The sequence below is a fragment of the Dermacentor albipictus genome, chromosome 8, assembly GCF_038994185.2.
Source record: "Dermacentor albipictus isolate Rhodes 1998 colony chromosome 8, USDA_Dalb.pri_finalv2, whole genome shotgun sequence".
NCBI lineage: Eukaryota > Metazoa > Arthropoda > Arachnida > Ixodida > Ixodidae > Dermacentor > Dermacentor albipictus.
In genome coordinates, this window is record NC_091828.1 from 79,014,378 (window position 1) to 79,132,436 (window position 118,059).

Sequence of the window (118,059 nt, forward strand, 5' to 3'; positions counted from 1 at the left end):
GCCTTAAAGGGTGCCTCACCAGGCCCCATTAGAAATTTTGGTTATACACTACAAGTTGCAGGGTGCCATTTAGGAAGCATCCTATTAAAATAATTTTTAAATGGGTTCATTATTCGGGAAGGTAGGAGGAATTAAGATTACTTGTAGCCAGGAGGTAAGCTTCAATACCAACACAGACACTCTCTCCGTTTGCACATTTCCATAAAAAAAATACTTCTGTTCAAGATTCCGGTGAAGCGTCGGAGGAATCATCATTGAACATTTACAACCCGTGTAACATTCATTTTATATAAATTACTTCATTTAATTACAAGTAATGTAGTTGCCAATGTAGTGCCCAGAACTCACTTGTCACCACTCCGGGCCATGCTCTTCTATGCATGGTAACACATCTCTGAAAACTCCATGCAACAGTGCATGCAACAATCAATAACTTCTTTGTATAAGCATACTAAAGGCACATTTAATCAAATCCTTTTGACAAATGCCCTGCCATGAATTGTCAACGTAAATTCCCAGTCCAATGCCAAAAAAATTGGCATATAGCAACTACATGGCTTGTGTGTTCCAAAGGACATGTGCACCAAGTTCGCCAATCTAGACGAGCATGCAGTGATTATGTGATCGCTGTCAAAAGTTTGTGGACAATCAGAGAGATGGTGCCACAGTAGGCGTCAGTTCCACAAAGCCAAGGAGCACACACACCTTATTGTGTGTGCATCGTTACAAGGTTCATCAGAATGCTAAGTGAACACGAGAAACAGCAGGTCGGTACAAAACAAATATGTATATCAAAAACAGGACTGTACAAACGAGAGGCCCACCACGAAGGTTACTCCTGTGTAGACATGACGGCAGTGACTAGACGAACCAGGGCAGGCAGCTGTGCCAAGTCCTCATGTCGCCTGCGGAACAAAGTTTTCTTTGTGAACTGATGACTTTCATGAAAGTGCAATTTCCCAATCACACGAGCGCACTGCTAAAAAGACCAGCCCCATTAGATAAAAATCGAACATGTAGTTCATTCAATTTGGTTTGCAGAACAAATCTGGGGCTGCCACCAGAGTGCCGCTATCACTGCAGAGAGCTATAAAAGGAGGCTGGCAGGCAATAGTTCAAGTCCAGACTGTACTTAAGGCATTTTAACATTCATTGGCAGAGGACGATTTGTTAATGAAATATTTGTCACCCCACCTGGAAATTAGGTGTCTTCCTGTACCGAGCAAACGTCACTGAAATTCTTTGGTTAAAAAGGTGTTTAGAAGCAAGGTCATTTAGAAGATCCAAAGCTAGTGTTCACAGAAAAAATAGCCCCATGCAGCGCTGTGGTACTGCAATATGCGGTGGAATGTCAAAAACGTTGGGGCAACTGTTATGTGCATGGACCTTGCCATTTGCAGTCTAAATGCCCAGTGCAAATTCACAACCACACACTGCACATAACTAGGCCAACTGCATCTAGACCAACAAGCCAGCTTAAGTATTGAATGTTCCTTCAGTAACTGTCGTATGCACTGGAACCACATTGATACATTCCTCACTGTTGCGTTTTCCAGGCTGCTAGGCCACTTTTTTGCAGTCCCAACCCGAATCACATTGACTCCCATGTATTATGTCTCCATCTGATACGTCGCCATTCTGCACTGTTCCGACACCTTGCATTACGCTTGAACGCAGCGGCCGTGTAAACTTAACTGTGCAGACACGCTCATCGCAATAGGGTTGGCAGCGATAGCTCTGAATATGGGACGTGCGACGACCCGTATGGAGAATGGCTGGTACCGGAAGAGGAAACTTGGTGTGTGCAGCCACTTTCACGAGACATAGGTGGGTGAGTACTGCGGAGAAGCTGCCGTGGCAGGTGCCTACTGCTGCCCCAGATCGCGAGTGCCTCGGACCTTTTCAGGTTCACGTGGGAACTAGCAGCCAGAAAATGTACCATTACAATCGCTGTTTGTTGATTTACTGAATGTTGGCACCAAAAGATGGTGTTTTCTGGGAACATTTGAAATGATAAAAAAGAAACTTAACTGTATTGGCTCACTTTTTGTGTTCTCAATCGCGAACGCTGGCACTGGAAAATCATATGAAATGGGATCATATCAATGAGGTTCTAGTGTATACCAACTCACCAAGCTCTTGATTCTTCTACACTTTAACCAAGCTTGTTGTCTTCAAAGTAGTTCCCTTTGTTAGCAACATCCACTCTAAATATTTATTACAAATTTACAATACCTTCTGGAACACTTCTTTAAGAAAAGCGAATTAATCCTGCAAATTTGTCTTATAATAGCCTCCTTTCAAAGCAGACTTCAACTTGGGAAACCTTAAGAAGTCCACTGGAGCCATATCTGGAGACCAGGCTGGCTGGAGTAAAATCGTTTTCATCTTGTTGCCGTGGTGCAACACACAACTGGTTTGCCAGCAGCTGAGGTCTCTTCCAGCACATGGCTTCGCTAAAACACTTCGGGAATACTACATAAAACTCCTTGTTTGCTGCCTGTCCACATGAAAAATACACATAGTCAAAAAAAGAAACTGTCATACCTGCCTGCCAAAAAAAAGCACAAGCATCACCTTCATGCAAGATAAACTAATCGAAGCTTTCTTTGGTTTGGGGCGATTCTTGCTCCTACCACTATGAAACAGAACCTTGGCTTTGACGTTTATATTGAACACCTAGGTCTCATCTCCTGATAAGATGGTCTTCAAATAGTGTTCACCACTGCTGGCACAATCAAGCTGTTCTTGACTGATGTTAACGTGGTTGACTTTCTGGTTTTCTGTGTGTGCATCCATGCATGTGTGCATGGTATGAAAGTTCAACAGTACCGAGCATCATGCTCAATCCTTTTAAATCCCAAGTATGCACATGGATCAATGAATGTGCACTTGCTCATTAAGTAACAATGCTCTCTTTTTCCACAAAATTCTTACAGTGAAGAAATAAAAAGCTATCATATTTTAGGAAATAAGCTCACTGCCTGTCTATAAAATTCAAGGGGCGCACCATCCTGTTCTGTGTAGCAAAGAATCCAAGTTTGTGCATAGAAAGCAATGACAAATTGAAGAACCTAGTGCAACAAAGCCTACCTTTTGAGCTCCTCTTCCTTTGGAGGTGTCAATATGTCTGAGGCAGCACTAAGCAAAGGAAGGAGGAAGAAAATGTCTCAAACACTTTTAAATTCATTTGCAGGAAGCTCACTGCATTAATTGGCTCAAGAGCATAACAAAAAAAAAATGGAGCCGAGAACTACACAACAAAAAAGGTATAACATATAATGCAGTTTAAATAGTGAATCCTATTACTCATTCTGAAAGAGCTACCCAATGCCTGAGTTTTTCGATATGAGACCTACCTGTTGAAAAATGGAATGCTCTGTGACAAAACACTGCAGAAGTGAAGTGTGGCCATTTGAAGGAACGGCATCTAATTTAACCATATATTTTTGATGATTTACACTTCTTTAACTGCCCGAGGGCACCACTGTCCAAAAAGCACTGACTATGCTTATGATCTGCATGGTTTTTCAAAGGCATGTCATTGAAAGTATCAAAATAGTAATGCTAAAAAGAAATTGTGCTGCGAAAGGCACCAAAAAATTTAAAAACAGGTGTGTGATGGCACATGTAAAATAACGTCATAGCATAAATGTGCATAGGCATACCTGCCAACACATGAACATTAAGATATACATAAAAGCCTCATGGACACAATATTAGAGGGGGGGGAACACATATTTGGTTTTTAAGTTTGTCTTGAGCACATATCTTTTTTGGAATACCTAGACAAGTCATTAACAATGCTTCACCTTTCAACAAATCACACAAGCAACAGCAAACAGACACTGAAAAGCAACCCCACTGTTTTTTAGACCACAGTGAAAAAGTCAGCTATCTTGCTGTCACCGATTTTGCTTGTTGTAGGCAAAATGTTGTCTAATTATTTTGCTTGAAGCACTTATCCCCCTACTATAGTGTCCTTTCACCATATTGACACATGTACTTATCTTTATCGGGCAACCAGGTTTCGCCGCTTAACAACTGTAATCGCAGAGCGAGGGACGCGCCTGCATGTATCCGACGTTTCTGGAAAGTTATCGACGCTTCTATCCGCGTGTCTGTTGTCGCCGAACCTTGTGTTATCAGATTTCATCGCGTGACACGAATGGTGTAGAACTTTGTGGAAGACACGCGGGTCCCATCAGTTAATCTGGAACATTCGACGACTGATCTATAAAAGCCGACGCGCTTGACCCGCTGATCAGTTTTTCCGACGATCGCCGACCGTGTTCGCCGCTATCGTTGTGCTTTAAGTGTAGCCTGTTTTGTGGGCACAGGTTCACCCAATAAAAGCTAGTTTTGTCTTTCACAGTACTGCTACTGCGTTCTTTCTTCACCGTCACTACCACGTGACATCTGGTGGAGGTGCTAGTGCGTTCATGTACCGAACGCCCCCGCAAAGCCGCGATCCAAGCCCGAAGCCCGAGGACAAAACCGACACCGCCCAAGACCAGCGTGCTAGCCGCAGACTGCAAGGACTGCCCCCAGAGCACGGACTTCTACCTGAGGCGACAAAGAAGATCGTGGTCAAGACAACCTCAATGGCTGCCGCAGCGTCCCCCGTTATCTTACAACAACCCCGGGACCCACCGACCTTCCATGGAGCAGCGACTGAAGACCCGGAATCCTGGCTAGAGACCTACGAGCGAATCGCGACATTCAACAACTGGGACTCCGACGACAAGCTGCGGCATGTCTACTTCGCCTTAGAAGACGCCGCCAGAACGTGGTTTGAGAACCGGGAGTCGACCTTAACGACATGGGACCTCTTCCGTAGCGGCTTCCTGCGCACCTTTACGAGCGTCGTGCGCAAGGAAAGGGCCGAAGCCATGCTGGACGCCCGAGTGCAGCTACCGAACGAGAACGTCGCTATCTTCATGGAAGAAATGAAACGTCTCTTCCGCCACGCCGACCCGGATATGCCCGAAGAGAAGAAAGTCCGCCTTCTCATGCGTGGTGTGAAGGAAGAACTTTTCGGCGCAATGGTACGAAGCCCACCGAAGACCGTAGAAGAGTTCCTTCGCGATGCAACCAGCATTGAGAAGACACTCGAAATGCGGAACCGGCAATTCAACCGCCGTACGAGCTCTACCCACTACGCAGGAATTCAATCACTGGCCACAGACGATCTGCGCGAGACCATCAGGGCCATTGTGCGCGAAGAACTGCGCAAGGTCTTGCCTTCGTCGCAGCCTCAAGTGGCCTCGATCGCCGACATCGTAAAAGAAGAGGTGCACCGATCCCTTGGAGTTCCTGAGGTGGAACCAGAATCACCGCAGCCGGAGGCAATGACCTACGCCGCCGCCGTCGCCCGCCGTCAAGGCCCCCCTGCGCGACCGCGCCAGGATCCTGCAACGCCGCAATTCCGTCGTCCGCCGCCGCCGCCGCCGCCGCAGCCAGCACGCCAATACGTCGCCCAGCGCACCTACGCGAGGAAGACGGACATTTGGCGAGCCCCCGACCACCGCCCGCTCTGCTATCACTGCGGAGAAGCCGGCCATGTGTACCGCCGATGCCCATACCGCGACCTGGGACTGAGAGGGTTCGCCGTCGACGCGCCGCGTCCACAGCTTGGCGAGCGCCCACGTGAAATCGCCGATTACCTAGCCGCCACTCAGCGGAACTCTCGACGACCATCCCGTTCACCGTCACCAGGCCGCTACCTGTCACCGCAGCGCCGACCGTACACTGGCCCAGCCCGGGGCCGGTCAGCGAGCACATATCCGGAAAACTAAAAGCAGCAACCGATGGAGGTGCGGTTGCTGTTCGTCGAACTGACGAAGATCCTCCGCCGCCGACGAAGACGACGAAGAAACGATCTCGACGACATAACAACGACACGCCGCCGTCCCGACGAAGTCAGGAAGGCGAGACTACACCGACGAACGACGACTTGACGACGCGACGTTTCAACTTCAGTTCAACACGACGCAGCCATGATCCGACGCCATGACCTAACTGCAACGCCAGACAAAGAACCACCGACCTCGACGTGCTTCTCGACGGCCACGCAGTCACTGCCTTAGTGGACACAGGGGCCGATTACTCTGTAATGAGTGGACACATCGCCGCCCAGCTGAAGAAAGTTAAGACTACGTGGGAAGGCCCTCAAATTCGCACCGCTGGAGGACACCTGATTACGCCGACTGGAATCTGCACGGCAAGGATAACCATTCATGACCGGACTTACCCTGCCACCTTCGTTATCCTCCAACAGTGTTCTCGAGACGTCATTCTCGGTATGGACTTCCTGAACCAACACGGCGCAGTCATCGACCTGAAGTCGAAGTCAATAACGCTGTCGGAAGATAAAGCGATACCGCCGGAGAGCCCTCGTAGTCACCACGCCTTGAGTGTGCTCGAAGACCAAGTGAGCATCCCGCCCCGCTCCAGCATTGTTATTTCGGTCGGCACCGAAATACCCGCTGACATAGAAGGTGTCATCGAAGGCGACCAACGCCTCCTGCTAGACCGTGAAATTTGCGTCGCAAGAGGGATCGCTCGACTGCATGGAGGGAAAACTGAAGTGTTCCTGACAAACTTCAGCCCGGAGTTCAAGCACATCAACACGGGCACGACGATCGCGTACATCGAGGAAATTGTGGAAACCAGTAATGCGTTTGTCCTCTCGGATTCCGCCGCATCTACCCCAACGACCATGGTTCCCGAACCAGACTACGACATTAATCCAAGTCTCGCAGTGATTAAGCAACAGCAGCTCAGAAGTCTGCTCCGACGATACAAAGGCTGCTTTTCGACGACATCGAGGATTCGACAAACACCAGTCGCCAAGCATCGCATAATCACCGAGGAGTACGCTCGACCACTCCGCCAAAGCCCTTACCGAGTTTCGCTGCGAGAACGCGAAGCTATAAGAGAACAAGTCGACGAAATGCTGCGCGACGACATCATCCAACCGTCGAAAAGCCCGTGGGCATCCCCTGTTGTCCTGGTGAAGAAAAAGGACGGAACCCTACGTTTCTGCGTCGATTATCGTCGTCTGAACAAGATCACGAAGAAGGACGTATACCCTCTTCCACGGATAGACGACGCATTGGATCGGCTCTGCAACGCTAAGTACTTCTCGTCGATGGATCTCAAGTCTGGCTACTGGCAAATAGAAGTCGACGAGAGAGATCGCGAAAAGACCGCCTTCATCACGCCAGACGGCCTCTACGAGTTCAAGGTCATGCCATTCGGACTCTGCTCAGCGCCTGCAACTTTCCAGCGCGTCATGGACACGGTGTTAGCAGGATTGAAGTGGCAGACCTGCCTTGTTTACTTGGATGACGTCGTCGTCTTCGCCGAAAATTTCGACGATCACCTTAGGCGGCTTACGACAGTACTAGAGGCCATCAAGTCATCAGGGCTCACTCTGAAGCCAGAAAAATGCCGCTTCGCTTACGACGAGCTTCTGTTCCTAGGCCACGTCATCAGTAAATCCGGAGTACGCCCCGACCCGCAGAAAACAGCTGCCATCGCAAAGTTCCCGCAGCCCACCGACAAGAAGGCAGTGCGTAGATTCCTTGGCATGTGTGCCTACTACAGGCGCTTTGTCAAGGACTTTTCACGCATCGCCGAGCCGTTGACACGTCCAACTAAATGTGATGTTGAGTTCAAGTGGGAAACGCCGCAGGCCGACGCATTTGAAGAACTCAAACGACGCATGCAGTCGCCGCCGGTACTTGCGCACTTCGACGAGTACGCCGATACAGAAATCCATACTGACGCCAGTAGCCTAGGCCTCGGTGCCGTTCTAGTCCAGAGGAAAAACGGAGTCGAACAGGTTATATCTTACGCTAGCCGGTCGCTGTCAAAAGCGGAAGGCAACTATTCTACGACCGAAAAGGAATGCCTCGCCATCGTTTGGGCTACAGCTAAATTTCGCCCTTATCTTTATGGCAGACCATTCAAAGTCGTCAGTGACCATCACGCTTTGTGTTGGCTAGCGAGTATAAAAGATCCTTCAGGACGACTGGCGCGGTGGAGCCTCAGACTACAAGAATACGACATCACTGTAACCTACAAGTCCGGAAGAAAACACTCCGATGCCGATTGCCTATCACATGCCCCCATTGACCCGCCGCCGCAAGATGACGAAGATGACGACGCCTTTCTTGGCATGATAAGCGCAGAAGACTTCGCTGAGCAGCAACGGGCAGACCCGGAGCTAAAAGGCCTGGTGAAATATTTGGAAGGGCACACCGACATTGTCCCCAGGGCATTTAAGCGCGGACTATCTTCCTTCACGCTTCAAAACAATCTCCTCGTGAAGAAGAACTTTTCACCAGTCCGCGCCAACTACCTTCTTGTTGTCCCGACAGGACTTCGTCCAGAAGTATTGCACGCCCTTCATGACGATCCGACCGCTGGACACCTCGGTTTTTCCCGGACACTCTCGAGGATACAACAAAAGTATTATTGGCCGCGCCTGACCGCCGACGTCGCCCATTATGTCAGAACATGCCGAGACTGTCAGCGACGTAAGACACCGCCGACAAGGCCAGCCGGATTACTACAGCCAATCGAGCCTCCTTGCCGACCATTCCAGCAGATCGGGATGGACTTGCTGGGACCCTTTCCGACGTCAACAACCGGAAATAAGTGGATCGTCGTGGCGACAGACTACCTCACTCGCTTCGCTGAAACTAAAGCACTGCCGAAAGGTAGCGCAGCTGAAGTGGCGAAATTTTTTGTCGAAAACATCCTGCTTCGACATGGCGCCCCAGAAGTCCTCATCACCGACAGAGGAACGGCCTTTACAGCGGAGCTCACCCAAGCCATTCTGAAATACAGTCAGACAAGGCACAGGAGGACCACGGCCTACCACCCGCAGACTAATGGCCTTACGGAGCGGCTGAATAAGACCCTCGCCGACATGCTAGCGATGTACGTCGACGTCGAACACAAGACCTGGGATGCCGTCCTGCCATACGTAACATTTGCTTACAACACGGCGGTGCAAGAAACAACACAGATCACGCCGTTTAAGCTGGTTTACGGCAGGAATCCGACGACGACGCTCGACGCCATGCTGCCCCACGTCACTGACGAGGAAAATCTCGACGTCGCTAGCTATCTCCAGCGCGCCGAAGAAGCCCGACAGCTCGCCCGCCTGCGGATCAAGAACCAGCAGAGGACCGACAGCCGACACTACAACCTCCGACGACGCTTTGTCGAGTACCAGCCCGGTGACCGTGTTTGGGTTTGGACCCCTATACGCCGACGAGGACTGAGCGAGAAGCTTTTGCGTCGCTATTTTGGACCGTACAAGATCATCCGACGTATTGGTGCACTGGACTACGAGGTCGTGCCAGACGGCATTTCGCTGTCACAGCGGCGCCGCTCACGACCTGAAATTGTCCACGTTGTGCGGCTCAAGCCGTACCACCAGCGTTGACGAACTTTGGGACTTCGCGTAACTGACCTTTGGACTTTATTTCTTTTCGTTGTTTTGTTACTTATGTTTAATAAGTGGCCCTTTGTGTTTCGCTCTCTTTGTAGCATCGGGTCGATGCTTTTTAAGAGGGGGGTAATGACACGTGTACTTATCTTTATCGGGCAATCACGTTTCGCCGCTTAACAACTGTAATCGCAGAGCGAGGGACGCGCCTGCATGTATCCGACGTTTCTGGAAAGTTATCGACGCTTCTATCCGCGTGTCTGTTGTCGCCGAACCTTGTGTTATCAGATTTCATCGCGTGACACAAATGGTGTAGAACTTTGTGGAAGACACGCGGGTCCCATCAGTTAATCTGGAACATTCGACGACTGATCTATAAAAGCCGACGCGCTTGACCCGCTGATCAGTTTTTCCGACGATCGCCGACCGTGTTCGCCGCTATCGTTGTGCTTTAAGTGTAGCCTGTTTTGTGGGCACAGGTTCGCCCAATAAAAGCTAGTTTTGTCTTTCACAGTACTGCTACTGCGTTCTTTCTTCACCGTCACTACCACGTGACAATATGGTCTCCCATATGGTCAGAAACTGACGAAAAGAACTTCTTTCACAAACAGAATTTTTCCTAGAAATTGATGCAACATTAAACTCATTAAAACCATTAAACATTAAATTAAACACCATAACATTAAACATTAAAATGATTAAACAAGCACTAATATTAGTACAGTTCATGGAAAACTTGGGAGAGTTCGGAGGTATGCATAGGATGTGAAAGATTGTATTATAATGTGTGACAGCTCATGATGCAGCTTATCCACCAAAAAGTGCTTGTACGAGGTCGTAGCCGCTTCAACATGCAGTTCTTGCTGGAGCCACAAAGAGTGAGGGCTCCGACAGCAGGACATAGGCTCAGACTCATGTTTACCTGTGAAGATGATCCTGCTGTTTTGCAGATTATTATAGCTGTCGATGTGTCAGAGCTGTTTCAACATTGCCGCTGCTCCAATCATCTGCTGCGTAGCATTGCCTGATAGCAGCGGAAAATGCAACTTTCATACAAGAAGCAGAGCTACATTTTGTGCCAATTTTTACTGTTAAAACTAGGGGTGCCTGAATACTCAAAGATCACCAAATTGAATCGAATATTCTATGTTCGAATAATTAGTTTCGCAAACCGAATATCTACTATTAGACTTTTCAAATATTCAATGCATTCGGTGTAGAGACCCATGCAGCGTCAAGTGTAGCGTGAGCCATGGAGCCCCTCATGAACGATGACGCCCAAGCGAGCGTTTCACTTCGTTTTCAGCGCAAAAGGAGGTCCGAGCGAGCGTGCCGCAGATGAGCTACCCCGGCTGACACAGTATCGGACTCGGTGAATGCAAGCACTCCCCAACGTCGGCCGAATGCGAAGATGGAGCACACAGTGCCTGAATGCCGCAATTCGCAGAACGGTGCCGCGTTGACCGGGGTCACCTCTCTGTTGGTACGAGGTTCATCCGGGTTGACAGGACCAATGGAAATGGTCACGCAACGCAAACAAAGAGAACTGCAACAAATCTGGAGGATGCTTAAGCTTCGCCTTTAAGAGTGGAACACAATATCATTCAAAGGTCCCCGACTGCTCCTCACGCTTCCCGGCAACTGCAGTTTATGTAACCGTAATGCTTACTGGGGAAATGGCAGGGAACGCTATGCATGAAGGCGAAGTTTCTGGTAGAAATGTAGGCTCTTGCCTGGGCCTGTCCCAGAGGTAGTGCACAGCCATGTCAAAAAATTACATAACTTTCTGTACTCTGCTATTGTGTTACACATTTAATATTTAAGTCTGAAAAGGCTTAACATAAAAGGCATGCACTGGCAGTGTTTTGTTTCTGGACATTTGTTTGTGGGCTGTCATTCCCAAATTCCGAGGAATAACTTCGTCAGGAATGTAAGACAAGGTATGAGCCACTTTAGCAAACAAATGGTGTGGGAATATAACCTGCATATACCACATGTCATATCGGAAGGTGCAGCATATACACGTCCCTGAATGTATACAGGAATTTTCGTTCACGAGGACACCGATGTCAGATGCCGATACTAGATTTTCTGTGACACGGGGCCCTTAACATACATTATCGCTTTAAAAAGCAGCGCAAATATAATAGCCCCCGATAAGCATGCAGATCGTGTTGAATACAAGGCGACGAACTTCAGGCCACTTCAACAACCGTCAGTCTAACCCGCATGCCTGATCTCAGGACCGATCATTGATACGAACATTCCACAATGGCTTGCGGCTCATTACGATATCATCCAGCAGCAAAGCTTTGTCACTGCTGCACTGTCTAAGCCATTAGGCTTAATCGGCGTTGCTTCATCGGGCGTTGGCAAATAAAGTTGCGGTTTGGTGCCAAATAGACGTGGATCTATAGCAGCTGCGTGACACTCGAAAAGCCAACAAACCACCTCGCAAACGAAAGCGAGTGCACGAGATGCCAACAACAAAGTTGTTCATGGCCGCCATCTTTGCGACAGTGACGTGCCATACTTCCTGATGCATTTCATGGACGTACATCAGTCTCTTTCTGTAAATTCTAGCAACCCGTCACAAGACTAGCTTTGAATTTACGCCGGGCGTGAAAGTGCCATACGAGCCAGTTGTATGCATCTGCGCAGACAGCAGCTGTACAGTGCTCAGCGATTGAAACACGATACTCAGACAGCATGGTGGCCAGCACTTTTTGTGCCACAGGTGATGGCTAGGTGATCGCTGAGGAGGCTGAATGCAGTTACGATGCATCAAAGAAGATTCTCGCGTTCATGTGACACAAAAAATGCATCATCTCAGTCTCACCATCGCCCACCGGTGGCACAAGTACTGGACGCCATGTTGTCCGAGTATCGCGTTTCAATCACTTTGAACTGTGCAAGGGCAGAAGGGGGGGGGGGGGGGGGAGGAGGTGCAAGCATCACGCAAACCTGCTGCGACCCTCCAGATTTCAGAATATTTGACGAGTGCCAAATCAAGCCAAACCCGACAATGACGCTGCACAGATGGCGCCTGCTCTTTACGGTCGGCGCCGGCTGCGCGAGGAGCATTGATCCTTACGATAACTCACCGGCCGTGAAGTTGGGATAGCCCTTCTGTATTTGGGAGGAAGGCTAGAAAGCAAACCTTATTGGAAATAAAAGTTCCAGTACTACTACAGTACAGTTCCACTACTAAAATGAGAACCTCATCGGTATTCAGTACAACAGAATGTTGCTAATTCATTAATTTCAGAGTAAAAGAATCACTTCATTCTATTCAACAGAAATTCTATTGATAAAGCCTTTTCCAGACCTTTGTATATAAGAACCGAGCTATAACCAGTGCCGGCATACTAATTTGGTGTTCCCTTCAAGAAGAGTAGACTTCACTGTATATGTTGATTTCTTTGTACTGAAGTTACTGACAGCTTGCTACAGTCTTGTTTTGCAATACTAAGAGACTCTTGAGCCTGTGCAGCACCATATTTTCTTGTCCAAAATGTTAAGCCTTCATTTATTTGAAAAACTTTCTGACGTTCGATTCAATATTCAGCTTTTCTTTAAATTCAATTTGATATTCGATTAAAAATACTACCCGGGATACACACACCCCTAGTTAAAACCAGAAGGATGTGTACTCAGTATTTTTAGGTGACACGGTCAAGTCTGCACTCTGGCAGTGAAACAGGAAAGAGAAACATAATTGTGCAGAGCCAACTGATCTAATACCAGTATGACCAGTGGCTGGAAAAAGAGGTATTATCCGAAAAACCCATTAAGCAGAATCGTATCAATGAGATTCCATACCTGTACTCCTAGAAAGCAGTACACTGGTCAGTCTAAAAGCAGCATTAAATTAAACTGCTTATAACAGCTAGATTTTTATGCTTAATGAAAGCAGTTATAAGTTGACCACACTGTATTGAAGAGCTTTATTGCCAGAAGGTATGAACATGGAAGATCTTCAGCTACCGTCAGACTTAGCTGAAACAAGCCCTGAAACCCTTTAATTTGTTTTGTACACACAGGTAGATATTACTGGTCACATCACCTCACAGCCTGTGTACATTCTGTGAGGCTGTGCAAGATCATGGTGTCTACCAAGCTGACATTTCCAAATTCCCTGAGTTTTCCAGCTTTTCCCTGAGTGCCTTTGCCAAATTCCCTGAACGACACAGAAATTTGTTTTATGTCAACAGACGGACTGACACCATGTCGCCCGAAGGTGTCACTCTCTAGTAAGCATGCTAAAAAAAAAAACTACTTAATCCAGCTTGAATAGTAAGGGGTAGTGTTTATTTTATTCAAAAAGAAAACAGAAGGGAGGAGTTAGTAAAATGCACACCAAAAAAAAGATATATTGGGAAAAATGCGTAAAACTCATAGTGAGACATTCTCAAATACAAATAAAAACGAGATGCATACAGAAGCAAATATTTTCGAAGATTATCTATTTGCTGGAGACTCCATATAGAAGGCAAGCCAAGGTGGGAGAATTCCTCTGAATTTTATAGTGACCCATCGTAAATATATAGTAACTAATATTCATTAATTGTAAAGTGAGTCGTGCTACGTTTCTTCAATAAATATATTGAATCATCCGCTCAAATTACTTGCAAAGGTTAATTATTGAGCCCAAGCATTACAACAAGGGAAGAAATAATCTTTTGCGATTACTACCAAAAACCCCCCCTTAGCTTTATGAATGTGTTTTGCGAACAAAGAATTTATCCCATTGCCCTGGAATAACTATGAACTCAACAGATATCAAATCAAGTGGAAATTGAGTGTGTGGGAAGGGTAGGGAGGGGGGCATTATAAAGCACTAAAGCATTGCATACCCCCTTCAGCAGTTTTAGTGGTGGTTTTTAACAGGTTCACTGGATGTCCACTGTCGCAAGGCCGAGATGGCGAGTACACTTTTTTTTAATGTTTGAATATTGCAAGTAATTTATGTTAATTGTATGTCATCGCCTATAACCTCGACAGTACTATTACCTAAACTAGTGATACATTTATCTTGTAGACTTAAACAGCAAGTACATTATTTGTTCAATTATTTAAATTCTCTGTAGCAAATGTGCCTTTTTATGTATGCTGTACTGCTACTACTGGGTGCGATCTGAGACCACTGTGGGTGCACTCATTGCCTTTTGCCCGTGTCATCTTGAGATTTTATATAGCTGTAAGAGATAAATGCAAATTCAGCTCATTTTTCGGGCCCCCATGGTTCACCATGTGTGATTGATAAATAGGTCCCTGTCGGTTAAATATACATATAACAGCAGCATTTCCGGGCTATTTCACTTATTGTAATAGTAATGGGCAATATATATATATATATATATATATATATATATATATATATACACACACATACATACACGCACACACACACACACACACAGAGAGAGAGAAAGAACGAAAGGTGAGACCGTCTGCGGTTTGCCCCCCCCCCCCCCCCCCTCACACACACACTCTAGAAATAGTCGGTACGCCACTGCATGTATTTTATGCCGCAGAACATCAGAAAAAGCTCTGAGAGCCTGCCAATATACTTATTAGGCACATCGGTGCTCATCTTATGACAAAAGGCAGCCGGTGTACGCGTGTACCGTGAGAATTGCCCCTTCCCACGCTTGTTGAGCTTCACCGCAATAATTTGCGCACGCTTCACTGCGTAATATTGCTGTAGTGAGGCGAAGCTCACTTTCGGCAACCGGCATTATGCAACGCGTCGTGCTTTCCGAGCTTGGAAGCCAATCGCGAGGGCCACAAAGGCGGAGTCGATGCCATTGCTGATAGCGGCGAATTCTTTCAATGAAAAACACGGCACAGAACGGCAAGAAGCTTAATAGCGAACGCAGAAACAGCTAGGCCTAGCGTTGCTGCGGTGGTGGCTACGGCTGCCTGCGGATCTGCGTGCGAGAGCGTTCGAGGAGCGACGAGGTAATCAAAACGGTGGCGGTGGTGGTGGTTTTATTAATGCCGTTTCGGACCTGCCATGACGGCAAAAAGTCCCGAAAATCGTATGGTGAAGGGTTCTTGCATCCGAAATTTCAGACGTTATTATACATAGGCTCTATGGGGTGCGGGGTGCCGCGAAGCCGTCCGAATTATCGGGAGTCCGAAAAGTCGGTCATTGACTAAGCACTGGCAACTCCTCCTAATCGAGCCAGCTTTACCGCGACTTTCTTTCCCTTTCAATAAAATTACAGCTAATTTTCCCTGATAGAAGCACAAATCCCTGAGTTTTCCCTGAGTTTTTCCAGGCTATTGAAAATCCCTGAGAATTCCCGGTTATCCCGGTTTTCCCGGTTGGTAGACACCCTGAAGATGTAACTGTTGAGAAAAGGTTTATTGGCGGCTCCTAATGTAACGGCACAGCAACCGGGAACGGCGAAGCAGCCCGAAGCACTGTCCAAACGGACGCCAGCAATCAACAGCGCGAGCCGAGACGAGCCGCGCGTTGGCAATGCGGCTGTGCCGCGAGGCGCGTCTTCTTCTTCACAATCTCCCCCCGGACAAAAAGAGCCATCCTGGCGCCTTAAGAATCGGGAGGCAGAGGGTCGTGGTAGGGCTTGAGACGCGAGACGTGGACAATGTCACGTCCACGCCGGCGCAAGTCTTCAGGTGGTGACAGGGGCTCAATGAGAAAATTCACCGGGGATGTTTGCTCCAAGACTCGGTAAGGCCCGTCGAATTTTGGGACGAGTTTCGAGGAAAGCCCCGGCGTTTGGAAAGGGACCGACAACCACACAAGAACGCCTGGAGCGTAGGTCGTGCTTGGATGCGTGTCGAGGCGGTTTTCTTTCTGGCGCTGCTGTTGCTCTGCCGTAAAGGAGCGCGCTAGCTGGCGGCATTCTTCGGCTTGTCGGGCGACGTCGGAAACAGGTAGACACTCGGAGGCGTCAGGACGGTATGGAAGGAGCGTGTCGATGGTATGCGTAGGCTCGCGGCCATACAGGAGGAAGAAAGGTGAAAATCCCGTAGTGGCCTGGATCGCAGTGTTGTACGCGAACGTGATGAATGGAAGGATGCGGTCCCAGTTACCATGATCAGACGCCACGTACATAGAGAGCATATCACCAAGTGTGCGGTTAAATCGCTCTGTGAGCCCGTTAGTCTGTGGATGGTATGCCGTGCTTGTCCGATGAATAATATGGCATTCCGAAAGCAAACTTTCGACGACTTCGGAGAGGAAGGCGCGACCGCGATCGCTGAGGAGTTCCCGAGGTGCGCCGTGTCGAAGCACGAAGCGATGTAGGATGAAAGAGGCTACATCCCGCGCTGTAGCACTTGGTAAAGCAGCAGTTTCGGCGTAGCGTGTCAAATGATCAATAGCAACGACGATCCACCGATTGCCGTCTGGTGTCATAGGAAGTGGGCCGTATAGGTCGATGCCGACGCGATCGAAGGGTGTGGCAGGGCACGGGAGCGGCTGCAAGGCACCAGATGGGCGTAAAGGCGGCGATTTGCGGCGTTGACAGTCAAGACAGCACCGAACAAACTTGTGTACAAAATTGTACATGCCGCGCCAGTAGTAGCGGTGGCGAATGCGTTCGTACGTCTTGAAGACTCCGGCATGGCCACACTGCGGATCGTTGTGGAAAGCGGCACATATTTGAGACCTTAAGCTGCGGGGAACCACCAGAAGCCACCGACGACCATCAGGAGTGTAATTGCGACGGTGCAGCAGCTGGTCACGAATGGCAAAATGAACTGCTTGGCGTCGGAGGGTTCGGGATACAGGGATGGTCGACGATCCAGAAAGATAGTCGAAAAGAGAAGCGACCCACGGGTCACGACGTTGTGCGGTTGCAAAGGAGTCCATGTCGAGAGATGACACGGAATGTGCGGAAGTTGTTGCGCAGGCCGAGTCTGGAGGTAAAGGTGAACGAGACAAGGCATCTGCGTCGGAGTGTGTGCGTCCACTGCGGTAGACGACGCGAATATCGTACTCCTGGATGCGTAGTGCCCAACGGGCTAGGCGGCCAGTGGGATCTTTCAAGTTGGCGAGCCAACAAAGCGCATGGTGATCTGTGACTAAGTCGAATGGGCGCCCGTACAGATATGGTCGGAACTTGCCAAGTGCCCATACTAAAGCCAAGCACTCTTTTTCGGTCACGCTGTAATTGGCCTCAGGCTTCGTCAGTGTGCGACTCGCATAGGCGACTACATATTCGGGGTAGCCCTCCTTTCGTTGGGCGAGTACGGCGCCGAGACCGACCCCGCTGGCATCTGTATGTACTTCAGTTGCAGCTGACGGGTCGAAATGGCGAAGAATAGGTGGGGAGATGAGAAGACGACGCAGCGTAGCAAAGGCGGAGTCACATGCAGGGGACCAGCAGGAGAGGGCGGCGTCACCGCGTAGAAGCTGAGTCAATGGCGCCATGATCGATGCGAAATTTCGAACAAAGCGCCGGAAATATGAGCATAGGCCCACGAAGCTTCGAAGTTCTTTGATGGTCTGAGGCTTCGGAAACTCAGCGACTGCTCGAAGTTTTGCAGGATCGGGTAGAACGCCATGCTTGGACACAACGTGGCCTAAAATGGTGAGCTCTCGCGCGGCGAAGCGGCACTTCTTGAGGTTGAGTTGAAGGCCAGCGTTCGTTAGACAGGTGAAAACTTGTCTAAGGCGGAGCAGGTGAGTAGGAAAATCAGGCGAGAAAACCACGACATCGTCGAGGTAACACAGACATATAGACCACTTGAGGCCACGCAGAGTGTTGTCCATGAGTCGTTCAAAGGTGGCAGGGGCGTTACAAAGCCCGAAAGGCATCACCTTAAATTCATATAAACCGTCAGGTGTAATGAACGCGGTTTTCTGGCGATCGGCCGCAGCCATGGGGACCTGCCAGTACCCTGAACGCAAGTCAAGGGACGAGAAAAATTCTGCGCCCTGAAGACTGTCGAGGGCGTCATCGATGCGCGGCAAAGGATAGACGTCTTTGCGCGTTACCTTATTTAACCGACGGTAGTCGACGCAAAAGCGAATAGACCCGTCCTTCTTGCGAACGAGAACGACAGGAGATGCCCAGGGACTGTGCGAAGGTTGAATAACATCACGGCGCAGCATATCTTCGACTTGGGTGGTAATGACACGACGCTCTTCGGCAGAGACGCGATATGGTCGTTGACGTAACGGCTGATGTGAACCGGTGTCAATGTAGTGTCGCACTTCCGACGTGCGGCCCAGGTGAGGTTGTGAAACGTCGAATGAACTTCTAAAGTTGTGCAGGAGATCAAGAAGGGCGGCGCGTTCGGCAGGTGTGAGGGTATCGGCGATGGCATGCGAGAACGCAACCCTGGACGTTTCTTCAAGCGCGGACATCGAAGATGCTTGGCCGGGGTCGACGTCAAAAGAGTCTCCAGGGACGTCAACCAAAGACGAAGAGTCGAGGAGTTCCACGAAGCCAAGGCATTCACCAACGAGCAACGTAAGAGGCGCACAGAGGGGATTGTAAAAGTAGAAATTGCTGCAGCCGCCAGCCATGTCAAGCGTCGCGAAGGGTAGTGGGAGAGATTTACGGCTCATGAAGACGTCGGACGGCGTGAAGAGGACCGTTGCATCAGCGATGGCATCGCAAAAGACGGGGACGAGGGCGAAGGAGCCAGGTGGAATATCTGTGTCCTCGCGCACGGTAAGTTTAGAAGGGCGGTCGCAATCTTCGTCCAAGGGTGCGTCACAAGGGGAAAATTCAACTTCGGCGCGTGCGCAGTCGATCACGGCTTTATGACTGGATAAGAAGTCCCATCCGAGGATGACGTCATGCGAGCAGGTGGGAAGAACCACGACCTACTGGAACTCCAGACCTGCACAGATATCCGGCTTCTATGGGAGCAGCTTGCGCCCACTTTCGTTCAACCGACTGCCGTAGGTGGCGCTTTTATAACCTGTTCGTCTGCTACGCGGTGGGCGGTTGTGCGGCGTTGTAAGTAGTACGGCAGCTGTTGTGTTGCGACGAACTGCTTCTCTAGTTGACGATTTTTGCTAACACAGTGACAGACATGTCACAAGGCTTTGATCGGTCACTTGGCTCCAAAAGTTGACTTCCCGAACCTAAAAAATGTCGGAGCGTGTAGTCCGCTGCTCTCTAAAATAGCGTCAAATAGCCGCTCCCACTGCCTTTTTCAAGGAGATTATTATAAATCGCATTGTAACGTACCCAACAGTTTCATTGTACACGTTGTAAAATTCGCTTCTGCGCTCTTTAGAAACTTGAAGCCACCGTAATGTTCGACGACAGAAAGTTGTCCGTGAATGCGTCACGAGTTCAAAAAGTGAATTACGCACACAGCTGCACTGCGTACGTATCTTCAGCACCACCGTTATGCTGCCGCGTACTACGCGGAAAAGCTAGCTTTACAGTTTGAAAAGAGTTCCGTGACACGATTTTTAAGGCCTGCACTGCAGCACGTTTTAAAGCACCGGGATCGCTTAATTTTTTGCAAGCTTTCTACTGAGCTAGACATCCAACGATATTAAAAACAAGATATGCTCACCTTCCCTTGAAACAGAATCGATCAGACTATTGCACATATCGGGTGGAGGACTTACTAGTGAATACTTTTACTATACTTTTACCAGATCATCTTCCTTTCACTACGGCACACAGTAGTAAATCCTAATGTCATCTACGACATTAGGCTGTCTGTAATCAACTAAAGAAAGCTAGATTATCTTATGAATCTTTTTAAACAATTTTTCCAGTTTCTTAAGGAGGCTAGGAAAGGGAAATTTATGCCGTTGATCTAGCATTGCAGCGGCCACCTATGCTCGTTGTTTACATTTCTTGCACCGCTCATCCTCTTCTAGTTTCACTATTCAAACGCAAAGCATTCGCAAATATGTCTTCTTTTGTATATTTGTGAATTTATTCATTTACCACCAAAACAAGCGCTTTGTGCCTGCCGAAATGGCAAGACAAGCGCTGAACAGATCGCAGAAGCAGACGACAGCGAACAGGTTATGACTAGCGCCACTCTGCTCGTACGTTATTTCCCTAGCGGCAAAAGGGGCGAACTAGACCAGGCGCGCTGGAGGAGGGAGATCTGTGCAGGTCTGTAGTTCAGTAGGTCGTGGGAAGAACAATACACTCGACGATGTAAACAATGCCGTGAATAAGCACACGTACAGTACAGGCTGCGTGCGGAGTGACGGGCTGCGCGCTTGCCGTACGAAGCGACAGTCCAGAAAGCGGCGTGGTCACCTTGCGCAGCGAACGGCACAGTTTGGCGGCTATCACAGAAACGGCTGCGCCCGTATCCACAAGAGCGAATGTAGGAACACCTTCTACACAAATTTCGACCACGTTAGCAGGAGAGGCGCGAGGACTTTGACAGTTCGAATGGGGCGCAGTTCTTGCCTCTTGAACTGCGACGTTCAGTTTTCCTGGTCAGGTGGTGCGGGTCGCCGACGCATTGGGGAGAGCGAGCGTCGGCGAGGGGATGGCGAGCGACGCGAAGGAAATTCTGGGATGTCAGCACGAGCATACGGTTGGGGGGAAGGAGCGGCGTATTGGCGAAATGGCTGGCTGCCGTACTGGAAGGGCCGCGAGGCGTCGCCGAACGCTTGAGGACGACGGCGGCAATATCGGGCGACGTGTCCGGGAGTGCAGCAAGAATAACAGATGGGTCGGTTGTCAGGTGTCCGCCAAGGATTAGCTCGCGGTGCGGTCCAAGATGTAGCATGGGCTTCCGGTGGCAGCGGTTGGGACTGGGTCGTGAAAGACGCCGGTGGAGGCCTGCGTACTGCCTGGGCGTACGTAAGAGGCGCGGCCACAGGCAGGACTGGCTGCGCATAGGTGAGAGGCGTGGCGACAGGCTGCACTGCCCGCGTAGAGTTGAGATTCACGGCTGCAGGCGGCTGATGTGGTGCGGAAGGGACAACGTGGGCGACCTCTTCGGAAATGAGGGTGCGGAGCGTGTTTGGAAGACGGGAGGTGGGCTCCTGAGTGAAGGGGACTAAAGAAAGTTGGCGAGCAACTTCCTCACGCACAAAGTCCTTGACCCGCTGAAAGAATGAGGATGGGTCGTACATGTTGTCAAGGCTCGCCAACAAGTCGTCGCTTCCCAAAGGACGCCGAGTCGAAGCGCGTTGCTTCCTCAACTCATCGTAACTTTGGCACAGGCTGACAACTGCAGACACAGTGCGCGGATTCCTGGCTAGGAGCATCTGGAATGCGCCGTCATCGATGCCTTTCAGTATATGGCGAATTCGCTCAGCTTCTGGCATTGCGGCGTTGACTCGTTTACAAAGGTCCACGACGTCTTCTATGTAGCTTGTGAACGTTTCCGCCGTCTGCTGTGCTCGGGCGCGCAAGCGCTGCTCGGCACGGAGCTTGCGAACAGCGGGTCGGCCGAACACTTCCGTAAAGGTTGTCTTGAAGACTGACCATGTGGGCACGTCACTTTCGTGGTTGTGAAACCACAGTTGGGCAACACCAGCCAGATAAAAGATGACGTGAGTTAACTTGGCGGGATCATCCCACTTGTTGTGTGCGCTCACCCGTTCATACGACGCAAACCAGTCTTCTACGTCTTCGTCGTCTGCACCGCTGAAGACCTTGGGGTCCCGTTGTCGTGGAACGCCGGTGCAGGTGACGGACTGTGGCGTCGGTGCCGTTTGGGAGGAGCTGTCGGTCATGGCGGGTGGTAGCGTTCGTGATCTCAGCTCCAGGGTTTCAAGCGACGGGGTTTGAGTCCCAGCACCTCCACCAATTGAGAAAAGGTTTATTGGCGGCTCCTAATGTAACGGCACAGCAACCGGGAACGGCGAAGCAGCCCGAAGCACTGTCCAAACGGACGCCAGCAATCAACAGCGCGAGCCGAGACGAGCCGCGCGTTGGCAATGCGGCTGTGCCGCGAGGCGTGTCTTCTTCTTCACACTGTTATATGTTTGGGTTAGTAAGTCTAACAGCAGATGTACTTCAATGTGACAGCAAATCATACATAATTTTCATTAAAAAATGTGTTGTTAAAAAATTGTGGCGCCATATATGTCACATCAGTTACGATGTGTCAAATGACTCACCGCACTACATCGACAGCATTACACGCTCGATCAAACTTGCATCATGGCAATGCTGGATGTGGCAATCTATCTAGTCACGACCATGCATACTTGACTAACTGCGGAATATACAGGGGCATTTACCATATTTCTCAGAAGGCAAGGTTTTTTTTCCAAAATCTTTAGCCTCAAGGTCTACCCCTGCCTTAAACGTGAGACTTGTAGATTCAGTTACCGTTTCAATGTGGCAGCCACAGCACCACAATTCTGGTGATCCAGATTTTAGACGGCATTGCAAATTCTAGTAATGCATAAACCTTGAAAGGTGGAGCAGTCCCGTATTTTTGTGCATATAACCCGCGCAGAGAATTCGAAAAATTGAACAATAAATGCAGTGTACAAATTATACGCAAATTTTGCTTTGAGGTGTATTTTCACTGCAGCATGAATTTTGCCTTATAGTGTGGCTTTATGGCAGTGCATGCTACGCTGCCGTGAAGCCACACCATAAGACAAAAGTCTGCTTGCCGTGACGTCGCACCTCAATGCAAAATATGTGCCCCCCCCCTTCCAACTGCACCCTCGTCTTACAATCGTGACTGCCTTAAATCGAAAAAATACGGTATTATGTGGCACACCACAGCAAACAAATGGCCTGAACAGCCTCTAAATTTCAATACTCCCAGCACCCGTGGCTCCATACACAGCCACACAAATTGCAACACCAGTTCGCAGCCCGGGCAAACAAAATCGCAGCTCACTCACCCGGAACGCTTGATGATGGCGGTGAGCTCGAGCACCCGCCGTTCCAGGATTGCCCAGGGTGGTCCCTGTCCTTGGCAGGTGCTGCAGAGCTGGCCCGTCTTGGACAGGCACAGCAGGGCCCGAGCCACCAGGTCCTGGGACCGCACTGCAAGCTGCAGCCACACCCAAAGTTCGAAATCAATCAAAATCAAGTTAACATCCCAAAGAAACACATTGGCTATGAGAGGCGCCACAATCGGAGGCTCCATATTGATTTCAACCACCTGGGGCTAGAGTAATGAGTTGGGTTGGCTTGGCTTTTTTATATATATATATTTTTTTTCGTTCCTTGAAATGCATGTTTCCTAGAATAACAAACTTGGACATAAGTTCAAAGTCGACAGAAATAGATGCAACTATGCATGGGCATCAGGCATGGCTTGATGAAAAATTAAGCTACCAAGCACCGAGTATGATAAGTGTCCCAAGCACAGTCAAGTCATACAGCTTAAGAATGCAATTCCACAGTGCAGTGCACACAAGTCAACATAATGTCTATCAAAAGCCTATCATTTTCACCAATGTCCAGAGTTGTATGATTACAGAGCCAGATTTTATATTACAAATGAAATTCATTCCAGCAACATTGCAGCCGACATGAAGGTACCTTTATTATATCTTACATTCATTATAAGCTCACACCACAAGCATGGTGCCTCCAGCTGGTCAGTGAAGTGTCTCCTGTAGAATTTGATAGCCCGTTAGTGGCTCGGTGTGCTTATATATGGCACAACATGATATGTGGCATAAATGCGTAACACTAAATTAGAAACACACTTTGAACAATTTGTAATCTGCAACCATGCGATCAGTGTGATCATGCAGCATTGCCACATTGTCTCACCGACTATGGACCAGCCAAGCCAAGCCAATGGTCAAATTGCGCAGGTGCATCCAGAATGCATTGCTTCATGTTGGTCTTGATGAGTATTTGAAATTTTTTATACGAATAAACAAATTTTGAGCTGTGAGCAAAGAACTACTTGCTTCACTGTAACCACTACTGTTCTGAATCATACATTTTAGGTTTTGTTATACGTATATCAACAAAATGCTCAAAGCATGGCCCACCAAATTTTAGATTTACTTAGTCACATTTTATAGTTCCCTAGTCTAACCCACTTATAGCAATATTCAAGTGCCAAGAAAATCCAATTTTTATTGTTATAACCAGGTCGCGGAAAAAAAATCACAGACACACATTCAAACATTTTAATTAGACAGGAAGAATATGGCAGCTTCCCATTCAATAGTTTCAAGAATCATTACAAATCCCAATTTCACTATACTGTTCCAACCAAATAGCCGGAAGAAGTTCTACTGTCGTTTGATGCCTGCCGCCGCCACCACTACTACCCTGGAGAGGGGCAGCAGTGAGCGTTACCTTAGAGAGGCTGGTGATTACGATGCACAGGAGCCTGGTGCGACGCTCGCTCAACAAGCCTTGGGTACTGAGAAGCTCAAAGGCCAACAACTCGAGCACCTCGAAGAAGTCGCACACCGCCTTGGGGGAGCAGAGAGAGCTCTCGTTGGGCGAGGCAAACTCCCCAATGGCCCACACCTGCGTCAGAGGGGACGCAAGGAAAACGCTTGCCTTTCTTTTCATCAGTTTTGCTGTTGCAATGAGCGAGAAAAATGCAACGAGTGAGACACATGCCCAATGTGCCAACCTCTGGCTATGCCACTGGTGCAGGCAATGCAACAAGGTACATGACCCACCTTTCATCCATCCTGGAGAATAGTACCGCAGCTACACTAGCACAGCTTTCGCTATAATGTACTCTATGTAGCTCAATAAAACATGGTAAAGGCTAGGCATTATTGTTGAAACAAGCCCCTTAGGTGATAAGCCTCAAACTGGCATATGTTTAGGACCTTAAAGGTCTATTAAAGGGAAGCTGAAAGCTTTTCCAGAAAAAATGAGTGAAAAGCAGTACGCCGTGGTTTTCACCCCTCTGAATTCGAATATCGCATCGAAATTGAGCGAAAGAAAGCACAAAACTATTTTATTTCGATGCAAAGTGCAGCAGCAGACACGCCCAGCTTGCACGCCTCGTTTACGCCTGTGATTGGTCGGGCGCCTCGTGACGTCAACATTGGTGTTCGTCCAAACCGACTGCTGCCGCTACACACGAAGCATGGTGCAAAGTAGTTTGGTGGTGTTTTGCTGAGACGGTCATGGAAATTTTCGAGAGCTTGCGTTTCTCTGAGGAGTTCGGCGTTAAGTCCAAACTCCACGAGAGCGATATTGCGCGCGACGGTGACGGGCGATGGTTTCGAGCGACAAAACGGGCCGTCACTTGAACAAATCACTCGGTGTTGTCGCTCGATCGCTTGTTTCGAGAAATCTAGAACTCGTCGCTCGTCGCCCGGAAATGCTATGAGCGACTAGCCAATTGTGCGAAGCCGAAACTGGATGTACATAACTCAAATACTACTGTTTGTCGCACGCAACGAGCAAACTACTGAATTTTACACGTGCAAGAATAAGAACCTAGTGCAAGACCTTCAGGAATATTTTGTGCTCCTTCTTCAGTAAAATACATCAACTGAAATTGATAAAGCATGCGTCACGCTAGTTTCGGCACGTATATTGCTGCCCTCATACCAGGAAGTCGTCGCTCAAAGTCGTCACTCAAAGCCGTCGCTCGTGTGGCGTTTGGCTTGCAGACGACGAGTGAACGCGACAGCCATTGCCTCGCTTGTAGCGCTGTCACTGTCGCGTGCAAGATCACTTGTAAGGGGTTTATACTTGTACATACTACACCTACGTACATACTTGTACATACTACATGTACGAGCCGATTGCGAAGAGCCGGCCTCTCCAAGAAGCAAAAAATGCTGGTGCAAGCACTGCTTTCCACGCGAACGAAGGCGAAGTGTTAGCATCTCCTTGTGTTGGAAATGTTCTTTTGCGAGTATGTTTTTTGCTAAGCTGCATTCAGCGTTCCAAGTGAGTACGTTTCCGGGCAAACAACTGTAGTGTTATGTTCCTGCATGCCTCCTGGTAGAACGTAAACGGTGATGCGGTCTTCAGCATTTGTGCGCTGCCCCAAAGCTGTCGGTAATCTACACAGACGGTTTAAACGTGGGAAAAGTTTACCGGCTGTTGTAGCACGTGTAGTATCGAACCTTCATCAGCGCGCCCTCCGCACGCTACTCATAACCGGCAAATTTCGTCGGCTACGTGAGATGGTCGGTTTCTTATGTGTGCAAGAGAAGGGGGAGCGCAGCGTCTTCGCGTGAGCAGGCTTTCCAACACATGCAAACTTTACGCTTGCACTGCGTTATGGTAGCTGCATGCAGGCTGTTTCACAACACACGTGCGAATAGAAAATTCGCGGCGCTTGGCGATGAAACCTGCGTCAAGGGTGGGCGATAAACATGCACCTACCGTTCAGCGTACTAACACGAAGGAGAAACCAAAGCATGCATTATTGATAAACTCCGGTAGTAATCGTCACAGAAGTGGTTAGAGCACAACACTGTTGTTCTTGAGCGCTTGAAGTTGTTTTGCTTGACAGCAGCCTCCCACTTAGCTGAAAGCTTCTTGTCTTGGAGGAACTAATGGAACATCAGAACCGTCGTGGCCGCTGGTGTTCGTACAAGCGTAGGCTGCACAGAACGCCAGCATGATCGGCCTACAAGTTCAATTGATGCTGCGCACGTCAACTAGCACTCCTGTATACACACAAATAAACGAATGTAGGGTCGAGCAAAGCAGATTAACACGGCACACATGCAGAAATAAGCCCGGTCAGGCACGGTCGCGGAGACTGCGAAGGAGCGGAACACCAGTGTTGACGTCACTAAGCCGCGGTTTCCGGTCTCCGCTCGCATCGTCAGCGTCAGCAGCAGCGCGCTGCGCTCGACGGGGGGCGGAGCTACAGCGCAATTTTAACCGACGATTGCGTCGCTCCTAAGTGAAAAATCCCCCCCAAAATTTTACCTTCATGGTTTATAAGGTTCCCGCATCCGTATATGAGCGTCTTATTGAATTCGACAGACTCTTCAGCTTCCCTTTAATCACAATGACCACTTTCAATGATACATTTATGAAAAAAATATCAGCTTTCTGGAAGATCTCAGAAGACCACGCAACTTTATTGTATTTCTTTCTAACAATGGTCAGCGACCCATTCTTAGTAAGATTTTGTGTTAATGAAAGAAAATTCAATCATGAGATCTTGTATGCCAAAGGCACAATCCGACAAGGAGGCACACTGTATGGGGGGGAGGGGGTACTCCCAATTATAATTTTAACCACCTATGTTTCTTTAATGTGCACTTAAATTTAAGTACATCTACATACATGAATGATTTTGCATTTCTTCTCCATCAAAACGCAGCTGCCGTCACCAGGATTGAACCCGCGACCTGAAGGCTTGGCAGCGCAACCTAATAGCCACTAAGTTACTGCGGTGAATACAGTTCAGTTTGCACACCCTGCAAAACCCTATTACTCAAAAGAATGGTCGAGATACCATAGGGCATGTTGTGACTTTCACTGACAAATGATTTTGGAGATTTTCAATGTTCAGCAATCCTCCTGACCACTGATTAAAGCAGTACAGTCTACTAAAATACAGCAGCAAGCTTCTGAAAATTCTGCTGGACAAGCCGGCCTACATCAGCATCTGTAAATAGAATCCTCTTACCAGGTTTGCAAAGAAGTCAGGTCCTGCATCATATGAGCTGGTGTGGCTGAGAAACTCCACAAACTCGGAAGTCAGCAGAAAGGTCACGTCAGGGAACTTGCGAAACAGCTGAGGAAGCACATCAGCCAGCAGCCTGGGCACGTTTTTATTCAATGCTATGGGCTGCTCTGAAATTTCACTAAGTGTTAGATGTGATAAAAAAAAAAGGACCGAACTGCTGCAATAATAACTTTATTGCAGCAGATACAACATAATACATAAATGTTTGTGTTTAGACAAGTTGGTTCTTGATCAAATATGTGAAGTTGCGCTGTGTAACTCTAAAAAGACACCCACGAAGAGAATACAGCCCTACACACAGGATCTTGAACAAAACAACAGTGGCACAAACCAACAGTGGCATAAGCCAACAACAGCACACACAACAACCACTGAGGCAACAGAAAAAGTTGTCGGCTTGAGCAATCATTTTGATGCGTATGCTCACGTTTTAGCTAGATGTTTTTGCATAGCTCTCACTGCATAGCTCTTAAGTTATGCAGCATAACTTTGCATTCACAATCAACTTACCCAAGTTACGAAATTTAGTAGCCGTGCACATACAATGTATCAAGAACTGTCAAAAATACAACATAGTGCTGACTAAAACAGAACTTTCTACTAAAATTTTAGAGCAGGCTACTGGAACGACCGTTAGAAATGCTGGCCCGTGCCAGGAAGGGTTCTTCCGCAAGAACCTCTTACCAGGTTCACAGAAATTGTCTTCCACCATCCTTAATTCTTGCTGCCACTGCATTCCCAAATACCAAATTGCTTAGCTCTCACCCAACTTCAGCAGCTCACTCAAAACTGTTGCCTTAAATGTAATTTCCTTTGCTAGCGACACACCGCTCCCAACATTTCTTCAACTTTGTAAAACCTTCTGGAACACTTCCCTTGTGATTTGAGACAAATTTGGATTGATTGATTGATTGATTGATTGATTGATTGATTGATTGATTGATTGATTGATTGATTGATTGATTGATTGATTTTGACCAACTGATTGGCTTTAATCAATCAATCAGTCAGTCAATCAACCAATCCACCGGAACAACATTATGGCAATGAGATACATTGTGATCAGGAATACTAAATAATTAATGGACTGATCGATCAACCTCGACCTACCAGAGCAAAACCGAGGCTATGAGAGACATTGTACTAATAGGAAATCTTGATTAACTTTGTTCCAGGACTCCTTTCTTTGCAGTCACAAGCGAGGCACATCATTAATGAGTGCTCTTCTCATCTGCAGTCCTGAAGTCACTGTGCTAAAATGACCTCAGGCTACTATACATCAGTGCGCACAGGAATGCTTACTTTCTTTGCAATGGCGTTTCTTTTTTTTTTTCAACGCCTACATCTCAGCAAGCAGAACAAAGCATCTGCAAAGAAACTGGACTCACTTTCGAAGCCGTTCACAATACCCTCGCGACCCAAAGCACACGGACAGTCGCTCCATGAAGGCTGGCAGCAGCCGTGAAGCCAGCTCTGAGTCACCAAACTGCACAAAGGTCTTCAGGTAGCACCTGCATGACAAAGGCAACAGTTTCGTACCCCCAGGTGACTCGCCCGACCACATAACAGACAGCCACTCCGGACTAATTCTTGGAGCTCCAGAACTCACTTCAATATGCAAGGAAGTGCAAGCAGCCATTTCAACATCGTCTCAAGACAGAAACGCAGCTTCCTAATGTGACTGGGAAATGAACCTACACTTCACACTGAAACATTCTGACTGCTGCAGCAATAACATACTTTTTCTTTTTACATTTCATACATAGTTTGATTGCACCGAGAGCCTGGTGGTTGGGGGAGGGGGGGAGTTCAAATACATAAACCATGTACAGATCACACAGCAGTAACTAACTGAAGAAAGAGCAACAAAAAATGACAAACCAATTGTGTACACTCAGCACCAAGTGTTCATCGAGAATTAAGGGTGTGCAAATACCGAACAGTAGATTTTAAATCAAATATTGCATCAAATCAAGAAAGCCAAATATCAAATAGAATACTGAATATAAAAAAATTTTCCACAAAATCTAATGTTTAAATATTTCAGGCAGAAAAACATGGTGCTGCACATGCCTGCAAGTCCCCTAACATTGCACAACAAGCATGCAGCAAGCTATCAGTAACATAAGTACATAGAAATCAAGATATGCGGTATGGTGTGTGGAGTCTTATTAAATGGAATGCTAAATGAGTATGCCAGAACTGATTACAGCTCAGATCTAGTATATGAAATTGCGTAAGATATCTTTCAGACAATCCGAAAAAAGAAACGTGACTGAGAAAAAAAAATTAATTTCCTTGAATTTGAGAGTCCGCGACCAAAGATACTTTTACATACCGTGTCGACGATAAATTTACATCGGAGGTACAAAGTGAAGCCTGTGAAGTTTTCGCGTCCACTCTGCCGCTGCGGCTGAACTTGGACAACTGAACTTGGACGCACATAAAAGCAAAAAGGCCTTGCTGCTACGCTGCTCTGCCTTGGCAGCCGCTCTCTACTGCGAGGCATACAATTTGAGAGGTGCGCTTGCAAGCAGCCACGTGAAATCCAACCATCTGACTATCTGTGCCTGCGGAAGTTTCCATCTATTGCCTAGGTATTCCTTCACGGTGGCAGAGAAATTTCGTTATATTGAAATTGTGGATAAACACACTTCGTTATATTGAAGTTCAAAATACATAGTGTTCTAAAGCAAGAAGTTATAAAAAAGGTAAGCACTTTGTTATATAGAGAATTTCGTTATATTGAAGTTGGTTATATCTAAGTTTAACTGTACAAAATAAAATGTGATCCACTATGCAGCACCTAATGTAGTGCGAAGACAGCACAGTGTACTTATTAATTGGAGATAAATTAGCTTATGGAGGCAGTCTTCCCGGATAATGCATTCTGCTGTTTAATAATGGTGGATGTGAATTCTGCCGAAGAAGGTCTGTAATAAGAGAGCAGCATTCAACGGCAGAAGTCTTCCCACCTGGTGGTGGGTCACCTACCCAAGAAGGTCTGGGGCATGCTCCGAGCAGCGGACCACCTTCGGGTGATTGACCTGGTCAGCGATCAGGGTGTGGAACTTGGCGACGCTGTAAGACAAGACAACACTAAGTGTACATGGTGACTCACCAACACAGCTGCGTGACGTGTTGCATACTGACAGCACGTGCATTTGTGGCAAGCAGCAGATCAGAATGGCCTTCATAAACAAGCAGCAAATAGCTGATCAAAAAAAAAATGGCTGTGGCTTAGCTAAGGTTAAGCCCAGGATGCGAAGCATACTAGCCTTTATTTTAGTTGTTGAACCACTGTTTAGCCTGGTGAACTGCTGTTGCTTGGCTATATTTGGTTCAGCTAGACGAAGAAACAACTCATGCGTTACTCTGCTTCGCCTTCAAGAGTGGAACGCGACAGCGTTCCCGTCGACCCGCCAAGGGGTGTAAGACAATGGGCTATGGCGCAGCGACTACGCGCCCCGCATTGGACGCGGTGAGCGTCGAGCAACGCAGCGTTCGGCGCGGCAACGAAATGTGCGCCTGAGCAAGAGACACACGCCTGAGAAACAGCTTGTTTCTAAGGCGACACCGCATTCACTAGAGGCGCTTTTGTACCGCTTTGAAGCATCGTACTCGTGGCTCAGTGGTAGCGTCTCCGTCTCACACTCCGGAGACCCTGGTTCGATTTCCACCCAGCTCATCTTGCAAGAGTTGAGCCAAAGCCACCTAGAAAATCCGTCCCTGTAGCACGCCGCAACCTTCGCTTCTCATTCCAACGAGCAGCTCTGTCTCCAGGAGGCATCTCACCTCGTGAGTGTCTAGCAGAGGCAAGCGGAGCTGCTTATATACCGCTGCGACGCCGCTCGCGACGGCGCGAGTTGGAGCCCCGTTTTTCCTCTGTCGTGACGTCACGGTGTCGCGTGGTATTGAAGGCGACACCGCCGCGCCTGGGGAGCTGGGTTGAGCTCTCGTAATATGCTTTGCATAAAAGTGCTAGGGCAGTTTGACAGAAGATCGACATACTTGAAGTGTTACTGAAGTACTAAAGCGCCAAGCAGACGACACAAGAAGAGACATGGACGAGCTCTTACTAACAACTGAGCATCAGTTGTTAGTAAGCGCCCGTCTGTGTTTCTTCTGTCGTCTGTTTCGCGCTTTAGTATTTCAGTAACATGCACCAACTAGCCCAACAAAAAGTTCTGTTTGAATACTTGAAATGTGTTTACCATTTTATAGAAGGCTTAATGTAGAAGCATTGCTTCATTATTTCACATGGGCAACACAGCACGAAAATGAAGGTATTCGTCAGGAAAATGAAGATGGTGATGTGCCTGCACAAGCTGTCCATCAGCGGTCTAGCCTAGTAGATATACTTACTTTATCTTTCATCTCCCTCACAATTTTGATTCCACCCTATGGGCACTGAAAACATTAGTGAGCTTAATGGTAAGAGCACCATCCTTGACCAAGTATCTGTTCCCTGTCTTTCAATTTAAACAGCTGCGTCTTACAGTGTGTACCTTAACAGATGCCATTCTTCGCGTTATTCACAGCAAGACTGTGTATAAGTATTTTCAATCTGCTGTGAAAGAAGATTTGTACAAGCCAACTTCCTTCATTTTCAGTGGATCTTGGCTTCCACCAGAAATCAATTCAGTCGAACCTTGTTACAATGAAGTCACATGTGCCGCGAAAATACCTTCATTATATTGGTCATAAGCATACATTCGTTACACACTAATATCGGCAAGAAACATTTTAGGTTCACTTTGTTTCGTCCGACAATTTGTTGCATCTATGTTCGTTTTGTTGAGGCTCGACTGTACTTCCTCCGATACAGTTCCTGAACAGCAGAAGTTATTTTGCAAGTAATCCTAAATTTAGCAAAGTAGTATTACACACATATGAAACAAATGTGTTACTCTAGAGCAACAACTTGCAAGAAAATTTATTACGCAGACTGAAAATATGTAATAAAGAAACAGAAACAGTGCAACAGAGAGCGGGCGAGTAAGGAGCACAGGACAGAGTGCTGTTTTTTTTTTATTATTATTATTCCAATGATGAACCAACCAGCCCCTTTGAACACACTGCCAATGAAAATATGTATCTGTGAACAAGCTACAAGCATTTTCATTTGTTTTTTTTCCTGCAATAACAAAGAAATCAATTACAAATTCTGCCCATGTTATGGCAGCGCATGGGTGGCACTACCACAGTGGGAGGCACACAATGTTATGGCACTGCGCGCTCCACAAATGTGGGACACGTAACACTTACGCAGCCAGCTCAGGACGCTGGTTCCAGTCGCTGTGTTTAAGAGGAACAAAGTAATGACAAGCGATTACAGAAAGGTCAGAGAGTGTGCCCTAAATATAGCATCAACATCAGCACTATAAGTAACATGACGAAAACAAAGGACAAAACAAATGTAGAGCTTAGCAAGAGAGCAAGCCCCCATCCACCATTCAATTAGCATGATCAGCCAAAAAAAAAGTAAGTGCAAATGGATTTATGGCAATTCATGCCAATGGCATTGCATGTGGTTGCTCTCTCGATCCACACGAGATAAAATAGTATGAGCCAGACAGTACACTGCACACATTCCCGATTCCTAATGCAAGACCTATCAGGCTTAAATGTTTAGAAAACTGTGGTAGTGTATTTACACACTGTGTGTTTACAGGCAGGCGAATGAAATAACATTTTCAGCTGACATTCAGGAGCCCTGCGATATCATCTCTGAAAAGCATCAGATCTTTCAGGTATCCCCATTCATCTGTAAAGAATAATTCCCGACCATTTTCGCACGCACTGCAGCAGCTCACCCGTCGAACGTGTCTCCGATGCCGCTGATGTCGCGGAGCACAAATTTGAGCATGGACTTGTGCACCTCCGTACCAAGCTGGAGCGAGGACTGGCGTTTAGTGCGAGCACCTTCCGACAAACCCATCATCTCCCTCTCGAGTACCAGGGCTGCCGTCAGTGCAGGCAGGTCCACCAGGCTGTGGAACACCTGCAGGCGTGAGAGCATGGACCAGGTGTACATTTGTACGCAAAGCATGCAGCTACTGCAATAGCAATGAGTACCCGCAATAAACTCGCAGTAGTAAATAACTGTAAATAACAGTACAAATAATTAAATAAGTAGTAATGTAATGCGCTCCAATAAATCGCCATTTACCACTGAAGTCTACCGCTGAATGTGGTTCCAGCCTTGTCAAGCTCTTGTATGCAGCGCATTACGGACAGGGAGAACAGAAAAAAAAGAATGACGTACACATGGTACTTTCTGTTGTTCCTGCCCGTAATATGTATTAATGGTACACCAACAGACCCAAACAGCAACGCTTCTATGCTTTTCTCTGCATCCTTGCATCACTTTAGTAAAGAAAAATCCAATTAGATTGCTGTGTTAAAGGAACATTTTTGATGTGATATAAACGAATGACTGGACTGGAAGACTTTATTATGGTTCATTGATTGACTGATTGATTTCTACTTAAGCAAAAGGGAAGCAAAATCGAAAGGCTGCAAGCATTGTAACTGTCCCACTTCTGAGTACAGATCTGAACTGGACCTAGAGCCATGGAAAAGACACAGGGTATATGAATAGAGAAAAGGCCAAGAAAGGTTAGAATAGCAGTTGTAAAGGAAAGAAAACAGTAGGACATGCATAAAGAACCAAGGGACATAGCTATATATAAGGAAAATGAAAAAGCACAACAAATAAACAGCATAAGTATATGAACAAATAAGTGCATAACCCTTCCCCACCATGAAGTACAGATGCATAAGAGAGAAAAAGAAGCCTGTTACTTAAAAGCAATGGTGATGGAAAGGGAATCAAAAGATTCTAGAAGGAGATGAAAAAAACAAGCTAAAAAGTATACACATAAAGGTGAAAATCATATTCAATGATAACGAAACAGTGAGAACTTCAGGCATTTACAGTGAAACCTCGTGAAACTGTAGTTGGCCGGAGCTCAGAAAATGTATGTAATAAACGGTAGTACTGCTTAACCGAAATAGCATGAGATCGCCCACTTACCTGGCGAAAATGGAACTCGGAGAGAGTGCAATGAAAGGGGAAAAAGCATACAGTATTTATTTACTCCGCGCGACAAACGTGTTGTTTTCGTTTGATGCCGCGACGGCCTAGCAACGACAACAGCGGCCTCAAACTTGCTGAAGCTGTGAGCCAGCTTTTCAGCCAGCCCCCTTTTTTCAGCAAACACTCGTAAGGCGGACTCCTCAATGGCGTTACATGTTCTTCGTGCACAGACGCAGTAGCGTTGCAGAAGTCGCTGGGCACCTTTTCATTGCGGGGCGCTGTTCTCATCGCAACGATTGCATTCATGAGGCTGACGTAACGCACAGCTTCTGCCACTGTCGGGCCTGAATCACCCGTGCTGTCGTTTTCCGTGTCGTCCTTACCACTGTCGGTAGGCGACACTTCGGCAACGACAGAGGCAATGATGGCAAAAAGTTTAACCTCGTAGCCGATATCTATTAGTGGTTGCAGCAGCGCTGCCGAGCAACTTCTTCGCATTCCAAATGCCACACACTGTAGTCGACAGTACACCCATGTCGCGTGCCAGCGGCGGCTTTTTATGTCACGTTCAACAGCATGAACAATGTCTAATTTTTCTTCTATGCTGAGCACCCGGCGTTTTTTTTCATCCGAGTTTCGGCATGACACGAGTTCTTGCCTGCACGACGCCACAACGCTCTCTGGCACGGAAATGATGTTGATGCGGTTTAACGAGGTTTTACTGTATATATTTGCTATAGGTTTTTGAGCAAGCACACTTCATAGAGGGAACAAGAAATCCAAGGTCTTCCGCAGTTTTGAAGGCAGGGTGTGGAATGCGAGAGGCTACACAGACTTAGCGGAATACGAGGAATCGCATCTATTTGCCTACACCTAACAAGGTGCAGCAGACTTCTATTAATATGATTTTTCAGTTAATTTGATCCTGACCGAAGGTCCCAGTCGACACTCATGCATTTCCACGGGCCCAATCTTTCATTATTTCAACCCTCAAATTGGCTTTCACTGGATCATTTGAACCTTACCAGTCAGCACGCACACACTTGACCCCTATAGCAACACCAATAGCGACCTCTTCAGTGGCAGCGTCTACCTCGGCAGAGCTTAGGGGACAGTGAATCTGTTGAAAACTTTGTTATCTCCTGATGAAAACGCCTACCATATTTTTGTGCCTATAACCCACACCAAGAATTTAAAAAATTTAACAGCAAAGTGAGGGTGCGGGTTATATGTGAATTTTGACTTGAAGTGGCGAACCCCAAGGCAAGGTTCTCTGCCGTTCAAAGTTTCGTTATCTCCCAGGGAGTCCCACCTCCTTCCCACCCCTGCATGTTGAAGCTCCCTTCTTGGGGAGACCGTGGGAGCTTAAAGCTCTCACGGTCGCCCATTCTCCTCCGCGTTACGGGTCACCATTTTGCATTTAGCAGTAAGCAAATAGTGCACGCAGTGTCGGCGAGCTCACACGTCAACCATTCCCACGGCTCTCCTGCAGTCTGCGTGATGCACTTCGTGATACGGCAGTAAGCCTTATGACCACTGTGATTTTCGGCTCGGTCACATTTGCTCCGTCGCCGTTGCCGACGCAAGGGCTTCTCCGTCCGCGCTGGATTTTGTGTGAGGGCTAGCTGCGAAGTTATCCCATTCACATCACATATCATGTTAATGGTTTGTCCGCAATAACAACCGGCGTGTGAATCCAGCTTTGTCAGCATCGCCGGAGAATGGGGGGCACGGAGCCGCTGGCTGAAGAAACGATGCAGAAAGTCGTGCATCCGTGAATGGAGACTTTTCACGAACATTTGAGCAGTGCTGTATACAGTTACTTCCACGAATTGTACGCGGGAATATTTTCTTTTTCTTTCTTTCCAGTCTGTTGTAATTGGGGGTGCAGATTATACACAGTGGCGGCTTATGCGCACAAGAATACAATATTTACGGTTCACTCTGGGAAGATTTTCCAGCAATAACTAGAGCTCACAATGTCTAATTATGGTATTTGCCCGATTTTGACACAGGCCTTTCTTTTCAGAACAAAACAAAAACCACCTTTGTAATGTTTGTATGCTTTTCTGCATAACATGTAAGTATTGTGGCAAAGCCAACTTCATAAATCTGGCCATTGTGCAACACGCATTTCTTGAAAAACTCATCCACATGAATGTAGCATGAAGCTACAAAGGAAGAAAGTGCAGTTGAGGAAAGCTTCGTGCTGGTCTGGACAATTTTCCCTTTCAAGTACCTTTCTCCATAATTACTTTGTTTAGCACAAAACAACGGACACAAGAAAGACGACAGGACTAGGCACTACCAGAACAGCAGGTTCAGGAGATGACGCAGACACACAAAAATCAAGGCCCACAGTTGAAGAAAGGTAGTTCAGCACAATGCATTGGCAGGCTAGTTGATGCGAATTCATACTTTGTTTATATAAATTTATACTTTGTTTAGGACCTTAAATGTTATTTCTACATTATTTTTTTGCTTTGGACACATACAAAGTGGCCGTGCGTTTTATTTAGGGGCCTGTCAGAATCGGGCAAATACTGCCAAAGGAATCGGCAGTGGGTTCTGGCATTTTTTACGCACCTTGTTCATTTCGCTCTGCCGGACGATACTATCTATTTCGTCGGTCCCGTGAAGGTCGAATTAACGGAAGTCGATTGCATGTCATCCTGACACCCAGGCAATTTAAGTAACATAACATAATTCCGAAGAGAGGTTGTCCCATTGGGGTTTTCCCAACGACCCAGCAAACAAGCATGTAATTTCATAAGCCAGCTCAGTAACACAATCATTCGCCCAATGCAAGGTCTGTTTCTTTCTTCAGTGCTTCACTGCACAAATGCAGGAAGCACTTGGGCGGTGCCAGTTCAGTGCATATGTTGCACCAGGTATAGCAGTGCAGCACATTGCTGTTGCACATTTAAGCCAAGCACCGTGATAGAGGCCATGTTGATTGCTTGGTCTAACTGCACAGGAACTAGGCACACATGACCAGATTTATTGCTTGTTTTTATCTTTGTGTGTTTTCTTTTATGCAGCACGAGCTTATAATGTGTTTTCTGTGCACTTGCTTTAATAATTCCCCACAGTGCTGCATCACAAATGGCATTTTCCTCAGGCTAAAAGTGCTGCTAACAAGAAAAGTACCCCTGAAACACATCAGTATGTAGCAGCTGTATGAAATTTCAAAGCGCTCAGAGCAATTCCAGTTGTGCAGAAATACAGTCGAGGACCTTAGAAACCTTTCGCACATGATCTGAAAAGACCCACTGTGTCGGGAAAAGGAACCTCAGCAACCGCCGTCTACAAAATGTTGTCACAACGTTGTTTGCAAACATGTTGTGCGCTGTGATCTATTTCATCCTGGCAAAGGTGGGAAGATGCCATATCACTCCTTTATGCAAAAGAGCGGCTGCCTCTACTTAGTGTCATGAGGAAAGAAAGACAGCGCAATCTTTTCTACTGAATAATTATTAAGCTAGTCCTACTCAGCAGGAATGGTAAAGCAGCGCAAAAGACATGGACAAAAGGAACTCTTTCCTGGTTGGCTCGATATTCCTAATCTCAAGCACACTAGCCTAATCTTCCATTCTAGTTCTAGTCAACAAGTGTATGTACATAGATGGGTCAAATACTCTTTTTCTCTTTCAACGGCACATGATTAAAGTTGTCTTCCTGCACATGCTGTAAATACAGGAATTGGCTAGCAGTTTTTCATCCTTGTTTTGCATATTTGCAACAGAAGGAAAATTGTGGCGCATTAGTTCTGCATAAATACGCAAGGTGGAGGAATGTTCATGAAATATAAAAATTGTCGTCCACCATATTGTAGCATGAACATAAAAAGGAAGCCCATACGAGTTTCCTGCTAGTATATTGCTTAGCGACTACCCCAGAAAGGTGTTGGTCCCTGTTTTGATTCCCAGATCAGAACAATAGGGTGGGTGACAATTCTTTTTCCCATTCCATAGAGAATTTGGTCGTATAGTTTTTTTTTTTTTCTGCTGGGATGTACTGTAGGAAAGCTCAATGTTTTCCTCCTCCTGTTTTAGTCCAGATTCAGACTGACAGTATCTGCAAATTAAAACAATAAATATAAAATGTCACATGCACAACCTCTCAGAAATGGTAAAAACTACAAAAGAATTATGTGAGGCAGTTACCTCAACTACACTCTTGGCTGACATAAATGCTGGAACAATGCTCAGGAACTGGCTTTTGAATTGCTGTGGATTCCAGGCAAAGATCTGAAAAAAGAAAGGGTGGTGGGGGGCTAATTGGTACTGACGATTTTGGTGAAGCAGTGCACTAGGAAGAAAGATGTTTACACTAACATGAACGATGAGGACATATGCAGGAGCTATGTGTGTCCCCATCCTTCATGCTTCTGTAATCATCTTTCTTCCTAGTGCACTGCTTCATCAAAATTAATTTTAGTATGACTTTTTATAGTATTCGTCATTACTGTCCCTTCAAATATAGCTATCTGCTACAATTGTGTCTCAAATCGAAAAGCCAAGAACCACACCCATCTTGGCATGATGAAATTGTTTCTCATTTTACCATAACTCCTGGACACTCACCAAAAGGCTTCAGAGTTACAAAGTAAGCAGCCAAGCCAACTGCCGAAATCCCACAAAACACTCTGCCGACATTCTCTCTTGTTCAGCGAGCTCAGCAAATGTCAGTAGCAGTACATAGTCGGCTTTAGACGCTTTAACAATGCAAGGCCTACAACGTAAATCTTTGACCATGAGTACAGCAGGAACAAACAGCAAACATGAACTTATTAACTGCGGAGCACAGCACAGTAGTATATTTTTTTTTTATCTTCCCTGTGAAGGCATGCCTTAGGGCATAGAGTACGCTGCTTACTGCATGTACGGTATAAAGAGACTTCAAATTCTACTTTCTGGCACGACAGCATCACATCACCAAAGCTCTATCTTTATCGATATGCTAACAGCCAATTTCCAAAACAACGACCTGATATACATAAGGCTTTGAACTGCAGTTCAAGGCTTGTTACTCGTATTTCAAGTAAGCTCAGGATCTCTGAATGCACACCAACCAAGAATATACACAGGCAGATATGAACAGCCCAAATTTGGCTTCCATTTTTTTCCTGTAATGCTCAATAATTTCCAGCAAAATGAATGATAATACAGCTTTGAACAAATATATTTGCTGTACTGGAGCTGTGTATTGTTCTCTTTAGTGTCCTTGTAACGCACAACAACAGGCTGACAAGTTCATCGCAAACATTCATTTTATTACCGCGCTCCGTAATGCTTTCCCCACGCTGTCCACCTGCAGTCCATCTCCGCGCGCGCGTGTACGTACGCACGCACGCACGCACGAACGAACGAATGAACGCACACACACACATACACAGTCAACGGTTACTGGGCCGCGCCTTGTCTCGCTTCATCTGGAGCTCTCGGTCTGCTTACGCCGCCACTCTTTCCTCACAGCACATTCATTTACTGCGTTTCCAAAAATTACATCCAGTGCTCTTCCCATCTGGCCCTGCCATGGCAGTCCATCCTGCCTTTGCCCTAAAGCGTTCTGCCCCACTTGTATTCATGTTTCTAAGCAATCAGTTTGGCTCCGCACCATGCGCACATTGAAGAGGTTCAGCACTGAATGCTAACTGATCCCTAGACTCGCAATCATTCTAGTGGGGACAAATTTCCAAATCCATCATGCCCGGTTACAAGTGCCCAATCGTGGTCTGCAGCCTTCCCTGACCTTGAGCAAGGCAGGGAAGTACTTCTCGGTGGCGCCCACGTCACAGAGTGCAGCCAGGTTGCGCAGGGTGAAGTGGACAACCTGCAGGGAGTTGGGCACACTCAGACAAACACGGGAACCGGGACCCAGGAAGAATTGACTCAAGGAGTCCTCCGTCTTGTGCAACACAGCTGCCCCTGTAAGCCATAAAACTGTGACTGTTTAACACTGTATAGCCTAATGTATCACACAAGCTATGTCAAATCCAGAACTTAATGCAAAGCACATAGTTGCATCTTTGATTTACTGGGGTGAGCTGCAGCTGTAGATAGTAAAAAAAAAGCAATTACCAAATAATTAATTAGTGTAGAGTGTGTTGGGAGGCTAGTTGGCAAGACATTTTTTTGTGAACCTAAACTGTGCTAGGGACAACACACCAAGGTAGATAAACACAGGACGAACACGAACTAACAACTGGTTTAGTGAAATCGCACAACACTGCCTCTTCGAACTATGCACATGCCCAAGCCAGATCATAATGACACTACCTTGGTGTCTCGCGTCTAGCACAGTTTAAGGTCACAATAATTAATCAGTGTACTAATTAAATTGTAATTAAGATAAAATTTCCTTTTCTTTGAATAAGTTAACTCTCTATGGCCAGAAATAATGGAGAACAATTAGTTCAAACTTTGGTCATTACAGAGTTAAATTAATTAATTGACTGACTAATTGATTGATTGATTGATTGATTGATTGATTGATTGATTGATTGATTGATTGATTGATTGATTGATTGATTTTTAGAATACAAAGCTACACCATGGGCCACTTCCATAAAACACTTTATTCTAGGATATTTTGCACAGAGTTAAAAACATTCACACAGATGCACGGCCACAGAACGGCCACCCAAGATGCACGGCCACACAGAACGGCCACCCAAAAAACTGCCTAATGGCAGAGGTAACAGCCACTCGAGAGCTTACGTCGGCGCAACTTAATGTCACTTGCATGGATCTTTTTACACATGGGTAAATTTAACCATGGGTAAATGCTGCATGCAACTGGTGCTTGGATTAGGGGACATGCCGTAGAGGGAATTTTGATATCAAAACACATAATATAATTAATATAATTAACAGCCCTTCTTCACCATAATTATAAGAGATTGATAGGTGTCACGAGCTGAAGTAGAAGAAGAAAAAGAAGAGAGAGAGAAGAAAGAAGAAGAAGAAGGCTGACGTGGCCTACAAAGAACGAGGTGGCAAATGGCAGAACACCGCTAGAGGAGAAGAAAGGAGAAGTCAGCTAAAGCACTCGGTGAAGAAGGCGCTGAACCAAGGACGTCGAGATCGAAGAGTTGAGCTGGAGGAGGACACCGGTGGCTCTGCACCAGCCGGGTTTGATCCTCCACGCCCGCGGCTGTGCACCATGCTCACCACCAAAGGCTTCATTCGAGGACAACGGCCCCTTCCTATGCTATGGGGACAACCTCGCCCTCACCGACGACAACGCTCGACAAGCCCGACCTGTTCTCAGCAGAGATGCCAATGGTGCACAGAGCAATGCAGAGGAGCTGCACCGACTCGGACATGTAAGCGCCACACCGCACGTGACTAAATTAGTACGTGAGAACCTGTGAGACGAAGAACTCTGGAAAGATATTAGTGTGAACGAGAGAGATCAGTCAGTGTAACTATTGTTGCGAATGTATGTAAATGTGACGAGGACTTATCGGTGAGATACATTATAAATGTGTTTGGTGTGTCGGTCCAGATTCATGTATCATGCGCCAGTTATCGTGACAATAGGGCAGGCGAGTTCACTGCCACATTAGGCCATGAAGCCCATATCTTCAAGCTATGCCAGACAATAAAATGGAACTCTTGCTTGCTAAAGCATTGAAATGAAAACAAAGATAGGTATTGCTGTAAGACAAGCTGACTGTCATTATGGTGCAAAAGACACGAAACAGCATGAAGAAATGACCGGGCTGCAAAGAGCATCCTTCCTGACCACTATATCCTGTTCAGCTGTTCCTCATGTTGTTTCGAGTCTTTTGCACAGGAACAACGGTGGTGGGGGTTAAAAAATTTTAGAAACAAAGAACACAGTACAGTGCAAACACAAGAAGACATTTACTGCACTTTTATACAAGAATGCCAACTAGCCGAACTACACGCAGGTTACGGAAAACACTCAAGAATCGAGGAGGTTGAACTCACAACGCAAGGGTGTAGTAACGTAATTATGTCGCACCAATGCCCAAGTCATTCGCAGGTGCTGTCTTGTGAATGGAGGCACATTCGAGCGATCAAAAAGACCATCACAAGTCGATCCCACCGAGTACGACGACGATCACGTGGAACACACCAACAAGCACACATCCCAAAGCGAAAGGGGACAAATCAAGTTTTTCTTGCACTAAAGTATCCACACCGTCAGCTGGCGCTCGTATGGGAACACTTGCGCCATCTCTCGTCGTACTGCGTAACTACAACACCGACTCCCTCTGCCGTGCCTGTGCTATGCAGGGAAGCAAGACGCCAGGAGATGCAAGCCATGCGGGGAAAGCAACAGGGAATGCAAGAGAGTCGAGCATTTCCATAGGGTGAACCTACTGGCCCAGCAACAAGCAGTGACAAACTCACCGTGGTGCAGGAAGAACTCGAGCAGGGCAGTTCCCAAAGCAACGCGGCTAAGCAGGTGACTGGTGGCCAGCCGCTGTATCACGATGATCACCTCAGGCACCTGGCTGCTGTCCAGCTGGCACACAAGGTCGAGGGTGCGCACCGCTTCCACCAGACACTGTCACAAAGCACAACAGCGCACGTCAGAAAAACTGTGTGCCACGGCGAAGTGAGGGATTAAGTTTATCAGAGGCTCAATCCCGGACAGACCACAGCATGGGAGCTTCAGCCAAACTATGTCAGTGTAGCATTTCTGTTGTATCTTTTCTTTCTGTCAGCTATATTACGCACTCCAACCGAATGGGAGGAAACAAGGCTACAAACAAGAAAAGGTGTAAGGAGGCAACAGAGACATCAAAAGAATTGGAAAGTCTCAAACCAACATGTTCCTAGCGCCATACAAAACTACTCAGTTACAAAAACGGAACGAGCATGCTTAAGTGAGCTGCCAGAGTATATATCTATCGTGCAACTCCAAGAAAAAGATACCAAGAATCATCTTTGGCCCACTAACTCTAGCTCATGCCATGCTCCAACTTAAGTAGCAACTCCTCCTCCTCTCCACCTGCCCTTTCTCACTCAGAGCTGTGTGTGCATGGAGGAAGGAAAGAATTTTCTTCGTGGTTGGCACCTCCCTTCCAAAGGGGGCATGCTTTTCAGTATATCCCGCCCCGTATCACATGGGTGGCATAGGCAACACGGCACTGTCGCTTCAACTCACTTCCTGCCCATCAGTGGCAAGCGACCACACTGCACCAAGCTCGCTAGCCGAGACAGATCCTGCATTCCCCGCACACTTTTTCCCCCTTCTTTCTGTCTGTTATCGCTCAGGCATGTTTGCTCGCCTGCTTGCTGCCACTTCATTGTGGCCTCACGCAAGAGCAGTGAACTGGAAGCCTAGCCTTTCTCTTTTGCCCTCTTATTTAGGATACACTATAATCGAAATGATTACAGTGTACTAATCACGACCTCGAGCGAGATGATCGGCACTTTTGAGCAGGTGCGATCCCAACACATGCTGCACCGAAATGAGATCGTGCAAGAGCTACAGTGCAGGGTCTTAACAAGATTGTGGCTTGACAATGACGTTTGCTTCCTTCTCGCACAACGATCAAGAGTAAACACTCACGCCACTCGTGGGTGTCTGCTAAAGGCATGGCTATAGCCCCGACCACGTGAATGTTCACATTTCACACCTTTTATGCGAAGCATACTAGCCGCACAACCACGCTCTTCCCTGTTGCACCGCGCACGGCCGCGTAGCTACCATTGAGGGTATGAGCCATTGTTCATTGCTGCGCGTCTCATATGTGGGTCTATTCTCTTTTAAGTTTGCTATGTTTGTTATTAGGTTGCTTCTATTATGCGAAGCATACTATCCGCACAACCACGCTCTTCCTTGCTGCGCCGTGCGCGGCCGCGTAGCTACCATACGACGTCATAACAGCTGCAAAAGCGGAGGCTCAACTCATGCGCTCGCTTGCGGCCGCGTAGCTACATAGCCGGGTCTCAGCTCGTGCGCTCGCCTGCATGAGTTGTTTCTCCGTCTAGCCGAACCAAATGTAGCCAAGCAACAGCAGTTCACCAGGCTAAACAGTGGTTCAACAACTAAAATAAAGGCTAGTATGCTTCGCATCCTGGGCTTAACCTTAGCTAAGCCACAGCCATTTTTTGCCGTTCATTGCATCAAAACTGATTTTGCTGCTTGCAGTTGTTCTGGAATGAGGCAGAGAGGAAGTCCAAGTTCTCTGCGACACCCAAAAACAAAAAAGAAACTATGTATCCACTTACAAGCTGCTGAAGCTCGAAGTCCTCGGGATGTATGGGCTCTGAAAGCGAGTAAGAAGAGTGCTGATTATTACAAAGACTATGTGACAACTCTTGCGAATAGCTCAATGAGGCAAGGTTAGTGAAGGGGTGAGTGAAGAGCTGGAGTGAGGCTGCAGTTCCTCATGTTCACAAGCATTATCAGGTGTTAGCAGTATGCCCGTCCTGCTAAGGCATTATGCTTGGTGAGTGCAAGTTTTCGCATGTTACCTCTATAACCAAACGTGTACCAATCTTAAATATGCTACTTAAAATAGTGCACTGTGTAGTTTAAATAATCTTACAAGTACACTGATACCCCAAAAATACCTTTGCAAAGTAGTATCTAGTACTGTAGCTTATCTTAAAGGGACCGACAACCAATTTTTAAGGACCTAGTTTTTTTATGGTGCAACAGAAAACTCACCCTCGGTAGTGTCTACATCTGCAGCATTTACTTCTAAAAAGGGCATGGATATTGAGTAAGCAGAATTTATCACTCTGAGCAGCCTCTAAAAAAGTGAGAGTGATCCTCCTCCAGCAACACTGAGAAGTGAGAGTGATGTCAATAGCCCACCTTGCAAGCTGTGAAAGCCGCCCATTGTTCTGCTCTCACAGGAGTGAATGTAACTGTGGTTAAACACGTCCATTTTGACCTTTTCAATCACTTTTGGAAATAAAAAGCTGGTGCAATAACTTTGCGTTGTTGTACAGACATTTCTTATATTTGTGCCATGTTTTTGCCTAAGTACACATCTATGTCATGGCTGGCTGGCCCCCGTCGACCTTGTTCTGTCGATAGACGAGCCAAGCTAACTCATCGAAAACGAAGGCGAAGGCAGCACCACTTTTCAGCGCACTACAAAGGAAGTCTTATATGCACACTGTAAATCAAGAAAAACTTATAATAATAAAAAGTACACTGCATTTCAATACTAATAGAAAGACCAGAAACTGCATACACTAGTAGAAGGTCACCTGGTGGACCTCTTATGCAGCTTCATGCTTTTGCCGCATGCGGCGCCAAAGGTCATTTTTCGTGACTTTCAGCGATGAATCAAAAACATAAATCCACGTTTAATGAGAAAAACATGGCTCGTTTTAGCCACTACGATATGGGAATCATTCCATCAGCAGAGTTATCTCAATTGATGTTCTGAGCGGTTGTCTGTCGGTTTAAAGACTCTTTGTTGGTATTCCGTACACTTTATTAAAGCTATTAAAGCTTTAAGATCTGAGATCGAGGTTGCAAGTTTGATCCCAGCCATGGCAGTTGCATTTCAACGGGGCTGAAAAGCAAAAATGCCTGCGTACTTATATTAGGGCAAATGTTAAAGAAGTCCAGATGGTCAAAATCAGCTCGGACTCTCCCACACAGGCATGCCTCACAATCGGGCTGATATTTCAGCACGCAAAACTCAAGAATTTCATTTAGTTTTAGTTCCATTTGCTTGTTCCCTTGACATCACAGGATAGGCAAAATTTATTTAATGTCACCATCCCATGAAAACTACCATACTTACTCAATTCTAATGTGCCAGTTATTTTTCGAGGCAAAAATTCACTGTAATATGACAAGCGCATTAGAATGAAGAGTAAAGTTAAAACTGCAAAGATGTTGTCCAAATCCCACCATCTTGTCTCTAATGCCACCTTCCAAGCTCGAAGGCCATGCTTTGCTGTATTGCAGTTGCCGATAACTACGGCTATTGCCAAAAGTTTGTCATCGTTAGACACCAACTAGACACCACCTATAGCTGTGTGTTCAAATCCCACCTCAGAGCGACCACTGCGACCACCTCAGCCTTGGACCCACCTCAGTGATCTCGAATATTTAATTGCCTTTTTCCAAGCAAGAATGAATCACTGTTTCTCTCTCTTACCAAAATCTGATGAGGAAACAATAGAGGGTATTGCATTTTGCATTTTCTTTAATTATGAAAATCAAGACATGCGTTACAATCAAGGACGTTCAATTTCCATTTCCCACTTGGAGAAATGGGTACACATTAAAACTGAGGGTGCATTAGAATCAAATGAATACGGTATGTTTTGGGGTGCCTCCGGAAGCACAGAGGGCAGGTGAAGAATGGAACTTGCCACCAAGCATAATTTAAAAATGTCAAGGCACTTTTCTGAAAATCCAACATTGTCGAGTTAATTGGAACCATCATTTGAGCGGAAAAAGAAATTAGGTTATTGCAAGCATACAAAGCTGAAAAAATATGGGGTTTTACATGCCAAAACCATGATTTAATCAAATCATGGTTTTGGCAGGTAAAACCGCAGTGGGGGGCTACGGAATAATTTGGACCACTTGAGGCACTTTAACTCTTTCCTTACCATGGGGAAAATAGGTTTTTTTGTAGGTTACACCAGACTTTTTTTTCTGATGAAACTACTGCACTCAATATTTTATGTATTACATAAACAAAAAGAAGAATGAATGCACTTTTCATGCATAAAAATTTTATTAACGAAACCTACGTCATAAAAAATATATAAATTGCTGGAATAAAGATTGTGGGATAACACTGAACAAAGTTTGTAAAGACACGCTTATACCTACTAAGAAAAATATGTAAAAAAACATGAGATATATAAAATTTATTGCAGTCCAATAGACACTATCTCTGACAAAAATAAAAATTTTTCATTGAACAGGTATTCCACTACAAAAATTTAACAGCACACACTACAGTTGGGCATGCCGGGCTGCAGCCTCCGATGTTCCAGGCCGGTTTGCATAGCCGTCGCTCTGAGAGTCGAAGTCCGAGGAAAAGGCAGCATCCTCGGACTCGCTGCTGCTTGATCCATCAATAAAATCAGCAGCAGACGCAGTGGAATCATGACATCTGTGAGCTTTTAAAACGCACAAACCGCTCCCGGAAGGGGCCACTTTTCCTTTCTACTTTGACGATTGCAAAAATTAAAAGCGCGTTCAACAATTACTGCCTTGCGGGAAGAAATCGAACTGCTTAGAAAACATATAGTTATTCTCCTTCACGTCCGATAGTGCAGTGTCCGTGAGCAGCACGGAAGGTCTCAAAAACAGTGTTTCAAACCATCAATAGCGGGTGGCCATTTTTGCTTTCTACTTTGACGATCGCGCAACTTCAAAGCGTGCTAAAAAATAACTGCCTGGTGGGAAAGAAGTGGACTGCTTAGAAAACATATAGTTATCCTCCTTCACGTCTGCTAGCGCAGTGTTCTCATGAGGGATGCGGGTCTTGAAAGGGACCTTTGAAACCATTGTTAGTGGGCCAGCGATGCCCAATACGAAAAGAGTTATTGTGCGCCTAAATCTAAGTACATGAGTGTTTTTGCATTTCGCTCCCATGCATACACAGCTGCACGCATTGGGATTTTCAAGCAGTACAGTTCTGGTAAGTGTGATTTCCATTGCGCTCCCATTTCAGGACACTGCCATGAGGAGACAAAAATATGGGGCTTCCTTTCAAGACGAAAACTACCCTCAAGTGCAGAAAAGCACCAGACAGGGGGACATCCCTACCCATAGAAAAACCTGGCGGGCTTCCAGTGGCACCAGAATTCGATCCTGGTACTCAAGCAAGTAAGATGGGCTAGTTTGTCACAAGTACTAAGGAACGTAATTTTATGGTGCAAATACAGACGGCACTGAGCGAAATACAAAGAACAACAAGTCCTGCGCAAGTGCCAAGGCATTAGTCCTGTGCATCTCGCTCTGTTCCGTCTAAATTCGCACCATGAAATCACGAGCCCAATACGTCTCACGTACAAGGCAGGTGCCCTATCACGAGGCCATCGTCAAAGGCAGCACGCCCAGTGCAGCTTGGTTGTTCAGTATACCTCCCAAATGGCAAGAACAGGCGAGGGTGCCTGGATACCAAACTCACTTCGGTGCGTCTGGTCAATCAGGTAGAGGCAGTACTTCCTGCTAGCCGAGACCAGGGTTTCGTCAGTGTAGCATAGAGACACAGCTCGCCGCAGCCACACCCCGAGAACCGAGAAGACCGCACCGTTCAGCCACTGGTCACCTGTGTAGAACTTGGCTGCAAGCATCAAAGAGAGGGCACACAACTCAGAAGAGTATGGCGCCCAATTAAAGCACAAAAGTTTCCTACGAAAATGTCTAAAGAGTACTGTGGTGCTGGTGTCTACGACAGCTGCAAGCATGGCAGTTCGGCCAGCACGGGAATGATGTTTAGTACATACATGCATTTGCTTAAGACTCGTCTGTCTGGCTTCAAATGGCTTTGTTACTTTGAAAATTGATCATTTTTAACAACATATTGCATTATAAATGCAAGATTTTCCAATGATTACGCTTGTATGGAGGGACTGATTGCCTTCATACATTCTGAAGAATACGACTGTTTGGAAATTAAGATAGATAAAGAGTGATATACAATGCTACAAGAATGTCTCCAGCTACAAGCATGAAGACAAGACAAATCAATGTACTAGTACCATCATTCCTAAGGTGACTGTTCGATTAAAGCACAAGTTATATAATTATTTTTGTAGAAAGCGCTGTGGATAAAAAAACCCTATTTCCTTCGCCAATGAGGTACTGTCGGCATCGAAGGTTTACGAGGCATCACCACTTTGGCAAAGAATCTCAAGTCTCCACACACTTTGGCCATGCAATCTGTTGAGGAGTTCACCAGCATGCCAACTGCACGTTACTACCTGTGGCTACAGACATTAATTCTAGGCTGCATCCTCAGGTTTTGTAAATGTTGCTACGGGAAGGCAGAAGGGTAGCTGTATTGACACAGGTCATTTTTATTGGCTGATTCAACACAGAGGAGACCATCTACACAATCTACTTTGTCTTCTTCTAAACCAGGTCAGATGTCCTTTTCTTCCATCCAAAGCCAACTTCATTGAGGGTTCTTTGTAGATGCCCTGCCTTGTAAACTTTTGAAGGGGAGAATAAATGCCAATGCACTACTACCAACCTAATCAGAGCAATGCCAAGGATATAAAACATATAGGACTGGAAACACAACATGATACAAGAAACCATACATGAGAAAAATTTTTGTTACATGGTTTATAAGAAGTGCTTTAAAAGAAGGAATAATAATATTCCACCCTAGATGGCTACACATCACTAAATTGTTACAGTGCATACAGCAAAATGGTGAAAAGATTTATAAATACTATAAAGGGTCCATTACTATTCATAATAATACAACACTATAGTAATAATAACAATAATACAACACTATAGTGTAGCATTCAAATGAATCTGCAATAGTACCACAGTGTATAGCAATCTCTGGCAATTTATTCTGTGGTGCAATCATAATAGGAAACTGAAACCAGTTGTGGCTGGTTTAGTTTTGTGTGTGTGTGCATGTGAGCTGACAGACTATTTTTCTACTAGTACAGCCTATGCACTATGAATCCCATAATAAGGTCTAAAAATCTTTTAGGACAATCCATAGACACTGACAAGTTACGCAGACTCCTCGCAAAAAAAGCGCGACGCAGCTGCCATTTAGTTCTCTGAGCTTCAAGAAATAGTACCTCCCTTACAAATTCCATCAGCACGAAGCATTCCGAATTCTCGCATTCCATTCTTTATCGAAATATGACTGCTACAGCTGGGAATGGCAGCTGGATGCCACAGTCACTGTGCCGTTGCAACAGATTTTGACAGGACAAAAAATTCTGGCAGAATCAATGTCATGATGACTGGTGAAGTTAGTGCAATGAGCATTCAAGCCATGTAGCGACACACCATATTGCTGAAGACACCGTGATTTACAATCTGTAGTGGTGTATGTAGACTGAGGACACTAACTGCGTTAATGTACCCACACGCCTCTGCACCACTACAACGTGTCTGCACCTTTGGACTCCACGAAGAAAGCTTCATTAAATGCAGCCTCCCAACCACAGCCAGTCTAGTGCTGCTGGTACTGCAGAATCAGGGTTCAGCATATCTGACTTCCAATGAACTATGGCCCAATCACATAAGCTTCTTTTTTAGGTGCAAAACATTATATTTATTGTCAGCTAGAAAAGTGCACATTCCCACTTTTATCACTCGGACAGGCTCCTGCGGAGTGCACGCACAGCAAGCCGACAGAGGTTAGAAATAAAGAAAGACATCGACAGCCAAATTGGAGGTAGTAGGCTAAGAATGCTATCGCATCAAAATGCAGACTCAAATGAAGTGGAAGCCGACCGGATGTGAGGACCGTGAAGGTCTCCTGCGAGACGACGCCGTCCAGCTCGGAAACAGACTGGGCGGACTCGGACCGGCGAAACCGGGAGGAGCCAGTGGCAGTCGAAGACGGGGACGGGCCAGTGACCGACGACACGCCGAGGAGGCGTGGAGATGAAAAGAGCGAGCAATCCATAAGCCAGCTGGGCAGCTGCTTGAAGACCCGTTCCGCATCCTCTGCATCCGTACCCAACACAGGATTGCTCGGATGAACATCACGGCTTCAATAAAACAAACAGTATATGTAACAGTATATGTATACAGTACAGTCAAACGTCATAAGGAAACCGCGTCCAACACAAGTATAACTTTGTTAAATCCGATATTCATTAAAAGCATATATTCGTTATGTGCTAATATTGATGAGGCACATTTTAGATTTATTTCATTATATCCAACAATTTCTTACATAGGTGTTTATTATATTGAGGTTTCACTATATATAACTACATTTCGTTCTAAAAAGAGGTCAGAAAGCAGTGCGCACTCAGTGTGGACCACTGCTAAAGGGATCACACGAGCATGCAACTGGCTCTGCAAACAGATTAAAATGCATGCAATGGAGAAAGCTGTAGCGAATCACTAGCGTTAACTTGGCCCCATTGTAAATGACAGCAGCACTCACAGGACTAAGGAGATCTGCGGGCTATTTGAAGGGCTGTAAAAGAAGCAGTTCTTTGCATGCTACCGTGGGGCTGTGCCTTCTTTCTGGCATCGCCTACCTGTAGTAGGTCAGTGTTCTTAGCCTCCTGGCTCCACCTCTGGGGCTACTATCTCTGTGCTACCACCACGCTGAATAACACAGGCTGCCACTTACTTGACACCCTTAACCTCTTAGCTAGTCAGAGAAACATTTATTTATTTATTTATTTATTTATTTATTTATTTATTTATTTATTTATTTATTTATTTATTTATTTATTTATTTATTGGTATTTATTGGACAAAGGTTAACATTCCAAAGCATTACAAGGACTAGGAAAGTGCTGTAGTAAAGATTCTTTTTTTACTGCCAGGGGTTTTTCAACAGGAACCCAAACCACCACACGCAAGTGTTTTTGCAGTCTGTCGTACACAAAAGCACTACTTTGTACACTCTTTCTTTCACTCCCCGATCCTCCTTACCCACATGTAGGGTAGCAAACTGGACACAGTCTGGTTAACCTCCTTGCCTTTGCTTCCTCCCTTCTCCCTCTCTCTCTCTCTCTGTACGCGAGAGCAGATGAGGACAAGGTTGACGCAGATCGAAAGCGGTCAGCCATGGTAGGTTTCCCACAAAGCCCAACAAAAGAAAGGTCTGAACACAAGTTGTAACTGCTTCTTCACTACCCTTCTTCCAGCTTCTAATTACCATCCACCACTACCACACATATTCCTTCCTATAATTGCACTGCAGTAGCCAATAGCAAAGAGGCACGCACCCCGAGACAGCAGGTCTGCCTGAGCCTCAGCCACACGTGTCACGTAAAGCAGGATCTCACGCTTGACTGGTGCACCCACGGCTGCATCCTCCAAAGCACTGCAGGAAAGCGTCCCCATTTCATTTATGAATTCAACAGAGAGAACAACAAAGACAAGGAGAAGTCAAATGAGACAAATGACTTGGAACTAGCACTGCAATTTAGAATAAAATCACGCTCATGTTTATGTAGGTTGATGCTTTTTCAGCGTGAGCTAATATCCACGGAAAACATCTTTTTTTCTTTTCTGACCCTCTGATATTTTAGGCATCGGCAATCTACTGAGGAAGGCCTAGACCAGAGTAGGTACAGTATCACTGCACTGACAACAATGTCACCTGTCAAAGCAGACTACGAAGTTCACAATTTACCCAAACATAACCCTTCAATGCAGTTGCATTTATGGAATTGAGTATTTACAGTGCAAATGCATACAGAGTACAACAATACAGAGCTTACCCCAAAAGCTTGTCAAGAAGGCTTCTGTAGTGTGGGCTGTCTGTACCCTGAAAGAGATGAGGATGCTTTAAAATTATGTTCTTTCATTTTACGTGCCAAAATAACAACCTGATTATGAGGCATGCCATAGTGGGAGGACTCCAGGGGCCGTATTCTGAAACGTTCGCCACCGCGAAAGTCACATTCAGTAAGCCAAGTGACTGCTTACCCGTGACGTCAGCGTGCACTACCAATGCGCACTCTCGAACACTTCACATCGCATGCGAGATCGCGCCCGGCAAGTGCAGAGCGGCTCGGGTGTGTTGCTTTCTTTCGAGTGTAGTGGACGCAGTACGGGTTCTGCACACTGACTATGTTTGCTTACGGCCTCTTTAGGTAAAATAAATTGAATAAGGAGGTGTGAAATGTTTTATTTTATATGAATCAACAAACATCGCTGCGAAACAACGCGTGTATAACACCACCAAAAAGGCTACTATAAACTACCACCTATCTTATCTCTACTACACTCTACCACCAACCGAACGCCAAAAGATGCCAAAAGACATGTTAATTTATTCAACACATGTCGAGAGCACCCATCGGCAACATGACGTTAAAATGACGTAGGCCGGAACTACTAGATGGCGCTGTTTAATTTCCGGTTTCGCTAAAATCTCCAATCAGCGTGCGCCGTTGGCGGAGGCGTGGCCAGGGCGAAACTTTTGCGGAGGCCAACGTTTTAGAACACGTCCCCAGATTAACTTTGACCACCTGGAATTCTTTAACGTGCACCTAAATCCAAGTATACAGGAATGTTTTTGCATTTCGTCTCCCTAAACATGCTGCTGCTGTGGCTAGAATCACGCTTGCAACCTTGAGCTCAGCAGCGAGACGTTATAGACACCGAGATGGTGGTGCCGAGAGTTTTAAAGCAGGACAACGAACACCTACATGAACGCACTTAAAGTTACTGCACATAGGCTATGATGTTTCTTTAACTTATGCAACATTGTTTCTGAGAGGCAATTACAATGTTGCTAATGTACTACAGATCGTGTCTACGGAATGCAATATCATTTTTGATATGTGGTGACATGCAGATACTCTACATGAATACAATCAGCTGGCACATGGCATCTGCATCATATACATACTCACTGCTTCACACTTTTTTAAACTGTAGTCGTCCGAAAAAATACCCTACTCAGAATATAATGTGTACATTGTATGACAACATTAGTTCCAGAGTGTTGGTGTTGTTGCGCACTGACTTGTTTGTATAATATGATTGTGCTCAGATTATTACCTTCAGATTATTACCCTCAGATTCACTAAAGTCTATTGAGTTTTTTCTGTAAAATGCATGCAGGGAAGTCGCCACCATCCTTGCATACGAATTTCTTAAAGCGTGTGCTAAGAATCTGCTGCCTTTATATATGTACAGGGTGCCCCAGCCAACTCTAGCCAGTGTTTAAAAATATGCAAACCTTAATGTAATTTTAGTAAAAAGGAGCAATGTACTATTCTGCCTCCAGAAAGCCATCAAATATCCTCAGATAAGAGCAGTGAAGATGAAAGCAGCAATGAGGACACTAAAGGAATGTTTTTTGCGATGATCACCCACATTGTGTTGCTGGTTGGGTGCTGTATGTACAAAATCCTTGTTAATCAAAAAAAAATTTTCTTAAATAAATCCCCTTGGTACGCTTTCCTTCATACGAGTGCTCTCGTCCAAAGTGCATGAAATAGTTCCTGGTTGGGACAAAGGTAAAGTGGCTAAATGCTCATGACTGCAACAGTTTAAAAGGTTACCTTCATTAGTGCTTGCAGTTCTAAGAAAGCTATCTTGGCACGCAAATTGCAGAAGCAGTGCTGCAGGGTCTTAAAATACTAATACTGACATTATGGGCTCGTCATTATCTTACATTAAATAAGGAGCCAAACCCTCTAAACCATAGGGAAATGTCAGAATGCCCTAAATAATTCACTGTAATACTTCTTCCTATGGCACAGTTTTGGTTCTTGTAGCCAGGTGGTGGGTGCGTTAATACATCATGACATACTGGAGTGCTACACTTCTGCAGTCACTGCAGCTGCCACAAGCAAGTGCTACAAGAATAAATACACACAGCATTCTTGTCCATTTCTTTATGAGCTATCGTCATCATACACAGACTTATTGAGGCACAACATCAGCAAATTCACTATGTGTCATAATATCACAATATTGACATGCATACATTGTGTATCTTTTTCCAGAAACCATTTTTCACTGGCTAACCACTGCGACAAGGTTATCGCACGAAGCGAGACACTCCTACATGTACGGAAACTTTTGCAAATGTTGTTGCCGATTCTATCACGAACGAATCTTTGTCTAATCTGACTCCATGCATGACACAAATAATGTTGTATATTTTAGAACACACACGAGGACCAGTGATTACACTGGAATGTACAATGAGTCATGTATAAAGAACCAATGGGCTTGACCTGCAAGTGACATTTCAACTACTAACAACTGCACTCACTGCAATCATTGTACTTTTGAGTGTCACTTGTTTATCTAGGTACAAGTTTGTCCAATAAAGCATTGAACTTGTGACACAGTTTTGCTACTGTCTGGTTGTTCACTACCACTACAACATGACAATATTGTTAATGATGCCAGGTACATCACATTACGATATATTGTATTTGCACAATTGTAATGCGCATGTTTGTTGAATAAAAGGTGCATTCAAATCCATGTGCATGTTACAATTGTAACTATTTCTACTCAAAATAAAAAATAATACCGATACTCACTAAAAAAATCTAACTGCAAGGTAGTTAGCTATACTGCCATTGAACAGATGTTATTGTTTTACACCATGGTTTGCAGTAGCTATTTTCCAGTTTGCCACATGCCTGTCATAGTGCTTCTGCTCAACCGCCTTTTGTGGAGGTAGTCCAGCAGCAGGATGGAAAAAATTGCTGGCTCTCCCGTAATCGAGAGTAGATGTAAGCATAAAATGGCAACCGGCAAAGCAGATTGGTTGGAAATTATACTAGCCACAATCTTAAAATGGGTGTAGTGCATGTTTGCAATGGCACACCACACCGCACCATACCATACTGTGCATTGGTCCATATGGACACTGCCCAGCTAAAAGAAGAAAACCGGAAGAAGGCAGCACGACAAAGTGCACTGCCGAGCTAAAGAATTATGGCCTGAAGGAGGCACCATGCAGCGTGGCGCCATCTGTCGTGGCGACACAAAACCCAGGCCACGGAACTCGCGGACCATTGGTGTTCAAAAGGCAACCCTGTCTCAGCGGCAAAAGATGACAATGAAGTGCATGGTGCCCTGCATATGAATTTTGAACATCACTATTGGTAATTACAAATAAAACTTCAGTATACTAGAAGTTACAGCTTGAGTGATATTGTGCACAAACATTAGGAAGAACTCGTAAGCAATATTTTTGTAACTTGTTTGGGCAGTGACTAGCGTATGTAATGCGGTCCTGTACAAAGGGTTGGGGCCAGAGGCCGAATTTTTAAAATTTTTGATTGGTTGCCCCATGTTCTCGTTTTGTTCTTGCAACTTGCACAGATGTTCTCATTCGAGTGCCCGGATAATGACTCTTGCTCAAGGTCACTTGAAGGTCCCCGACAATGGGAGCCAAAAGCGTTTCATGCTTAAAAAAGTCATTTTCATTACAAGGCATCCTTCAACTGTAAGGCAATCCTTCTGGCAGTAGAACAGGGTAACTGGGCAGGGTCGCATGTGTTCAGCATTCCCAAGACATGAGTCGGCAACTGGCAGTGACAAAGGAACTTGAAATGCATTATGTAGAACTGAAGATGATTTTCTGTGGCCCGCAGACAGAGAAAAGGAGGTGTCGTCGAACTTCGTCAGCGACTAGCCACTAAGGTTGAGCTGTGCGTGTGCCTGTGCTTTTGTATGTCCACAAGATCATTTCAACACGTTACACGTATACTCAGGTTTTATTACTTGATGTGTGCAATAGAATCAGCACCAAGTTATTTTTTTTATTTAGACGCTAAAATAGCTGTGCGTTACAATATGGGGCGCGGTAGAATCATGCAAATATGGTCCTTTGTACTATCAAATTAAAATAGCTTATAAATGTCCTCCAATCTTCATACTAGCTTAGGCGTCATCCTTTTACGTGTGAGGTATGAGGGTAATCTGCTGCAACTTGGAAAAGATGTGTCAGCACTTCATCGACAGACCTGTGCGAGCAATGCCTGGAGAAACAATGTGAGCTGATGCAGAGGCAAGGGAAGCAGCATTTCCTCAAGGCCATACTGGGGACACAGGGACTCCAGCACCGACAAGGCCAGGTGGCGGCGACCTGGTGGCAACTTCTCGTCCAGCACAGCCACCAGGAGGCTGCTGACAGCCGTCTCTTGCTGGGGGATCCTGTCACACCATAGGCACACTAAGTACAAGCTGATGGAAACAACACTGTCATGGCAGTCAGAGCAAATCGGTGACACTCACATAGCACACAAATGGATAACGAGTGCAACAGAATGACTTTGCAAGCAGGCATTGAGTTTCATGTTTCAATAATGCAAAAGCACCTTCTGAATTCTATCAAGGCAAGTAGGCAAAACACATTTTTCATATCCACCGCCATCTTGTGAAGTTTACCCCACTCTACCCATTATTCAAGATTCTTTTTTTTTCTAGGTGCCAACATGTAGCAAAATCAGTCCGCATTTGCACAGCAGCTCGCTTATACTCATGTGACAGCAATTTTTAAAAAGTTCGTTCTAGATGAACTAGGCGTGCAGTAATGCCAGGTTAAATAATGGACAAGGAGTAGGAAATGCAACCTTGTAGCAAAATTCGAGCACAAACAAAGCAGCAGTAGACACAAAAACTTCCTTTGAAGTTGTTAAAGTAAATGCAGAGGTTACAGCGCACAACGCCTGTGTTGCACTCAGTGTATTGATTCCCATGCCAGGTAGACCTACCATGAATATCTTCCTTGCATCTTTCATTCCATTTGTCCCTGCTTTGATTTGTGCTTCTCACAATGGAATTTTTCAAGGTTGCTCCCTTTTTTTCAAGCTTCCACAACACAAAAGTCAACATCTACGTAATATCTACAACTGCACGCATAGGACATGGCAAAAAAATTAATAAATAAGGAAGTCACAGCAACCACTTCGTTCTCTTTCTCAATCATGTCCAGCAGTTTCAATTAGCCGAGATATTTTGTCAAAACCAGCCAGCTCTTATTTACACTATTTTTAGGTCAACTTTCCTTTAGAACAGCGGTTCTCAGCCATGGATGTGTTGAGAACCCATTGTGGACGAGTGGAAGTCATGGGAGACCCCTTGCAGTGATGTGGGGTAGGTGTAAATTAACACATGTGGCTTGAGACAGGTGCTTTCTATTGCTACCTGGCACCAATACTTTAAACATATCTTGCTCATCTCCACTGCGTAATGGTTGATACTTCCATCCAATTGAAATACAAGTGCTTCCGGAAGGTGTACATTATCTACAGGTCTCACTGGATGAATCCCTTCTCCTTCCGGCCATTATGATGCACTGAGTGGTCTCCGGAATTTTGCTGCAGCATACACACGTGTCATCTAGATGCAATATTTGCTCCAGTATGTTTTTGTCCTTAGGCAACCAGCTTGAGCGTCAAATAGCGAGGCACTGCTATTATCATACAGATTTTCCATTCCGATTTCTTTCTTGTCATTCTTGTAAATCTCCATGGTCTTTTTTGGTTACATTATTTGCATCCAATTCACTGTCTCTCTCTCACTTTCTTTCTGATGACTCCTGGTCATCTATTTACACTTTCAATTACCCTGTACTTCGTTGCCAACTTTCTTGACCTTTTCCTCCATTCTGTGTCTGCACTTCTAAGGTACAGATATTTGTGCACTTTAGCTGCTCATTTATTTTGATCCAGGTTCCCGAGTCTTTCTTCAAAACTAATTTTGCTTTGAGCTTCTCCGACTTCAAATGAGGCCAAACCTATGTCAGCCTGCACTGTCTCATTTTTTGTTTTGCCGTCGGCTCCCAAAACCAACAGGCCTACCGACCTTTGGTTAATTTCCAGCCCCTACTAGATATCCAATTTTAAGCACAGAATGGCATTCGCAATAGTTAGCGCTGGCACCATTATTCCTTTCCAGATTCCAAGCACCATCTTACATTTATTGTGGCCCCAAAGTGCTCTGTTTCATTGTTGCAGCATTCCACTGCCCCTTTATTTTCAGATTATTTTGGTGGGTGCTTGAGTAAGTCTTTCCTTTGTTTATGTATACACCGAGATATTCATATTACACTGAGATATTCATATTGCTTGACTATGGGTATGACTTGCTGTTGAATTGACACTACATAATTATTCATCTCTTCATCAAGGATCGTAACTCCCTATTTCTATGTGCTAAACTTAAGGCCTAGATTTGTTGCTGTGTTGCCACACATATTCGCAATTGTCTGTGGATCCCTTGCATTGTCTGCTAGTAGCACTATGTTGTCCACATACATCAGTCCAGAGACCTTTTCGTTGCACCATTTGTACATTACACCTGTACGATAAATCAAACACTAATGCACTGTTTTCCAGTCATCCTTCTATACCCTTAACATAAATTGTGAACAACAATGGAGACAGGGGACATCTTTGCTTCAATCCTTGGTGAATTTCCACCACTTCATTACATTTTCGGCCTTCCCATACAATTTGTACTGAGCAGCTCCATGAAATCATCATCTATGCCTTCGTGCTTGAAAATATTCCCATAACAATATAGGGAGCCTACGTTGTCGTATGCTCCCTTAATAACTAGAAATGCTATCCATAGAGGTCTAGTCTGAGTTACTGAAATCTATGACATGGCCTACGACATGATAGCACTCTCTCTGGGACAAGGAGACAACTTCGCACTGCAGAAGTGTTCCACACTCTAGTTCACGTCTGCCGCACCCTCTGCACATAGCAGCCTGCACCTTGGGATGCTGTCAAACTGGCTGCGGTAGTCCAGGGTGCACAGTGCACTTGTGCAATCCTCGAACAGAAGGGCACTGCCCCCACCGTTGTCACAGAGAGGTTCCACAGTGATGACGTCCTTGTGTTTGCAATACATCCGAAGCGGCTCCACTGTGTTCTGATGCACTTGAAGCTCATATACCTGAACACCCGATGTGCCCACCTGTCGTCAGCCATGTAGTGAAGCCAGTACTCAAAGTCGATTTTGCTTCTGGCCTCATAGGACTCAAAAGAGGACCAGACGACATCCCCTTGTATGGCCCCAATCGCAACTCGGCTATGACATCCCAGACCCAGGCAACCAACCTCACGCTGCCCTTCCATTTAAGGGTGTATATAGGCTGACAGACACATGACAGCATTCGCAAAAATCAAGCTGGTACATCCACCACCTTCCATAGTTCTCGCACTAATAGATAACGGCTGCATCCCCAGAGGCTCCGTCGGTCCAGAATGCGGTTGGCGTGCCGGGTATTCTGTCCGGTGTGCTTTGTGCCCGAGATAATATCCTTTCGTTCTACTAAGTATCGCTGCAAGGTGCAAATATCAGTATTCAGCGGCATATGGCAGTTTGTCCCCACTAGACAGCTGGAACTGTCAGGCGACATCTACTTCGCCAGCCAAGTGGACGACAGCCGACTTCTGTGGGTTGAATAGAAGGCCAAGCATTGCTAAATGATCAGCAGATATATATCGTCACTAGCCTTTGGAGCTGCTGTCTGTCTTTGGCTAAGAGAACAATGTCTTCTACAAAAACAAGCCCTAGCAGTGTCATGTCTATGGCAGACCTTCAGGCGTGAAGTGCGTCTTGAGCAGAATGCCAGACTTGATGAGTGCATGCTCCAGACCTGGTGTGTGCGACATGTATAAGATCGGCAAAAGTAGGCATCACTGATTGAGTCCTCTGCAGACTGCCACTGGCTAGACTTATCCCCAAACCTAGTGGCCACTCAGCTATCAGTGTAGAGGCAATGAAGAAGGTATATCCACTAAGTTGGCATATCTATGTAAGCCATGTGGCACAGCATGCGATCGTGTGGGATGCTGTCGTACACCTTCGTGACGTCAAGGAATCAGCCAAGTAGTCCTCAAGATTCCTTTCATACCACCTCTATGCAGTGTGTAACAACAAAAAGATTATCCTTCGGTTGGGGCAGAAGCCATATCGGAGTTCGGTGAAGGGCCCACTCTTTTCTGCCCCTGCGCTCATCCAGGATTTGACCACCTGTTCAAATAGCCTGTACAGCACACTCGTCACGGTGATAGGCCTGTAGTTCCGTAACAGGCTGTGCTCGACAATCTAGGCTTCTTGGGCACTAGGCTGATGCAGCTGCAGATCCAGTGGGGATGGGGTCACCCTCTAAAATGCCAGTATATCACTCCGAGCCGGCCTGTTGGAATCGATTCATTGTGAAACTTTGCACTATACAAACGGGGACGAAGAAAGCGCTCGTCCTTGTGTATGTTTCTTCGTCCCCGTTTGCGTAGAGCAAAGTTTCACGATGCCAGTATACGTAGCTGCGAAGTACACCACTCCTGCCGAGACACTTCAACAGTCCCGCAGGTATGTTGTCGTGTCCTTACGCTGCCTGTGACCCGATTTGAGCAAGTGCTCGGTCAAGCGCCAAGCGCGAGACTGTTCACTGACAGTGGCCTGCCTACATGTCACCAAAAACATTCACAAAGTCCAGTACACCACATATATCCACTTCCTAGAACTCAACTCGCATTAATTCGTCCTCAGCAGAAATATTCAACAGAGTCACACTGAACAGATGTAAAACGTGCTTCGAAAATTACGCAAAGGTCTGCCTGTGATGATGTTTTTCTCCAATATTTAATGTCGGAAGCTGAACCTCGTGCGTCGAGCATCCGAAATTGCCGCGCGCAGTGCCCATCAAGCTGGCGCGCCTGTCCTCATATGCATATGTCATGGCCTCAGACGAAAATTACCATCTCTGTGTGAACTTTATTCGCCCATGTGCATACACTGCCGGAAATCTAAACGAATGATGAGCACATTAAGGACGAAAGCCGACCACAGAAAAACGAAACTAGACCAAATACTGCGCGTGATCTCGCGCCTTCGGTACTCACAACTCCGGGTCGCATTCTAGCACGGCAGCGTGCAGCTGCTGCAAGACGTCCTTGGTGAGTTGCTTGGGCAGGTTATCCAGCAATTCGGACAGATTAAGCCTCCGGTGGCTGCGCACTGAGATGAGATCGTCGACGAAGCTAGCTGCCATCGCCGCCCTCGCATGCTTTCTTGCTGTCAGCTGATCAGTCGAGGCGCTTGAACGTCCGTCAATCAGTCCTTGGGCTGCCCGAGTGTCACACCGGCACGCCCGTATGTAATGTTACGGTGTAAGGATGTGTTCATTCTGTGTAGGCATGTTAGCGTTATGGTTAACGCATGGGTTCACGCAACACCTCACACAACGGAAACCGCTTAGATAAGCCCTATTCACAGTGTTGGTGCAAGAGACGTGTGTATTTGAGCGCACATCTCAGTGGTACGAGAACACTCCTATCATCATCATTGTACCACGTGTGTTGCGAAAGGCTGCGCCAGTGGCTGCGCGGGGCGGGCTGCGAGAACGCGTCACCGCGTGAACATAGAATAAAGACACCGGCAGACAGGCGTTCTGCGGCGTGAATATGTAGCGCAGCCCGTAGGTCGGCACAAAATGAGGGTCGCGGAAGCGCTGGCCGTCGCTTTTGGCCTGTCAGTGCTCAGCGAGATCGTATACTTTATCTACAGGAAGGCGACGTGCAAGAAGAAGCGACGCCAGAGCAGGAAGGCCGCTGCCTTCAGCAACCAGGTGAGGCGTACTCTACGATCGAGTGTTCACTAATTTTAGTTGACTTGCAAACGTTCAGCATAAAAACCTTTGAAAACTTTTCCTAGCCAAAGTTTCGCCCGGAGATTGCATTTATCCCTCGTCTGGCTTTGCAACATTTTCTGCAAGCAAAAAACTGCTTGACTCCTTAATTTGCTCTGTATAACGGAACCTTAAGGAGCAGCACCTTTGCTCTGTATTCGTTCAAAAGGATTTGACGGGCTGAACCATGTTGTGAGCGTTGTGAGTAGCGCTGTTGCGAGTGGCCACGTTGTGACGGTCGTTCAGATTTAGCGTCATACGTTGCCATGGCAACGGCTTCGGCGCTCTTTTTGAATTGTCACATTGATGAAAACATTGGGGCTTAGTGGACTAGGGAACAATACCAGCCACAGCGTCCACTGGCCGTCATGCTGGTGCTACCTGTGACCACAGCTCACCATGGAGAATGTGAGCTTTTAGAACGAAAACAGCGCACGCTAACGAGAACATGTAAACATCTACCCTGACGCTGACGTCGAACTCGCTCGAGTTTGTCTAGCGATCAAAACAGACGTGTTCACTCCGCGGCGCATGCCTCAATTGCAGGTGATCTTCTTCCCCGACCGCGGTGTGGCTTGTCCCAAGGCGACGCACGACGACTCCGACACGTGCGGCAACCCGCGCTGCTGCTTCCTGCACGGCCGCACCTCGCTGCGCACGCTGGTGCACACGCTCACGTCAGCTGAGCGCACACTCGACGTATGCGTCTACATGATCACCTGCGACACCCTGGGGGACGCCATCCTCAGCACGCACCAGCGCAGCCGCACCGTACGGGTCATCACCGAGGACGAGGGATCCGACTCGCCCGGCTCACAAATCGGCAGGTTACGCGAAGCCGGTACGAAAGGCTGCTCTGATCGATTGACACGTCTACGACAATTGGCAGTTGTCATTCGAAGAGATGCGCACTGACATTTGAGGCCTTGGGCATTCAAAAGGAATGTGGAAAATGTGCGAGGGCCTCTTCCTACAACCCTCTCTCTTCTTCCCTCTCTCTCTCTCTAAAAGCAAAAGATTGTACCTTATCTAGAGGTGCAGGTTTGGCACGGTATGCATGATTGATGAGTGGCTATGGGAGTTTTTGCCATTGTCGTTCCCAGTGCTGCTCTTGGTACGTTTTCAGAGCTTTATGGTACATATTGACTGGTCGCTTTCGAGAATTATGACCTTTGCCTCGGGAGCGCAACCAAGATCCGACAGAATTTTGGTCACATGACTCCTCCAATTATGGAAGCAGCTGAATCAGTCTGAATGTTCAGCTCGGGTATGCTTTCTCTGAGTCCAATGACAAGGTGTTTCTGCATTGCTTCAAACTGGTTCGAGACAGACAAAACATATTTTTATGGAGCAGTTGATCCTTGTTCCAGATAGTCATGTGCCATCTTGGCTCGACCGTCCCTCTCGACCAGCAGTTGATCTTGAGGTAGGTAACTGGACAGCAGTATCTCCTACTGTTTGGGGTGAGGAAAAGGGGGTGGAAGGTCTGGGTTCTTGACACACTGCCATATGATGTGTCTGAGAGTGCCTGGCTAATTGCATAATTTACATTGGGCATTGAATTGTGTGGGGAATAGCAGGTGCAATCTGATTGGATGGGGAAATGTGTTAGTCTATGTTAATCTGAGTGGTTTCTTGGCTCTTGTGAGGTTTGGGTGTGGTGCAATGAGCATTCTTCTACTAAGCCTGTAGTATTGTGTAATTTCTTGGTAGGTTGTAAGGGGTGTGGGTTCTGGTGTCTCCTTCGTGGCCTGGTGGGTGAGATCTTGGGCCATGGGATGGGCGTGTCCATTGCCTCTCACGGAAGAGTGGGCCAGGGTCCACTAGACATGGACTTTCCTGTCCGGTGCCTTGTTTTGTAGGATGTGCAGCATCGTGGGTGCCATCGAGCTTGACGTGGAACTGTGGGGCATGACTCTTGTGAATCCGCAACTATGGTTGACATTCTGGTTTGCATGATGATGGCAATTTCTGCTGTTTCTTTTGCCATTGTTTGTGGAATGGAGGTGCTGGTCAGGTGCTCCCACTTGTCCATCACCTCGGCCACCATGGCTCTTTTGCCACTATAGTTGGCTGCACCGGTGTAGTCATAGAGATTTGGGAGTATGGATTGTTTAGTGCGTTTGCTCTTGCCTCTCTGCAACCCTGATGGTGGTTCGTGTGCATGTTTCAAGGAATCGGGTGCACAATTATGTGTTGACGCCACGATTACGGGATCACCTGCAGCTGAGGCTGGTCTCGCGGAATGCACTTGAGTTTAGACAGCAGTTTGCAGCCGTTTTATGTGTGAGCTGGCACTGCCCTTTGGATTCACAAGTGTCCTTCAATGAGTTCCTCCATGGTGTTATGCAGACCCGTACAGAGCAATTTGTCTGTGGTTGTGCTCACAGGTAATGCAAGTGCTTGTTTCAGTGTCTTGCTTGTGAGCACATCAACCTTATCTCGTTCTGCTTTACTCAAAGTGAGATAAGGAGCAGCATAGTTTATGCATGAGAGGACGAAGGTCTGAACTATCCTGCTCGTGTCACACTCTTTCATGCCTCTGTGTCAGTTCGTGACCCTGCATATCATATGCATAACTTGTTTGAAAGTCTTTGTGAGTTGCACCATTGTGTTGTTCGTGCCATCTGTCTGGATGCTCAGGCCCAGGATCTTGAGGGACTTCCTCGGCTTGATCTCGTGCCCCTCTAGAATAACCTTGATGTCATCAACGTTCTTCTCGGTTTGGCGCCTCCTTACCACAAGAAGCTCCAACTTCTGTGGTGAACAGGACAGTCTGCCACTCTTTGCATATTGAATCATTGTTTTGGCAGCGAGCTAGTGTCCTGCAGGTTTCCGATGAAGCCGGTGCCCGTCCGTAGGGTCACCAGTTCAGAGTGTAGCAAGAACAAGTAAAGTGTACCATCTGTAGTCGTTGATGTTAAGCGCATGTCTATTTTACATTGCGTGTCCATCCTTGCACTGTAGATATATCACACAAAGCAACCAACAAACAACCTTAAAGGTTGCCCACCTGTCCCAAAACATAAGAACTTTCCTGTACACCATCCTCCTGGTTAGAGTGTAGAAACTTTGATGCACAGCTAAGCCAGTAGGATAGGTGCCAGTAACCATTGGCCTATGGTATTAGTAGATGTCTACTTGTGCAGACCTCTGGAACTGCACTCTTTTTCATACAAAACGAATTTTGTCACTCAAACACAGAAGGGCCAACACAAGTGGGCCAACACAAGTCCACAAACTGCAGCTATGTTGCTTGTCCCCTGTCATACCTTTCGTGTCGGTCGCCATGGTTTGCAGCAACTGGCTGTTTCAAGCTGCTGTTTCTGCTCACTCTTGTGAGCTATGCACTACAAACTGAGATGAAGGCAAATTTTAAATGCTAGTCATGGCAAATGCTAGTGACATACTAAAAATGCACTCAAATGTCTTTTTTCGTAACTCAAAAAATTAATTGGTTGTGCTGTGTGGTAATAGAACAGGTGCTTTTCCTGTGAGTAGGCAAGAGATGTTGAAAGAAAAAAGAGAACCTGCATGCAATAACTTACAGGCAAAGTGACCCACTGGCAGTTCTTCGGTGCTCGAGGGGCAGTCTTTCGCAACTTTGATTGGAATGCAGTACCACCCCTTGGCTGAATAGTCGGTACACTTCAGTAAACTCTCCTTGGTAATTTTTGACACAGGGAGTTTCGTGAGAAACGCCTCTCCACTCTACTGCCCTCAAATAGGTGGTACAGGTACTAACAACAGATATGGAAATTGCTAAGCATTGTTGCAAGTACAAGAATACGGCTACGGTTGTTCTTACAGTGCAGTCTTAATAGAGCTTGGAACTTTGAGGATACCTTGTGTTCATAACTTGTTCGTTCATACCAAGTTTGCTACATTGGCTTGGCAGTGTCCTCTGAAAGTCTGTGATCACTTTTCACTGCTCAGAAAAGAGTCAGTTACGTTTTTGTTTGGCACCATGTGACATTGAACAACACTGGCGTGCAGGCATCCCCGTGCGGGTGAACAACCAGACGTCATTCCTGATGCACCACAAGTTTGCGCTGGTCGACCGGGAGGTGCTCATTAATGGCTCCTTCAACTGGACACGCCAGGCCATCACAGGTATGTGTGCAGCTGTTGGACCACAGTGGCTGCATGAAGCTATTTGCTGCTCGAGTTCACATTTGAACCCCCTTTCTGACAGCAGCTGCTGGCACATGAAAGAAGGGAGAATTTGTGTGCCTGCCACTAGATGGCGTACCATAACCAGAGGGAATAAAGTTCCTTGATAATTTGAGAGTAGCGACACTCTTTGAACTCTGCCGCCACCGTGCAGACCTCCTCTTGTTTTTCTGCACGACGATTGGTCTCCCTGCCGTTGCCCTTGGAAACGCGCGGATCTTGAGTTTTGTTTGTGTTTTTCTTCTTCGCTTGTGCCATTTTCCTCCTGAGCACGGCTGGCTCGGCGCTTTAGCTCAGTGTAGCGATCATTGTACGCTGTGTTTCCTTCTCTATGTGCTAGCGCTATGCCGGGCTGTTGTGCATATAACTGCAGCAAGAAGCCTGAAGATGGTTATGCCGTTTTTATGATACCACAAGGAAAGTGTGACGGCTTGCGCAGGAAGCAATGGCTGCATGACATTGGCCGAAATAACTTTATGGGGCTTTACGTGCCAAAACCACTTTCTGATTATGAGGCACACCAGAGTGGAGGACTCTGGAAATTTCGACCACCTGAGGTTCTTTAACGTGCACCTAAATCTAAGTACACGAGTGTTTTCGCATTTCGCCTCCATCAAAATGCGGCCGCCGTCGCCGGGATTCGATCCCGCGACCTCGTGCTCACAAGTCTAACACCATAGCCACTAAGCAACCACAGCGGGTCCAAAAAAACTTTGTTCCGACAAAAAACAGCATTGTTTGCGAGCTGAGGCGTCTTTCTTATAGCTCGTAGCAAAGCATCCCGTAATGCTGCATTTTTTTTCTCATTCTTCCAGCCTGCTCACCAGCATTTTTGCTGTGGTTGTCCTCAGTATGCTTAATATTCCGGGGCGACTCCATCACCTCGCACGTCGCTAACTGCTGTTATTCAGTCGGAAGTGTAGCATTATAGATTGCGCTTTGTGCCCTGAAAAAATTATTGGCAAGTATACCCGTGGCATTGCAGGTGATGAGCGTTAGCTAGTCAACATTGAGTTTTTTTTTTTCAAGTTTTAAGGCGAAAGCTTTTAGATCCGTTTCAAGGTCGCGTTGTAAACTGGAAGTATCACATGACCCATGGAACGCCAGAGGTGACCCAAAGCATGTCCACCCCTGTATAAGAGAATGATTACCCAAGTTAATTAATGAATCATTAGAGATTGACATAAGGTGCATTAGGGAGGATTAAGGTTGATTGTAGTAAATTAACAAAGAATAAGGTGGATTAGAGTGCATTAAGAAGGATTAAGATGCATGAATAGATTAAGGTGGGTGGAGAAGGGTTAAGGTGGATTATGATGGATTAAGGTGAAGGATAATGAAAGGGTATTAAGACCAATTAGGGTGCATGAACGAGGATTAGGGAGGATTAAGGTCGATTAATGTGGATTAAGGTGAATTAGGATTGATAAGGGAGGATTAAAGCCGATTAGGATGGATTAGGGACCATGGAGCTGGATTAGGTTTGATAGAGGTGGATTAGGGTGTATTAAGGTAGATTGGGACTATTAAGCAGAATTAAGTTGGATTAAGGTGCATGAATAAGGATTAAGGTGGATGGAGGAGGATTAAGACCATATAGGGTAGGCTAAGTTGCATTAGGTGCGATGTAGGTTGATTAGGTTGTATTGAGGTGGATGGGGAGTATTAAGGTGGATAAAGGAGCATTAAGGTGGATTAGGGTGGGCTAAGATGAATTAGGGTTCATTGAGTATTATGACTTATTAGTCTACCATAATCCTCCTTAATGCACTGTAATCCTTCTTAATCCACCCTTATCCCTCTTCATGCACTTTAATCCACCCTAATCAACTATAATCGTCCTTAATGTACCTCAGCGCACCTTCATCCACCTTAATCCAACCTAGTGCTCCTTTATGCACCGTAATCCACCTTCATTCACCCTAATGCACTTTCATCGACTTTAATCCTCCTTAATACACCCGAATTCATCTTAATCCAATCACTAATCAATCATTACTTTGCTAATCACTAATCATCTCATACGCGGCTGCACATGCTTTGGTTCGCTTCCCGCGTTTCTTCGGTCACGTGATATTTTCTGTAGCTCACAACGGGACTTGAAACAGAGGTTTAAGGCTTCCGCTTAATGAGCCACACACAAAGGGATGTGTCACAAGCAATACTAGATCAGACGTACGAAGTAAAGCATCTGATCATGTGGCAGAAAAATTGTCTAGAGTGTATAACTAGCCTCAAAGCTCCCTTTACATCGTTATACCCCGTTCCTACGGCTTTAAGAAAAAACCAACCTCCTCATAAACGTTGCTTCCAGCATTATCGATGCTATTATTAGCACTTCTCAAAATTTTCAACCCGACTGGGGTGCGCAACTGGCCCAAAATAAGACGCCTTCATAGAATCCTGCGGCCCGTCCGCGGGAGTCCAGGAGGAAAGGCGCACCGTGCGCAGCCGGCAGGCGAGGAGAATCGATGAGGAAGGCGCCATGAGGAGGAGAGTGTCGCTACTTTCATAATTATCAAGGGGCTTTAAGAGGGAAGCGCAGGAGAGGAGCCCGACTGGCGGCACACAGCTCACGCATGACATGTTTCAGCGGTGGCAGTACAGTGTGTCTCTCCATTGCTCAAATGCCAATCGCATTAACGTCGACAGTGGTCACCAGATGGGCTCTGCCAGAACTTTTTTCACTTGCTGCTGGCAATTTGGTTGCGACAACTGGAAGAAACACTGGGGGCTTCTTTATTGATTGTTGGCCGAAGCACATCCCTATGTTACACATTTTTCGCGCAACGGGCTGCTGCTCAAATCACGAACTATGAGGATCTTCTCTGGCCTCATAGTGGTGCCTAATTGAGTGAACGCCTGACTACACTGACTTTTGATGGAGCGAACCCAGCACCTGGAAATTAACCCGGAGCATCTGCATGCAACCATCCCTGTGCGTTTTCTGAGCCTCCATGTTCCTCGACCACTGTATTCCTTTGCCTGGCCCTGCTCTTGCTTTGCCTTGCTGACAGTGTGCTTCCTGGGCCACCATTTCTTTAGGCTGACTCGGACTGAACTGTGAAAGTGCTTCTAAAAGTGCATGTCGGTGTAACCACTGATGTACTAAATGCTCCACTTTCGTCTCTCCTGCACCACCTCCCTCCATCTCCAACATCACAATTTCCGGCAACTAGCGAAAAACATTTTTGTCTTTTCGCATGACTGACCATGGTTCACAAACCAATTAATTAAATGGCTTTCCCCCGAAAATAATGGGAAGACGCGTCCCGCACAATGAACGTCTCGTGAACCTACGGAACAAGATCAAGTTCATTCAGCAATGCACCACTGCATTTGACTAAAGGAAAAAGTTGTTGCAAGATGCAGAATATGTCAGTATCATTTTTAATTTAATTATATGGATTAAACAATTGATTTCCTCTGTGGCTTTTGCTTGGCTTCGTATGGTCGTTATTAAATGTGGAGCCGTTCAAGTTCGCCTTAGTTTTCTCACTCACAGCTCTGTTTTCTCTCTGCATTCAGTGCAGGTAGGCCTCCCCTCATTAGGTCCTTCTTTTCTTCCACCTCCCTGCTTCAATGTCGCCTGTCATGGTGGAGCTTCACTCAAAAGCTATGCCTTCAGAGACCAAGTGAAGGCAACTCGATCATGCCATTCTCTCACCACCCTGTCTTCTACCGCAGGCAATCACGAGAACCTGCTCATGACGAGCGAGCCAGACCTGGTGGACGCATACACACAAGAGTTCGAGCGGCTCTGGGAGCTGTTCAAGCCGCGGCCACGACACAACCTGGAATGTACGCGGCAAACTACCGAGTCATGGTGACCCAGGGCCTCACTTAGCCCCCAAGCCAGAACATGCTATGACCGCCCACTAGCTGGTGCCTCCTATGGATTGGGCGTGTATCCATGCACGCATGGTCATACAAGTGGCATTCCATTTGTACATTTTGTATATATAATTGTGCACGATGCTACTGACCAAGGCGGAAAGACACTGCCATATCTCCTGTTTGCCTGCTCCTTAGTAAATGTCAATATATTGGTCACCATTATGAGGTTGGCTTGATTACGTCGTATTATGTGTGAATTCGCATGCCACTGCTTTAGAAGTACTTTATCATGGTTTTACCATGAGCACTCTAATATAGCGATAAAATAAATTACGATTATGATGCTGTATTGACGTGTTTGCTTGTCACTCAATCTGCCACCTAGTTGTAGGATAGTTATGGTGCTGAAGCAAATGCTAGCACGAAAGAGTAAGTGTGAGAATCAAACATTTTATTGGGCAAAACTTGTGTGCCCAGAGAATAAAAAGTCTTGGCGACAACAATGTGGTTGGTGAGCACGGTCAGCAGATGTTTAAGCGAAATGCAGTGCTCAAGTCTGCCCAATATATACGCGTCTCACCTTGCATTCCAAAGCGATCACTGCTGTTCACTTACATTTAAGATGGCACAACATTACTGTAAAGTTGAGCCCACTTACGGCTCCATTTAGAGCAAGCTTTCAGCTACTACAAACAGTTTCTTAACGACCAAGGAGTTTCACAGAAAGGCTATGGGGGCGGGCTGGCCGCTCCTAACTACCCGCTTGCCTGCTCATTTTGGTTACAACAAACGATACAAACCTTGGAACAGCAACATCTCGATGAGCCGGGGAAGAGGAGACGGGCACATGCACAATTAACTTCTGTAAAATGCGTCACCTGATTATATTTTTTAAAACTGTTTTATTACTGTCACACTGATGGTAACAGTAACCCTAAAGAGTGCAAAGCAATTTTTTTTTTCTAGGAAAGTTATTAATAATTACAGCGATCAGTGCTGCTGATGGCGATGGTGTAGATGTCTCAGAGAGCACCTCTGATGAAACAATTGCTGGAGAGGTGTGTCAATTTCCGAAAAAGGATGCTTCCAGTGACAACGATGACCAAGAAACTAGCGAACCTCCTGCTGTGCCCCTCAATGGTTAGAACTTTAACCTGCTACAACCATATCAACAGCTTCAAACTTCAAGAGTGTCATTACCTGGCTTACAATACTTTTTTTTTTAATTCTGTCTGTAAGCCAATAAGCAATGTGAACATCCATTTGTTGTGATAAAGTGCTTCTTCTGCACCTTGTTCAGTTTTTTTTTTCGTTTCTTTTTAGGGAGCGTTCAGCTACAGCAAATGCATTTTATGCAACTGCAAAACATGCTGAGCGAGTTATTCTTACTATTTATGTAGCTACTGCAACATTGCCTGCAGAGTATGAAACGATGCAGTGCCAGTGCCAAAAGTCCTGCTCGAATACAAGGCGTCCAACTATTTTGCCTTGTGAAATAACCGGCATTGAACGAGCCTGTGTTTTGCAACGATTATCCCTAAACCCTATATAGATTTCAGAATCCGAATGCACTATATACAATACTAGCAGCAACGTCAATTATCAACCGGAGACGGCACTGCAACTCTTTCTACATCAGATATCTCTCTAGACCACTTCACACAAGCACACAACATCAATCACCCTTAAACCCAGATAGAATTTTTTAAATCAAAATTTAATTACTAAAAACTTCACGTATATATTAGCATCAATGCCAATTATCAATTGTGAGATGTACTGCACTACAAATCATCAAGAATCCAGCTGCTACAGGTATGTCTGTCAAATACCTGACAAGTGCATAAAATCACCGTTGAACCGTACAGTTTCTTTTTTTAATATTTCAGTCAAGATGTTTGTGTACTAGCATCATCAATTATTAATCACATTAGAGGCTATCTGCAACCCTTCTTCTCTGGATAGGACTACATCAAATGTGTCTGATGACTAAGTGGCACAAACAAGCATTAAATTCTTAAGAGGAGTCTTCACTTCAAAACCATCTCCAATTTCTCTATTGAAACACACGCGATATGCATGAATAAGAAGACCGCTGCACCGTTTCGAATGAAATTGGTTTGATTCATGAGAAAAGACTTGAATTCTAGACCGTAGGGAGCAGAATTTAGGGCTTGGTAGCATTGACTAAATTTGCCAAAAATCAGTATGTCTTGAAAAGTCATAGCACGAAGTTTGCAAATCCATGTCTGCACCAAAAATAGATATTGCAGTTCTGTAAACTACATGTTTGGACATCTGAAGCTGACAAATGTGGTCAGCTTACGCAGCATTGTTACATTTGCGAGGGTTTTGCACAAGTCTTGCGTACAAATTTGTGGTGTGTTCCAGAGCAGCCTATAATACATCAATTTTGTCTGCATTATACATCCAGTAGGTGGAGCTTAAAGAATTCACGCATAATTTTTAATATTCAGTTGTTGCTTTTGTTAGTTTGTTTTTAATTTTACAATTTTCAATAATTTTCGTAAATAAAACTGTCACCTTTAATCAGAAATATGTTTCCCCTAGTTACTAGATGTTAACCTTTTATTAAGTGCAACAAACCTTATCAAATTGGATGCAGTGGATGCTAAGAAGATTTGTTCACTCTTATGCATTTAGAGAGAAGCTACAAAGGGAAAACTAGGTATGTGGCAGTAGAACCAAGGTAAAACCTTCTTTCACTAAGTAAAGATTACGCATATGAGAGAGAACACCCGGTTTGTTCTCAGAGCTGTAAGTTGCTCACCGTTTTTGTGCTGAAACAAGAACAGCACCACGGTCAGCTCACGGAATAAAAGCTTCAGAAATGGTCGGAAAGCAGTTACGGTTTCTTTCTAAAAATGCATAATGAACAATAGGCTAAGACAGCAATGATGAAAGACGTTCACTTTCCTTCTGTGCAAAGCTGTACTGAAATCTAGAAACCTGGTACCCTCAACAGATAGAATGCATAGACAATGTCGACAAGCGAAATCCTGAAACTGCTATCTCGTAGTGGACTGTCCCGCACAGGAGTTCCGCTGACCTTGTCAATTGGTCATCGCAATAGTGCAGCACCGACTCAGTAGTATTTCTGACATTATAGGGCCGTCCTTCCTACTTCTGCACTTTGTGCTGCTCCCTATCAGTGCAACTTGGAAAGGCACAAACATAAACATACTGCAAGCCTTTTTGTAGCGTAGTTGGCTAGGAACAGTACTGGGAGGAGTTCTGCATTCTTTAAATGCGTGCCACAGTATCATAAGCAAATTATGCGGTTTAATGTGCCAAACCAACACGCAAGCTACAAGGATTCACAGTGGGTTGCACCTAGATGGAACTACACCAATGTTTCTGCAATGTGCCCCCACCAGAATACGACCACTGTGGCTGGGAATCGATCCAACTTATAGCCGAGCAGCAAAACACCATAGGTGCCGAGCCGCGGCCCCGAGTGTCATACAGAGCGTGCACATCGGCAAAGAAATGCAGCAAGAGGACAAACAATGGAATTACAGCTACTGTTTATTTGGAGAACTTGCTTGCTTCCACAAAAACAGCATCAAATTAGGAAACCAAAAAAACTTGGCACTATAGCATGGAGAAAACATAAGCAACAACAAAAATTCAAGGAGATCTTGTCTAATATGCAGGAGCTGTGCATCGTGGACGATTGGCTGCTGGCATCATAACTCCTTTCACCTCATTCCTAGTGCACAAAATTCTTGTACACCATGGTACAGTGTGGAGAAAGCTTTACTACCACTCTATATGTTCAGCAAATATGGACTGGTGCAAGGAGAGGGTAAAGGGTTTTGAGTCACAGATAGTGCCTGGTGCAGTAAAGATGGCTGCTCAGTGTAGGGAGCCTATACCTAGTACATCATTTATCAACAATGTGCAGTATAGTAGTAGTTACAAGCCACGCACACTTCTGATACTTCAGGCTGTGCTCATCAACACTGTGGCAAGCAACATGAAGGCGGCAAGGTTTTTTTTTTTTTAAAGGGTAGCAAGGTATTCTCAACAGGCACCTGCCTCACAGGAACTGGCTCACTGCCTGTCCTGCCCTCATCGCAGCCTTTTAAGGAAACACAGAGGGCACTGGGACTAGGTGTTACGTAAAGATGTTTATGCTCCCTCTCACGACTGCGACCGATGAGTAGTAGACAAATCGGTGCCCCGCCACAAGGCAACAGGGGTGAGCACACAGCACGCAGACATTGTATGTACTTGCACGATCGCAACTCTGATTGGCTGATGCCAGCTGTACCTGTTACTCCAGTCAACAGTGCGTGCAGTGGTGATCTTGCGACAGCCATGCTTCCTTGACTCTCGAAAGCACATAATCTTGTCAGGCGTGCTTTTTACTGTCTGTCTTTCTGTCCACCATGTGCCAATTCAACAACATAGTCCGTTCGTGCAGACACAAAGCATATTTTTGCCACTAGTGGTATCGCTTGCCAAGTGCTAAGGTTACCACTCAGTTCACGTGCCAGTTTTTTCCTGTACCGGCTAATCTGCGATGCGCCAGACAGCTAGTGTGTGGTTTGCTAAAGGCAAGCTTTAATAAATCGACACTTCTAGCACGTCCTCGAAACAAGAATCGATCAATAAAGAAATGGGCTAGAGCTCCAACATGTCCAAAGTGTCACTTTGACTGAAACCAGGACAAGCTTGCATGTTACAAGTGCTCTTGTTTTGGTGCTGCATTGAAAGAGCACCCCCGCACTATGCAGGCTTGCAGAAAGGAACCAGCGTCAGCTACAGCAGGTCGTCTGCTGCATACTTCAAGGCCTGCCACAAATAAAAATTGGCTTGGACAGACACTGCATCAGCACCTTGCCTTTAACAGTGGACTCCAACGCCCGTGCATGGTGCAAACGAACTAGTGCACCAAGCTGGGAACATTCAAGGGGCACTAAAGCAAAATATCAAGTCGAGCTATATTGAGAGATTATTTGTCTAGAATGCTTATGATCATTTTCGTTGTCCCAACATGTCACTTTATTGTGTAGAACATTTCTGCCGTAGGTACCGCTGCAGGTCCTCCATTTGAACTACCAGCACCAAAACAGACGAGTTGACGTAATCTCCATGTGACCTTTCTCCATGCCAGTCCCAGAGAATTAACCAGTGCCAACATCAGATGAGAGGTGCAAGAGTCCGCAACAGGTGGCACCGCTCCGGTTTTCTGTTTTTGTAATTTTATCACTTGCAAAGGCTCTGTTTTCACTATGAATAACGAATTTGTTATTGCAGAAGCCTAATCTCTCAATATAGCTCGACTTAATATATTCCCCTAGTGTCCCTTTAAGTAAAAGCAATAAACAGTGCCTCACCTGAAAAAATTCTTTTTGAGATGCAGAATCTGCTTGGAGCAGAAATGTGCAGCGGACGGCACTGTCATGTGAAGTCAGTGCAATACAATGCAGCTCCCACCTGGTGCCGCGGTCACAATGTATCAAGTTGTGCACTTTGCCTGAACTGCAGCCCGTGTTTAACTGTGGTGAGCTATAGGGAGAACCGCAATCTCAATGTATTACTTTCAAAGTTCTCACTTTTAGTGAACATGGATTGGCTTAGCACACTGGTGGGATACTCATCACTCTAGAGGCGCAATGTGCTGGCCATACATACAGTAGTGAAAGTAGTATGTCTGGAACTGATAGACCACAAATGGTCAAGCCCAGGCTCGTAGACTATAAATAGAAAGTGAGGCCCGGGCTGTGGTTTGTCACAATGGCTTTATGGAAGGGAGGGGAGGCAGTCTATGTACACGGGGCAGGAGCGAGTGGCCGGGCACCTCGTCACGGCTGAAGCTGGGTCGTTCCACTATCTCTTGCGGGTGGCGCCGCTTCTTTCTTGAACATCTAAACGAAACAAAAGAGAGGCAAGTGTGGTGTGTTAAAGGGGCCCTGAAACATCCCTCTCTTAACATCACGAACAAACCTGCCAAGTGAGAGCTGGTACGAATTCATTCCTAGGAACTGTGCAACAGACGGGACCACAAAGAAAGACAAGAAATTCATTTAGACTACTATAATCAAAAACAAGAATGCTGAAAACCCATCTCTCTTGACTCGTAGGTGGTTGCAGAAGAATTTCCTACAAAGACAACTACAGGGAATGAATGAATTCTGGAGTTTTACGTGCGAGAACCACAATTTGATTGTGAGGCTTGACGTAGTGGGGGACTCTTGATTAATTTTGCCCACCAGGGTATCTTTAACGTGCCCCCAGTTCACAAGACACGGGCATTTTTGCATTTCGATAACTACAGGAAAATCTGGGCTCTAATTTCTACGGGAACTGCAAGCATGGTGGTTCGGACAGCATGGCAATGACGTGTAGTACCATGTTTTCACTATTATAACGCGTACCTTTATTTGAAGAAAAAGTGCATTGAAATTTGCATGTGCATTACAATCTTAATTCTACACAAAATGAAAACGAAAGCCCATCCTACTAAAAAAAAAAAGATCAATATGAGATAACTAGCCACAATGCCCTTGAACAGACATTTCTTTTTCTTTTTTTCTGCCTTGGTTTGCAGTTGCCATTTTCCAGTTTGCTGCATGTGTGGCACTTCTAATGTGTTGAATGGAACTATTGAATGATGTGTAGTACCGTATTTTCACGATTATAACGCATACCTTTTTTGAAAGATGACTTTCTGTGGTCATTAGACAGCAAAAAGGAGGTGTTGCACTATGACGGCAACTAGCTGCCAAGATCCACCTGTGTGCCTGTCTGGGTGCCTTTGTGGGCTCCATAAAATTACTTCAACAAGGTTCACATCGACTCAGGTTTCGTTACTTTGTGTGTGCGGTAGAATCGGCACCAAGTTATTCTTTGTACATTTGGGCTTCACAATCGGGGGCACGGTAGGGTCGTGCTAATACGGCACGTGGATTTGCCTAAACTTCATCTTTGTATAGCTTCAAATCATTCCGCAGCCTTGCATCGATCATACTCATCAAAGCATTGCATTAAAGTTGCAACAGTTTGCAATGACTGTGCACAATCATAAGGTTTTATTGCCTTCATGCATTTAGTGAAATGTTGCTTCTTAGAAATTTAAGCAAATAAAGGCAAATAAGGCGTAATAAATAAAGGCGCAAGATCGTCTAAAGCCACAAGCATGAATATTCGACAAATCCATGTACTAACCATCGTAGCCGTGGTACAGCCAAATGGCTGCAGTTCTAGAGTACGGTCTATAAATTTTTTGTAGGAAAGTCTATGGCTGCAGAAGCCCTGGTGGTGGTCTAGCTTAGTTATATTTGTTTGTTTAAAATTTCCCTATACGAGGCATTGGGTAAAGGTAGCCTCCACTGTGAGAAATAAATGGACAAATAGTAGCAATAGGAAAAATGTTAGACCATCACACAACAAAATATGCAAGTAGTAGTAAAAAAAAGGCAACAATGTACTATCAGCGTCAAAAGATTAGGGGCGCGGGATACAGGAAAAAGGCTGAATTATTTCTGCAGCTGGTGCACACGGTGTGAAAAGTAGGCTTGCAGCTACTACATGCGACCAAAGTAATAGTGCTGCACCGTTTCACTGGCTGCATCAATGCATCTTTCTCGAGCACTCTGCACCCCCTAAACTTCTCACTTCAACTGTACAGTCTACAAAGTAAACAGAACGATGATGGACCAAAGTTATCGGCCCAATGACAATCAAACAGGCATAAGGAAAAAAGAAAGCTTACAGTCACTTCAGCATACACTAAAGAAGACGAAAGGTGAAAGCCCGTATGCTCACGAGACAGTCATTAAATTACTTGACATTCTCATTCAAATGCATTGTTACTTCTTATTACCCGTTTTCTCTGACCAAAGGTTGTGGGTTCGAGTGCCTTAACTAACTCTACCTTAACCAACTTTGCCCTAATTAACACCAATTGTCGAGTGTTCGACTCCCACCAAACGTTGTGGGTCTGTGTGCCTGAATTAACTCTGCCTTAATTAACTTTACTATAATTAACAACAAAAGTCGTGGTTTCAACTCCCAGCAAAGGTGGAGGATCCGACTCCCAAATTTGGTGCCACTGAATTTTGGTGTCTTAACACCGAAGTCAAACTTTCAACCCATGAGCCATCTAAGGCTTCCGCCTTAAAAGGCAAAAGTACAGGCACTAGTACAGAAGCAGAGCATGATTTGCAATAAGATTAGAAACAGCCAATGTATAAAATCAAATAACTGTGCCATGTTATTTGTTATTGCTGCACAGGGGAAATAAGACATTATAAGCTGACAAAATTTTGTTTCAGTGTTTGTTTTGGCGATGAGCAAACTGGGAAGGTTGTTCCATACCCTGATGGCACGAGGAAGCAGTGAATAGTTGAAGGTATTTGTTCTCCCTTAGACGCAGATAAAGCTTGAGTGATTACAATGTCCGCACAAGGTGCAGGATTTCATTGTGTCCCATCTGTTGCACAGTTCATAGCAATAAACCTGGCTAGACTCTACTTATGAAACTTGAGGAGTGCTAGAAAAGAGACGAACAAGACAGACAACAGTTCTAGCAACCACTAGCAAACAATTTACATTGGAAAGAAGTAAAAAAAGAGAAAAACAAACATTCATGGTTTTGACATGCGCATAAAAGGACGCCGCAAATGGTTTAAAGGCCGAAATTTAGCATACTCTTTGTCAGAGGTAATGCACTTCTCAGATTAGCCTCTCCAGCAACTTATTCTCGCCCATCCTCAAGTGAGCAGGTGTGTCACTAATGCATCTGCGATCTCTTTCACTCAATCTTGCAAAAGGGCCTCAAAAGCTCACCAGTTACTAGACAATGCTGTCATGACAGTGCGAGCCCAAGTATCATTTCCATACAGGCAGCAAAGAGCCTACCATCTTGTCTAAATAGACTGCCTGTTTCTTTTCCTACGATTCCCTGAAATCCCTGCAGCTTCTGGTCTAACGAGAGCGACTGCTTGGGCAACAATCCGCTGTTCCTGTGAAATGCAACTCGAATGGCAGAGTACACTCACCCCACGGAGCAGTTGCTGCCCAATGAAGTTGGAGGCGGCTGTTTTCATGGAGCCCTTCCGACCCAGCCGACAGCGAATGTAGCCGTACAGGTTGGCCCCGTTCAGGGCCAGGGCTATTATTGTCACCATCTGGACAAACGAGTGCAACACCACCATGTCGTCTTACAGATGTTCCGACTTCGCGCAGAAAGAATGAAGGGGTGTGGGTAGGGAGGGGGGAGGAGCGTTTGCTCAGAGAAACAGGTCTTTTTTGCAGCAATCTTGCAAATGGTTTGTTGTGACAACTTCGAGCAAAGGTTTTATGTTAAAGCAAGAGTATACAACCCAGTACAACCCAGTATACAAGACTGTTAAAGGCGGTGCACCTTTCATTGTAGCAATGACAGATGGCACCACCATTCTGCTGCAGCGAAATCAACATTCCTTTAGCCACATCACCACGGATTATACGCACTTGGGATTTATTCTGTACAAAACAGGCAAGTAATGCATGCAAACATGGTACATTACACTGAACCCAATGTAAATGCTACCCTCAGTGCAAAACTCCAGTGTAAACAGTGCCAGTTGTTTAGCTGAATAAGTCATGTATACTTGGTGCTCCATTTAGACAACACTTGGTAAAACCAGATACGTAGTGCAACCACAGTCTACATAGCTAACCTCAGCCTCAGCCGGCCTCGGCCTCAGTCTAGCAACCCCAACACAGTAGACAAAAACGCCGTTCTCTATCGAATAAACATTTCATCACAGTCATTCACTTAGCCCTTTACGTTGTGAACATTTTATTTCACTTCAGGCGTCAAATAATTGTGTCTGTTCAACACTTAGCTTTAACTGTAAGCAGATCTTGGGTGGAGCGCTTTTTGTTTAATCACTGACACAGCCGTAACAAGTTAACCACCTACAACAGATCAAACACAAGCCTTGAGCTGATGAATAGTGTTCTTCTTGCTGAAGCAGAGCACTCGTCTTCAACGAGCAACACTAGGCTGTGACGTACAGTGAAATACATAAGTGACGTGCATGCAAGTGACAAGCGATGAACATTGGCAGCACATCTCCCAATCTACGATTAAATTGTACTTTCAGGCCATTTGTTTCAAGATGGTAAGCAGTGATGTTTTAATGAACAATCCGACATTCTTTAAGAATCACTTTGACCTTGTCTGACAAAAAGACACAGCCTTGGTCGTTGAGCAGCTCACATGGTACACCATGTTGAAGAATGTCATGTAAAACGAAAGAGGCAACGTCACATGTCAGGTACCAATGCAGATGACAATGGTAAAGCTTCTGCGTAGCACATGAAGCGATCAATGGCAACAATTATCCAGCGGTTGCCAGCAGGAATGATGGGAGGAGGTCTACACAGTCAACGTAGACGCAGTAAAAGGGGGCAGGCGGGACAAAGCAGCAGATACAGTGCAATGGCAAAAGGGGCACTTTCGACGTTGACAGTAAAAAGAGGTAGTCACAGACGTAGCAATACTTTCCTTGCCAGTAGCAGCAAAGGCTGGTCTAAGTCTTCGACACTCCCGCATGTATGCCGGAGGGTTGGATGTTGTCTTCAACAGCATGGAAGGAGGCACATATGTCCGAGCAGGGATGCAAGGGAATAACTAGGAGCCATATATGTTATTTCGGAAAGATAGTTGCGACAGTACTATAGGAAATCGTCACAGAGAATGTAGAGGCAGGCTTGACAGCACATTGGTCAAGAGATGGGACGCAATGAAGGTTCATGCAACAAGTTCATAAGGGAAGTAATCCACGAGTCCTTCCATTGCTTCAGAAAGAAGCATGTCAGTGATTAAGAGTAATGACGCCTAGTAGATGGACACAGATAAGACACGGCACGAGATGAGAGAGGTGAGCGGAAGAGGGCGTCCGTGTTAAAATGTTTGCAGCCAGATCGGTACATGACCCAAATGTCATGCTCCCGGAGCTAGGTTGTCTAAAGAGCAAATCGACCAGATGGGTCTTTCAAAAAGAATAGCCAACATAAAGCAAGGTGGCCTGTAGATACACCAAACAGGCATCCTTAAAGGCAAGGGTGAAATTTTCCTATGGCCCCTATTGCCATGCATCCCTGCGTATCTTTTTCCTGTCACTGGCTAAGAAATATTAAAACCAATCGCCCGGCCAAAGAAGAGCCTACATGTGTCGGAACATTCTCCATTGCTTTGACCGATTCTATCTGTTGTCCAGGTTGCCAACGAACCTTGAGTAATCAGACTGCATACATGACACGAATATAGTGTTGTGCTTCCTGGAAGGCACGAGAGCACCAGCGATTATGCTGGAACCTTCAACGAGTCATGTATAAATAGCTGATGCAGCTGACCCATAGATCAGATTTTGACGATCAACTTGTGAGCTTGTCACTACTGTTCTGCCTGAGTGTAACTTGTTCTTGAAGGCACAGGTACACCCAATAAAGAGTTAGTTTTGTGACTTGACATTGTGCCACAGTCTAATTCTTCACTCTCATGACAATGTGACAATATGATGGCTACATACTCTTTTTTTCAGCAACCAAACATAGTTGGCTTGTGCTTTAGCGAGCACATGGACGGCTTAAGCAATGACTCACTCATGAAATAAAACATTATGTTGGGCGAGCACAACGCAGATGTCAACACCACTAGCGTGTATGTGCATTTCAGTCTGGCTACTTGGGCCGAAAAGGCACAGCATCTGGAGTGATGTAAGGAGGTGGCATAATCAAGGAGGACAGGAAGCACACGTGAATACCTTTGGAAATATCTACAAAGATTTCACAACTACCTTAGTACCCCACAAGAAATGTACTAAGTTACCTATCAATAAAGGGGTCAGGCAAGGAGACAATCTCTACCATGCTATTCACTGCATGCTTAGAAGAAGTATTCAAGCCTAACACGCTTCAAACATAAAATTTTTGAGCCCAGGTCTAATGAGTAGCCCCTTAAGGTTTTAGCAGCATGTTTTAAATGTCATTATTTTTGTTTGTGCTTTCATTCCAAAGCTGCTGACTGTGTTTGCAACTCTAGATGCACTGAAGAAGGTACTGACAACTTCCCTTTGTTCTTTAAGACTTTGGTGGTGTTAACAATGAAACTCCCTCTAGCACAAGTTCTGAATTTTCCCTGCTTTCCTAAGCCACTCTATGACAGCAGGATTCTTGGTTAGTCCCCCGTAGTGGGCAAGTGCCATTATTTAAGAAATAAACAACCAAAACAAGATGGCTGTGTCCACTGTGAGAGACGATATTGCTGTCGCAGTAAATTAGTTCAGAACCAAAGGGATTGCAGAAGTCTTGTGCTATTTTGTATATATGTATATACTCACGCACACACACACACACACACACAAAACATTCAGCATGGGTCTCATTTCTTCCTACGTCCTAGTCTGCAAAGTTCCTGGCAGCTTCTGGTCTAATGGCACACCAGCAAGCGTAATTGGCAACTCTAACACTCCAATGAGTCACACAAGCTAGCACATGTGAAAATATGCATGGAAAATGGGACCAACCAGCCACTGGAAGTTCCAGCTGAACAGGGACACAAAGAAGAAGAGGGTCCACAGGGCAGGCGCCCCGATAAGCCCCATCCAGAAGAGGCCTGCCTCCGAGCTGTCTGTCATCTGCTCGCCAGACTGCAATGCACAAGAACCAATGTCAATTACTGTGACCCTGCACTGACTGTTGTATGGTGCTCCTGCACTATCATCATCAAGAATGTGCTTCCTGTGCGTGACCCCTGGTGTAAATACCTTAACCAACGTTGGAATGCTTCTCGTGTGGGGCTCCCACACTATTATCATCAAAAGCGTGTGCCTTCGATGCTCATCTGCTCTCTTCTGACATAAACCCACCTCAGTCTACACTCCAGGGAAAGTATAACAAAGCTTTTGCTCTGTAATGTCAAACGTGTCAGACAAGTGCCGATTCTCTCCCATTCGTGAGCCAACACTGACTCCCTACCCATCACACCCTCCCCAATTTCCTAAATGCTCCGTAGTACCAACAAACTCCCCAATTTTTTAACATTCTTTCTGAACCGCCAAACTTCCCTATCCCATCCTCTACCCCGCAATTTTTCAATTCTATCCACTTGTCCCGAAAAATTTCCATATTCTCCCAAATTTCCCATACTCTTCCGATTCTGTTCTCTTCTGCCCAAATTTCCTAATTCCATACCATTCTGCCCGAATCCTCTACATTTCCTAATTCCACTACACTGTTCATTTCTCCAACATCTACAACTAGATAGCACTTCTGTCGGTGTCCACTCTCATCCAACTGTAACACAATTGCAACATATCTGCAACACAGTTGACCAGGGCCTGCATGTTCTGACGATGCATTCTGTCTTACACTATTTTTACCCTTCATCACTGCTTGGATGCTGCCGCACTGCCATCATATCACTGCAATTGGTCACTCTGCGTGACATGAGGAAAGTACAATGGAAACTTAAATGAACCATTACATAACGTAGGACCTGCCTTAAATAGCTAGATGAAACAGAACGGACAAAAGGACAAGCTGAACGCTAGACTGTGGCTGATCTTAACTGCGGAACAGTTTCAGGAAATACAGGCATGATAATACATCACAGAGAACATGGTGTATTCACATGTGCCTGGCCGTCTATGGCACTTGTTCCACAGTCAAGGCCTGTTGGAGTGCAGCATTCACCCTTTGATTTTCTTTCGATGCCCCATCTGTTGAGTGCTGTTTAACAGCACTGAACAATTCAAATCACCAACTATCCCAGCTTTGTTAAATCAGTTATCTGTTCTACGTAAGCACTGCGCCAATATTAAAGGAAATACTGAACCTGTGTTCAAGCAATTATTCTGGCAAAAGCACAAATCAGAACATCACATACTGTTTACTCTGTAGTTTTTGTGTTGAAGACAATGCCTTTCGTGGAATGCTTGTTTCAGTGCAGGAACATGGTAAACCACTGGCATAAAATGGAAATTTCGAGTTCTTTTATGTACTGGCACACATCTTTAGTTATTTGTTTAACATTATTTTAGACACGCAGATCTCGGGTAGCAAGGTTAAAGGCAGAGGTTATTAAGGCAAAAGCCTTATATGTCTCATTGGTCAGTCGACCTTAGAGAGAACGCATTGACGACACGAAAGGTACATAAAGGCTATAAAACCTCGACCTTTGATGGGAGTCGAATCCACGAGCTCTGGTGTTGATGAAGGTGACATTAATTCAGGCACAGTTATTTAGATAGAGTTAAAGCACTCAAATCCATGTCTTTTGGTGGGAGTTGAACACTCGGTCTTTAGTGGTAATTAAGGCAAAGTTAATGAAGGCACTCGAACGCACGACCATAGGTGGGAGTCGAACGCTCGACCTCTGGAATTAAGAGGGATGACTAAGCGAAGTACACTACGTGAATAAGAAAGATGACTAAGCGAATTAAGAGGGATGACAAATTGAAGTAGGCTAAGTGAACTGAGCAGGGGTGTACGTTATGTGTCCGTCTTTAATGCATCAGCACTTGGGCGTTCACCTTGAGGTCGTCCAAGGGATAACGTAAGAGGCCCTGTGAATGTTTTCCGCCTGGCATAGGCACTGTCACCCATACATTGCTCAACAGGAGGACGGAGTGAATATACAGTGGAACCTTGTTATACTGAAGCTGCATCTAACACTAAACACTTCGTCATATCTGATATTCATTATTAGCATACACAACGGTATCAGCTAAAAAAATGAGTGAATTTTAGATTTACTTCACTATATGCAATAATTTGTTATATCCGAGTTTGTTATACAGAGGTTCAACTGTAGAAGAGAATGTTACATAACTTCTAAATATCAGACGTAATAATAATAATATTTGGGGTTTTACGTGCCAAAACCACTTTCTGATTATGAGGCACGCCATAGTGGAGGACTCCGGAAATTTTGACCACCTGGGGTTCTTTAACGTGCGCCTAAATCTAAGCACACGGGTGTTTTCGCATTTCGCCCCCATCGAAATGCGGCCGCCGTGGCCGGGATTCGATCCCGCGACCTCGTGCTCAGCACCTCAACACCATAGCCACTGAGCAACCACGGCGGGTATCAGACGTAAGGAATGAAAAGAAAACAAAAAATGTACAATACAGCACAAGAAAGACCACATAAATAGAGTAACCAGGGTCCGTTTTTTTTAAAATTATTATTAGAAATTAAATTCTAGGGTTTTACGTGCCAATACCATGATATGATTATGAGGCATGCCATAGTGGGGGACTCTGGATTAATTTTGACCACCTCAGATTCTTTAACGTGTACCCAATTCATGGTACATGGGTGTTTTTGCAGCCTGTATTTGATTCCACCACCTCTGGCTTAACATGCAAAGCCAAAGCCACTACACCACCACAGCGGATGGGGTTTGACATTTTTTATTTAAATTGAAAAAAAAAGAAGGAACATTCTTTCTTTGCCCCATAATTTGGCTTTACCACAAAGGTTCAGTGAAAACACAGAAATACAGAAACGAGATAGGAAAGGCAGGGGGGGGGGGGGGGGGGGATCAGCCAGAAGAGATGCTTCTGGTTTGCGACCAAACACCACAGGAAGGACAAGGAAGAAAGAAAGATGGAAAGAATAGCTATAGAAGAAACCACACACATGAGAATGAAAAAAAGAAGGGACAACGCAAAGGAAATTGCGAGCATCAGAACCTCTGCAATAAGTTAATGAAACGTAAGAACTTGAATGGTGCCTTGAATTACTAGTGTGACGATCATATGGCCCAGCACCCAAGGATTGTCTGCTCCAAAATCAGCCAATCAATCAATAGATGGCTGCTATTGGCTGACAGCTAACATCAATCAAGAAGGGCGTTTGGATCAGTGCACTTCTCTGTACCGTTACTATGCGTATTTATGCCCGCTGTGGTTGCTTCGTGGCTTTGTTGTTGCGCTGCTAAGCACAAGGCGTGCGATCATATCCCATCACAGCAGCCGCATTTTGATGGGGATGAAATGCCAGGATGCATGTGTACTATGCATTCATCATCATCAGCAGCAGCAGCAGCCTGGTTACGCCCACTGCAGGGCAAAGGCCTCTCCATACTTCTCCAACAACCCCGGTCATGTACTAATTGAGGCCATGCCGTCCCTGCAAACTTCTTAATCTCATCCGCCCACCTAACTTTCTGCCACCCCCTGCTACGCTTCCCTTCCCTTGGGATCCAGTCCATAACCCTTAATGACCATCGGTTATCTTCCCTCCTCATTACATGTCCTGCCCATGCCCATTTCTTTTTCTTGATTTCAACTAAGATGTCATTAACTCGCATTTGTTCCCTCACCCAATCTGCTCTTTTCTTATCCCTTAACGTTACACCTATCATTCTTCTTTCCATAGCTCGTTGCGTCGTCCTCAATTTGAGTAGAACCCTTTTCGTAACTATGCATTAGGTGCACGCTAAAACACCCCAGGTGGTCAAAAATAATCTAGAATCCCCGACTATGGCGTAATAAGATCGTGCTTTCGCACATAAGAACCCCAAAATGTAATTAATCTTTTTTTGCATATTTATTGACTCAGTTTAATAAACAGGCTCAAGTAAGCAAAAATTTGCTTTCTAGTTTCAATAAGGATTACATACTTCAGGAAGAAGCCAACAACCACCTGCTCACGCTTGGCATCTGAGCAGAAGTTAAACTGTGGCCCCCCTGCTTATTGGTGTTCTAGCCACTGGGTCTCACTAATTTCGATTAATTTTGAACACTTAACTAGCCTCAGACCATGCTACACTTAAGGTCAGACCATGCGTACACTCGCCAGCACACACTCACTGCTGGCCACTCCTGGCCAGACACCTTGGCAGACATCACTTCATATTGAGCTGTTGACAGGGCTTCAAAAAGTTCAAGTTTGATGTGGCTACTATCCATTAGTCAGGCTGGTGCAGGAGAAAGCTGACCCGCACCATGTAGCATGGCCCACCTGGAACACATGATTGCGAACACATGCTCCAGCCCTGCCGTGCACCAAGTGAATGCTGTCCATACGCACTACAGCTGCACGTAGCTGCGTTTGCTACGTAGCACTGATACCACGGTGCACGCTGCTGCTTGCTGAGGACAACTGCGTTTGGCGCATCATAGGCACCAAAATCAGAAACATCGGTGTCTGCGTGAAGGTCCAAAATAATATTTGAACTGCGCACATCACGGTGACATTCAGTAGGCTGAGCATAGTTGGGCTGCTGATCGCGAGGTTGCAGGATCGAATCCCGGCCACGGCGGCCACATTTTGATGGGGACGAAATGCGAAAACACCCGTGTACTTAGATTTAGGTGCACCTTAAAACCCCAGGTGGTCGAAATTTCCGGAGTCCTCCGCTACGGCGTGCCTCATAATCAGAAAGTGGTTTTGGCACGTAAAACCCCATAATTAATTTTTTTTTTAATTGTGGGCATACGCCACTCCATCGTAGCGCTCATGGTGCAAGGCATTGAAGAAGGAGCACCTCGAAGGGGATCAGAGGCAAGTTTTGATTGCCAATAACTCTGCTTCTGCTGAACGCACTGAGGTGCCCTTTGCTACAAAGTATTTCTGAGACAGTCTAGTTTAAACTTCCAAGTGCACTTCTCGACTTAAACAAAAGGTGTTTCAGGGCCCATTTAATTCCTGTCAAATCAAACTGCCACATTGTTTTCTACCCTTGCTAAACTGTTTCTCCAGAACTTTGTTATTGCATGTGTTGGATGCACACACACCGCTGAAGAGGAGCATCTGCAGCTATAAAAGATAATTTAGCTACAACTGTAGCTGTAGCACACAATGAAGTTAACTAAAGGGCCTTGTCTTAACTAGAGCCTTGTAAAGAGCTTAGAATGTTAAATGTTAGAATGCTAGGAGGGAATAGAATGATTGAGCACATGAATAACACTTTATAACCATCAAGTTACACGTCTGTGAAAGCCCCATATACCTATAACTTGTGGCGTGTCCTCCTCTGGTTCACCTATCATTGCCATGAACATGCGTCCCTGCCATCATATGTCGCATGCTTTCTTTGCCAAACAAAAAACAGAAAGTGAGAGTTTTTCCTGTTGCACTTCTCGTGGCCATCACATGTACAGTACTGCCCACTTTTAAAGGCAACATTAACTTGGTTTTCAATCTCGTATGACTTCAAGTTATTTTCATATCTTTAGGAAAATCGGTGGCTGATGCATTAGGTAGACATCGATTGATAAAATATCTTTACAGATGGCTAGTTGAAGTATTTTGATTACTTGTTCCTTTCACAGTGGACCATACTTTATGCTACTCTGGCCTACAGATACATAGGTGTGCCTGTCTGATAAGCAGTGCTATCACCTATCAACATCAGGGCTTAATTATTCGTTGCAAAACAGTATAGTTACTTGTGCGACTACAAATGCATTTGGATTTTACTGCAATAAAATGTAAATGCAGCCACAAACACCCAGTAAAGCGAGATTAAAACACCAGACAGCCTTTGACAGCCTACCTTGCGGCTCTCAAAGACCCAGTGGCTCTTCCCGGCATCGTCAATGTAGTTCCACCAGCGAAGGCCAACCAGAAGGCGGCCTGTGACATTCTTGACGGTCCAGAAGTCCATGCAGAGCAACAGCAAGATGGACACAAAGCTCGACACAAAGCTGTCCGTGAAAAAGCGGCACAACAGGTATGTCAGCAGCGCCGTCGTCCGGAAGGCCAGGTGGAAGAACGCCGCCATCCGATGCCTGCTCCACACAAGTGCACGCAAACCACTTTCAGCTGCAACCATCCACTTAACAGTATTGCTGGTGAATAAGACGTGATGTGCTACTTGGTTCTAAGCAATAGCTACTTATAACAGCAGCTTCACGCTGGGTAGATGACGCACATGGGCTCAATTATTCTGCATTGCATTTTACTAACTATGGTCTATGATGGTCCAGCACCTGTAAACAATGACACAGGTACATCTCCTGCATGAAACTACATGCATGCACTGAGTGCAAAGAATGCCATGAACTCGTTTTGGCCAAAACCAACAACTGTGTGGAAAGAATGTCCAGCACACATCACGACACTATACTGGCAAAGCGAATAGCGAAGTGCAAGCAAATGTAGTGGTGGTCCACCCTGGGAACTTTAGTAGTTGTGCCACAAGGCTACAGGTGACGCAGGAAAAGCCCGACTCGCACCAATATATCTATAGTTTTTCATTTTGCCTTCACTGAAGTGCACCACTAAGGTTAAGAGTTAGAACTGCATTATTGTGGTAAGCAACATAACTGCTCAGAAATTAAGGCTGCCTGCAGTGGTCGTGACAAATATTCATGGTAAACTAACTGCTAAATTAAATGGAAAGATATAGGCGCTGGAATACAAGGCGGTGGTTCTAGCACTTTCATAACCTTTTCATCTTATTTAGCCGTTACATTCGAGCTCCCATTAAGCTTAGGCGATGTAAAATGCGCGTCTTTTTAGCAATTTCGGTTTACCTCATATATAATTATATACTGCAATCATACAGTCGGTGTTTATCATCTCTGCGCTGTTCGCACGTACACATAAATTAAGCGCGTAATCAAACATTCACACTAAAGAGCCCCTCCTCGTCCGTTTTCTGCACTCAACTTTCAGACATCGCTGACACTGATTTGTGCCGACGGTGCGACATATGCAACGAGCACAAGCTCTAGCAGCTCACCACGATCATTATATATACAGTCGTATGCATGCAGCATATGCCGTGCACGAAACAATGACTGACGTCGCATCGCCGCGTTTTCGTTAAAATGTGAGCGACTGACCTGACGGGCTTCCTGACGACACCGCCTTCGACGTCGCCGAAGTCTATGGAGGCCGCGTCTTCCGTGCCTTCCATCAGGGCCTGCGAATTGACGCGACGCGCCCGCAACAAGTGGAGGTCGTTCACTCGAGTTCGACCGGTCCGACCAACAGGCAGCTTTCCTGTCGGTTCACCGTTCTCTACACACAATATTTGCACGAAGCGATTGCCAAAGAGCAGATGATTGCGTGTGGCCAGTTAGCGCGGCGCGCAGCGACCTCAATATCACTTGGCCGAAGTCCCCATTAGAAAGTGATTTACAACCGCATCATCGCTGCGCCGTGACGCCTGTTCCACACTGCGGCAAGAAAGTTACAACGTAGGCAAGAGCCGGCGACACCAACGCCGGCAGCTGTGACTCAGGCGCGACCCCCGATCTGATCGCATTGTGCACTCTATGCGCGTACACAGGAATTAGCGCCTCCGACGCGAGGCAACAGACCAGCCCCTCATTCATTAGCGCGCGCGCGCGTAGAACTCCCGTGACTTTGAAACTTTATTAATCGCGCGGTACGAGCCTCAATTGCCGATACCGTGTGTGGTATCTCGGAACACATCGGTGGTGGGAAGTCGAAACCGACGACACGGAACGCCGGGACGTTTCCGCTGTGACTTACGCTGGAGGAGTTGCTCATTTCGCCGCTTAATGTAGCCATGCTGACGCGGCTTCGACGTCCTCACATAGCAGATGGGACACCACACGATAACGGTGCGCCGGCGAAGACACGACACGCCGCCAGCTTTCACATGCGAACCCTCGACATGCCCTTCCACAGACACGCGCGAAACAACGCCGCTCCTGACAGCTGTTCGGAACCACGGGAACTACAAAGAAACGAAATCGAAACCGCAAATGTTTCCCTGCTTGAATTGCAAGCAAAAATACACACATTTACATCGACAAACTAAGAACATAGCAATTGAAGTATAGCAAAAAATTTAGCTTAGTTTTATGTAATTGTCGTTACAGATATATTGTGCTGTTGTCATCTTTAGCGGCTGGACGAAATGACAACGGCAACAATGAATCAAACAAGCGTTTTTTTGTTGTTGTTGTTGTTTTTATTTGCCAAAACGTTGTTTTTGCATGCGGTTTTGTTTATTGTGGGTGGCGCCGTATGCGAACGCGCCGGGACGCCTCTAGCAACAAAAACCATTTCGCCACAAGTTTTTTTAGAATTTTACGGGCTAATGCTAGCCAAGTTGAATGGGTTCTGCAGCTGTACTGGGCCCAGAATTATCCGTAAGGTGTAAGGTGAGTTCTTGCTATGCAAAAGTGGATATTGCCCTTCGTACGCGTCTAGCCGTTATGAAATCAACTCTTGTACTGAATGTAAAGTACGCCCGTCCTTGGCTTGTATGGCGCATTTTCAGCGATGCGCTGAGCTGTGAACGATGTGTGAAGTCGATTTGTAGCGCCAGCCGACACTGACAGTGCCACTGTACCCGTGACGTGGGAGGTGCGTCGACTTTCGATCTCGTTGGCGTTCCAGCATGATTGTAGCGCTGCCACAGCCAGGCTCAGCGCGCTACTACGCGCGCCTGTAAAGCTCGTTGACGTTGCACAATGTAATGTGCCAGTGAGTGTTGCATGGTTGTTTACGCCTTTTTATGCTCTTTCCGGTGGCGTCGACCACAGGTCTCGTTAGCCTACCATAATGATTCCAGCGCGGCCACAGCCAGACTCAGTGCGCGCTACCCGCCTGTTGGGCTTGTTGGTATTACATAATACAGTGTGCCTGTACGCGTTGATTGGCACATTGTATTGATTGATAGGTGCGCGTAGTAGCGCGCTGAGCATGGCTGTGGCCGCGCTGTAATCGTTTTGAAACGCCAACGAGACCAAAAGACGACGCCGCCGAAAGGAGCACAAAAGCCGCAAGCCTGTGTCACGCGTTACCCTGCCTACCCCGCGCCGCAATGGAGAGTAGAGTGTATGATGCAGGGTGTTGAGAGACTCTAGCCGCGTCTACCCAAGTGACTGAGCCGAGTTGACGGAACGAATCCCTCGCACCTTTATTCGACAACCACATATATAGAAGGCATGGCTCGTAGCGCCCTCTACATCTCTCCCCCGAGATATGCACACAAGAAACACCAAACATTTCACAAGTCAATCTTCTTGGAGTCTTGACTCAATGTCCAAACCTGGTGACTAACACTCCACAATCATTAGAGACTTGTGGTGTTGCCGTGGCGTCGGTTACCGTGGTCCGCACTTCGTGTTCCTCGCGGTTTTCACTCCGAGCTAGCTCGTTGAGCTGGCTCATCGTTGTGTCTGAATAGGGCACTACATGTATCTTATTGCGCACAAGCACCGCGTTTGGTGTTTCCAGGACGTACGAGTGGTGTTTGGAGGCTGGGCTGAGAATGCACGCCGTATCCTTGATGTCTCGAACCCACACCCTATCTCCTGGATGCAGCAGAAGAAGGATGGTCACGGCATGACGGGGCTCGAAGTCGCTCTTCTGCTGCCTTCTCACCTCTTCGTCTTGGCACTTCACATCGTCTGGCGCAGGCCACTTCGGTTCCAGGCGGTCCACTGTCTTGGGAAGCCTGCAGTAGTTCGCAAGCTGCGACCCAACAGTAGCTGCGCTGGGCTGAACCCTGTGACGCCTGCAGTGTCTCTGTACAACAGAAGAGCCAGAAAAGGATTCTCTGCTTTCGCAAACAATTATTTGATCGTTCGCACCATCCTTTCCACTTCCCCATTTGACTGCGGGTAGTTTGGACTATAGGTGATGTGTTGGAAGCCATAGCACTTCACAAAAGCTGCAAAGGCATGTGAAGCAAATGGTGGACCATTGTCACTTCGTACTACTGCGGGAATGCCAAAATGAGCAAAAATGCTTTTGACTGCATTGATGACTGCCTCAGAATTCGTGCTTCGCACGTAGATAACTTCAGGGTAGCGAGAACGATAACTATTAGTAGATAGTTGTGTCCCTTGCAACTAAACAAGGCCATTCCTACTTCTTGCCACGACTGTTCTGGAGTGTGCATTACCACCAATGGCTCACTTCATTGCGCTCTTGTGACTGCACACTGTCTGCAGCGAGTGACTCTGTCCCAAATTTGCTGTGAAAGTCCGTACCACCACACGGAATCCTGGGCCCTTGGGCGGCATCAATTAACTCCCTGGTGGCCTTCATGGATAAGTTCGAGCGCATCCTTTTGCAGCAAAGTCGGGATGACAAAGCGATTAGCTTTTAACAGGATGCCGTTGCACAAAGAGAGATCACCTTGATGGCTCCAGTACTTCTTAAAGTGTTCCGGAAGCCTTTCTCTGCGAGGCCAGCCTTGAGTGCAATATTTGACGAGCTGGTTGCATTCCCAGTCTTGTTCTTGGTGCCTGCGAACATCATCTACAGTAACCAGGTTCGTGTCTGTGACCGTAGCAACTTGAAATTCAACAAACTCCTCTACCACATTCACCGGACTGATCGACTGCTTCTCATCCAGGGCACTTGAAAAGAGTATCCGCAGTGGCTAGTTTGCCACGAACGAAGACCAAGCTAAACTGGTAGTGCATAAGTTTGATGCGAAACCTTTGAATACGTGGCGGCATCATGTCGAAGTCAGCGTTTCCAAGTAGCGTTACCAGCGGCCGGTGATCGGTTTCTACTGTGAAGTTTAGGCCACTAACGTATTGGTCAAGACGGTACACTGACCATGCTACCGCCAGCGCTTCTTTCTCTGTTTGGCTGTAGCGCTGTTCTGGTTCAGTAAGCGACCTGGATACGAAAGCTACTGTGTGTTGCTCGCCCAATGGTTGTTCCTGCAGAAGAACCGGGCCCTATCTATATGATCTCACACCACATGAAACAATGGTATTATGACCAGGATGATACTTTGCGACGCACAGGTCCAAGGTGAGCATCGCTTTTACCCAATCAAAAGCGGTCTCTTGAAGCGATCCCCATTGCCATGCATTTTGCTCACCTAGCAAGGCGCGAATAGGGGTGGTTGCTTGTGAAAGGTTGGGCAGGAAGCGACCAGTATGGTTAGCCATGCCGAGTAATCTCCTAACCCCAGCAACGTCATTGGGTAGCTCCAAGTTGCATAGTGCTTCGAGTTTGCTGGGACTTGGCAAGATACCGTTGGCGTCGATTACCACACCCAGAAACTCTACTTTGTCTTGACCGAAGCAGCATTTTGACTTGTTATGTTCAACTCCGGCTGTCTTCAGACGTTCAAGTACTTCCACAAGTCGGTTGTCGTGCTCTTCTTGATCTTTGCCAGAAACCAGGATGTCGTCTATCATGTTGACGACGTTCAGTTGCCCCTCCAGAATTCGAGCCATTTCTCTCTGAAAATATTCCGATGCTGAAGTCAAGCCTAAAGGTTTTCCGGGCGTGGGTTCAAATCCCACATCTGACACCATGTACGATGTAGGGTGCTGTCAGACGCTAGCCGCGTCTACCCAAGTGACTCGGAGCCGATTTGACTGAACGAATGCCTCGCACCTTTATTCGACAGCCACATATGTAGAAGTCATGGTGCGTAGCGCCCTTTACATAGAGGAGAAGAAAGGGATAAGAGGGCCTGAGGTGTGAGGAGAAATAGGCAGTTTGGGCCCAACAGGCACACGCTGCCTTAGAATCGGGCAAATGTGGTACTCTGTATGCACCCCTAACTCACTACACATCTACTTCCGTCCCCAAAGCTTCAGCAGCCACCTGAAGCTCTTAACCAGGAGAAGGGGGTAAGAGGGCAAGGCAGGCGGGTGTTGTCACATGTCGTTTTATTTCAGGTATCCCCTGTACATAAAAATGTCGGAGGCAGGGAGAACACAAACTCAGTGGGCACCCCTCCCTGTCCCTTGCCATACTTCTGTACCTTCTGAAAAAAATTATACAAAGTTTGTTGATGCCTCAAATGTCTAAACAAACCTAACTTTTCTAAAGAATCACGTGGTTGCAATTTAATGAGCAGAAATTGTTGTGTATCATATGGTCAGTCCTTCATGTTCGGGTAAAATTCTGTATATTATTTTGCACCCCAAACAAAATTTATGAACATTGCATTAAACCTAATTTCTCCCCAAAACTTTTCCTTTTGCGAAGACTAATAATAATGGAGGTATTACAAAACTAATACCATGAACGCTGCCCACCTTTTGTGTACATGGGGCCAGGATATATCATATTGTTAATATGCGAATGTAATAGATTAGCTCCTACAAATTACCTCCAATTTCCCGCACGTCATATACCTTTAAATGGTGGTAATATGCAAGGAAGCAAATTAATGCAGTGCAGATGTGGCACTGCGTTGCATACGACAGGTGTGGCGTTCAGTTTGCCTAACTGTGTTACGCTCATATAAGTGTAGCTGGTTTGTCTGGTAAGCATTTCATTAATTTTACTGCAAGAGCATATATGTATTGGGAATCGGTAAAACAGGATGGCAACAGACAAGGGCGAAGGGCCCGACAGGTCTAGGATGGGCACAGAAATTCTCCCAGTGCATGTTATAATCTACGTCAACAAGGACTTACGAGATAAGTAATAACACCACAACTCCTGCAAAGCATGGCTTTGTGGACAACCTTGAGTGTGTTTTTTCTTTGTTAAGAAAAGTGCAGAGAATGAAGCAAAGAAGGGATAGCCAAACCTGTCACTATTTGTTCTTTGTTAATGTGGGTTCTTTTAAGTGTATTCGCATTGCATGACAATGAGGATTTGTAGACACGAATTCGTCTGCCTGCCAGACCAATTAATGAAACCCCCGGATTTCCCCATTGAACGGCAGATTTTTATCACCCGAATGTAATAAAATATAAAGCTCGGACATATTTTACAACCAGTTACGGCTGTATTTTGCAACTGTACAACATGTTGTTTGAATTGCAGGAAAGCTGACGGAAAAGAGAAGAATCTTTCTGCAAATTTCATTTCTGTAATGGCGCGTGGGGCAAATGGACAGCGTGTCACCAGGTCGCGGACACGAAGGCAGAAGGCCGTGACAAGCACAATTTCTGGGGGAATACAACAGAATGTTCACACAGGTGAACATTCTGTTCAACAGAACTCTGATCAGCAGGACTTGCTAGATAGTGCGGTTACCAAGACCACTCGGTCTAATCGGCAGGGAAAGAAAGTGCAAATTCCAGAAGGCAGTGCGATCAATAAAAGCAGAGATACGGGAATCACTCCACCAGCACGCTTTCATCCCAGCCAAAGCACTAAGACAGAGGAAACCAACATGGCGCCCCCCACAGAAAAGAGAAAGACTCGGAAAAAGCTTTCACCAGCGACTTCTGGTTCCAAGGCAGTCCGGAGTTCGAATCGACTTGGCACCAGGAAGAAGCCTTCATCTGAAAAGGAGGCTCTCGGGGGCAACACATTTAAGGAAAGCAGGCATGACATTCAGACAAATGCTTCTGCATTGAAACGCCAGCAGATATCGGACAATGTGCGAACGGACAGTCGGAAGTCTACACTTCAGGCAAGCCTAGGTGACTCAGAGACGAGCACTTTGGTTTGTGAGAGAAACAGGGAGAGGAAAAGAACTGCACAAGCTTTTCCTCATCATGAGTCCTCTGAAGAGGGAGAGGGTGCTTCAGCTCAGCCTCCGATAGAGAGAAAGAAATCTAAAGGTAAGCGGCCTTTATCAAAGGCTTCTAATGCTGAAGCAGTCCCAAGCTCAAGCAAAGCCAAAACCACCGTGACACGATCAAGTTCGCAGGAAGAGCAGTCTCTTAGGGGTGTTGCCTCTAAGCAAGTTCGGCAGGATGTTCAGACAAGTGGCCATGCCTCAAATGAACAGCACACATTGGATAACTCTAACACTCGCAGTCTCAGGTCCAGAAAGCAAGCATATGGCAGAGCAAATCCTCAGGCAGGCAGACCGGTTCCTGAAGGTGCAGGTAGAATCGCAAGCCTCAGGGATGCGGAGGCTAGCAGACCAGTTTGTGAGAGGAACGCCAAGAGGAAAAAAACTGCGGAAGCTCTTCGTCATCATGAGCCCTCCGAAAAGGGAGAGAGTACTTCAGCTCGGCCACCAACAGAGAAAAGGAAATCTAAAGAAAAGCAGGCTTCGTCAGAGGCTTCTAATGCTGAGGCAGCTTCAAGCTCAAGTAGAGCCAAAACCATCTTGACGCGATCAAGTTCACAGGAAGAGCAGTCCTTTTGGGGTGTAGCCTCTAAGCAAGTTCGGCAGGATGTTCAGACAAGTGGCCACGCCTCAAATGAACAGCACGCATTGGATAACTCTAACAGTCGCAGTCTCAGGTCCAGAAACCAAGCATATGGCAGAGCAAATCCTCAGGCACGCAGACCGGTTCCTGAAGGTGCAGGTGGAATCGCAAGCCTCAGGGATGCGGAGGCTAGCAGACCAGTTTGTGAGAGGAACGCCAAGAGGAAAAAAACTGCGGAAGCTCTTCGTCATCATGAGCCCTCCGAAAAGGGAGAGAGTACTTCAGCTCAGCCACCAACAGAGAAAAGGAAATCTAAAGAAAAGCAGCCTTCGTCAGAGGCTTCTAATGCTGAGGCAGCTCCAAGCTCAAGTAGAGCCAAAACCATCTTGACGCGATCAAGTTCACAAGAAGAGCAGTCTTTTTGGGGTGTAGCCTCTAAGCAAGTTCGGCAGGATGTTCAGACAAGTGGCCACGCCTCAAATGAACAGCACACATTGGATAACTCTAACAGTCGCAGTCTCAGGTCCAGAAACCAAGCATATGGCAGAGCAAATCCTCAGGCAGGCAGACCGGTTCCTGAAGGTGCAGGTGGAATCGCAAGCCTCAGGGATGCGGAGGCTAGCAGACCAGTTTATGAGAGGAACGCCAAGAGGAAAAAAACTGCGGAAGCTCTTCATCTTCATGAGCCCTCCGAAAAGGGAGAGAGTACTTCAGCTCAGCCACCAACAGAGAAAAGGAAATCTAAAAAGAAGTGGCATTCATCAGAGGCTTCTAATGCTGAGGCAGTCCCAAGCTCAAGTAGAGCCAAAACCATCCTGACGCGATCCAGTTCACAGGAAGAGAAGTCTTTTTGGGGTGTAGCCTCTAAGCAAGTTCGGCAGGATGTTCAGACAAGTGGCCATGCCTCAAATGAACAGCACACATTGGATAACTCTAACAGTCGCAGTCTCAGGTCCAGAAACCAAGCATATGGCAGAGCAAATCCTCAGGCAGGCAGACCGGTTCCTGAAGGCGCAAGCCTCAGGGATGCGGAGACAAGCATTCTAGTTTGCGAGAGGAAAAAAACTGCTCAAGCCTCTCGTCATGAGCCTTCCAAAAAGGGAGAGAGTATTTCAGCTCAGCCACCGACAGAGAAAAGGAAATCTAAAGAAAAGCAGCCTTCGTCAGAGGCTTCCAATGCTGAGACAGTCCCAAGCTCAAGCAGAGCCAAAACCGCCATGACGCGATCAAGTTCACAGAAGGAGCAGTCTTCTTGGGGAGTTGCCTCTAAGAAAGTTCGACAGGATGTCCAGACAAGTGGCCACACTTCCAATGAAGAGCACACATTGAGTGGCTCTCTCAGTTTCACTCTGAGGTCCATAAACCAAGCAGACGGCAGAGCAAATCCTCGGGCAGGCAGATCTATTCCTGAAAGTGCAGCTGGAACCACAAGCCAGCCTCCTCAACCGTTCCGCCACAAGATGGACAGGGAGAAGTTGCGTGCTAGGCCTCGCCACCATCCAAAACGGAAGTTTGCTCACGAGCCAATTTTTGTTCTTGAGGACACGCAATCCTCCCATCGCACCACGTTGCCAAGCTCAAGAGATGAGGTGGATGCTTCCCTGCCCCTGTCTCCTATCCCTGTTAGTACCTTGCCAGAAGCAGGCCATGCTGGAAAGTTAGGTTTTCATTGGTACGAGGCAACATTTGGTGCGCTGCGTGAACATACTAAGCTAGCTGAACTTGAAAGATCAGATGATGACATCGAGTCCCTGCACTGGGTGTCGGATACCGAGTGGCCAACCGATGCTCATCAAACAGAAGATGACGATTCATCCGATGTGAGCAGTGACGACGATTTCACTCTTCCTTGGGACGAGGACAGACTTGGGTTTAGCGGACAGTCCAGCCGAGACCAGGAACCAGGCCCAAAGACTGAGGGGTGAGTCCTTGCTTAGCTTATATTTGGAGTATGATGCTCTAAGGACAGTTGAACTATTTAAGATGGCGTGCTCACAAGTGTTCTTCATAGATCATTACCTGCAGGCATGTGGTGTCAGTGCTTCTGCGCAGAGACCACAAAACATTGCAGCAGCTAATTCATTGCAAAAACAGCACAACACAGATAAAAGCAGTAAGAAGTATTCATCAGGATTTGCATGGTACAGGCTCTTATTCCAGGACCGTTCACCCCTAGACAAAGCTGAATATCGAGCTGAGGAATGCCGATACCCATACAGGTACTTTGCATACCCATACAGTGGGTAACCCTGCAGCAGCGTAGTGTTGAACCCACATCCTCCTGCAGTCGAGGTGGACACTCGACTATAAAGTTGAGGGTTCACCTCCAAGCCGCATTTCAGTCGGAAGCAAAATGCAGTATGGCTGGTACGCCATGCTTTGGATACTTGTTAATGGATAGGTGGTCAAAATAACTCTGCAGCCCCAGGATGATTATCAAGGTCAAGTGATAGCCTCCTCATAGACCTGCTGAGATATGCTGCTAAGGACACTCATTGGTTAGCTGTATCGACTAATGGCTATGAGGTGCGTGGTTGCCGTAACACAACACTGACCCCAGGGTTGTCCCGCATTACAAAACACATTGAAACCGTTGAGAAGGCACGTATTGTATACTGGTATCGGGGTTGGCCCACCAATGTCGCCACCTTTGATCGATCTGTACCCATACGCCGCGGTAGACCAGTGGCTATGGCGTTGCACTGCTGATTTCGAGGTCATGGTTTCAATGCAGGCCACAATGGCCACATTTCGACAAGAGCAAAATGTCAAAACTCTAGTGCACTTAGAATTAATTGTACGTTAAAGAGCCAGTGTCTCAAAATTATTCCGGAGTCCCTGTTCCACTACGGACCTCACAATCTGATCGTATTTTTGGCATGTAAAACCCTAGAATTTAATTTTTTTTTTATTATTGTGCTGTGACAAAGGTCAGCTTATCTTTGGTTACACAGTCTCCGGGAACAGCCCGCTTTAGTTGGCCAGATAGCTAGCCACGCAAAGTTGGCAGAAGAGTCAAAGGAAGCTTTGTTTTATACAGATAGAAGTGTGTGTCAGTTTTCATTTATTTTATTTACTTATTTTACCCTCAAGGTACATAATACATTATAGAGGGGAGGGGCTAAGAGAATACAAAGTAAACATCGGTAAAAGGAACTCAAACGAAATAAATAACAGAAGTTTTGGATGATTACACTGCTGATATTTCGCATTCTTATGCTTAGTACCTAATTATGCAGATACCTTTATAAGAAATAATCAGCTTGTGCAAAAATCTACCAAGGAATGCCTCTGCATGTAGACTTTGTACACTCGCCCATTGCAGGCATGGTAGCGAAATCTGAATGCTCTCTAATATTGGTGCGATTTCAGTGTAGGGGTTAGTACTGGAAAGTTCTTGCTTCTGCTGCATAAGGTGTGATGGGCACAATTCCTTGCAGTCTGGACCACTGGCAAAAAGACGCCCGAAGGAGGGTGCAGGCATACCTTCCAGGCGTTCGAGTGACAAAGAGAGCCTGGGAAACCATCTACCAGTGGCAAGTATCTTCAGATTACGGCTACTATTATTTTATTTTTTTTATTTACATTATAAGCTGCCAGCTGCACCTGTAGAGGCCAGTGTACCTGGTATCTGTCGGTGGAGAAAAAAAACAATAGCAGTACAATGCAAAACACAAACCACTTCTACAGGAAGCAGTAGTCAGTTACTTGTAAAACTATCAACTATTCTCAGACCACCATTCTCAAGGAAGTTACTGCAGGGACGGAACAAGAATAAAATTAATCCATGCACGGCTTGATTAGGCAAACAGTGAGATAAGTAAAAAGCTAATAATGCTATATGTAAATACCAATAATAAACTTCATATGTACTGTATAGCAAAGCAGGTACAAGGATAAGATGAGCACAAGCTCGTCACTTGGCAACATCGAAAATGTACAGAAGCATTTTAAAGTAAATATTTTTACCCAACTTCAGGCAAAAAGTCATTAAACTCTAGTGGAATCTGTGTTTGTAGTGGTTACTGGTACAATGCCAGTTAGGGAACTTGTGCCACTCTGTGATATTAGGAAAGAAAAAAAAAAAGCTATTTTCGAGAACTGCCTTGTTGCAGGTGCACATTACATGACATGACTGGCTCTGAAGGCCATCCTGACCAATCAATCAATTAATGTAGCATTATTTTGAACAATGCAGAAATAATACTAATAAATACTTGGACCAATAGCCTCATGTGACTAGCTGTCAGTCCAATACAAGATAGAGTAAAATGTACAAAACACAGGCGCCAACAAAATAAATTCAACATAATTTTAACATGAGTTAAAGCCTTATCATCATGCATCCTAAATTGGCAGGTTTCTCGAACCCAAAGCATAACTTCACTCAATCTAGCTTGAAGTTTTGTGCTATTTTATTCTGTAGGGGTATCATGTTCCAAATTTTATCACTAATAAATTCTATTGATCTATTGCCATAAATGTTTGAGCAAGTTAACATTACCGTTCGAGCCATGCTGCATATTACCTGATATAAAACAAGGTAACACTTAGGAGGAAGTTTGTATTCTGTTACTTGCGAACATAGTAGCCTCATAGCTGCATAATGCAAGATGCTGGAATTAACAACTGTGGCCTGTATATTGGTTGCAGCTTATAACTCGCTCTTTGAAGTCGCACTAAAGATTTTAAACATGTATTCTGTACCATGCCCCATGAATGCGGGCAGTAACTCGTGTGACAAAATTGGAATTACTATGTGCCTTTATTAAGATTAATACCTATGCCACACAGTGGTAAAGTTAATGCCATCATATATAAAGTTGCTGTTAAACATGCATTTATAATACATAAAGCTTTGCTATGATAGCTGCAGAAAATGCAGTAAGTTTGTTTGCCAAATGTGATATCATCAGAAAGAACCAGATAGTGGGTAAAAAACTCCAGGAATGCCACTAAAAGCATTAATAGGCATGTATATATTTGCAGAATTATTTTTTATGTGAAATTAGAAGTGGGCTTTTCATGTGCACTCGTAACTGCTAGCATTGCTAGTGAGAGTATGCATTTGACAGCTGAATGTGTTGTGGGAACACACTACGATGCAAGTACAGGGGCAGCACCAGGATTTTTCTGTTTGGTGGTCAGAGCATGGTTCTCTGTTTTCATTGAGTGCTCCGGTGGGCACTCTATTGCTTGGCACTCCATGGTTGTGGGAGTGGGTCAATGGAGGGAGGGGTAAGGGGGGCTGCTCGCTGCCCTTTATAGCCATCCTTGTACCAGCGATATTAAGTTCTAGTGCCATTAAGCACGTTCGTAGGACACTGCAGTACACGATAGCATTAAACTTCGAAGGAGTACTTACATGACATTTCCAACATTTTTCTTTTCAATGAAAGTCCCGATCCTCAAACCCTGGAAAAAAATGTTGGCAAGTTTTAAAGCTCGCTAGGTAATTTACTCTAATCGATTTTCTAGTTTCAGTTTTGTTTACCAGGAGCCAAATTTGTCGTGACACTAAAGGTGGTGAGGTGGGAGCAGGACATTATGACATTTTGGCACTCTTTCCAGCTCGTACTGATCATAGCAGTCAAGCGAGCCAGAGCAAGGTCACAATGTCCAGCTGCCAGGTCAGCATCATCTGCGTCACGACACATAACTCCTGGTAGACGAAGCCAAAACTGGTTCATTGAATAAAGTATCATACTTGAACCTAGATTTTATTAATTTCTCGCTTTTACGTAGAACTTCGGGTTCCCCTGACATTTTCCATTGGTTATAACATATTTAGGTCTGGTTTTCCATTGGGCATAATGTATATACCATTGGGTATATGTATCAGTGTTACAGAGGAAAATTTACCATCTCCCAATCTTATGAAACAACTTCAAAGAAAAGAGGCAGAAAAACTAAAAAGATGCCATAGGTAGTCCTTCTTGCACATGGCAAAAAGAAACGAGAACACAGCCGCATTTCAAATCAGCCCATTTTTGCTCACTTAAGTGGATTTCAGAGGTGCATTTCATACACGTGCCATAAAAATGTGTGTGCAAAAGCGTGTGATAAAGCACTTGTGCACTCCTGGAAGCAATTGTGGCTGTGATTACACTATCCTGTGGCTGTGAAAATGTGCAGTGTATGGCAGCAGCAAGTCACAACAGTGTTGGGATTCTGTAGTGAAACCCTACTGCACTTGTTCTGCCAACATCGCCAACTACATAAGTGCCAATGCCAGTGCAGACGCAGACGCAACAGAAAATTTTGGATGACGAGGGCCTTGGAAACCTTGCTGCCAATGCAGAACAAGTGCCAGAAGATGACGTCGTGGACGCAAATGTAGACGGCACGTGCTGATGCCCTCCCTTGGGCGGCGCCTAGAATCTGGTCAGTGCACACACACACACGAGAGGCAAATAAAGACGTCGCTTGGTGCTGGCACCGTGACAGAGGCCACGAACTCCAATTTGAGTCCTCCCTGTTTGCTTGCCTTAATCGCATTCTCGGTGCCAGACATTGCCGTACCACTGCGTATCACGCCTGTGCCACCAGCATGGTGAAACACCTTCACCGACAACTGAAAGCCGCCCTGGCTACCCGCCTCAATTGCGCCAACTAGGTTGACGCCTTGCCCCTTGTGCTCCTGAGTTTACGGCCGTCCTCCAGGCAAGCCTACAGTGTCCAGCAGCAGAGCTGGTGTGTGGTAGTTCTCTGCATCTCCCCTGAGACTTTACATCAACGCAACTACCAGCCCAGCCACAAGCGTTCCTACATATCCTCCTGGTCTGTGTTAAAGACCTCCGACCCATTTCGCCTCCTTCCCGCTACAATATAATATTTTTGCACCCCGACCTGGCCACTTCACCACACGTTTTCGTGTGCCGCGACGCTGTCCGACCACCGCCAAAACCGGCTTATGACGGGCCATTCTGCGTCCTCTATCACACTCCGAAAACCACCACCCTACTGCGGGGAACGGCTGTGAAGAGACAGTCAACTCGGACTGCCCTAAGCCAGCTTTCATGGAGACCGTGATGGAAAGCCTCGCATCGCCGCCTGACCTCATGCTGGAGTGCCACAGCCAGCCCTCAGTCCGGTTTCGACTTCCAGACTAGGCGGGAGGCCCTGTGAGGCCCTCCCTTGGGCAGGTGCCTAGAATCTGGATAGCGCGTGCCCACATGAGAGGAAAATAAAGACGGCACCTGGTCATGGCATGCGAATGCATGGCTCACGGTTGTTTTCCAGCGTCGATTCGGGTCAGCTGTCTTTCTCCTTCACTCCTGAGGCATAAGCTTACGTCATGGATGCAAATGTAGACAGCACGTGCTGAGAGCTACGAGGTCATGGACGCCATCAACCTCTTCAGGCGATTTGCTGGATCTCAAGGAAGAGAGGAGCAAAAAATTATTAAATTATGGGGTTTTATGTGCCAAAACCACTTTCTGATTATGAGGCACACCGTAGTGGAGGACTCCGGAAATTTCGACCACCTGGGGATCTTTAACGTGCACCTAAATCTAAGTACACGGGTGTTTTCGCATTTCGCCTCCATCGAAATGCGGCCGCTGTGGCCGGGATTCGATCCCAAGACCTCGTGCTCAGCAGCCCAACACCATAGCCACTGAACAACCACGGCGGGTAAAGAGGGGAGCAAGCTCTCATTGCTCTCACAAGCTACGAGATCTGCATGACACCTTTACTAAAGAACCATAGGCAAGCCAAAATGTCTTTTTTGCTAGAAATAAAGTGGTCATTTAACCTTGGAGTTCTTAAATTTTTCAATTTTACGAAATCCCTGTTTCCCAAAGGTTTGACCGTTTCCTGTCAGCTTTGTAAAAGCAGGGTATAGTAAATTACTTTGGGTACACTCAGGCTTTCTAGTATGTTTTCCAGAGTTTCAAAGTCCAGGACATTCTCTTCGCGGAAAAGAAAAAGGGGGGAAATGCTATGTCACTACTGCTCTACAGCATCAAGCACTTATTGACATTTTTGTCCCGGCGCGACACTGGTACAAGGTTCATTTTTCAGTGTTAAGTTGAAACCTGGAGAATTGAAAAATTGAGTAAACTGAGAGGAAGGTAAGCAGCTTGTAACAAGCATCGAAATGGGGAATTAGACATGACAATAGGTGTGACATTAAGAAACGGGAAGATAGCAGTGTGGAATAGAGGTTATACTTTTTGGATGTTCTAAAGCAGCGGAGTCGGCAAGAATGTGTAATACGAATAACCGTCTAACCGGAGGTTTGCTACAGCAAATGATTTGGTGCCAAGGGAAAGAAAGCATAGTTCGGGATGGCAGATACGTGGTAGATGGAAGGATGAAATTGGAAAATTGGCGAACATAGTACAGAGATAATTGGATGTCACTGGGAAAGGCGTTCATATTCTGTGCTAGGCATAAACTGGCTAATGATGATTATTGCAAGCATAACTTGCCTCATTGTCAAGTGGGCTAGGGTTTCAATGTGTACAAAAGAAAATCGGCTAGTGTTCTTCAGAGCAAGTTAATGTACACATTCAGACATACACCTAGCTTGAGAAGCCAATAGGTACTTTCTGCAAGAATGCCGTGTGCTCATTGAACCGTTTTGTTTTGTTATCTGCTGCGGTGGGCTACAGTGGATGGCTGCTGAGGGCAACGTTGAGGGTTTGATTCCCGGCCGCCGGTGATTGCATCCTGATAGAGGAAGAATGCAGAAGTTGCTTGAAATTGCAGAAATTTAAAGAACCTTAGATGGCTGAAATTATTGTAGAACCCTCTATTATGGCGTCTCTCATAGTCTGCGAGTTGCTTTGGGACCTTAGACCCCTTGGTTTAGTTTAATCTTTTTAAACTCTTTCACTACCGCTGGCGTGCTGTCACGACTGAATGGACGCCTCATTCCCTTTGATCTTGCCTTATTGGTCGAAGCACATGAAATGCAAATCGTGTAGTAGTGTTGGATGATGGAGAACCTCCCGCCCCTTTTGACAGTCATCGCTAGAGCTCGCACTCATATTCACAGCGCAAAATTGTAGACACACACATAAAAAAAAAAAACATCCGGACCAAGTGCTCGTCTCGTCTATTTTGTTTTTCTTAGCGTGTATGTTTCCAATTTCGCGCTGCCAATATCAGTGCAAGCTCTGGGCGACCAGCTAGACCACTTCACCCCTGTAACAGTTGTTACAACATGTGGATATGCTTTGTGTGTCCATCACCATACGTCAGCTCCTACGAGTTTGCTGTTGATGCGCTATCACTTTCGACATCGGATGGAACATTGCAAGCTCATCCTTTGGCACGTGCCAGCTCTGCATCCCATAACAGTGTGTTTTTTTTTATTAATGTAGTGCACTGAGATCAAGCGGCTTATGTGCCTGTTGCTGCCATTGCACACACTTCTTGCAGGCAGGACCACTTTCTGAAGAATATGGGAGAGTCCCTGGAAGCCATGGCCCAACGTGTAGGCCACGACAGGATTGAGGAAGAGGACGTGGTTTGGTACATCCACAGGTTAGAAACGGTCTTCAATCCTGCTGAAGCTCGATTCTAGTTCCTCGCATTCTCTGTATAGCCTTCAGACACCACTTCTGCCCACTGAAAATTTATTTTCACCACAGTTTTCATGTCTTCAGAATCATAAACGTACAGCTGTTGAGCGGATTTAGCATTCTCAATTATTTGGCAAGTTTTGTCTCGTTAACGGAACATGTGGACTCGACACACGAACTTTAACAGAAATGTCAATTATAAGAATGTAAACTGTGTCATGTCCATTGCACACGGAAAGAACCTATTGCTTGAAAAAATTTGCCTGATTGCGAAAAACAGTGAACCCGCTACACGACTTGTTCACACCGAGCGCCAACGTCCAGCCAAGTTTTTCTTTTTTTACTATAAAACACACTGAACATACTATTAAAGTATGTACCAAAAGTTCAGCTAGAAGTGTTTCAAGATGTGCGCAGCAAGTTTCAAATGTTTTCACCAGTGCTCTTTCTTGCCTACATTGGCATGCACATTTGTGCATGCGGCACTTGGAGGGAGCCACATCACACACCTCGCCATGGGCACCTTCTTGGTCATTAGTTGTCGACAGAATGGTGAGAGAGATGGAGAAAGAGGTTGCATAGAGAAAAGAGGCACCGTTACTGCTTCCTTGTGGGTAACATGACCCGGTGTCTTTACAGGGTAATGCCGACAAAGCATCACAACAAATCTTCTCTCTCCAGCTATCTTTCTAGAGGGTCGCTGAAGGCAAGTATGTAGTCAAAGCTCAATGTAACAAAGTTGGCAAAATCGGCACTTTGCTTCACTATATATAAATTTCTTTATATTGAAGTTCATCCTTTTATGCTAATTAATTTTTCTTACACAGAAGGGGCCGTACATTTTCTGAATTACTGGGTAATCGTAAAAAATAAAGTTGAACAAGAAAACTATACTTTTGTCGAATTCAAGAGTCAACAGCAGACGGTAGGGTTTCATGCCCTGTCGAAGATATCTTCACATCAATGATATGAAGCAAAGCTACCAACACGTCCACTCCACCCTCGTGACTGATCGTGTCGCCTAGAGTTACTGTGTGTGTCTGCCTCTGGCAGCACGTGTATGGTAACTCTAGCGCCAGCAGTGGGGAGCGAATGTTTTGTCTGCCTCTCGCTTCAACACGCCTCTAAAACTCGTAGACTGTGCAACCTCCTCCAGCACTAAACGTAAACGCGTGGTTAGACGGTGCACATGATGCCGCCACCATCTCTGCTCGCGCAGTCTTTGCACCTGCAGCGGATTACCTCGAAAACTGGGGTGTGCAGGCTGCAATGTGTGCTCAGTTGTGCTGACGGCCAGGCGCCGCCACAGCCAGGGTGAATGAGTGAGTGAAGAAACTTTGTTGTGAATGCCTGCAGAACGGTTAGCCTTCCCCTGTTAGGGAGGCGTTACCGTGACGCGGCCATGACGTCTTCGCAGCGTGTGGCGCCTCTACTTCGGCCGCGGCCGCACTATTCCCTTTGGTCGACCGCGCCTGCCCCTCTTTTGGGGTGGCAGCCTCCCTCCGGTTTCGCTCAGTCATTGCTGCCTCGAGCCGTGGCGGGATCGTTGTTATCGTTGCAGCTTCATGCGGATTCTTAGCACAGTCCCAAAGGATGTGAGCTGCAGTGGCTCTTTCCTTTCGGCACACAAACACAGATCACTTTCATAAACACTTGGACACATGTGCCTCATCAGCACCGGGGTGAATAACGACCCTGTTTGAAGTTGTCGGTATAAAATCGCCTCCTTACGGGTCAAGCCCAGATGAGGTGGCGGCATAGTCCTTCGCTCTAGTCGGTACCATTTCACAATTTCGTTGTAGGAAGTCATTTTGTCCTTGGTTTCCCACCACCACCACAGGTCGGCTGTAGTAGAAAAGTTTATGCACGGTGCAACTACGCCCACAGGGGGGCATGGTAGCCCACAAGCAGCGTGCTAGCAAAAACTCAGGCTGAGCATACCCAGAGAGACGAGAGAATGTGCTTCTAGAAATGTACAGTGGATGGCAGAACTACCTTGGAGCTCGCCAACTTCATATCACTGCACTACTGTGCACATCTGAATGTAGAGAGTGGAGAACGTACCATTTAGTCAGTGGGCACTGAAAGGGTTAATGTAATGGGGCATTATATTCAACAGATTCCTTGATTTACTTTATCTTCACTGATTTAGCAATTCGGTATGTGCCAATGGGTGTTTGCCAATCCTCCAAAATGAGTACCATAATTGCACAAATATTGCGAGAGTTTTTGTTTTCCTTCTTTTTCTTTCTGAATTTTTTGTGTTAAAGCATGCCAGATGGCATATGCAGGTTTATGACATTTTTTTTTTCATGCTTCAAACTGCAGTAAGCTAAAGCCCAAGGCACCACTGCAATGATTCCATATACGGAGTGCTCCTGTGCATACCGCTACTGTGCATTTCGGGCCCTCTTTCTTCTCCTCGTTTAGGAAGCTTCATTATCCAGCCAACCTCTCTACATTTTCCTATCATTAAAATACTTCTTCTTCTCAGGAAGCTGTTGGTGCCACATCAGTGTAGTTGCACCGTAGTATTTGCAAACTTGAACATTGCAGTAGGCACTGTTTTGCCTACTTGCAAAAGTTCCCCCTCGCGTCACTTTTGCAGTCTCATTATCTGCGTGCAAATACGGTATGTGCCACTGTTACACGAGAAATATGCAGTCCTTAAATGTAGCTAGATATGTGTCACACTTGTATGTGCGCACACTTGTCGTCGCCATTATTCCCTCGACAAGCATCGTACATTGCCTTTGTCCTTATGATATTGTTATGCAGGCATCTGACTCTCTGTGTCCGCCTCATTTCGCGTTTGCATTTCAGCATAGCATGTGGGCGGTGTGCTGCTTCTTCTTCGGCACAAGGTGAAAAGGCTGTAGACCTTTTTTCATCCACATCACCTTTTCACAATCTGATTTCTGTTATTTACGCAGATATCTGGGCACTGCGGACCCCTATAAGCTGTGGGCCCTGGCCAATGAACTTCTGCCTGCTGAACTGCTGCAGCGTCTCTACCCTGCTACTCCATGCCTCCTGTCCTCCAAAAGCCCCGAGTGGTTAGTTGCACATAGCTCTTGTTCAGTGGCACAAATTGTGATGATGTTGCAAAGTTAGTGGAAAGCTTTAGCTTGTCCGTAAACACATTAAGGCTTACGAAATGCCTTATTACCAGGGAGCTGTACCCCACCAGCACTGCAGGGACATCTGGTGACTAATAGTTTAACCAGAGAGCACATTGAGCTAATGCGCTGCGATGACCTACCCTATTCTACCTAACTGCTGATGTAATGCATTCATAACGACGTATTAACTTAAAGGGACTGAAAACCAATTTTCATGGTATTTATGTTTTTTTAATGCAATGGAAAGCTTACTGGTCAGTGTAAAACCCTGAAATGGTAACATGAAAATGCCGTGGAATTGATCCGGATCCCCCCACTACGGCGTGCCCCATAATCAAATTGCGGTTTTGGCACATAAAACCCCAGGATTCAAATCTTGCTTCCAGTGTTCTGCCTGTTGTTCTGCCCTCCATTTCTGGAAAAGTTTGCACAAAATATTGATTTTTTCCATTGATTATGCTTATTCTCGCTGTATCTCGCAAATTTTCATGTGAAGCGACCATTCCTTCGTATATTTGCACTAAAATGTTGTTGTTTTGGAAAACCAGATAATTTGCGCTCTTCCTCTGGTTCTGGCAAGTGTATACATTGTTTAATGTCATCAAGTTCTCGTTAATTAGCCTAGGAAGTTGTGAGGCCTTCGCACCTGTGAGCACTAATCAGTGACGAGATGATGAAAATTGCTTTTGCACAAAATATGAGCAGGATTTGCTGATTTAGTAAATGGAAGCATGTTGACATAGTAAGTTTTTGTTAATTGTTATCGCGATAACCTCAATAATTTGATGTTCGGTTAATTCCGATTTTTTTTTTTTCGGTTTCATGAAATTTGTAGTAGCAAGGTTTAACTCTGTCTTAATTCGCCTGCCTTTCTTTCTTACCTATTTTACTAATTACAGCTCGTTCTCTTTGCAGATGATGCCATGGCGTTCAAGAAACTGGCAGAAGCCTGTGCCGGTGTTAATCTTGGAGTCCTCGTGAAGTGCAAGGCACTCAGAAGTGTAAAAAGAGATATTGTATCTAGTATTCTCCAATTGCCACGGCATACTTTTACTACAGTCAATTACACAGCAAATGCACCGACTACCCAGTGACATGCATTGTTTTTGTTGGTGCTAACATCATTTTATTTATCACATCATGTAGATTGTCATGATCACTCTGTTACTTTTATCTTTTAGGTTCTCTTGCTGACAAGTGTGCAATTTTATTTTTAATCACACAAAATGACTGTTTAGAACAACGTACATTAATTGAATAAAATTGTTACCCTATGACCTTTATTCTTTCTGTTGGTACTAATGTTCTTGCAAGAAACAGTCACGTATGTAGATTGTCGTGAGCAACATTTCCTGTTATCTATTTGAGACAACACATTTTTTTTTCATTTTTTATGTGTTCTCTCATGCTAACAGGTGTCACTTGCGGTAAGATCAGGGCCAGGGTAATGTAACAGTTCTGTTTAAATTATTTTCCTTTTGGCATGTCGCCTGTGGCTTGAGCAGCACTCCCTCTATATTATCACAAAATCGACTCCTTGTGAATGATGGATAACACGACAGCAGCAAAATCAAGCGAAAGATAGACCCTCATGCTTTACCAGTCCAGGATTTGAAGAACCAACTTCTGAGGTTCCTGCAAGCATGAGAATATCACTCAAAGTGTATCTTGAATGACATGAAATGCTCCTTGCCTAGAAGAATACTTAGTGAACGACAATAACTTAAAGCATCTGACAATAGGTCAGAATGTGTTGCGAGACGTTGATGGAAATGACCATGATTTATAGTGATAGAGTACAGCACGCTGTTCCCGATTTAAGTAGGAATTGTAATTTTAAATTGGCAAGGAAAGTCTCAAATCTGCAAGTGACGAGGCCTGGAAGTGAAATTTCGGCACTACGTTGCCTGCAGCAGGGAATGGTGGCACGCTTAGATTAACGCCTACTAAAAGCGTGCAGTATGCGACCAATGGCGCCACGCTCTGTAAAACAGATAGGCGCAGATGCTTATCGCAATAGGTTTGGCGGCGATAGCTGTGAATGCCACGTGCGACGACCCCGGAGAAGATTTGCTGGTACCGAAATGAGAAATTGAGTGCGCGCCGGCGCTTTCGTGCGAGATGGGCGGGCAAGTATTGCGGTTAAGCTGCCGCGCAGGCAGCTGTACGCTGTTCTCGATTGTGCACGCCTTGCACATTTTCCTGTTTACATGGAACCTGACGGCTGGAAAACGTATCGTACAATCGCAGTTTGGCGACATACTGAATGTTGGTGCTAAAAAATGGGTTTTCCGGCAACGTACAAACTGATAAACAATGAGGGTAACTCTATTGGGTCTTTTATTTTTTGTGTTCTCGATCAGGAACGTTGGTGCTGGGAAAACGCATGTAATGGGACTGTATCAACGAGGTTAGACTAATATTTTCTCGTAATTACGGGTGCACTTGTCATGCGCCTCTGACTAATTAATGCCAGTGTATAATCACTGTCGGGCTCACCTGTCACCCTTTTAAGCATGCCTCCATTAAACGACTACATCCTCGCTGCAGATAGAAAAATTGATAAAAAATGTTCCACGGCATTTTCCATGTTACCAATTCATGGTTAGACACTCTGACGGGTAAGCTTTCCATTGCATTAAAAAAATGTAGGTGCCATGAAAATTCTCGGTCTCTTTAGGCATCAGGTCTCTCCAATATAGGTGGACCTTATATACTAATTTGTGATAAGGCAATGATTGTGCCACATCAGTTTCAAAGTGTGCACAAGCACGGTCTAAAGATTATCACTTCTTTGAAGCATGAGTGTGCATATAAAAGGGTGGATTTTTTATTTAAGCAAGCTAATCACGTAATAGTGCCGACTGTTGAGCAATATGGGCCAAAGCTCTTGTTGCGAAGTTTCAGCATGAACGAAGCCAGCAGAATCATTCTTTTTTTTTAAGTTGCTAGGATGAAAATGCAGTTGAATGCATACAGTAACCTGCATCAACTGTTGTAGTCTTCTCTCTCTCTCTCTCCCGAACATCGCCAAAGCCACCTTCCTTTATGAGCTCCACTTCTTCCCGACACTGACCAAACATCAAATGAAGTCATAAAGGCGAGGACCTTTTCAGAACAAACAGGCTTTGTGTATGGTACCAACAAGCTTTTGGAACAAGAGACAAGTGCATCAACTTTTTTCAGCTTCAGCTTTATTTTCTATCTCGTGCGCATCCTGCATGGCGTGCATGCTCCTCTCAACTTCTTCATTCCTCACTTTTATGCGTGATCCTGTGGAAAAGACATTACTTGTCTGTTTCAAACAAGTGTTTAGACACTCGTTTGAAGCAATCTTCCACTGTCGGCTGCCTGCTTGTCCACTATGTTTTTGCTGTAGAAGTGCAGATTGATGCTTCCAAAAGAAGCAGGTACTGACCACAGTCATAACAAGGTGTTTTTGAGATCTATACGGATCCCTTGTTCACAATGGAAATGCATAGATTGCATAGTTTGCATGTAAATATGTAGATTGATGCTACACCTCTCTGGCATCCCTTGCATCTATCTCTTGCGGCTGGGTGAGCTGGGCCACGCCACCCTTGCATGCCATCTCCCCCACATCTAGGGAACTCTACCTCTGCTAGTGAAGATGACTCAAATTAGTTTTTCAAATTTAAGTTGTTGTTGGTTAGTTTTCTTCATCTCTGGCAACCTGAAAGAGTAATTCTTTGTACCGACTGCACCACTAGCTCCTAAAAAAAGTTAAACCTTCAGTAAGTTTAATTACTCTGTGGGAAGGTGAAAAGCTGAACTGATGCAGTTGCAGTTCGCATGTGACTTATAGAAAAAATAATGTGCAAATTTATAGGCCGCAGTCGTTTTTCAGTGGAGCTGTAAAAGCAGAAGTCTTGCAGTCTCTTCTCAGTGGTGACCTCTTCTTCTGTCTCCAACTTTTGTTTTCCCTCTCGCTTGCACATTGCTACAAGCGCTGCTTCTTGCTGTCAGCTGCTTCCACTGGACACACGTCGCCCCGTTTCCCAGGCAGCCTTCCACATTTCTAGCATCACATTCTACAAGTTGTTACCTCGCCTCGATGTGCTCTGTTCTGTACGACTCCGTCGAGGTGCCCGTTCATCTGTCGCGCTCTGTGCCACATGGACACCATGTATTGTTTGCTTGGCCGTTCCGCGGTGTTGAAACAGGCGAGCAGCCTCCAGTCTGTGATGCAGCCATTTTACAGGCCAGTAAACGCCAATGTCGTACCAGTCTCCATACCACATGCAAGCGGGCATTGCACAGCTTCGCCGTCACTGCTGCCGTGTGTCGCCCAGCCATACATCTCCATGACAGTGGCCAGTGGGACTGATGCAGTATAGCTCAGAACTCCCCTGTACAGTTCTGCTGGTAAACTAGAAAACGTTCCGGTACAAAAATTGCTGATTAGGTTATGTACAGTCGCATCAATGGGCTATTAGTAGTAGGCTAATAGGGCTTGACCTATTAGTCAAGCAGGTGTATTAGTGCTGACACTACTACGTGTATTTGGGCCGCTCTAGTTTACATGTAGGTGCATCAGGCAACTAGAGCCATTGCTGATAACGTGCCACACACCCTGTGCATTCGTGGCACAGCTCGCTAAAGCATTGGTGGGAAAAATATTCATTGGAAATCAACGCACACCCAGTACGTTGTGGTGCAGGCTGCTAAAGCGTCGTGCTGTCGTCCTTGAGGCACACCAGTTGTGATGTGCATTCAAGTCCACCCAGCATTGGAGAAATTTAAAGGATATCTTTTCGACATTGTATAGCAGCACGTTCGCAGTGGCACATACTACATAGTTACCCAAGTTGGCTGCAACGACATCCATTGAATGGTGACTTACATCGATATACTGGCACGTACCCAGATACCCATGTTGGTATCAAGGAAGTTCACTGAACAGCAGCGCATATCCAGTCCAGTAAGTACAATGGCTCATGTCAGCGTGAAAGAACTTTGTTGAAGAGGGGCACTTAAGTACACATTGCCATATACTCCGTGACCTAAGTTCGTCCGATGGCTGGATTCAGGCCGTTTCCTCAGCACAGCACCCAATTGCGCCACCATGGGCAACCCAGGTAGGTAGGAAAATGGCTGGAGACAAACATACGTACGTAGATAGTTTGCCCCTGGAAAGTGCATGAAGTGGACTAAGATTTTAAAAAAAACCTTGTTCAAGATGTTCACATACCTTCTATTAGTATTGTCACACTTCAACGTACAATACATATTAGATGAGTACAAATTTCTACAGGATTCATATGTAATACCAATAGGACTGTGTGGTAGGCTAGGACGAATCTTCATTCGAATTCTCGCTTGGGGAAGCCCTACCTGCACCAGCTTGCATATTGTATAGTTGGCATAACATGGCATAACCCTGGCGCCTCAAAGCAGTTGACCCTTCTGTACCATTTACTATGGCTTGCCTTTATGAGCAAATGAGCGAGATTTTGCAGGCCTGTGCAGCAAGTTAGGCAGGTTGGTAAAGTTAAATAGGGATGGATATAGTGTAAGAAGGACGTAGACTTGAAGAAACATGTAACAAGTGCCTGTTATGCCTATTTCTATTTTAAACCCACGTCCTTCTTCATGCTCTTTATCCATCACCGTGCAAGCTTTCACAGCAGTTATGAAAGATATGAAAATGCTAGGGCTGCATGAATTGCAGAATTTGCTAATCGAATAGAGCATGAACATTTGATAATGACAGTCTTCAAATATTGAATCAAGTACCAAATAGTTTCTCATTTTTAAACAAAGTATAAAGATTGTGTTTGAGTCAGTTTGGTAAACAAAAAGAAAGGCCTAATTAAATCATTTGATACATCCATTGCTGTTCAGACCTGCATGCCAGGTCAACTGAAGAGCTCTGTAAATGAAAAACTTGCATAGGTAATTATATCTGGCATGCCATAACGATGACAGTAATAAAACGCGGGAGCAGCACATCAGATGCACGTGAGTGCTGCGTTGGTTACGGAGCATGGCATCGCACATGGCAACATGACGAGATTGTCCATGTAATAAATTGCTTTACCCAAATTGAGAAAAATTCGCAAGCTGCCTAAAGGTGAGGTACCCTTATTGGATGATGGGGAAATAATTGACTAGAAGTGAAGTACAAGTGCTTGCTCAGCAAGTGCTGCCTTTGTGCAGCGACCATGGCTACCCAGCAGCAGGATCATTCAAACTGCCACCATTTGCACCTACCTTCCTCCTAGTAGGCTGCAATAATTGCTGTTATCCCTTGCATTAAAATGAAACAAGGACAATTCAAGGATAAGCAAGCCAATATTCTAATTTACATTAAGAGGAAAAAATACAGAGCTGGGCAGGCCATGTAATGCGTAGGGCAGATAGCTGGTGGACCGTTAGAGTTGAAGAATGGGTGCCAAGAGGAAGGAAGTGCAGTCGAGGACGGCAGAAAATTGGGTGGGTTGATGAAATTCGGAAATCAGCAGGCGCAAGTTGGAATCTGCTAGTGCAAGATGGGGGTAATTGGAGATCACTGGGAGAGGCCTCCATCTTGCAGCAGACAGAGGAATAAGCTGCTGCTGATGATATATATACACATATACAGATATAAAGACGAACACATAAGTATAAAATTTAGACATAGATGTGAACTTAAGTAAATGAAAGGATGGATAAAATAATAACAGGAAAAAAAATGGATTGCACATAGTTCGATTGTGTATCTCTACACAGGGACGAGCCATGCTGTTCATAGCATCCTCAGTGAAGAGAGAGAGAGAGAGAAAGCAAGGGTAGGAAAGGCAGGGAGGTCAACCAGAACAGCATCCGGTTTGCTACCCTACACTGGGGGTGGGGGAAAGGGGAACAGAAAGTGAAGTATCTAAAAAAATATATCTGCATTGTCCATGTCCAAGAAGTTGCACATGATTTGCCAGTGGTCCACTGGACTCTTGAGCAGAGTGAGTGAGTGAAACAACTTTATTTGGTCCACAATAGGCGCGAGCAAACTCAACGTCACCTGGCTACGCCCACTCGGGGACCATCAGGTG

The 118,059-nt window shown here is 45.8% G+C and overlaps 4 protein-coding genes across 7 annotated transcripts; 2 read left to right on the forward strand and 2 right to left on the reverse strand.

Annotated features, from left to right (window-relative positions):
- Window positions 1–768: 768 nt before the first annotated feature.
- LOC135898678 (AP-5 complex subunit zeta-1-like) lies at window positions 769–62,877 on the reverse strand. 2 transcript variants are annotated; one of them, XM_065427777.1, is made up of 18 exons: window positions 62,555–62,877; window positions 57,659–57,848; window positions 53,435–53,481; window positions 52,937–53,034; window positions 51,477–51,692; window positions 49,171–49,326; window positions 45,278–45,315; window positions 43,448–43,604; window positions 40,815–40,990; window positions 39,227–39,310; window positions 33,835–34,022; window positions 31,013–31,099; window positions 29,407–29,529; window positions 27,959–28,091; window positions 24,685–24,861; window positions 23,262–23,413; window positions 3,094–3,141; window positions 769–905 (listed from the first exon to the last, which is right to left on the reverse strand). In XM_065427777.1, the coding sequence occupies exons 1-18, from the start codon at window positions 62,701–62,703 to the stop codon at window positions 833–835; spliced, it is 2,292 nt and encodes a 763-aa protein (XP_065283849.1). In that variant the 5' UTR covers window positions 62,704–62,877; the 3' UTR covers window positions 769–832. The 2 variants fall into 2 exon arrangements, with proteins under 2 accessions (XP_065283849.1, XP_065283850.1); XM_065427778.2 differs by lacking the exon at window positions 62,555–62,877 and adding an exon at window positions 58,409–58,554.
- Window positions 62,878–63,011: 134 nt separating this feature from the next.
- Window positions 63,012–71,698, forward strand: zuc (Mitochondrial cardiolipin hydrolase zuc). The gene is made up of 4 exons (XM_065427780.2): window positions 63,012–63,279; window positions 63,886–64,180; window positions 67,336–67,452; window positions 71,200–71,698. The coding sequence occupies exons 1-4, from the start codon at window positions 63,145–63,147 to the stop codon at window positions 71,340–71,342; spliced, it is 690 nt and encodes a 229-aa protein (XP_065283852.1). The 5' UTR covers window positions 63,012–63,144; the 3' UTR covers window positions 71,343–71,698.
- Window positions 71,699–77,101: 5,403 nt separating this feature from the next.
- Window positions 77,102–92,031, reverse strand: LOC135898677 (Golgi apparatus membrane protein TVP23 homolog B). 2 transcript variants are annotated; one of them, XM_065427775.2, is made up of 6 exons: window positions 91,832–92,026; window positions 91,177–91,256; window positions 89,883–90,117; window positions 83,901–84,023; window positions 80,382–80,510; window positions 77,102–77,246 (listed from the first exon to the last, which is right to left on the reverse strand). In XM_065427775.2, exons 1-6 carry the CDS (start codon window positions 91,868–91,870, stop codon window positions 77,184–77,186), a joined length of 669 nt encoding a protein of 222 aa, XP_065283847.1. In that variant the 5' UTR covers window positions 91,871–92,026; the 3' UTR covers window positions 77,102–77,183. The 2 variants fall into 2 exon arrangements, with proteins under 2 accessions (XP_065283847.1, XP_065283848.1); XM_065427776.2 differs by lacking the exon at window positions 83,901–84,023 and having other exon boundaries at window positions 91,832–92,031.
- Window positions 92,032–92,275: 244 nt separating this feature from the next.
- LOC135898676 (microtubule-associated protein futsch-like) lies at window positions 92,276–112,293 on the forward strand. Of its 2 annotated transcripts, none has more exons than XM_065427772.2 (6): window positions 92,276–92,469; window positions 97,070–100,276; window positions 101,796–101,895; window positions 107,750–107,850; window positions 110,822–110,944; window positions 111,926–112,293. In XM_065427772.2, coding segments are annotated over exons 2-6 (3,483 nt in total). In that variant the 5' UTR covers window positions 92,276–92,469; window positions 97,070–97,118; the 3' UTR covers window positions 111,927–112,293. The 2 variants fall into 2 exon arrangements, with proteins under 2 accessions (XP_065283844.1, XP_065283845.1); XM_065427773.2 differs by lacking the exon at window positions 92,276–92,469 and adding an exon at window positions 92,511–92,674.
- Window positions 112,294–118,059: the final 5,766 nt, after the last annotated feature.

What these genes read in the sequence shown, in the direction of transcription:
- LOC135898678 (XM_065427777.1), bottom strand. Translation starts at nt 62,703, where the DNA reads ATGGCAGCTAGCTTCGTCGACGATCTCATCTCAGTGCGCAGCCACCGG. An exon ending in ACTTCGAGCTTCAGCAGCTT is followed by an intron (nt 43,605 to 45,277) that starts GTAAGTGGATAC and finishes GCTTTGTGACAG; the next exon opens with TGTCTGGTGGAAGCGGTGCG. An exon ending in CAGCCAAGAGTGTAGTTGAG is followed by an intron (nt 34,023 to 39,226) that starts GTAACTGCCTCA and finishes TCACGCCTGCAG; the next exon opens with GTGTTCCACAGCCTGGTGGA.
- LOC135898677 (XM_065427775.2), bottom strand. Translation starts at nt 91,870, where the DNA reads ATGGCTACATTAAGCGGCGAAATGAGCAACTCCTCCAGC. An exon ending in AAATGAGCAACTCCTCCAGC is followed by an intron (nt 91,257 to 91,831) that starts GTAAGTCACAGC and finishes GTCAATTCGCAG; the next exon opens with GCCCTGATGGAAGGCACGGA. An exon ending in GTCGTCAGGAAGCCCGTCAG is followed by an intron (nt 90,118 to 91,176) that starts GTCAGTCGCTCA and finishes TGTGTGGAGCAG; the next exon opens with GCATCGGATGGCGGCGTTCT.
- LOC135898676 (XM_065427772.2), top strand. Translation starts at nt 97,119, where the DNA reads ATGGCGCGTGGGGCAAATGGACAGCGTGTCACCAGGTCGCGGACACGA. An exon ending in CCAGGCCCAAAGACTGAGGG is followed by an intron (nt 100,277 to 101,795) that starts GTGAGTCCTTGC and finishes AATTCCTTGCAG; the next exon opens with TCTGGACCACTGGCAAAAAG. An exon ending in AAACCATCTACCAGTGGCAA is followed by an intron (nt 101,896 to 107,749) that starts GTATCTTCAGAT and finishes TCTTGCAGGCAG; the next exon opens with GACCACTTTCTGAAGAATAT.
- zuc (XM_065427780.2), top strand. Translation starts at nt 63,145, where the DNA reads ATGAGGGTCGCGGAAGCGCTGGCCGTCGCTTTTGGCCTGTCAGTGCTC. An exon ending in CGGCAGGTTACGCGAAGCCG is followed by an intron (nt 64,181 to 67,335) that starts GTACGAAAGGCT and finishes ACTGGCGTGCAG; the next exon opens with GCATCCCCGTGCGGGTGAAC. An exon ending in GACACGCCAGGCCATCACAG is followed by an intron (nt 67,453 to 71,199) that starts GTATGTGTGCAG and finishes CTTCTACCGCAG; the next exon opens with GCAATCACGAGAACCTGCTC.